Raw genomic sequence first — 120,924 nt, 5'->3', positions numbered from 1 at the left:
TATTTCCAGGACCCAACTGGTAATCGCTGCAGCACCCACCACTTTATAAGCCATAGATACCAGGAACGCGTGTGATATGAATATTGATCAGACTCTCACTGGTGTCAGGCTGCAATCATGACTGGGAAGACTACCCTGCAGTAGAGCGGTCTGAAAGTAAGGCTTGAACCCCGGATGCCTCTATATTTAGATGTGCCTGTTTTAATCATCAATCATGTGAGTTACTAAATGTTGTACCTTCATTAAATGTAACCATATTGCTACACTTAGAGGCAGCCTCCCTCTTCTCTTTTATACTCCCTTATGACATGACGCTACTTGTATATCAAGACATCGCTTGTATATCAAGTCAAAATTTATTGAAAAATTTTGCTTGTCTTGCAAAACGCTCTCAAACCAAGGTTTTACTGTATTTTTTACCTTACAATAAATTTTGTCTCGTCCCTCCACAATAATCCCAGTTTCTCATGTAGCCCCTTGGGAAAATCAACTGCCACCCCTGCTCTAGAGGAACCCTAATTGAGAAAAGCTGGTCTATAGACATACTGTACAATCGTTTCCTGAATCAACCATAGCCTGACAGATCAGTCTAAATCAGCCTTTCTCAACCTTTTCAACACAGAGGAACCCTTGAAATAGTTCTCCGGTCTCGGGGAACCCCTGTTAAAAGTTAGAAATCTACAACTCGTGATACATTAGTGTGATGGCGAGTGGGATGAATGGTCCTTACACTTGTGGTCATTGGGAAGAATTACAGATAGCTAAAAATATCAATGGAGTCAGTGGGAACTTATGAGAGGCAGAAATTGCCCAATGCTGAAGGAACCCCTAGCAACCTCTGGAGGAACCCTGGTTGATAATCGCTGGTCTACATGGTTATATCTGTGGATACCTAGAGATCAGTGAAAGACACAGGTAAAAGCAAAACAAGCAACGCAAAAAAGGTGTAAAAGTATTTACAGTATTTTATTTCATGCAGATCATTGTACATGACAAAGAGAAATCTCAGCAAAGGAAAGGTATCAAACACACTACTAAAATAACTTAACAGTTAAAAGAAAAATCAATAAATTATCCCAGCATCCTTCACTCCGGCGTGAATATTAAGGCAAAGAAAAAAAGTCACAGGTCATCTTCTAATAAATGATGGTATGTACGTCACAGAGTAAGACTGATATCACAATATCTTGTCCCCTGTGTCTCCAGTGATGACCTGAGTGAAGCTTTGTGCACATCCTTTCATTGGGCCACAATGGTGAACAAACTTCGATATGCAATATACAGGTTTTAAATCTACCTTAACAAAATACACAACCTACGAAAAGGGCCCATTGTCCTATTTAACAGCAGAACAGAAAATAATTACAACTCAAATAAAAAAGTGCTTTTCCTGTAACTGATACCCCTACTTCATTAATGAGCACCGAGCAGGAAAATGTTAATTCATCAGCAATTTTTTTTTTTTATTCTGTATCAGGAGATTCTTGGAGACATTGGGGCTTATTTACTAAAGGAAAATGGACTGTGTATATTGCAAGTACCATTGCACTCTGCAAATGCAATAGCTCCAGAGCTTAGTAAACGAGGGGAAGCTCTGCCGACTTCCATCATCCAATCATGTGCAAACAAAAATGCAGTTTTTATTTTCCTTGCATGGGATTGTATATTCGTTTCAAAGTGAAGCTTTACCTCATTTACTAAGCTCTGAAACAACTGCACTTGCAAAAGTGCACATTCTATTTGCCTTTAGTAAATAAACCCCATTATGTACGCAGTCACAGCTCCGACCTGTGTGGATCATCAGTATGGCTGATGTTCAGTGACCTCAGAGGGATGGTGCATCAAACTGAAGGTTCTTGAAAGAGCATCTAAACCCAAAAAGAAAAACATAATCTATGGCAATTTACCATTCCTTAGATGAGGTGGCTGCATTTGTTTTCTGTTATCCAGGCGGTTTTCCTTTTTTTTTCACTTAACAATCCTGCAAATAACACATTTCCTGCTCTAGGGTAATAACTGGCCATAGATGGTTTGAATCTTGAATTCGGTTCAGCAGGGACTGGCCGAGAGTCAATCTAGCTATGAGCAGGCTGGTTGTATCCATGTCAAAATGTTTACATGCGATTACTGCCAGTGACAGAACACATCTACCGGCCAGGAATGGCTCCCTGCTGGCAGAACACAATAGCGCTGCTATTGTGTTGATGGGGGAATTGGGTGATTTTCTTTCTATCCACCGTGGTGGAAGGAAAGAAAATCTCAATCTGTGGACTAACCACCCTAGGCTGCTCTTCTGATTTGGACTACAAATGGGACTTGGGGGGGTGTTTGTAGTTTACTGAGGATAGCTTGATAAGATTGATAAGACAAGTTAATTACACAACAACACTGCATTTCTGTAGAAATCAGCAAGTATTTTCTGTACTTGTTGAAAACGCTCTTAGCCTGAAAAAGTAATGCAGCCATCACATCTAAGGACCGGTAAGCCTCAAGAGATCACAGTTTTGTTTTTAGGTTTAGATATACTTTAAGGGCCTGTGTACACTTGACTTCATATTAGAACTGCTCATCTCTCCATATAAATCAATGGAAATGCAAAAGCATTGAGAAAATAGTTGATGCAGCTTGGAAGGTCAAAAGCAGGTCAAATGCACCTGTGAATAATTCTGAATGATTCCAGAAGAATGCAGCACAATGCATCACAGAGCTTCATAGTTCATTGCAGCGCTGGTCCATTGGCACCTAGAGTAGTGGTGCATTGGGGTACCAATCTAAACTAAAAGCTTAGCAATGCATTGCCAAAGTGCCACATGTAACGGTAATGGGCAGTAAACCAAGTTTTTTTTTATAGTAGATTACCCCAAGGCATAGATCTGAAGCCAGTCTTACAGTATGCAATTAGAAAATTTTAGTTCTGGGTAGGTGCTGGTAGGTAGAAACACTCACTGGCCTCTAATGCTTCATGGGGACTGATCAGGGCACTTTGGTTCCTCAACTCCACCTACTCATTGAGGCCATTACAATAAGATCTTCACCCTATTTTCCATCTAGAAATTGTAGCAGTGAGAAAAGTGAGATAGAACGCTCCATACAGCAGATCTCGCAGATATGGAGGAGGAATATTCTTGATTCAGACCACCCGCATGACTAGAGTTACCCACGTGTTGAAGCAGCCATTCCCAACCAGGGCTCTGTGAAACGATAGGGTTCCTTCAAAGTTCACTAGAGGTTACTGGGGCTGTGGCCGCTTGAACTCCCGTCTGATGGTGGCTGCATAGTTCCACTTGGAAGAATGAAAGGGATTGAACATGGAGTTGGGAAAATAATGGGATGCAGTTACAGTCCTGCAGAAATTTGACTCATAAGTGCAAAATCAGACGATAAATAAAGTTTTTGAAAGCAATACACAGAACAGAATAAAACAGAAGATTTACATAACTTTTTCATTAACAGTTACAATACTTGACAACCAATAGGAAAGGGTCATGATACATATATGTACAGCATTTATATACAAAGTTCTATAAAGACAAAAAAAAAAAAAACTCAAGCAACGTAATGATAATTTTTTCAGTTTTGGAGCTTAATCTGCGCATTTCTCACCCTGTATAATGTTAAAAATACTATCTATATATTCCTATAATATCTTTTCTTTTAGATTTACCTGAACTCTTCTCATAGTGTTCCCATAAGATACAAAAAGTCACATGTATGCTTAAAGTGTTTCTTAACCCAAAAAAAAAAAAAAAAAAAGAAGATTCCGTTACTTTAAAGCATTTTATACAGCACATTGCTTGTGCTTTATAATTTGAACCCCTGTAACACCTAAAAAACCTGGTTGATCCTGCCAGTTTCTCCCCTCCCCTAGGCAAACAAACCACGATATTCATGGCTGTTGAGCCCCGAAATTGTGGTCTATTTGTATGCCTCTGTCAGCCGCAGCTCTGCTATCCTGTGTCTGTCTTCTCTGTGCTCCCCCCTCCTCTCAGCGTGTCACCTAGTGACAGTGCTGCCCCATCCCCCCCCCCCCCCCCCCCCCGCAGGAATAACAATACATTTTTACACTATCCATTCTGTATGCTAATAGAGGGCCCCGTCGTCTCTGCTTTTAATTAAAAAATACCCCCTTCACCGTATACATAACAGCAGCTCCCGGCGATCACGTGACCGGCTGTTTCTCCTCCTAGCGTCCCGCTGACGTCAGCGGCGACACCTCGGCCTTGCCCCTGGCTTCTGCAAGACGGGCAGAGATAAGGAACAGCTGGTTACATGAATGCTGGTGTTCTGCCGAGAACTGTCCCCCCATCGAATAGTGCCCACCCCGTACTGCGCAGGACAGAGGTCAAGGAGACGCAAAAAGTCTCAGAAGATGAACAGCGCCTGCAAACTTAATAGTACCTTGTGCCCTGAGTCCAGGTTCAAGCCCCACCATGCAAGTGTACATATGGTAAATGATGTTAAACAGCACTTAGTAAGAGGGCCCTTAGTGGGCTCGCTTCGCTCACCATGCTTCTGGCACGGCCTCGCTTCACTCGGCAATTTTTTATTCTAACTCTGTGTCCACTTGGATGGTGGGGCTTTAACCTGGACTCAGTGCGCAGGCGCTGTTCATCTTCGGAGACCTTCTGCGTCTCCTTGTCCTCTGTACTGCACAAGTGCAGTAAAGGGCGGACACTATCCAACGTGGAACAGTATTTGACAAGACACTGGGAGCCGCTGTGAAATACGGTGAAGGAGCTATTCTTTTTTAATGAAACAGAGACAGGGGGCACTCTATTAGCATACAGAACGGATTGTGTCAATGGCCAAAAGTGGGTTAACCACCACTTTAAAGGTTAACTGGTGTCCACAATATCCAACGTAAGTGGGTTCTGCTGGGGTGAAGGGTTCCAGGCAAACAAGAATTTTTACTATAAGGACTCATCCAAACTAGACGTTTTTAATGTGTCTGTTAGGGGTATTCAGCATTTTTTTATTTTCTACCTCTAAATGTCCCTGTATGTTAGCCTATGTGTCCATGCACATACACAGTAGGCATTTACAGGCAGAAAATAAGAACCGCAGCGCCCAAGAGCAGTGGCATTTTAGCAGAAAAAATGATTGACCCATGTAAATGCGCCAAAACTTGACATGTTTAGCACTTGAGCGTTAATTCATTTCAATGGCCATATGGCACTTGACACGCCTAAATGTGTTACACATGTTTACAAATGCTGCTGCCAGGAGGTAAGGCACCTAGAAGAGATAGCAAAAGTCCTGTGTGCATGAGGCTGGGTCTGCTTCATCCAGCCATCTGATTGGCCAAGCTGTGATGACGCATCCGAGTGGGAGTCACGGACAGCAGTGGGTATGCCGCCCCTTCAGAGAGCATGCGCCGGTTACATCACTAGGTTTAGGAGACATTCACTGTACCTACTGGTAAGCCCTTATTATAGGCTTACCACTAAGTACAAGTGCCAAAAAGGGCTTTACTTTCCACTTTAAGTTCAAAGATTTTTTTCTAAGTAAACAGATTAGAACCAACTAGACATAATCTCCAGACTGGTTGATACAATATCATCACAGCATTAGAAAACGAATCAGTCCAGTGAAAGTATCTTAAAGTGGAATTTTGCTTTTGAAAAAACAAAATTCCAGCAGGAAGGCTTTTTAAAAAAAAATAAAACGTAAATTTTTAATAACCCATAATATAATAAGTGCCCTTTGTATAATATGATGCATTAGATGAAAAGTAAAAAGACCATCCAGTGCTCAGACCAAGGAACTTCACCCAGGGACTGTAGCATTTAATGATTTTAGCGATGCAGCCCCCCTCAGACTGGGCGATCTTCAGAAAACATGTACAAGAGAGTGCCTAGTGCCTTACCTCAAAAACTGTTTATTGTAAAATTAGAAAATGGTAATAATGCTCTGAGGAAGGGGGTCTATCCCTCAAAACGCGTATGCTTTTCCATTGTGTAGCGTCGGTGGGGATGCCCATCTCACTTGATGATTGCTGCCATCATCTAGCTTGATTTTATTCTGCTTTTGTGAGTATATCACCATTTTATGATTTTACAATATTTTTTTGGAGGTAATGCACTAAGTGTTTTTGCCCTCTTGTACATGTTTTAACAATAAATATGATGCATACACATAGGCACAATATATTACAAGGAAAAAAATACGTTTGGTACTACTATACTTTCAGAATAAGGCAGTTCTTCCCCATATATAGGTTCCCAAGAAATGAGCATGCTCTACCAATCCTGGCACCAAGGCAAGCTGAGCTTGTACAATGAGCTGCATATGTGCACCTCAAGAGTGCAATCTTGGCATGATTTGGTCCTGAGATTAATTAAAGCAGAACGAAACCCTTCTATCCTTTTCAGCCAAGGAAGCTGCCATCTTAGCCTCTGTCTGACCTGTAACTGCCATGGTGCTGCACATGTGATTGGTTATGACACCAGCCATTTATTGTTTGCGGTGAGAGCACAAACAAATGTGACAGTTAGCAATCCCAGCATTCCGGAATGTAACAGTTTTTTAAACCGTTAAATCAATGGGTTTAGTCCGCTTTAAGGCCCCCTTGCACACTGGGACGGGAGCGGCGGTAAAACGGCGCTATTTTTAGCGCCTCTTTACAGTAGTTTTAGCGGCGGTATTCGGCCGCTAGCAGGGGGTGGTTTTACCTACCTGCTAGCTGCCGAAAAAGGGTTAAAGCCACTGCAAAGCGCTGCTGCAGCAGCGCTTTGCAGGTGATATAGCCGCGCTGCCCCATTGATTTCAATGGCTAGGTTTGGTGAAGGAGCAGTGTATACGCCGCTCCTTCACCACTCCAAAGATGCTGCTAGCAGGACTTTTTTTACCGTCCTGCCAGCGCACCGCTCCAGTGTGAAAGCCCTCAGGGGTTTCACACTGGAGACACAACGGCGGCTCTTTCAGGGGGCTTTGCAGGCGCTGTTAGAGCTGTGGCGCCTGCAAAGCGCCCCAGTGTGAAAGGGGTCTAACTGCAGGAGTGCCCAGCATTTCCTTCATTCTGGGTCATCCAGTCAAGATGACACAAAATGCAGAACCCAGAAGACAACCAGACGAATATGCTGGTGAGGAAGCTCACTCTAGTTCTGCTTTATAGGATAGAAAAAAGGTCTTATACTCACCTGTCCATGGTCTTGGCAGGTTCCATAGGAAGTAACACAGCCGCTTCTCCAAACTCTCCCACCAATCCTATTTTTTCCTTTTGGAGCAGCTGCCTATCAATGGGTCAAGCTTCCAGAGTGTCAAATGTCTACATGTCTTGACACCTGCCATTGTTCTCTCCAACCCCTGCATTACCTCTGTATTCTATAGACATGGGGGTTTGAGGAAGCCACTATGGTGATTGGCTGGGGAAGAGGGCACTCTCAGAAGTGTTAAATGAAGAACTGGCTGCAGGCAGCAGTGCTATAACACGGAGGTGGTCAGACACACCAATCCCCGATAGAAAGGGGTGCAGGCAATTTTCAGATTACTACAGGAAAGCAACAGAGTCTTTACACCAATATTCCTGCATGCGTGGAGGGCAAGACCCAGATGCTAATATACACCAACACTACATTGGAGGCAGCAGTGCTGGAGTACTACATAGCAACAGGGCATTTTGGTGAGCGTTTTTGCTTCCCGGTTTGAAGAGGTTTGTAAAACCTTTTGCAATACACATGTTTCCTGTATTTTGAAGATCTGAAAATTTGAGTACATCAATGTACAATCTACTTCTTCAGATGAATTGTGATGAACTTTAACTTCTACTTAATTTGTTAAATAAACCATATTATAGAAAATATCCTTTGGTGTAATATGATGCATACACATAGTAGGCACAATGTATTACAAAGAAGAAATGCTTTGTTTTTAAATATGACACCAGCAACTGTTGTCATCTGCAATGCAAAATAAGATGCTTTGCGTCATAGCAAAGCATGTTTGTCAGAGACACAAGTAGACTGCTAAGAATAATATAGAATAAATTGCTGTCCAGCTTGTCGCAATTTAAAGCCCTAATCAACAAACCACATTCCAGGTGCATAAAAAATAAATAAAAAAAGTGTTCAAAGTCTTAATTTATTTTTATTTTTTTATTTTTTTAGAAAGCAGCCACAGCCCAAGTGGAAAAGTCTGTTCTTTACCAGCAGCTGTAGAGAATGACCCTTTCTCTGTGTGGAAGCAGTGGTCTCTCTCTCTCTCTTAATTGAACAAGCTGACATTAGAAGCTGATTGGCTACCATTAGAGATGGCCTCAGGAATGTTTGAAATCCCACGTGCCTGATCCAGCCAGGAATTAAACACTGCACGCAGCCAATCACAGGAAGTGAGACATTTCCTGGTCTCTGCAGCTGTGGGCCGGGAAATGTCTCACTGCCTGTGATTAGCAGTGTGCAGCATCAGCTGCTTCCTGGCGGGATCGGCACGTGGGATTTCGAACACGCCCAAACCCATCTCTAGCTACCATGCAGAGCTGCACCAAACGCTCCAGTTTTAGTAGATTAACCCGTGTCTCCATTCAGTTGGTTTGCATAGAGCGCTGCAGGTCAGAAAAAAATTACAGCATTAAAGCGGAGTTCCACCCTGAAATTTTTTTTTCTATACTCAGACTCCTTTAAACCTATAAAAGAAACATTTGGAGAATTTTTTTTTTTTATACTTACCAAAAACGCCCTGTTGCTATGTAGTACCCCTAATCTGAAAACCCTTCAATTCAGAGAAGCTTACCCTACACACACCTAACAACTGTATTTTCATTTTCTCCATCAGCTCATCCCCCACAGTTATTACCTTTTGTTTCCACTTGACCCTCCCTTCTAGATTGTAAGTCTAACGAGCAGGGCCCTCTGATCCCTCCTGTATTGATCTGTATTGTAAGTGTACTGTATGCCCTCATGTTGTAAAGCGCTGTGCAAACTGTTGGTGCTATATAAATCCTGTATAATAATAATCAAAATAATAATAATTATTATTATGATTATCATAATAATAATAATAATAATAATAATAATAATAATAATAATAATAATAATAATAATCTGCCACTTCTTGGTCCATGGTGCTCCTAGTCACTTCCTCCCTCGCCTGTGCTCCTGAGAAATGATGTGCCATTTCCCATGAGTCTGTGGGCATTACTGTGATCAAAAATCGCGTTATTTCCTGAAGGAAATGACGCAATTTAGGTCGGATCACAGTGCCCGAGATGTGTTTACCTATGTTGCCATAACAATGGGGCGGGACCTTCCTCCATTGCCGTCTGTTCTGGCAATTTTAGAAGTATGGCCACCAGTAAATCACGCATGTGCAATATCGAGAGGTACATGCTGTTTACCCAGCATGCACCTCTCCAAAGCTTTTCCAGGAAGAGGAATTGATTGGGCTTCGCATGCCCACAATCATGATGGCAACGGCCACAACAGGAGGGAGAAAATAGGGAGTATGAAATTTTTTTTTCCCCAACATCCAAAATACTCGCTTTTTTATTTATTTATAATGCTCAGATCAATTAAAAAAAAAAAAAAAAAAAAATTGCCCGGAACTCCGCTTTAAGGATCATTTTAAAAACACTCTATAGCACATTGCTCTGTGGAGAACAGGCCCTGCTGGCTGGAATTATTATTGGACCACCTCGAATGCCTGCATTTCAACAATGCAGCAAACTGCATGAAATCACCTGTTGCTTGCATGCAGGCAACAGTGACCATGTAAAAAAAAGAAAAAAAAAAAAAAGCCATTGTAGAAGTTTGGTTTAAGGCTGGGTTGACCCCATTGCCATATGCCCACATCCAATTCGCAATAGCGGGATATTTTGACCATCTCCCTATGGCGCCAGTTCATATATCATTGCAGCGGGTCCGGTGTGATTTGAACAAAAAGGCTGTGTGCCTTTTGGTCCATTTCAGAGTCTGAAGTCAGATTCAGTCAACAATTCGGGCTGAATTCGGACCTGAAACAGTGAACCAGGACGCATTGGTCCCCCTGCTGTGAGCCGCATGAACCCAACCTAAACCCCTGAATTAGATTGCTAGGAAGCATCTGCAGAGACCAGGTTTTAACAGGTACCCACTCCCACTTCCGGGTAAGATCACCGCAGCGATCTACAATTATGTCTAGCCCCTCCTCCTTCCCCCTGCTGCCATCTGTGGCACACACAGGTTCCAGAAGCCGACGGGACCATTCAGAAAGCGTAGCGCCACTCATGAATGCGCAATAGAAAACCTTCAGGCTTCACTGCCGGTTTCCCTTCGTGAAGATGCCAACGTCTTCACCCAAAGTAAATTGATGAAATGGCTCGGGCTCCTGGACAGGTGTATGTCCTTATATTAAAAGTCAACTGCTACAGAGCCCAGACTGGAGCTCCTCTTTAAGTGTATGATAAAGAGGCTTGTATGTAGCTGCCCTTTAAAGAAGAACTCCAGACTAAAATAAAAATCCCTACAACCTCCAGAGCTGTTCAGAACTATAAATGCAATCAATTACAAATTTCAATCAGTATCTAAAGCTGCTCACATTTATATTTGATATGCAAATGAAAAAATCTCCAATACATATCCTTCAAAGTTGATCCACTTATCTGAGTTTGTTTTAAGCAGCTTTGATGCCCCCTCACTAGATGAATATGAATCCCTGGCGGGTTCAATATTGCCATTTACTAGAAGCAGGCTATTGGCTATTAAGTGGGTTTCTACACTATTCCCCACTATTGAGGGATGGGTACAAGAGCTCAGCCAAATGTTCGGTGTTTGAGAAACATACTTATTTACGTAAGGACACTTGTAAATTCAATCATATTTGGCCATCATGGCTAACCACCGCAATTCTCGCCATCAATTCAAGCATAAAATTTATAAAAATAATACATTTTTTTATGGTCTGGTTACATTGATGACATGAACCTAGAATACTAGCGGTAAAACTCTAAAACGATTCATTTTTTGTTGTATAACCTGGAGCTGTAATGGATAGACATGGGGGTTGATTTACTAAAACGCTTGGACAAGAAAAATAAAAGATAAAAAAAATAAAAAGGTTAATGTGATGGCTCCCACATCACACTATTGTCTTTCTAATTGACATATCATTCACTAAATTCTATTAAAAATGTTTTTGTTTTTTGTTTTTTAAATTGGAGTGCAAAATCTGGTGCAGCTCTGCAGGGAAACCAATCAGCTTCCAGATTTTTTTTTTTTCTGTCAAGCTGAAGTTAGAATCTGATTGGTTACCATGCCGAGCTACTTCAAAATTTGCACTCCAGTTTTAGTAAATCAACCCCATTGTCTTTTTCTTTTTTCCCTGTGTGTCTTGTTGGACATGTTGTGTACTTCTATCTATATTCAAAAAAGTACAAAAAGCGGATAAAAAATAAAAAAAAATACCAAGCAACCACAATAATTAGGGGCCGTTCCCACCCAGCTTCATTGACAGCTAAAGGGAGTCATAACTCACAAGAAGAAAGAGCCTCCGGTTATTTCACAGGATCAGAGCTTTTCTATCATCCTGGTTCAGACAAGTCATCATGTGCTGAGAAGCAGTGGCCACACACACAAAGCTCTAACTTTTTTTAAATTGTTCCACACGTGTACGATTGTTCCGACCTCCAAGAAAGGGTTGCTGTTTTTGTGAAATTATGCCAACTTCAGTTTTCTCTTCCATTTTACAGGTAAAAAATGCTTCATATAGGAATATATAGGAAAACACATGACAGTATTTACCACCTCCCCACGCTTTCCAGAGTTTTGTCTGGAGTTCCACTTCAGTATGAAGGACGACAGAGGAAATCAAATAATAAAGCAGCAGTACCCATTTTGTGCATCAGCAGCTAAAATGATCATAAATCATTCAGATTTTGTACAATGACGGAGCAGTTCATCTGCTTATGCTGTGCAGGCGAGCTAAACTATGTATTTCAGCTGAACTCCAGTTTTTTTTCGTAAACACCACAAGTTATACAAGTGACCTCTAATTAGGACTATTCTAAATCCAGATGGGGGTTGGTTACTGAAAAAATCATAGCAGCTCTGATGCCTCCTCCTAGTGCTACACTTGACAGTGAAGACCTCCCATTGTTTGCCCACACTTTCCTCTCCCCTCATCTATTCACAAAAAGCTTTGTGTTCTTTTCATGGTCTACAAGGCATTCTGTGAATAGGAAGGGAAAGATCTCATCATCCATTCACCTACACCTCTGCCTTTGTCCACACACAGAACACCATGCATTCCGTGAGAAGAACACAAGGCACAAGACTTTAAAAAATTTTTTGTTGAATGAACAAGGGGCGAGGAAAGGGCGGGAGAACGGGAGCTCTTCGCTGTCACAGCAGCAGCTCTTCATCACATATAGCGCTGTGTGTAGGAAAAGGAAAGGCTGCACACCAACGGAAACAATCCAATGCGATTTATTCAATCCAATATACGTTACACATGACAGCCACCAAAACAAAGACACGGAACCCAGGAGGTGATGTGTTTCCAGGTTTGAAGAAGCACTAGTGGCAGTGTGAAACACATCACCTCCTGGGTTCTGTGCCGTTTTGGTGGCTGTCATGTGTAACTTATATCGGATTGAATAAATCCCGTTGGATAGTTTCCGTTGGTGTGCAGCCTTCCCTTCTTTTCCTAAGGTCTTCAGTGGCGAGCCAAGGCTAGCCCCCAGCACATCCGGATTGCACCCACTTAATCACCTGGAGCGGTGTTCTTTCCTCTTGAACTTTGCTGTGTTTAGGATCCAGCATCAGAGCTACTATAATTCTTGCAGTAACCAACAAACATCCATCAGATTCATTAGAAGTGACTTATTGAAATTGTGTTTGAAAAAAACAAACTGTTTTTTTTTTCTTGGGAGTTCAGGTCAGTAAGTATGCATGCCCCTTTATATACAATGTTACAGTTCTTAGTCATTAATAAATACATATGAGTACAATAAAAGTCGCAAATGCCTCTCCAGTGTTTAATACCATGACCCGCGTCTGGATGAATGTCAGATGAAGAAGTCTGCAGGGCTACAAGCATTTGCTGGAGTGCTCTTTCATTCCAGCTCAAGATTATACGTCATCAAATATTCTGCTGTTTGATTTAGACATTGATAAATAGCGTCCGGCTGGCTGATATCTACAAAACACAAAATGAAGACATCAAAGTAAAATAGTTGAGTCAAACACTGAAGAGGAACTTTTCCTGCACCACGTTCTGGTGTGAACTCACCCTTAATGCAAGTGATGTCAGAGGCCTTGTGTTATAGATAGTGTGGGTTAGTCAGCGTTCAGAAGCTGGACTCAATTGTTGGATGGTGGCTGCAATAAACCACATGTACACTCAGAGAATTGCTGGTACTTTCATTGTGAAAAGGATGATAAAAAAACAGTGTTTTTGCATAGTTACCACACTGGCTGAGGAGCTGACTGGGGCACTGATGTCAGACCTGGACAATCCAATGGTGGAATGCCGACCGAGAACGCTACACTGTTGGCCGCATGAGCGTGTAGGGCGCTGGGCCCGCCGGCAACAAAGAATGGTGTCATTGACGCTGGCAAAGTGGAGACTTTGACAAAGCGCATGCGTGTGAAACTGGTAGTCACGGCAACAGGGACGATTGCATTCCACGCTGGCCATGTCGGCTTCCTTGGACACGTCACGTCCGGTCCAGATCTCTGACTTTTTCCTCCTGCTGCTCATCATGGCATTTCCTCGCTGTATCAGCCAGCTGTGGCAGCCTCCACTTTTCCAGTGTCAGTGACACCATTCTTGGTTGCCGTCGGGCCCGAAACCCTACGCACTCATGTGGCCAACAGTGTGGTATGCTAGGTCGGCATTCCACCATTGGATTGTCCAGGTCTGACATTTAACCCATCAGTGCTCCAGTCAGCTCAGCAGCTGGTGTGGTAACGTTCCTACAACTATGCATTAATTGTACTGTTTTTATCATCCTTTTCATAATTAAAGTACCAGCAATTCTCTAAGAGTACATGTGGTTTATTGTAGCCACCCTCCAACAATTGAGTCCAGATTATGAGCGCTGACTAACCCAAACTATCTATAGCATTCCAGTATTCAATCCCATGCCCCTAGACAGCAGCACAGCCTAGCTGCGCTTACTATCCATTTGGGTTTATCGCCTGTGATGAGCGTCAGGAACCCTTTTTTCTGTCTTTTTATAATCACCTTGTGTGCCACCTTGACTTCTAGTATCATGACAACACAAGGCTGCAGATTACCAATTCCAAAATACAAACTGCCATATATCACCCAGCCTGAGCAAACAGAAGTTTCACCTGTTTTTCCACAGAACTTCCAATAGCTTACCTGCTTCCAGACTCAGAGTCCAGTGGGTCATCTGTAAAATTGTCTGCATTAAAATCCAGCGGCTCTGCATCCTGCAGGAGTTCAATTCGATCCCTTTCTGTTCGGTTGTTCTGTCTCGTGTACTTTGATGCTGGGAAAAGTAAAAAAAAATAAAAATAAATAAAAAAAATCGACATTAATGGATAAAAATTCTTGAAAGGGGCGGAGTAAAAGCAATAGAAGAGATAATAAAAAGAATACAGAAACCATATGATGGATTTCTTTATCAGAACAGCTAGCAGGGAAATTCCTAATGGTGATCTGATATAACAGACGGATATATAGACTCTGCTCCAATTGGAACACACTTCAAAAGATTCCCATGTAAAGAAATAGGGCATTTCAAAGAACAAAAAAGGAACTAGAGACCAGAAGGTCCAGAGTGTTCAACCTGATAGGGCACCAAGTTGTAACAGAGGCTTCAGCTACCTATCAAGGAGATGCAACCCCCAATGAGAGGTAACCTTTTACCTAGGGCCTTATGTACCAACACATCCTTATTATTTCATCATTGAAACTTTCAGGGATGATCTGATGGTGAGAACAAAGTTAAGTCCCTAGTAATAACTGAACTGAGGGTAGTGATATTACTACGGAGGACTTTGGTGTCCCTCAACAGATAATAAAAGTTGGTATCTGACAGCATGGTAATAATGCATAATTACTATAAGCAATATCTCATTAAAGTGTACATAAACCAGGGTTTTTCAACCAGGGTTCCATGGAACCGTAAAGTTCCTCCAGGGGTTACCAGGGGTTCTTTGAGCAATGAGCAATTTATGCCGCTCACATGTTTCCACTGACACCTTTCATCTTTTTAGCCATCTGTAAGGGGGAAAGTCTTCCCAATGACCAAAAGTGTAAGGAGCATTCTTCCCACTGACCATCACAGTAATGTATCATAAGTTGTAGATATAGTCATTTTTAGAAGAGGTTCCCTGAGACTGGAAAGTTATGTTAAAAGTTCCTCCGCTTTGAAAAGGTTTGGAAACTTACCACAAGCATATTTGCTTCCTTTTGGTCTGTTAGATATATGATTAAACAGGTTTTGCAATATCTGTTCAATAAATGCAGAAATAGATCCTGCCAGAAATCTTGAGCTGGTAACTTTAATGTGCAGTTCGACCCAATTTTTTAACTTCAGTCCCTGTTGTTGCTGATCGCTATGCTATTACGTTAGGAATGTTTTGTTTTTTTCTTAAGGTTTAGTACCTGTAGGGTTAATTAAGACCGCCACTTCCGTCCTACCTCAGGTCATATCTTCCCACTCATTGGCTCCTGGGATATAAGTGTCATTAATCCCAGCAGTCAATTGGCAGACTGGCTGACAGGTTGCCATAACAGGGTGGGAACGTGGGGACGTGGGGACACAACCCCCCCCCCCCCCCCGACACCACCATTGCTATGGCAGCCTGCAATACACAGAGTGTGCCACACTTTGTTTACACTGCCCAGGTGTGTGATCGGGTGGTGCATGCTGGGTAGCCAGCTCCACCGTATCCCTGAAGAAACTGAGCGGGCTTCCGATGCCTGCACTTACATGATACAGAGGGTGCAGCGAGTACAATAGATTTCCAAAAAAACTAAAAACTATGACATATACAGCATATGCCAATTTGAATTACATAAGCTGTGGCCATCATGGGGGTGCTTTTGAGGAAAAAATAAAATGGATGGAGTTCAGCTTTAACACCGTCTGTGCTGACTTTGCATTCTTCCCAGTTTTGTGGACTACAAAACTGCTCCCCCTATATTATGTAGATAAGGAGAGAGTTGTTCTGTAGCCCTGTCCTAGAGTGACAATGAACCTCCTCCACAGATACAGTAAAGTGAGTGAGCGTTGCCACTCTAGGACAGGAAGTAATTTACTGGCAGCACCAGGTGAAAATAAAGGGTAAAACCTAAACAAAAAGAATACAACAACCAAAAAGACAGGTAAGCTGCAATATATTGCATGTTTATTCTTGGATTTAAACTCTTTAAATAAGCATATACTCTTACAATGTAATACTAGTGGCATAGAAAGGCTGGTAATTCCCCAGTTACACAATTTTCATTGACAGTTCTACTCACATCGGCTGGTGGTCATCTCAGTGTAGGTGGGATCCTTCTGCTCAGTGCTGACATTTCTGTTACGGCTGGAATCCTCCCTATTGGTGGCATAGCGCTCCTTCCATTCCTGCAATACAAAACCAGAGGGAAGAATGATTAGTCTCTATATGGACAGTATATGAACTCAGGAGAAGAAGCAACAATGGATGTTTTGGCCACAGCAGCCAATCACAATGCAACTACATTTTAGTCTATTTAACCACTTGCCTACTGGGACAATTAAAAAAAAAAAAACAAATAAATAATTCACATACAAGAAAGAATTCAGAATTTTTGCTAGAAATTTACGTAAAACATCCAAACATGATATATTTCTGAGAGCAGCGGCCTTGGGGAATAAAATTATTGCAATTTTTTGACACACCACATAAGAACAGCCCTTTATCAAAGTAAAATTTTCAGGAAAAGTCCACTTTTCCTGACCCTATTTTTTAACACTTTTGGGGTAAAATATACAATATGACGTTGCTTCGAGTAAAAAGATACTAAACATGACAAGATTTAAAGCTGTGCACACCTGTGAAATGGCAACAAACTTTGGTACCTAAAATTTTCCATAGGCGACGCTTTAAAACCCTTTACAGGTTATTATTTTAGAGTAAAACATGAGCTATGGCACTAGAATCATCGCTCACTCCGACTTTTTTGGCGATATCTCAGGTATGTGTGGTCTAATCACCGTTTTACATCTGCGTGTGGGGACCTATGTGCACAGGGACAGGGGTGCTTTTACAAATTTTTTTTATTTTATATAACCACTTTCGGACCGCCCATATACTGTGGCAGGGTGGCCTGGCTGCAAGAATCAAGGAACCTGTATGTCGGGCCATGCATTAGATGCAGCGGGCGTGCGCCTGCCACGCGCCAAGGGAGCTCTGCCTATGTAAACAAGGCGGATCCCCATTCTGACAGGGGAGGAGAGAGAGATCGGATATTCCTAGTGATCAGTAACAGCAATCTCTATCTACTCCCAGTGAGCCCATCCCTCTAACAGTTATAAACACCTCCCTAGGGAACACTTAACCGTTTGATCAGCACTAGTGTTAACCCCTTCCCTACCAGTGCCATTTATACAGAGATTAGTGCTTTTTTTTTTAGCATTGATCACTGTATTGGTGTCAATGGTCACCAAAAAGAGTCACTTAGGGTCAAATATGTCTGCCGCAATGTCGCAGTCCCACTAAAAATAGCTGATCCCTGCCATTACTAGTAAAAATAAAATTCCATAAATCTTTCCCCCATTTTGTATACGCTATAACTTTTGCGCAAACCAATAAATATATACGCTTATTACAATTTTCTTTACCAAAAAAAAGGAGCAGAATACAGATTGGCCTAAACTGATGAATAAATTATTTTTTTTATGTTTTTTGTTTTGTTTTTTTCAAAATTGTCTTTTTTGTTTATAGCGCAAAAAATAAAAACCACAGAGGTGATCAAATACCACCAAAAGAAAGCTCTATTTGTGGGAAAAAAAGGACATCAATTTTGTTTGGGTTCAGCTTTGCACGACAGCGCAATTGTCAGTTAAATTGATGCAGTGCCATATCACAAAAAATGGCACGTCATTAAACACTTCATTACAGGGCACTTAGAAACCTTCCTACCCAGACCATTTTCGGCTTTCAGCACTCTCATATTTTGAATGATAATTGCGCGGTCATGCAACGCTGTACCCAAAACACAATTTTTTTTTTATCATTTTTTTTCTCCCACAAATAGAGCTTCATTTTGGTGGTATTTGATCACCTCTGGGGTTTTTATTTTTTGCACTACAAATAAAAAATAATATAAAATACTAATAATAATATAAAATAATAAAAGTTTTATCCTTCACTGATGGGCACTGATGAGACGGTACTAATTGGCACTGATGGGCGGCACAGATGGGCAGCACTGATAAGAGGAGCTGGCAGGCATTACTGATGGGCAAGGAGTGACATCCCTAATTGGCAATGATTGCCATCCTTGATGGCCATGGGTGGGCATCCTCGGGGCGTTGCACTGATAATCAGTGCAGCCGATTGGCTCTCCTCTACTTGCGTCTGTCAGCATGAGTAGAGGCTGCAGCCATGATCCTGGTATAACCATTTGTTGCCCAAGACTTTTATATTCATGTGCTGGGCAGCAAGCAGTTAAAAAGGGATGTTTTTATTATAAACATTTTATTATTACCAATCCTGAATCTACCTAGATGTGTTAAAGTGATATTAAAGTCTCATTTTTTTTTCCACATGTTATACTTACCTGCTCTGTGCAGTGGTATTGCACAGAGCAGCCCAGATCCTCCTCTTGTCGGGTCCCTCTTATGTGCTCCTGGCCTCTCCCTCCAGCTGAGTGCCCCCACAGTAAGCAGCTTATTATGAGGGCACCCTAGCCGAGCTGCTGCGTGTCCATTCAGACATGGAGTCCCAGTTCAGCCCTGCCCCCTTTCTCTCCACATTGGCTCACTGACTTTGACAGCAGCAAATGGCATCACGCTGTCTCAGCCAACCAAGAGGGAAAGCCCAAGCAGCCGAGTCTCTCCTGCAACTTTGCTGGATCGAGACGGGGCTCAGAAGAGTATTAGGGGGCTCAGGTGAGCTGCTGCACACTGAACGCTTTTTATCTTAATGCATAGAATGTTAAGATAAAAAAAACCTTCCGACTTTACAACCACTTTAACATGTAATCAAGTACCTACAGTAGGATATCGCAAAAGCTATTACAGATGTTGTACAATATTTGTATTTCAAAAATGAAAAACTATTATAGTTTAATGAACTAACTGAGCAGATGTGTTCTATTCAGTATACCATTGATAGAACTGGTCATTTTCTGTTTGGTTTTCTTGGTTAGGCTCTCATGCCATCCCCATAACCACATACAAAGAAAACCATAAAAACTTTTAAAAAACAAAACAATATGACGCACCCGCCTGCGAGTTTCACCATCTTCGTGCCTCTGACGTTTCCTCTTTTCTAAAGTAGAAAGACAAAAAAGTATAAAACTGGTCATATCCTTTGAATGATAATAAAAGACTTCTAATTTAAACATAGACTAAATATTCCTAAAATGTATGTAAACCCCAACAATGAACTTCTCTCATTTGTTCCCTTTTGGTCAGTTTAATAAACCTTTGAAAGAGTTTTGTTTTGGGGAAAAAAAAAAAAAAAAAAAGAAGAACACACCTGTCAAAAACTCAGAGCTGCCCCATGTCCACCGCACACTTCTTGTGTCATCTCACAGAGCCCCTCTCCCACATCTCATATTAGACTATAGAAGAATTTGCCTTTATGGTGTAGATCTGACAGTGGGAGTGGATAATTTGTTTAGCAAAGACAACTGGGCAGAGCTTACACCACTCAGTCCAAAATAATGCTGTGCGCTGGCAGCCCACAACAGGAAATGAAGAGCTTTGTGCATCTCTGGCAGATCAACAGGTATTGTTCTGCACTCATATGGACTGGGAAATATATTGCAGAAATGTAATGCATATTTTTTGTTTTATTTTGCCTTGACATACAGTGGGAAAAATTATTTGATCCCCTGCATATTTTGTAAGTTAGCTCACTTACAAAGAAATGAAGGGACTAGATTTTTTATCATAGGTGTGTTTTAAATGATAGAGACAGAATATTAACCAAAAATAAAGAAAATAAGTATTTAATCCCCAAGCAAAACATGATTTAGCACTTGGTGGAGAAACCCATGTTGGCAAGCATTTCTTGTAGTTGGTTACCAGGTTTGCACACAACTCGGGAGGGATTTTGGTCCACTCTACAGATCTTCTGTAAATCCTTAAGTTTTCTTGGCTGCTACTTGGCAATTCGAAATTTCAGCTCTCCCCATACATTTTCTAAAGGATTAATGTCTGCAGACTGGCTAGGCCACTCCATGACCTTAAAGTGTTTTCTCTTGAGCCACTCCTTTATTGCCTTGGTGGTATGTTTTGGGTCATTGTCATGCTGGAAGACCCATCCATGACCCATCTTCAGTGTTCTGGCTGAGGGAAGAAGGTTCTCATCCAAGATTTTACAATACAGGACCCCATCTATTGGCCCCACAATGCAGCAAATTTGGCCCGTACCTTTAGCGAGAAACAGCTCCAACGCATAATGTTTCCACCCCTGTGCTTGACTGTTGGGATGGTGCATTTTTCTTCCTCCAAATACAGCGAGTCGAGTTCTAGCCAAAGAGCTCAATTTTGTTCTCATCTGGCCACAGCACTTTCTCACAATCTTTTTCTGAATCATTCATTGGCAAACTTCAAATGGGCCCGTACATGTGCCTTCATGAGGAGGGGGACCTTGCGGGTGCTGCGGGATTTCAATTCACGGCGACATATTGTGTTACCAATAGTTTGTTTGGTGACTGTGGTCTCAACTGCCTTCAGATCACAAGCTCCCTCCATGTTGTTCTGGGCTGATCCCTCACTTTTCTCATGATCATCCTTACCCCATGAGGAGAAATCTTGCATGGAGATCCACGCCGAGAGCAATTGATAGTTATTTTGCATTTCTTTCATTTTTGAATAATTGCTCCAAAAGTTGTCTCCTTCGCACCAGGCTTCTTCCCGATGATCTTGTAGCCCATTCCAGCCTTGTGCAGGGCTACAATCTTGTCCCTGGCATCCTTTGACAGCTCTTTGGTCTTGCCCATGATGGTGAGGTTTTAATGGAAGAAAGATTGTGTGGACAGGGGTATTTTATACACATAACAAGTTGTCGTTAGGAGCACCTTCTTAAATGGACAGGACTAATCTGTGTACCACATGAGCACAAACTGTAGCCAGAGTGTGGGAGCCAAAATTGTTGGTTGGTAGGGGATCCAATATTTATTTTACTCACTGAACTGCAACTCAATTTATAACATTTATATCATGTTTTTTTTTTCTGGATTTTTGGTTGATATTCTGTCTTTTCTCATTTAAAATACATCTATGATAACAATTAAAGACCCTGCATTTCTTTGTAAGTGGGCAAACTTACAAAAACGTACAATGGGCTCAAACTCGTGCACGCAGCAGTTTTGGAACCGCACTGCACGATCTGGTGCCGGCAAACACACAGCATTTGCGACCTGCATTTGGAGTGTTGTTAAGAATGCACCGACACCAGTGGCATTGGGAGGGGGGAGCGGAAGGGGGCTGGAGCCCCGGGTGTGCCCCCAAAAAGCTTCGGGTCTCGATAGTCCTAAATGTGTTATTAGCCCCTAGCTATTTCCACAGGCAACGAGGAACGATCTGCTTATCCAGCGCAGCCGAGTGATGTACAAAAAGTCCTGCCTCCGGGACAAGGCTCCTATGACGTCCCACTTGTCCAATGCTGAGACCACAGGACATGTGACATCCATCATAGGCGCTGTCGGGTCCAGGAGGAGGTGGGAATGATATTTCGGCTGTGCTGGGCACAGGGAGATCCCTGCACGTTCTGTGTAAATGGGCGGGCAGTGGAGCGGCTCTCCTATCCTGGCTCCCTCTCCCTGGTGCGTGCAGCCTGCTGTGGAGTGGTCAGAATGAGATGGGCTACACTACATAGGTAAGGCTGACCTACAGGAGTGTCAAGATGTCACCTGGAGTCAGTGTAGGTGTCGGGGAGGGGGGTGTCAGTGTATGTGTGAGGGGAGGGGGGTCAATTTAGGTGCCAGGGGGGTCAGTTTAGTGGTCAGCATGGATGGGCATTGGTGAGCCAGGCAGCAACCAGAAAGTGGGCCCCCCCCCCCCGCCAAGCAGTCAATTCCCCACCACCAGGCTTGGAGTTCGGGCTGAAGCACCTGGTCTTTTTCACACCTAGCAACGTCCCTGACTGACACCCTCTGTGGATCGCAAGGGCAGTGAGATTTGAATGCGGTAAAGGAAATATGCACGGATCGTGGGTTTTTCCCTGCACATTAATGTGAACCTAGGCTTAGGAAGCACTTTTATAAAACACATTCAACATCAATTGGTCAGGCATTTGGATTTTACAGCTTTCTTAAAATAACTTCTAACTATGAAGAGAACCTACCTCTTCTGATCAACTCTTTGCCTTCATCGGTCAGGTCGGAGGTCATGTCGTTATCCCCCATAAACTGCTGGAAACCCAGTAAATTCAAGCAGCGAGTACCCAAACTAACAGGAGAACACAGAGAAGTGATTACACTATACAGCATAATATGTAAAACACACAGTATGTAAAATATTGACTTTTTTTTTTTACAACATTCATTTAAAAAAGGAAAGGTAAAATGTTTGTGCGCATAAATTCATAATATATATATATACACACATACACACACACAGTATCTCACAAAAGTGAGTACACCCCTCACATTTTTGTAAATATTTTATTCTATCTTTTCATGTGACAGCACTGAAGAAATGACACTTTGCTACAATGTAGTAGTGGGTGTACAGCTTCTATAAAAGTGTCAATTTGCTGTCCCCTCAAAATAACAACACCACAACCATTAATGTCTAAACCGCTGGCAACAAAAGTGAGTACACCCTTAAGTGAAAATGTCCAAATTGGGCCCAATTAGCCATTTTTCCTCCCCAGTGTCATGTGACTCGTTAGTGTTACACGGTCTCAGGTATACATACAGTATGTGTTTTAGAGATGGCCAAGTCCTGGGCTGTTCTGACAGGCAAAGCTCAGACACTTCCACATAATGGCAGAGTTTGCTGCTACCTCCCACACCCTACACATTCCTATTGGCCCAACACAATGATGGGCTGCCCTCTCTAGCCAATTACAGTAAGGTGCAGGAAGTAGGGCGGATGGGAAAACACTATTTGGAAGAGCTTAGCTTAGCCTGTGTGATCGCCCCAGGATTCAGCCGCAATGGCAGGGTTTAGGAGGTTGCTGCAATTAAGTACAGGCACCTACACAGCCTTTTTATTGTAACCATTATCTGAACATCCGTTATTTGAACACAGTATCATTAAAAGAAGATCATGGATCTCAGAACGATGCAACAAATCACAGTGGTAATCATGATTCAACTAGATATTAATGTGCATCTCTTACTTGAAATATGTGGCAATGCAGAGAATGACGACCAGCATGGGATAATAGATATAAAAGACATCAGCAATAAGTGGCAGAACCTTTAAAGATCCCATAATCTATAAAAGAGGAGAGAAAAGCCAAATTAGGGACAAAGCAGTGTTATCCTGGATCTATTTTAATGCTAGGATGATGTACTTACGGAAGTGTAGGCAGTCTGCACTAAATTCTGGTGAGAAATGGATCCATCCATATGTGTCAGACCCAGGAAATTCAGACACAGCGGAGGAGTCAAACGGCAGAATAACCTGTGGAATAGAAACCATTAATAAAAAAAAAATTATAAAAAGGCAGCAAAGGGAGAATATTATGACTATTATAACCACGGGCAAACCAACTTATTATTAGCACCACATTCCTCGATTGAATAGGTATAGGGGAATTTTATGGGATTTGTAAGGTGCAAAGTAAGGTGCAGTGATCTCAAGATATAGTATAAAAAGTTTTATTTAAAAGGACAGAATAAAAATTGTTAAAAAAACGAGTATGGCAAGTACGGTTCAATACAAGTTGATGGATACAGCACTTTAGAATGTTTCATCCATATTCCGGGCTTCTTCAGGGGATGCTGTCCATTAGAGGTACAAGCCTTCTATTGAAAAAGAATATACATATAGTAATCGCATCAAGTCAATTTAAAATCATACCATATACATACATTTGTTTATTCAGAAGCGTGTAATAGCTTGAACAAGCGCCCTTAAATACCCCCCATCCGGCCAATCAGGCTGGATGCGGACAAAAAGACCGTGCTACACATGCGCAAACCACATTATATCCGCCCCTCAACCCGTCACTGCTGGCTCCCAACGGCCGACCCAAGAGAGGACAAAGAGGCTCCCTATAGTGGCCTCTTAGTCCTCTCTTAGGTCGGGCGTTGGGACCCAACGGCGATGGGTTGAGCGGCGGATATGATGTGGTTCGTACATGTGCGGTCTTTTCGTTCGCATCCAGCCTGGATGTCCAGATGGAGGGTATTTAAGGCCGCTTGTTCCAGTTCATGTCCATAGATAAAGAGTTCTCTGCAAAACCTAGTTTTGTAAGTTGACCTCTTTTTTATATATACTATCTTTATCTTTTGGAGATTCATTCCCATTTTTTGATGTTGAAATTAATTAATTATCCTTTTGTTATTATAGCTGGTCACCTATAGCTCTTGGTTTCCTTGACGCCGGCAGACACTTTGACCCATATAGTGGTTTGATCATAGTACATAATATCTCAAGAGACTTGGGTAAGCAATAATATCAACACTGAAGAAATGGCTGCACTCCAAGATCCATCAAAATTGCAGAGGTGAGCCGAGGCGGGCACCGTGATATCATTAAGCTTCCTGTCTCACCTGGAGCAGCGAGTTCTTTTGTTTGCATATTAAGCAATAATGTCGTTGAATTGAATGTGCACATGTATGTAAAAACTATTTTGTATTGAAAAATAACCTCTAAAAAGGAGTGAATAAACAAACGTATGTATATCTTAATTAATTTTAATTCACTTTTGATCCGATTACTATATGTACATTCTCTTTCAATAAAAGGCTTGTACCTCTAATGGACAGCATTGCCTGAAGAAGCCCATAATATGGGAAAAACATGTTGGGAACTCCATTCTAAAGTCATATATGCAAAAAAATTGTATTGAAACATACTTGCCAGAATTTTTTTTTTACAATTGTTATTCTGTCTTTAAATTAAAGAAAACTTTTCATACTCTATCTTGAGATCACTGTACCTTACTTTGCACCTTAAAAATCCCATAAAATTCCCCTATACCTATTATAAATTAGAGGCTTCTAAATACACTTGGGCTGATTTAATAGAACGGGAGGAAAAGAAATAATATAAAATTGGTGAGATTTTCTAAACTACTCTTAAAAATCTGATTGGTTAGCAGTTATAATACAATAGAAGCTGGATATCATTGAAGTAGACAACTATACCAGTGATCTCCACTTATTTCCAGGTCCTGTACTGAGCGGCCGGGCCTGATGCATTGTGAACACAGGAGGTCGGCAGCTAGGCATGGGCACCAATCAGAGAATGCTTTACATTCTCTGAATGAATGCACAATGTTCCCTGTTTGGATGATATGGAGAGGTGGGGCAGAAAAGGTTTCCAACTTGTGCAATCAGAGAGCATTGTGCATTCATTTTGAAAATGCAAAGCATTTACTAAATGGTGCCCATGCTGATCAGCCGACCTCCTGTGTTCACAATTCAGAAGAGCAGCTGCTTGGCACAGAACCCGGAAGCAAGTGCAAATCATTGTATTGGTGGTGCCTACGTCAGTGATTTCCAGCTGACAGGGGGGGATCAGCCAGGTATATTGATCAAACCTAGACCGATGTAACAATGTAAAAATTCACCACACATTGAATTCCTTTTTAAGCTGCAAGCACACCTTAGGAGGTTGAGATTTTAATTTTTTTAAACAAGCTTTTAACCTATTTAGTGACAGTTCAAGCTGCAGGATCCCTGGTCATCTTTGAAGCTACACAATAGTCTGAAATCCAGGGTTGGTAAGCTGTGGATTCTGCATGCTTTTCAAGGTCCAATTTATTTGAAGGAGACCACGCCACTGCAAGTAACCGACTTGACGATGGTTATCTGATGCTCTGGGAGCCCACCATATAGCTTTCAAGTGTGTTCAGAGAATGCCTGATCCTGTCGAGTATACTCTATTTTTGAAATCTAAAGATTTGGAGGACCAATTATGTGGGTAATATCAGTTAGCACCCTCTTCTGGGTATGTCCTTTACTTACATCCTTTCTATGCACTACAGGCTCCCCTTTGTGTACCCGTTCCCTTTCATTGCCTGAAAGGATACCTGGTGATGCCAACCACTCCCCTGCCAGAGTGATTGCCATAATCCTGCTCAGAAGCTTATCTAGGGAGCTCAGGAATAGCCAACATTGATCTTGGTACATTAACTTTCTGAACCAGCCATGCCACAGCATAACGAAGGGGGTGCAGTTTAATGAGAAGGGGTAGAAGTAGTCACTTCAAGGTGTGCAAGCAGGTGGGAGGGTTGATAGAAGGGAGAGAAAGTAATGAACCCACCTGGAAGGGTTAAATACCTGCAGGGAAGAATCAATGCCGAGGTGTTTCAGCACATGGGTCACTGGAAAGTGAAGTATATTGCCTCCTATTTTACAGGGTGTGCATTGTGGTGTGAGTGACCCTGAGGTGAAAGGGTAATTTTAACTCTTGTGTAAGATGCAGCCCTATGTATAGAAAGTCTGGGTTGGAAGACTAAGTACTTTCATACAAAAACCTGAAAGTGATCCTCCTACTTTGATCACGTATTTCATCCCATGCAACATTTGTAAAGTTAAGCTCACCCGTAGGTGAGGCCATAAGAAAAATGGGCAGAGGTATGCCACGTATGCCATTTATACTTGCAGCTGCTGGGAATACCTCCACCACCTAGGATTGTCTGTCCGCTTTGACAGCTTCCAGGCAGGACTCCGAACACACCTGAGCTCATCCCTGCTATGGAACTGGGCCATGTGAACCTGGGGTCTGGGTTTCATTAAATTCATTTCGTAGATAAAGTAGTAAAAGCAGTTTGATCCTCTTACATGCCGCTGAACAGGAGGCTGTACGCATCTGTCTGATGATGCGATGCAAAGTAGTAATAATTGAACACTCTGATCCTGAAGACTGTGGAGTAAACGCAGATACTCAAGAAGAATATGGTGAGAAAACAAGCCACCTGGAAGTGAGAGAAAGCCAATAATGGATATTACATGAAACTGTTCATTATTATTATTAACAGTGTTCACTAGAAAAACTGCACAGCTTAGGAGCATGAACTGCTATCAATTGTTAACCTAGTAAGAGCAAATTGTTATAGAGTATAACCTCGCTCCTTCAGGATCAAGTCCCCTTTCACACTGCCGCAACTTGAAAGTAGCGCAATTTTGCAGCGATTTTCTATGGAACTCAACATTGCATCAAAGTCTGATCAAAGTAGTACAGGGACTACTTTGAAGTGGCACAAACATGAATGGTACTCATTGGAAATCATGGGGTACGACTTGTCATGTGGCTTTGCAGTCCCAAGTCACAGGACAAGTCGCACAAGGGTGAAAGGGGCCCAAGGATGAGCTCAGGCATGTTTTCAGCTCTACATGTTCAAGCCCGCCACGAAGCTGACACTCCACAGCGCTAATCACAGGCAGTGAGATATTTCCGGTCTGTGCAGCCATGGATCGGGAAACATCTCACTAACTGATTAGCGCTACGGACAGTCCTGGCGGGCCCCCTGGACTTGAGAACACGCCTGAGTTCATCCTTATTCAGGATCCCCGGCCTGGGACCAATACCCGATAGTTCTGGGTATGGGGTATTCTCCCATCACAGAAAGGATTAAAAATCATAGAAATCTAAATCCATATGGTATACCCACTTACTTTAAATTCCAGGTGTAACCTATGTAGCCAGGGTAAACCAAGACAACAAAAAGGTAGGTCAAGGCACAGACATTAAGACCAACACAGCAGCCAATCTAATAGGGCTCACATGGCTTGTGCCACACATTAAATAAAACAAATATATAATGGAATCAAATTTCCGTTATGAATTTACAAAAGGTCAAAAAGTACAAAAATACCTCCATATAAAAACATACCCTTCACCAATACCCAAAATTAAATCTCCCCTCCCATATAACAGTGCTCAGCTCTAGCAGCCAATTGCGATTTTAGTATTGGTTGCAATGTTTGAGGAAAGATTGGCAGGGGAGCACAGGTAAGGTGAGCATCAGTGGAGGGCGGGTATCAGTGGATGGTGGCCACAAACATACACACACACACACACACTTATATATATATATATATATACATATACACACACACACACACACACACACACTGACAACACTGTAGAAATTACACTTTGCTACAATGTAAGGTGGTGAGTGTACAGCTTGTATAACAGTGTAAATTTGCTGTCCCCTCAAAACAACTCAACACACAGCCATTAATGTCTAAAAAATTACACTTTGCTACAATGCCATTGCCAATGCCATACAATGCAAAGGCTGTGAATACTGTACATGGGATTTAATTTTTTTTTATAAATTTGCAAACATTTCAAACAAGCTTCTTTCACATTGTCACTATGGGGTATTGTTTGTAGAACTTTATGATAACAAAACTGAACTGTAAGGTGACAAAATGTGTAAAAAGTGAAGCACTGAATACTTTCCGGATGCAGTGTGTGTGTGTGTGTGTATGTGTGTGTGTGTGTATACACACACACACACACTATATATATATACATATACATATACATATACACACACACACACACACACACACATACACATATATACACTGTTTCTGTATTGATATTATCAAATCTCTAGCCCTTGCCCAGCAGCACTCAGATAAGAATGAGGAGGCCCAGCACTAGGAGTCAATCGGGCTCTATTTTATATGTAGGTGTTGCAAAGGAACATGCTGACATGAGGAGAGGGAAGAGTGATCAGAGGGAGGAGCTCATGACTTTGTTAAAGCAAAATCATCAAGTAAAAAAAAAAAATAATAATAATAAAAAAAAAAAAAAAAAATGTGGCCACCACATATAAACAACCGGTGAGGTGAAACATATTACAATTTGGTTTTTGGGTTTTTATACACTAACAAGCAAGAGCAGAAAATGAGAAGCAGGAAGAAGATTCATCAATCAGCAGGTGGACCGTGTCACCGGAATGAACTTACCTCTATGTAAATATAGTTATAAGTTCTCTCTGCCTGTTGAATAAACACAGCAAAAAGAGAGAGGACGGGGTGGGTGCTGAAGAATGTGCATTCTGACCACACAACCACAGCGGAGAACAGAGCCAGGACGATGGCCAGGATCCGAGAACACCAGGGCCGCAGCAGACACTCCCAGTACCACTCTGTGCAAAACAAGAGAGAGGCAAGATCACATTTTATTTGGACTTTTTCCTGGCACTAGAGAACCCTTCAAATCAGCGAAGAAACTTACAATCTAATGATCAAACAGTCTTTGTGTAAAAGCCTAAACACATACCACTTCTATCTTTACCAGTTTGGTAGGTCTAGGATGTAAGAGTACCGCGTTTACAACAATTGGCTGAACAACCTTTATTGCTCCAATGCTCTTCAGGAATACCTGAACATTAGAACCTTCCATCCCAAAGTGGAACTTCACTCTCTCAACTGACAATTTTGAAAAAAAAAATTTTTTTTTTACTTTTTGCTATAATATCACAATTTTTTTTTTTTAAATTGCAATAAGCATTTATTGATTGGTTTGCGCAAAATGGATTTTTTTTTTAACATATACATACATACATTATATATATATATATATATATATATATATATATATTTTAAAAAAATTGCATTTTGCGCAAACCAATCAATAAATACTTATTGCAATAAAAAAATAAAAATAAAAATAATAAAAAAAAAATGTGTGATATTATAGCAAAAAGCAAAAAATAGTTTTTTTTTGTTTTTTTGTTTTTTTCAAAATTGTCTGTCTTTTTGCTTAAATTGCAAAAAATAAAAACCGCAGAGGTGATCAAATACCATCAAAAGAAAGCTCTATTTATGGGGAAAAAAGGACATCAATTTTCTTTGGGTACAACGTCGCACGACTGCGCAATTGTCAGTCAAAACAACACCGTGCCGCCATCTCAAAAAAGTGGTCTGGTCGTTTAGGGGGTAAATCTTCCGGGGCTGAAGTGGTTAAACTTTTTTTTTTTTTTTTTTACATTTCTTCAGTTACCTGTTGGTTTCTTGCCTAGGCAAATGATGTTATACATCCCAAGAGCCTTCAGGAGGGGAGGAGAGGAGCAAAGGTTTTCTCATCTAAACACACTCTCCTGCGTGCATGCTTGAGCTAAGGGCAGATGAATTCCAGGAAGTAAATGCTACATGAATCATTTGCCCATACTCAAGATGGCCACAGCCAAAATGCTAATCAAAGTGATTTCTCAACAAAATAGTATGGAGACATGGATGGATGGGGGAGTTTGCATTAAATATTAAAAATGAATTAAATAGTGTTTTTGGTTTGTGGTGCTCAGATGCAGTTAATACTGTGATGGCTTTCATACTAGCCAACTACCAAGGTTGTTTTACACTTAGCCCTGGTTCACACTGGTGCGATTTAGCAAGTAAAAAAAAAGTTTTACTATCCACAGTTAAAACAAAAGCAAGGGCAGAAGATTTAATAGATGAAAAGATTTTAAAAAATTTGTGAAGTTCCGCTTTAAGAAAAGGCTTCATTAAAAGTTCTTAAGTTATTGTTAAAGTAGAACTATAGGCAAACCTTTGTTTGCCCCATCATGGCAAAAGCAAGGGAGTGTTATAACCCTTCCCCTTTTTTTATTTGCCATCTGTGTCCCATTGCAGAGTTCCCTTCACTTCCTGTTTCACAGCCAAACAGGAAGTAAGGGGAAATCTCTGAAAATTAACCACTTCAGCCCCAGAAGAATTGGCTGCTCAATGGCCAGGCCATTTTTTGCGAGACAGCACTGCGTCGCTTTAACTGACAATTGTGTGGTCGTGCGACGTTGTACCCAAACAAAATGGACGTCCTTTTTTTCCCACAAATAGACCTTTCTTTTGGCATTATTTCATCATCTCTGCGGTATTTATTTTTTGCGCTATAAAACAAACAAAAAAGAGCAACAATTTTGAACAAAAACACAATATTTTGTACTTTTTGCTGTAATACCCCCAATTTTTTTTCCTCAGTTTAGGCCGATATGTATTCTTCTACATATTTTTGGTAAAAAAAAAAAAGACTGCAACATTATGGTGGACACATCGGACACTTTTGATACATTTTTGGGTCAATTGACAATTATACAGCGATCAGTGCAATAAAAATGCACTGATTACTGTATTGAAGTCACTGGCAGGGAAGGGGTTAACACTAGGGGGCTATCAAGGGGTTAACTGTGTTCCTTATGTGTGTGTTCTAACTGTGGGGGATGGGACTGACTATAGGAGATGACAGATTGTGGTTCCCAGCTCGTAGGAACTCACGATCTGTCTCGCCTATCCTTACAGAACTGGGATGTGTACACACACACACACACACACACACACACCTGTTCTGCCTCTCATGCCCGCAATCGCTCGTGGCCAGCTGTCATCGCGACCCCCAGTCACGAGCATCGGCACCCCACTTCTGTGCAGCGGGTGTGCGCCTGCTATCCCGTTTAACCACTTGCAGACCGGACCATTTTGCTGGTCAAAGACCAGACCACTTTTTGCGATTGGGCACTGCGTCGCTTTAACTGACAATTGCGCGGTCGTGCGACGTTGCTGCCAAACAAAATTGACGTCCTTTTTTTCCCACAAATAGAGCTTTCTTTTGGTGGTATTTGATCCCCCCTGCGGTTTTTATTTTTTGCACTATAAACAAAAATAGAGCGACAATTTTGAAAAAAAACGCATTATTTTTTACTTTTTGTTATAATAAATATCCCCCAAAAATATATAAAAAAACATTTTTTTCCATCAGTTTAGGCCGATATGTATTCTTCTACATATTTTTGGTTAAAAAAAAATAGCAATAAGCGATTATTGATTGGTTTGCGCAAAAGTTATAGCGTTTACAAAATAGGGATAGTTTTATAGCATTTTTATTAATAATTTTTTATTATTTTTTTTTTTACTAGTAATGGCGGCGATCAGCGATTTTTATTGTGACTGCGACATTGTGGGGGACCCATCGGACATTTTTGACACATTTTTGGGACCATTGTCATTTATACAGTAATCACTGCTATATAAATGCAGCGATTCCTGTGTAAATGACACTGGCAGTGAAGGGGTTAACCAGTGGGTGGCAGTGTAGGGGTTAAGTGTTCCTAGGGGTGTGTTACTAACTGTGGGGGGGGTTGGGCTTTCATTTAGTGAACACTGATCTCTGCTCCAATCACATGGAGCAGAGATCAGCGTCACTAGTTGCTAGGCAGAATGGAAAAATGCTGTTTACACAGCATTTCCTCCATTCGGCCGCTCCGTGAGACGATCGCGGGGATGCCCGACGCGATCGAGTCCGCGGGTCCCGCGACCGGACTCACGGGGGTCCCGACCAGCGCGGGAGCGCGCCGCCGGCAGCGCGCTCCCGATGGCAGGGCGGCATTGAATATTGGACGTACCTGTACACCAATATGCCTGCCCGTGCCATTCTGTCGACGTACATCGTCGTGCGCTGGTCGGGAAGTGGTTAAAGAGACCAAAATATATCTACGACAGCTCATGGGATCATGCCGTCCTGCCGCAGTATAATGACGCTGGTTAGTGGTTAAGGGAGTTCCTCTGGGATCCCCAGGTCACCAGAACTAGTGTCCCCAGTGGAAGATTTCCCCTCTATTACTTTTCTCGGGACAACCCAAAATTTGGGATTTATTTTTATTTTTTTTAACTTTCAGTATTAATGGAAAACAGGAAAAATAGAGGGTGAATCTCGCTCTCTATCGCACAGACATCCATAATAACTGAGAGGTGTTCTAATCCCTCTCCACTCCATCCAAAACTAAAAACACACCTTTTGCCTTTAGTTATACTTTAATACATTTTAAACACTACTGTCAAATAAAGCCATTAATCGTTTGTCTACCAGTGTGGCGCATCATACAGTGCAGTGTATGACATGTATACTGCTCATACCAACAGAAGGAGTGTAGAATCTTCGCGTGATCCAACTTTCCGGTTCCTGTTGGGGGAAGGTGTGTACAAACTGTCTGGCAGCACTTGTCTCATTTTTAGCAACGTCCTCCAAGTGAAAAGCTTGTTCCAGAATAATGCGCCACTGAACCTGAGTCCGGTTATGTCTCTGGACTGCGTAGATCGCCTTCAAGAAATCAAGACAAGAGATGTAAGCGGAGAGAACACCATCATCATCAAGGTAAGCCAATTTATAAAATAGAAAATTACTATACTGCGTCATCTCCTGATATTAATTCCAACAATGATTTTAAAGTGCCAACATTGCGATATTGAAACTGAAAAATAAAAGTGTGATAGACTAAAGAAATAATATATTATAAAAAAATATATATATATATATATATATATATATATATATATATATATATATATATATATATATATATATATATATATATATATATATATATATATATATATATATATATATATATATGATATAGATAGATAGATAGATAGATAGAGTCTTTTGATTGCTGTGGTGATAAAAACTGTTTTGAAGTGAAGTGGAGGGCCACCCTAAAAAACAAAATGACATTAAAATGTTCCCAAAAAAATAAAATAAATAAATAAATAAATGCCTGTTGCTAGGCAGATCATTCTAATCTGCCTCTTCCTACTCTGCGGTGATCTTCAGTCTTCTCCTCCTCGCGTTGTCTTCTGGGGAATGGGGCGCGGTGTGTTCTAGGAACTGTGTCCCAGAACACAGCGCGCCCCATTCACAAAGAGCTGAGTGACTCGAGCATGCGCAGTAGGAAACGGGCAGTGAAGCAGAAAGGCTCCACTGCCTGTTTCCCTTAGATAGAATGGCGCTGGGACCCGAGAGAGGGGTCGGCCTAGGGCGCCCGACATCGCGGGCGCCCTGGACAGGTAAGTGCGCTTATTAAATAAGTCAGCAGCTACAGTGTTTGTAGCTGCTGACTTAAAAAAAATTAAAAAAAATTCTGCTGGCCCTCCCCTTTAAGAGTTACAGTTCACAAACATAATGAAAATAATAAACAAACTTTTTAAAATATTATATATATGGTGCCACAAGCCTGAATCATAAATGCTATAGTGCATGTAACAGTGATGTCCTAATCAGTCCAGCATAATTGGTATATAGTCCTTATCAAAGGTATAATGGGGACTTCATAAAAACGTGAAAGCAATGTGTGGGAGTCCACACTCAGGTGCTCCCCCACCCTCAGACAATGGCTGCTCCCCTTAGAGCATGTGACCCCGCAATTAAGTTCAGTCAACCACAGATATGAATCAACTCAGGGATTCCAAGTTAGCTGTATGGTTCCAAACTACTCACTGGTGCTGTGTCCTCATATGCAAACAGTGAAAGAGAAACTCCATAGCGTGATAGTTTTAACATAATTTTATTGTACAAACAAAAAGCCCCAGTCCAGGGTACTCACATGGGTAAGGTGCATTTAGTGCACCACTCTGTAGTGTGCCTTAAAATGCTGGGTTTTGATTGAGGTCGTATGTCCGTTCCCTGTGAAGCAGACCACGCTGTTTTTTTATGAAGTCATCATTATAACTTTGATAAGGACTATATAACACCAATTATGCTGGACCGATCTTCATCATTTGATTAGGATGTCACTGTTAAATATATATATATATATATTTTTTTAAGTTGGTTTATTATTTATTTTGTTTTTGGAATGTGACACAGTTTTTATCACCACAACAATCAAACGACTTTATATACATTTTTTGTAATATTATTTCTTTGTTAGTTTATCAAGTTTTATTTTTCAGTTTCAATATTGCAATGTTGGCACTTTAAAATCTTATTGGAATCAATATCAGGAGATAGTGCAGCATAGTAGTTTTTTTATTTTATTGTCTTCACATGGCTTTATGAGACATGATGATTAGCGCTAGCAGCTGTCGATCATCACCACGCACCATTTATATCTTTATTTTTATATTTTTCAAGATCCTCATTATTTGTTTTGAAGGTAAAGCTAGGTTGTTATTTCTCCACTGAATTCAAACGTGTACACCCGAAATGTATGTATAAGTAAACTTTCTTTTTTTAACATTTTGGATAGAGTAGAGAAGGGTAAAATCTCCCTGCCTGTCTTGTTCGGGCAATTTGCCATCACTACTAGGGATGAGCTCAGGTGTGTTCGCATGGAACACGTGCAGAGCCCACCAGGAAGTCGCGCAGCGCTGCGCTAATCACAGGCAGTGAGACATTGCCCCGACCTGCAGCTGCAGAGATCAGGCAATGTCTCACTGCCTGTGATTAGCGCAGAGCTGCGCCGACTTCCTGGTGGGCTCTGCATGTGTACCATGCGAACACGCCTGAGCTCATCCCTAATCACTACCTATCCCACAGATGCTACAGGAAGTGAGAGGTAATCTGTGTAATAGGAAATGCCCATCTCAGACACTGGGACATGAGTCTCCTTAAAGGGGTTGCATCCTATGCATTAAGGTGAAAAAACACCTGGCAGTGACCGCCCCCCCTTCGTTTTACTTACCTGAGCCCAGGAATTTCCAAAGGCGAGGACGCACTGTCCCTCTGCCTGGGGTTCTCGGCACTTGATTGAATAGATTGATAGCAGCGCAGTCATTGGCTCCCGAGGTGGTCAATCAAATCCAATGACGCGGGCTCCAGGGGGCGAGTCATACATTTAGCGGCTATGGACGCCATATGCTGGACTCAAGAGTGCGCCTGCAAGGTAACCCCCTGGGAGAGCGCTTCTCCTAGGGGGTTATCTGATGCGGGGAGGAGCCACAAGGGACCCCAGAAGTCAGTGTTCGGGGCCACTCTGTGCAAAACGAGCTGCACAGTGGAGGTAAGTATGATATGTTTGTTATTTTGAAAAAAATATATATTTGAAGCTTTACAATCACTTTAAGGCTGCTTTCACACTGGGGCAGACTTCTGGTAAAAATTGGTGAGCCAATCACAGAAGCAGGAAATGATGTTTCTAGGGAGTGGTCAGTACACACTCTGTACAGAACACCTCCAGGTAGCCATATTGTAGAGCATTTTCAGAAAATTAGAGTGGCTGCAGATTGAAAAAGGGCCATTTACTTTCAAATACAATATGACTTGTGTTGCAATTGTATACACTATTTTTTATAAGATCCCCCCCCCCCCCCCCCCCACAAAAGTGAAGTGGAGTTTGCCTTTAAAAATGCCTACTAAAAACACATCTACGCTACATTTACAGGCATTCCCGTTGAAGTTTAAGGGACCAAAAATACCGGAATACGTAAAAAAAAAAAAAAAAAAAAAAAAGCTTGTGTACTTGAGTGTAGGGTGACTGAGCGCAAAAGTGCGAACAGGGATATTATGGAAGAATAGGATTGTGCATGTTGAATGTATTCCGGCATGGGGAAACTAGAAGAAAAACACTCAATGTGAATGGGGGCTTTGGATTTCCCCTCAGTTTCTGTCTCACTGGCAAACAGGATAAAAAAAGTGAATCTTGCCAGTGGGGAAGAATAAAAAAAAAATAAAAAAATAAAAAAAGGAGAAGAAACTTTTGGCTATAGAAACACTTTAACCACTTTCCGTCCGCCCTATAACAAAAGCACGGCGGCATAGTGGTTTCAAAATCCTGACCGGACGTCATATGACGTGATCAGGATTTTGAGCCGCTGTGCACCCCCGGGGGCGCGCATCGCGGCGATCGTTGTTGCGGGGTGAGACTCTTTACCATGTGATCAGCCGTGTCCAATCATGGCTGATCACAGTGTAAATAGGAAGAGCCGGTGATTGGCTTTTCCTCACTCGCGTCTGTCAGACGCGAGTAGAGGAGAGCCGATCGGCTGCTCCTCTGACAGGGGGGGTCTGTGCTGATCGATTATCAGCGCAGCCCCCAGAGGATGCCCACACTGGACCACCAGGGACGCCACCAGACCACCAGGTATGCCCAGCACAAGGTATGCCACCCTAGACCCCCAGGGATTCCAGTCAGAGCCCACAATGGATGCCAATCAGTGTCCACAATGGGCATCACTGATTGGCATGCATTATTGTTTGGCACTGATTGGCATCCATTAGTACAGTATAAAAATACAATGCCGCCTATCAGTTCCCATCCATGTCGCCCATCAGCGCCGCCTATCAGTGCCCATCAGTGTAGCCCCATCAGGGCCCATCAGTGAAGGAGAAAACTTACTTATTTACAAAGTTTTGAAACTGAAACAAAAAAAAAATAATAATAATAATAATAATAATAATAATAATAATAATAATTCGGTATTTTTTTTATTTGTTTAGCAAAAAGATAAAAACCGTAGAGGTGATCAAATACCACCAAAAGAAAGCTCTATTTGTGGGGAAAAAATGATAAAAATTTCATTTGGGTACAGTGTAGCATGACCGTGCAATTGTCATTAAATTGCAACAGCGCTGAAAGCTGAAAATTGGTCTGGGCAGGAAGGTGTTTAAGTGCCCGGTATTGAAGTGGTTGATAAAATCCTATATTCCCCCTTTCCCCCTGAGGCCCATTAGTCAGAAGTTACCTGTTTGTGAAGTTTTACTAGGGTTTTCTCACTGGGATAGTTAATATTCTTTTCCTCGAAGTCCTCATAATCATCCATATTCCTTCCCATTTTCTCCTGGTACTCGGTGGGACACTAAGAAAGAAATCATACATATAATTCCTGCCATCCTAGGATTAGTCCCCACAATGACAGTAAGCTATAAGCTACCATTGAGTGTTTCTAAAGAAGCAATCAGGACTGTGCTGTTCTGTATCGTCTATGATGGGATTTGACTCGTTTACCAAATACTGATAAACGATTCTTCATTTACCTTCCTTAGGATGGTGTCAACACACTTGCGCAGGGGATGATTGTATTTGATGCATTCATTCACTTTACGGACTTCCTGTAGAAAAACCACAACATATTTTATTTATTTTGTATTTCAGGTACTTCTATAGCGCCATCAATTTACACAGAACTTTACATATAGATTGCCCTCAAGGAGATTACAATCGAAGGTCCCTAACTCACATACAGTGCCTTAAGAAAGTATTCACACCCCTTGACAATTTTCACATTTTGTCATATTTCAACCAAAAATATAAATGTATTTCATTGGGAATTTATGCGATAGACCAAAACAAAGTGGCACAAAATTGTTAAGTGGAAGGAAAATGATAAATGGTTTTCGATATTTTTTTTTTTACAAATAAACATGTGAAAAGTGTGGTGTGCATTTGTATTCAGCCCCCTATACTCGGATACCGCTAACTAAAAACGAGTGGAACCAATTGCCTTCAGAAGTCACCTAATTAGTAAATAGTCCACCTGTGTGTAATTTAATATAGGTATAAATACAGCTGTACATGTGCATTATGAAGACCAAGGAACACACCAAACAGATCAGGGATAAATTTGGAGAAGTTTAAACACTTCCCATCCAGGCCAATGCTGGCACTTCCATCCTACATGTAAAAAATCATAATTTTTTTTCTAGAAAAGTTACTCAGAACTCCCAAACATTATATATATGGTTTTTTTTTTAGCAGTGACCGTAGGGAATAAAATGGCGGCCATGGCAACTTTTTACGTTACATGGTATTTACGCAGCAATTTTTCAAACGTAATTTTTTTGGAAAAAAATAAATAAATAAAAACTTTCATGATAAATAAAAAAACAAAACAAACAAAAAACGTAAAAGTTAGGCCAATTTTTTGTATAATGCTTAAGATGAGGTTACGCCGAGTAAATAGATACCCAAAACGTCATACTTTAAAATTGCGCACACTTGTGGAATGGCCCCAAACTTTAGTACTTAAAAATCTCCATAGGCGACATTTTAAAATGCTTTACAGGTTACCTGTTTAGAGTTACAGTGGAGTTCTTAGACTAGAATTGTTATTCTCGCTCTAATGTTCGCAGTGACACCTCACATGTGTGGTTTAAATGCCGTTTACATATGTGGGCATGACGTACGTATGCGTTTGCTTCTGTGTGTGAGAATGCAAGGTTTTAATCACTTTTATTCCTATTACAAGGAATGTAAACATCACTTGTAATAGGAATATGGCATGATCGGTCCTCTTTATGGAGAGATGTGGGGTCTATAAGACTCCACATCTCTCCTCCAGGCAGGAAAAACCGGGATCAAAAGAAAACAAATGATCTCGGCCTTTCCAGCCGAGTCCCCAGCAAGGTTTACTTCCGCCGGGCTGGACGCCCAGCACCGGTGGATTCCTTCTTCGGTTTGCCCCCATAAGAAGCCTCGTTTGCAATAAACCATGTGGGAGGACACAGCAAACATGTGGAAGAAGGTGCTCTGCTCAGAGACCAAAATTGAACTTTTTGGCCTAAAAGCAAAATGCTATGTATGGTGGAAAACTAACACTGCACATCCCCCTGAACACACCATCCCCACTGAGAAACATGGTGGTGGAAGGATCATGTTATGGGGATACTTTTCTTCAGCAGGGACAGGGAAGCTGGTCAGAGTTGTTGGGAAGATGGATTGAGCCAAATACAGGGCAATCTTAGAAGAGAAGAAAAACAGTTCTGCCCCGCACACACGATCGGAATTCCAGCCAGAAAAAGACCGATGAAAGCTTTTCATCAGGAAATGCGACCGTGTGTATGCTCCATCGGAATTTAGCTGTCCGAATTTCCGCCAGCCAAAAATTTATGTTCTCAATTTTCCCAACGGAAAAACTATCGGAAATTCCGACTGTGTGTATGCAATTCCGACACGCCAAAAATCACACATGCCCAGGTTCATCTACAAGACGGAAGCTATTGGCTACTGGGTATTGAACGTCCTTTTTCTAGTCCTGTCGTACATGTTGTACGTCACCGCGTTCTAAACAATCAGAATTTGGTGTGATCGTGTGTAGGCAAGACAGCTTGAGTGGAATTCCATCGGGAAAACCATCAGAGCTTTTTTCCGATTGAGAATTCCGATCGTGTGTACACGGCATTAGAGTCTGCAAAAGACTTGAGACTGGAGCGGAGGTTCACCTCCCAACAGGACAGCGACCCTAAACATACAGCCAGAGCTACCATGGAATGATTTAGATCAAAGCATGTTCATGTGTTAGAATAGAACAGCCAAAGTTCAGACCTAAATCCAATTGAGAATCTGTGGCAAGACTTGAAAAATTGCTGTTCACAGACGCTCTTTATCCAATCTGACAGAGCTTGAGCTATTTTGCAAAGAAGAATGGGCAAAAAAGGTCACTCCCTAGATGTGCAAAGCTGGTGGAGACATCCCCAAAATGACTTGCAGCTGTAATTGCAGTGAAAGGTGGTTCTAAAGTATTGACTCGGGGGGGGGGGGCGGTGGGGTGGGGGCCGAATACAAATGCACACCACACTTTTCACATATTTATTTGTAAAAAAAAAATTAAAATAATTTATCATTTTCCTTCCACTTCACAATTATGTGCCACTTTGTGTTTGTCTATCACATAAAATCCCAATAAAATACATTTAAGTTTTTTGTTGTAACATGACAAAATGTGGAAAAATTCAAGGGGTATGAATACTTTTTCAAGGAACTGTCCATATACTAGGGCCAATTTAGTCAGGAGCCAATTATCCTTACTAGCAAGCATTTGGATTGTGGGAGGAAACCGGAGTACCTGGAAGAAAATCCACACAAGCATAGGGAGAACATACAAACTCCAGGCAGGTGGTGTCATTCCATCACTGGGTATACTTTGTGCCTTGGCGACCAGAAGGCTTACAGTGTTACTAAACCCACAACAGTACAAATCAGTCTATGCAATAAAGCACGATTGTTAAACTCACTGTGGAACCTAAGGGGTTAATCCTCCGCATTGGGTAAAAAGGCTGTTTGATCCTGTCTTCTCTGATCCTCCCCTTCCCAATCCATCTCTTGATAGTGCAAAGCCTTGGAGGCGCCTTTTTTGGCACAGCCTCCAGTTTGAAATACATCTGTCCTAATGCCTTAAAGCGGGAGTCCGCCGGGACTCCGCGTTTTTTTTTTTTTTTTTAAAAGCCAGCAGCTACAAATACTGCAGCTGCTGACTTTTAAAATAGTGACACTTACCTGTCCAGCGCGCCCGCGATGTCGGCACCCGAAGCCGATCTGTAGATCGTTTCTCGGGTGCTGCCGCCGCCATCTTGGGTATGGGAATCAGGAAATGGAGCCTTTCGGCTTCATTTCCCAGTTCCCTACTGCGCATGCGCGAATCGCGCTGCGCAATAAGGATGGTCCCCGCTGCCTCTGGGATCTGTGTGTTTCCCAGCAGGCAGCGGGGCACTTGCGGAAAGGGGCAGGCACTTGTGGAAAGGGGCAGGCACTTGCGGAAAGGGGCGTAATCTACGCCCCTTTCCGCAGAGAGCTATCCCGGAAGTGGGTGCAGAATACCTGTACTGTACAGGTATCTGCACCCCCCTCCCCCCTGAAAAATGCCAATTGTGGCGCCGGAGGGGGGGGAGGGTTCCGATGAGCGGAGGTCAACTTTAGGGTGGACCTCCGCTTTAAAGTGTGCTTTCCTACTTACCCTCTGTTTCAGTATTGCTGTCTCTGTAAGGCTCCTTGGTATTTAACACTTCAAAAAGTGTTGGCTTTGTCCCCTGCTGTGGTTCCCTCCAACCCCTACATGACAACAGGACTACAGCCCCGTACACACAGGTCGAATGTCGGGAGACATCGCCAGGTAAAAAAAAAAAAAAAAAAAAAAGCACAAACAAAACAAACACACACACACACACGGCCCATGGCCGGTCCAGCTAGCCGGTCTGACAGAAGCCGGCCGTTCGGGAGTGGAAAACCAGCAGTCATTGGCTGAGAGTGCTGATTGGAGAGTTCTGGCAGGGGGGGGGTCGTCCCCCTTTCAGAACACCAAAGCTCAGTGGGGGAGATTGCTGTACCAACATTGGATCCTTAGTACAGCAGCACTGACCAGAGCTGACAATTTTCTTTCGTTCAACCCGAGAAAAAAATAAAAATAAATGTGTACCAGGCTTCAGAGTTGACACATGGGGGTTGGATAGGGGAACAATGGTAAGTGGTGAGGAACACAAGCCTCCAACGTTCCTGAAGTGCGGAAGGATGTTTGCGAAACATTTGCAGACATAAGTCACCAGAGAGGACAGTAATGAAAGCTCTTCTATAGCAGGGACCTTTCATTGGAATTTTATTTTAACCACACGGGGTTGATTTAAATGTGGGCACCTAAAACGGTAAGCTGGGCTCACTATATACACACTCAAGGTTTATTAACCCCTTTGAAGTGTAACATCAAAAAAGGTGCACCTTACAAGGCTGCCATCCCAAACCATCTAGATATTTACAGACCTGTAACAAGACTGCAGTACGGAGCTTCAATTTTTCATATTCCATTGGCGGCATGCTTGTTCTGGGTTAGTGACTCATAATAAAAATGATAAGAAACCTTTAATAAAAGTCAGCAATGGCAACTTCCATATCTCTTTCCTCAAGGTTTTATTAAAGTTAAGTTCTTCTTTATGGATCCCCACTTTCTCCATAGTGGGCCAATAATTACCTGAGTACATCCTGAGTATGAGCCCATCCATAGGAATAAACCAGAACCTTGTTGTTACATCACAGACACATAGTGACCATCTCAGGATTGGCACTGCACCATAGGGAAAGGGGAACATAAAAAGGACAGCCTAAAGCCAGCAATACATGGATCAAATTTCAGACGGTTCAGCAGAGAATGGCCGAGAATCAATCCATGTATGGGCAGGTTAATTGCACCCAAGTCGATCAATCCTGATGGCTTTTTACATGAGATTACTGCCAGCAGCTATAGCTGCCAGCAGTAATCAATGTGTTCTGCCAGATGGGAAGTCTCCCTGCACCTCCCCCCCCCACCTACACCGGCAGAACACAATAGTGCTGTGGGAGGCATTCCCCCATCACGGACTGTTGAAAATAAACTCATCTATAAGCTGCTTAATGAAAAGTGAAGTTTCCTAACTCCAAGCATCAATCTTCTGCTAGTAGACCTTCAGGGTTAAGAGTAAGGATCTGTTAACTAGCATTTTCTGCCGAGCAGCACTAAGGTCATCGGTTCAAATCCCAACCATGGCACTACCTGCTTAGAGTTTGCATGTTCTCCCTGTGCCTGCGTGGGTTCCCTCCGTCTTCTCCGGTTCCCTCCCACACTCCAAAGACATGCTGGTAAGTTAACTGGCTCCTGTCTAAATTGGCCTTACTATGTGTATGTATAAATGTGAGTTAGAGACCTTAGATTGTAAGCTCCCTGAGGGCAGGGACGGATGTACATATACAGAATATATATTAGAATTTTCCTGGAAAATGCAAATTTTTATTTTATTACAGGTACTTCTATAGAGCTGAGAAAATTTTATAATATTTATAAGAATTCTAAATATAGAAGAACATATTGATCTGACCTCCATGACATCCTCCAGGTTCTCCTCAGCGTCGGCTTTCTCTGTCATAAGTTTGGCTGCTTTGAAATAAGTCTTCATTAGCAGATAGCCTTTCTTGGCCCCATTCCAGTGTGATCGGGGGAGTTCCACCAGGCCATACCCCATCAGCAAAACTAAGAGGAACAGACCCCATGTGTTGGCTGCCGCTATCCCAATGGTCTGCAGCTGGTACCTTAAAAAAAAAAATAAAGAACATCGGATTTAAGGTGGGATTTGTTACAAAAAAACAATGGATGGTGTGATAAAAGTACAACTTCAAGATACCAAGGAAAAATAGGAATATTTTTTTTTTTTTTTAATGATAGTACAACTATGGTCATCCTTTATAGTAGAACTAAACACAACAATTTATGTTTTCCAAAACAGTTACATTCAAGGCCTGAATAATAACTGCCACAGTTAACGTGCTTATGTTAGTTCTCAGCTGAACTGTCAAGCCATCAAATGGCTGGTGTCATAGCTGATCACATGGGCAGCACCATGCCAACTGCAAATCAAAGACTAAGATGGCAGCTTCCTTGGCTATAAAAAGGTTGGGAGGGTTTAGTTAATATATATTTTTACTTTAATGCCATCTAACCAATTTCATGAACATACACAGATTGAGCCCTGGTTCACATTGATGTGGTACAATTTGGAGTACCAGTGTGATTTTTCCGTGTGATTTGCGCTGTCCAGACCCAATTCTCACATGCTATAGAGTTTAACTGCTCTGCTCTAAACTTGCACAGGACCTTTTTTTTTTTTTTTTAACCACACCAGAATCGCACCACGTCTATGTGAACAGCCTTCATTAGGAAGAAATGCTTTTTCACTTGACATGCAAATCTATGCATTCTGGAATGCATGAGTAACCAGGACTTAAAAAGTGAAACAGGGAAAATAATGGGGAATAAAGGAATCTTATAATGTTGTCCTTCAGACCAAAACCTTTGACATTTTCATTACTTTTTACAGTTCATCCATTTACTGCAATAGCCACTAGATGTCACTAGTGCTCTCACAAATATCCATTGTAATCCATTCACCTTTTGATAAAATGTGTTAAAGCAGAACTCTAGGTAAATTGGTAAAAACAAAACAAAAAAACAGCAAGCTCTGAAGCAGTCATCGTCATCCTTGACACCCTACTAAGTGATTCACTTTTCTGGAATAAGCACGACTTTTTACATTTCATATTACAGCCATTTTAAAGTGGTTGTAAACCACTTTTTCCTACAGGTAAGCCTATAATAAGGCTTACCTGTAGCTACCAGGATATCTCCTAGACTTGCCCTGTATCTGCATGTGCCAATGTCATCAGTAAGTGTGCCATTATCTGCGCCTCCTGCGCGCATGCACGGGAGTGACGTAATCGCGGGTCCGGTCAAATCACAGCGCCGGAGCCGCAATACCCACAAGTAACTCCTGGGAGCGATGTCGCTGGCTGGTGCTGTGTACAGGCACTGCAGCGAGGGCTTCCATGTAGCTCATTATGCCTTTGTCTTGCAGGTGTTAGGGGGAAGAAAGAAAAAAAAAAGAAAAAATAAACTTTTTTTCAAAGTGGGTTTACAACCACTTTAAGGAGTGCCTCATTAGGCAATATGAAATGCATTAGCAAGTTATTTGCTGTACTCCAATATGTAATAGAGCTGCACGATTCTGGATAAAATTAGAACCACAATTTTTTTTTTTTTTTACTTAGAATAAAGATCACGATTCTCGGCGTAACATTTTTCACATTTTACAAAAAAAAAATTGTGCTAACTTTATGGTTTAGTTTCTTTAAAATTCATTGAAATGTATTTTTACCCAAAAAAATTGCGTTTGAAAGACCGTTGCGCAAATACAGTGTGACATAAAATATTGCAAAGACTATTCTATAGGGTCTCTGCTAAAAAAATATATGCAATGTTTGGGCTTTCCAAATAATTTTCTAGCAGAAAATACAGATTTTAACTTGAAAGCAACAAAATGTCAGCAAAAGGCTTTTTGACAAACCCCGGTCCGCTCTTTAGCAACCAGCTCAATGCGGTAAATTAAAGCAAAAAATAATGAGGTAATTACTGCTAAATCAAACAAATATCGCATTCAGTATTTAATGGTAAATTGAACTTTCTAAACTGATTTACGGCATGCAGTATTTTACTGAATTTTATTTGCTGTTATTTAATGCTTAGTGAATCGACCTCTATGTCTTCTAAGTGGTTAAAAGGACTCATTTGCAGACTGAAGTTCTTTGATTTCTAAAAGAACCAAATGATACATCGTTTCTTTTCATCTCTCAGTGCTGAGCAGTGTTGTGATAAAAAAAAAAAAAAAAAAAAAAAAAAAAAGCAGCCTGCAAAGTTTGACAGCTGTGAGCAGAGAACGGCTCTGCACTTGTTAACCGAATCGTGAAATTGCAGGATTAAGATCGTGGGGGGGGGGGGGGGATTTTGCGATTAATTGTGCTGCTCTATTAGATCCCCTTTTACATTGGGGCGTTTTTCAAGTGCTTTTGCGTTAAAAAAGGCGCATGTAAAGCACCTGGAAGAAGCCTCATCTGCAATCTCAATGTAAAAGCCCGAGTGCTGGCAGGGCGTCAAAAAAGCAGCTTCTTTGCAGCGCTTTGGAGCAGTGAATACAACGCTCCTAAAGCGCCCCTTCCCATTGAAATCAATGGGAAGCACCTGCAAAACGCCTGAAAAGCGCCTGCAAAGCGATTTTGGCAGCGGCGCTTTGTGGGTGCTTTTAACCCTTTATTTGGCCACTAGCAGGGGTTAAAAGCGTCCCACTAGCGCTCGAAAAACGCTGGTAAAGCGTCGCTAGTTTAAGCGGCACTTTACGAATGTTTTTCGGGCACTGGCAGTGTGAAAGGGTTCTTAAAGCACTTGGGCTTTCACATTGGGATTGCAGATGAGGCTTTTTCCAAGCTCTTTACAGGCGCTTTTTTTTTTTAACGCTAAAGCGCCTGAAAAATGCCTGAAAAACGCCCCAGTGTGAAAGGGGTCTTATGTAGCCAGTAAAGATTCACTTTTATGGATGACACCAAAAAATTACATAGAACCCCAAAACATTATATATGTTTTTTTAGCAAACACCCTGTAGAATACAATGGTGGTCGTTGCAACTTTTTATCTCGCACGGTATTTGCGCAGCAATTTTTCGAATGCTTTTTTTTGGAAAAAAAACAGTTTTGTGCTTAAAAAAAAAAAAAAAAAAAAAAAAAAAAACAGTAAAGTTAGCCCAATTTTTGCATAATGTGAAAGATGAAGTTACGCTGAGTAAATAGATACCCAACATGTCACTCTTCAAAATTGCACATGCTCGTGGAATGGCGCCAAACGTCGCTACTTAAAAATCCCCATAGGCGATTATTTAAATTTTTTTTTACTGGTTATATGTTTTGAGTTACAGAGGAGGTCTAGGGCTAGAATTATTGCTCTCGCTCTAACGTTTGCAGCGATACCTCACATGTGTGGTTTGAACACCGTTTTCATATGTGGGCGGGACTTACGTATGCGTTCGCTTCTGCATGCGAGCACATGGGGACAGGGGTGCTTTAAAAAAAATTATTTTTTTATTGTTCATTTTACTTTATTTATTTTAGTTTGACATTTTTTTCCCCAAAAATAAATTTTTTGATCACTTTTATTCCTATTACAAGGAATGTAAACATCCCTTGTAATAGGAATATGGCATGACAGGTCCTCTTTACAGTGAGATATGGGGTCAATAAGACCCCACATCTCACCTCTAAGCTGGGAAGCCTGAAAAAAAAAAAAAAAAAAAAGATTCTGGCCTTGATCGTATTGGCGAGTCGGTAGAAGCCCCGGAGGGAGGCGGGAGGGGGGGGGGGGATGTCTATGGCTGGGTATGACTGGGTATCTCAGTATGACTGGGTATCTCAGTATGACTGGGTATCTTAGAGTATTGCATTGCAGAGCATTGCAGGGTATTGGCGGGTGTTGCAGAGCATTGCAGAGTGTTGCAGGGTATTGGCGGGTGTTGCAGAGCATTGCAGAGTGTTGCAGGGTATTGACGGGTGTTGCAGAGCATTGCAGGGTGTTGCAGGGCATTGGCGGGTGTTGCAGGGCATTGGCGGGTGTTGCAGGGCATTGGCGGGTGTTGCAGGGCATTGGCGGGTGTTGCAGGGCATTGCAGAGTGTTGCTGCAGGGTATAGCAGAGTATTGCAGCAGAGTAATGCAGCAGAGTAATGGCAGGGTATGATGGGTTTAATTTTCGGTGAGCAGCGATGTGGGCACTGCAGATGCAGCCCACAGCGCTGCTGACACCAATCTCTTCCCCCTCCGCTGTACCGATCGGTACAGAGAGGGGGAGGGAGGAACCGGCGTCATAACATGAGGCCGGTTTGTTTACAAGTGATCACTCCGTCATTTGACGGAGCGATCACGTGGTAAACGGCTGTGATGAGCGGCCTTTACCGTGATCCGTGATCCGCTGGGTCCTGTTCACCCGGCGGTCACGGATGCTCTCGAGTGCGAGCCCCAGGGGGCGCGCGAGAGCGGAATTCTGGGAGGACGTCATATGACAGCATCCCAGAGTTAAACAACCGCCCTGTAGCCGTCATTCGGCTATGGGCCAGTTGTTAAGTGGTTAAAAAGATAAAAATGAAAAAAAAAAAAAAAAAATCACATATACATAAGTATTCACAGCCTTTGCCATGACACTCAAAATTGAGCTCAGGTGCATCCTGTTTCCACTGATCAGCCTTGAGATGTTTCTACAACTTGGAGTCCACCTGTGGTAAATTCAGTTGATTGCACATGATTTGGAAAGGCACACACCTGTCTATATAAGGTCCCACAGTTAACAGTGCATGTCAGAGCACAAACCAAGCCATGAAATCCAAGGAATTGTCTGTAGACCTCTGAGACAGGATTGTATGGAGGCACAGATCTGGGGAAGGGTACAGAAAATTTCTGCAGCATTGAAAGTCCCAATGAGCAAATTGGCTCCATCATCCATAAACGGAAGAAGTTTGAAACCACCTGGACTCTTCCTAAAGTGGGCCACTCGGCCAAACTGACCAATCAGGGGAGAAGGAACTTAGGAAGGTGACCAAGAACCCGATGGTCACTCTGATAGAGCTCCAGCACTTCTCTATGGAGAGAGGAGAACAACAATCTCTGCAGCACTCCGCCAATCAGGCCTGTATGGTAGAGTGGCCAAACGGAAGCCACTCCTCAGTAAAAGGCACATGACAGCACGCTTGGAGTTTGCCAAAAGGCACCTGAAGGACTCCCAGACTGAACTCTTTGGCTTGAATGTCAAGTGTCATGTCTGAATAAACCAGGCACTGCTCATCACCTGGCTAATACCATCCCTACAGTGAAGCATGGTGGTGGCAGCATCATGCTGTGAGGATGTTTTTCAGTGGCAGGAACTAGGAGACTAGTCAGGATCAAGAGAAAGATGAATGCAGCAATGTACAAAGACACACTTGATAAAAACCAGAGCAATCTGGACTTCAGACTGGGGTGAAGGTTCATCTTCCAACAGGAAAATGACCCTCAGCACACAGCCAAGATAACAAAAGAGTGGCTAGGGGACAACTCTGAATGTCTTGAGTGGCCCAGCCAGAGCCCAGACTTGAACCCGATTGAACATCTCTGGAGAGATCTGAAAATGGCTGTGCACCGACACTCTCCATCCAACCTGATGACGCTAGAGAGGTCCTGCAAAGAAGAATGGAAGAAATTGCCCAAAAATAGGTGTGCCAAGCTTGTAGCATCATACTCAAAAAAAACTTGAGGCTGTAATTGGTGCCAAAGGTGCTTCAACAAAAGTATTGAGCAAAGACTGAATACTTATGTACCTTTTTTCGGTTTTTATTTTTAATAAATTTGTAAAGATTTCAAACAAACTTCTCTTTCACATTGTCATTATGGGGTATTGTTTGTAGAATTTTGAGGAAAATAATGAAGTTTATCGATTTTGGAATAAGGCTTTAACATAACAAAATGTGGAAAAAGTGAAGCTCTGTGAATACTTTCCAAATGCACTGTAGCTGCTGCCTTTTAGTTTTGGATAGGGAGGTGAAGTTGCACAGTTCTGCCATATTACCCAACCAGGTACATGACAGTCCTGTATCCTAGTTCTGCTGCGCAGCTACCAGATTCACCTTAAGCCTCATACACATGATCGGACTTTGTACAAACTTTCCCGTGGATTTTTGTACAAAGGGTGTCGGCTGAGAACTTGTATTGCATACACACGGTAGGACTTTTTCAGCCAACTTTCGCCAAATCCCATGGTTGTTCTGCTCTTTACCACCACCTTTGGTCAACTTCTGTATTGTTGTCTGATCTTTTGCATTGGTTCTAAGCATGCGTGTTTGTACTTTGTACAAACGTCCTATGGTTTCCTGTACACACGATCAGACTTTGCTCCATCGGACTTTTGTTGCCAGATGAAAACCGAAAAAGTTTGTCCGATGGAGCGTACACACGGTCGGATGTTGCTCCAAAACAGCTAATTTGCATGTTTGTTGTCAAAAAGTCAGATCGTGTGTACGGGCCTTTAGTGTCTCCACCCTCTGGACCATGGACCAGCATTATCACCTCTGTCCAGTGATCAGGCCACATATCACAAATCTGGAGGAAGAAACAAGGTCAATACTAGAATACATGGGGGGGAAAAAAAAAAAAACGTATATTACATACACTTACCATTCAAGTTGCAGTTTAGGGCTCACGGCGACATATATTAACAGGGCACCAAAGATTAACAGGTATGTACCATAGTAAATAGCATTTTCTATCAAAGCGGTTTTAATCTTCCCTGTAATAGAAAATCCACCAGAGCGAGCGTAGGACTGCATGAAAGGCAGCAGAATCCTATTAAAAAATAAAAATAAAAAATTCAAACATCGATCATTACATTAAGAAAATAGATTTCTTGTTAGTGCAGATTAAAAGCAAAGTTCTATTATGTGTATGCGGTATTTTGTCTTTATTGCTTTTAGGGCTTGTTCACACCCCAAAAACGCACTCCAGATCTGTTCCGGATGCATTTTTGCATGCGTTTCTAGTGCATTTTTGTTGCGTTACTGGTTGCGTTCCAGATTCTTTTTTCTTTTCTATTTTTTTTTTCACTGTACAGGGGTCCGGTGCCTTTTTGATGCATTTTTGATGCGTTCCAGTGCATTTTTGATGTGTTCCAATGCATTTTTGATGCAATTTTCCTGCACTGGACTAGAACGTAGTAAAATGCATCAAAAATGCACCAGAAGGCACTGGAACGCATCAAAAATTTTCTACTTTTTTCTGGAACTGGAAAGCCCTGAAACTAATTGGACTGGTGTGAACTATACCATTGGAAAGCATATAACCGACTTTCCATGCATTTTTTTTAATGCAGAACATGGCCCTACATGCTGCCACGTTCCAGTATTGATCCATTACTACAATGGGCAGCCTCACTGATCAAGAGGAGGGACTAGTTGAATGGAAGCAGTTACTTTCGTAAACAAATCTTTCCAGGCTTTGGGACTGCCAGGACATGCTACACAGTATGTAAGCATATCTGAATGAAAATGTAGATTAAAGCAGCGTTCATACTCTTTAAGAGTTTAATTTTTTTTTTTTTAAATGCAGACCTTTTCGTCCTGGGGGGCAAAAATGGGTCAAATGTTTATGCATATGGAAAAAGAGTGATTTAGGAAAATACTGCATTATGGCCACTAGATGGAAGTGATGATGTCAAGAAATGAATACTTATTTACTAAGATTGTCAGTTATATCTAGTGGCCATAATGCAGCGTTTTGCTGAACCACTCAATTTTGAATGAATCTAGAACATTCAAAATTTAGAGAAAATAAGCAAAACGTAGAATAAATTGATTCTGCCCCTATTAGTACAGAACAGATGTGCATGATGTTTCACAGGATGAACGGCTCTGCAATTTTTTTTATTTTTATTTTTTAACAAATACATCCTTATTTGTTTCAAAAGTGTGAGTGGCTTGGTTTCAAAAGTGTGACAAACTTGGTTAGAGCTCAACCCATCCCACAATCTACAAAAATTATATAAATCTTTATACATTATATGAGTAGAACGTGGGTTGGTTTGTTGAGCTCTAACCAGTTTTTGTTTTTTTTTGCAGTTGGGTGTCTTATTGTTTTTTTCCCGGGAGAGCCTTCCCCCTCTAAAACAAGTTGGTTGTGGGGCCTAGAGACAAGTGTGTGATGGTGTATTCTTTGTAATCACAAATGCAGAAAGATGATTGGGAGTGTTTCATGCTTGCTGAAGCGGGCCATGTTAGAGTACCTGCGGTAAGGAATAAAAGGTGGGACCCCCTGCATGCAAGTGAAAAGTCCCCAACATCATACTAAAAATGAAAAGCATTGTCAACAATGACCAGCAGGGGGCACCCTACACATTTTTGGTGACACTTACCAAGTGAGAAACTGTGATGTCCAGTAGACCACACGCCAGAAGATCGGCATGATTCCTTTGGGGATATAACTCCATGGCTTGTAGCACACTTGAGGTGGGCTGTCAAAAACACAAGAGAAACCATCAAGTAGGTATATACTAGTTGTAGGTGACCACAGACTGCTGGTAAAGCCCCGTACACACTATCAGATTGTCTGCTGAGTTTTTCCGTCAGATTTACCAAAACCATGTAGTGCAAGGGCCTGCCTGATTGCATACACATTGAAACTCCTAAGGTTTGTCCTCATATTATATGGTTTTGGTAAATCTGAAGGAAAAAACTCAGCAGACAATCTGATAGTGTGAATGGGGCTTAAGAGTTTCACCCTTCCACCATGGAGGAAGGGGGCTCAGCCTTTTCCATAAATCTGTTGACATTTAGAAGACGTAAAAATGTTCATTCCCCTATGTAGAAAGGAACAACAACAACAGGCATCGATTTTGCACAGAAATCTCCCAAATTTATTGGCATATATCTGCTCAGCCAAAGAAGGTTCCGGAGCACCGAGTCTCCAGGTTCTCACCATCTATTGAACCCCAGACATCCAATGGAACGCCTCAATTTACAATCAACTCTTTCTTGTCATTCGCAACAACCCATATGAATAAGCAATTACCAGTGTTGGTAAGTAAGAATATTCCAAATATTCAATAGGTTATTCACACCGCATGTGACCATCACCAGAGAGAGTCAAAACGCCCGCGCTTCCGGAACCTTGTGTGTCGCGATGACGTCAGCACGTCATCCGCCCAACTAGTTTCTTCATAAATTGACGTCATCCTGGGGCACACGTCCATGTGCCCCAGGACGAAGTCAACCTGTGACTAAACGAGTCGGGGTCAACGACGTGCTGACGTTATCGCGACACACAAGGTCCCGGAAGCACGGGCGTTTCAATTCTAATACCGGCTGGTATATTACTCTTTTAAATGGAGATGTTCTCCTCTTTTTTTTTTTTTTTGTAAAACAAATGTATTACTCTGAATAAAAAAGCGTTGTATCTTATGCTATGTGAATCATCTTCCTTTTTTCTGAGTGGAGATGATGGAGATGATAGAGATGATAGAGATGATATTGTTATAATTAGTACGTCATGTTAAACGTTATGCGTGACTCTGCTCTTGGTTATACAGATTTTTTTTGGTGATATCGCACATAAGACGTGCTGCTTTTTCTGAATCATCATTTACAGTGTTCATAATAAGCGCGGTTTCTCTCGCCCTATATATCTGTACAGCCCTGAACAGCTGTATCGAGTTTGGGTGGTTGACCAGGGGGACAGTAAAACTGTGGCTGGCACAGCTGCTTGTTTTAGCTACCCCCCTCCTAATTTGTCCATCTGACAGAGCACTGAAATAAATAAATCAAACAGCAAAAGTAACCTGCAGTAGTAGGACAGAATCCGGCTTTTCACTTTTAAAGCCCAACCTTGGGACAAATCATAGCCTTGCACTTAATAGGAGGACACCGAGGGACGGCCCGCTTCCCAAGAACTAAATAAGCCATTAACTCTTGCAGTGCAGCCCCAAGACATGGTAGAGTTATCAAGCTAATTGGAATTGGGCTTTAAACGTTAAGTTTATGGACTGAGTAGACAAATGCTAATACATGACCAACCATTTGGAATTTAATTTTGATCTCCATTGAAAAACAAAATGTCTTGGACAAGTTTCACAAGGATGTTTCATTACACAGCCCAAAAAAAAAAGTCACAAAACTTGTGAAACCTGTCAGATGGCTGTACCGTCTTCTGAACCTTCATTACTCTGGGAACATGGAAGGGACATTAGATGATCTGGCCCTGTGATAAATGATGAGATGGGAAACTTTTAAAGAGTCGCATTACAATAAGAGAGAGATCCTCTCCTTCTCCATTAACAGAGAGGAGGGATTCAGCAATCTTCAGAGATGGCTGGGAACAAGGTAACTGATAACAGTGAAGCCCAGAGAGGACAGAATATGTTTAATCTTAAACGACTGAAAGAATCGGTTATATCTGTTCAATATTTAACAGAACAAAGTGGACCAAAAAAGAGGATGTTTGGCATTAGGGCTTACACAAACTTTAACTTCAGTAGAAAGTTAGTTTGCAACTGTTGACATGCCATAAGTAGAAATGAATGGAGACGTACGCATGGGGTGTGTCGGGAAGGTTTAGGCCTTGTTCACACGTGCGCACAATGTACACCCAATGCAAGGACCACGTTAGCCCCCATAGGTGTTCTGTGTATCCCAATGCAGGCAGTTCCATCCATGTCCACTGAGAGTCCTCTTAAATTTGACAGCCTTGCAGCCGCTGCGTCCCAGGTGACATGAATAGGACTGCCCACATGGGGACAAACGAACCACTGTGAATCCTGTGTGGGCAGACATGGGTGTACGCAGAGCTATGTCCATAAATGAGGCCTAAGAGGAAAAGGCTGTGTGATGTCAGAAGGCTGCGCAATGAGAGATCAGAGCTGATCTTAAGGCTACTTTCACACTGAGGTGTATTCCGGCGCTTTAGCGCTAAATAAAGCACCTGTAAAGCGCATGAAAACTGCCTCACCCGCAGCCCCAGTGTGAAAACCCGTGTGCCTTCACACTGGGGCGGTGCGCTTACGGTACAGGGGAAAAAAAAAAAGTCCTGCAAGCAGCATCTTTGGGACGGTGTGGAAGCGGTGTATTTAGCGCTCCTAAACCGCCCCCCGTCATTGAAATAAATGGCCAGCACTGCCGAATCGCCTGCAAATCACTTTGGCAGTAGCGCTTTGCGGGAGCTTTTAACCCTTTTTTGGCTGCCAGTGGGGGTTAAAAGAGCCCTGCAAGGGGCCAAAAAGCCATTAAAACTAGCGGCGCTTTACTGCTGACACCCTCACCGCCCAAGTGTGAAAGTGCCCTTGTAGACAAGTAAATTATATTCATCAATTTCAAGTTCTCTCAAGAATGAAAGTAGCTCTGGACACTGACAGCCAAACAATAAACAATGGAATCTGGCTGTCGTCTGCACAATGACAGACAGTTCTTATCTTAGACACATTGATAAATGAAGCCCATTGTGTGCATGACAAAATAAACAAAATCTACCTAATCATGCCCAACGAAGAACACATTCAGAATGTGAGCACACCCTTCCGTGTGTAATGAGGAGTGTATTATGCAGACCGCTATTTAAAAAATAAAAATAAAAACACCCCTGTGATGTGTGCCCACACTTAAGCCAGCCATAGACAACAGAAGCCAGACAAAATTTAAATCGGTCTATGGTCAGGCTGGTTGTATTGAAGTCGATCCATTGATCAAATTTAGTACAACCAGCCTGTCCCTTTTTTTTGGCCCATCACTGTCGGTGGCTATAGCAGTCAGCGGTGATCTTTGTATTCTGCTGGTGGAGAAGGCTTCCTGCGCTCCCCGCCGGTAGAGCACAATACGGTGGGATTCACAGTCAGTGTTGATGGGGGAATCAATTTTCTTTGCTTCAATCGTGCATAAAGCACGGCTTGCCTTAAGGGAGGGGTCTCAGTCTGGCGGCCCTCCAGCTTTTGTGAAACTACAAGCCCCAAGAGGCATTGCAAGGCTTAAAGTTACAAGCATGACTCCTTCAGGCAGAGGCACAATGGGACTTGTAGTTCTGCAACTGCTGGAGGGCCATGAGTTTAAGACCCCTGCCTTAAGGCTACCACCTGTGGGCCTAATGAGACAAAATCAATCGATTTCCCCATCCAGGCTTAGGGCAGCCATGCATGGATCAAAACCGTCATATTCAGAAGGGACTGGCTGAATTTCTATCCATGTATGGGCAGGCTGATTGTGCAGAAATCGATCTACTGACTCACTTCTTCACAACCAACCTGTCGGAGATTTCCCAAACGATTAGTGCGTTCCGACAGCTGGAAAGACTCACTGCTGTCAGATTACAATAGCACAGTAGGAGCAATCCCCCCCATCCACCTTGAATGTGTGGATGGGGAAATTGGGTCATTTATTTTTATTTTTTTCTTTCAATCAACTGGCTGGTTAAAAAAAAAAAAAGAAAAACCAAAATAAAAAAAAGATTTATTGTATTGCCAGACTTAAGTGTGGTACAAAACTATAAGAAAATAGAGCGAATGATCAGCTGGTCTGCCTCGTTTCACAGCAAGTCAGAACCAAGGAAGGAAATAATGTATGAAAATTCTCGTGCGGCAAAGGCTTTTTCTTTGTTGTTTATTATTTCTGATCATCTGCAGTCTTTAGTTTTTTTTTTTGTATTTGTTAGGAAGGTTGGAATCAGCTGTCAGAAGCTGTCTACACACTATTAGAAAATCGTCTATCGTTCCTCGGTGCGCCCGATTTTCTTATAACGTGTACAAATCTTTACAGCGTGCGTGGAAGAATCCACACTGCCAGCTGTTATATTTAGCATCTGCAGCACCCACGGTGCCTGAATACCTGAACAGTGACTGCATTGGATAGGATGTGTTCCCTGCTCAGCCATATATTTTCAACCTGGCTCAGTCCTTTTAAAAACCAAAGTTGTCAAGTTGGGTGGTGCAGAACCACTCACAGCACAAACTGCAGCTTATTCAGCAGGAATCAACCGAAATACAAGCTGTGTATAGGGGCCTTTACTGTCCCCCGCTCTCATCCACATCACCAGTTGCCACCAGTTTTAAAGATAATCTTTCCCTAAAAGTACCATTTGATTTTGGAATGAATGAACCTTAGAAATCTGATAAAAATGCATCTGTAAATGCAGTTGAAAACCAACCTCGATTTGACCCCATAAGGCCCCTTTCCCACGGGCGGCTGTTCTGCCGCTGTTAAAAGCATGTTTTGTTATTTTGAAATGCAGAAAATCCTGGCACAGCATTCACTTGCAGTTGTACATTGCGATTAGCTGCATTCACATGCGGCTGCTTTGGAACATTTTTGCCATTTCTGATGTTTTTCTTTCCTTGTTGCCGCTGCCATCTGCAGGTGAAATCGTACACTGCGATTACCTGCAATAAATTGTATCTGGACGCAGTCAACTTGATTTTTTCTATCTGCACAAAACCGCATGTAATGAAACTGTCGCTAAACGCAGTGTGTGAAAGGGGCCATAGGAAAGCATTGTGCGAGTTTAGCTGCAGTAAATAACTTCATCTGTCCGCAGCTAAAAGCTGAATTCCATACACCTGTGTGAAAGGGGGCCTTAAAAAAAAAATCAAAGAGATGTTCTTAAAACAAATTCTCTAATTTAATTCTTCTAATGTATGGTCAGCTTTACTGGACAATGTATGAAGAATTCCAAATTTAATTTCCCTCTGTGTCTGATACTCTCCTTTGTTTGTAAACAATAGGGAACAAACTCCCTCCCTTATCTTTTCCTGCTGTACATATTCCCTTCTTATGATAATTTGATCTAACAAAACAGAGAAACTGACCATAGTGATTTCAATGATGCCGGTTTTTGATAAGGTGGAATTGTTCTTTACCTACCCTGGTGCACGTCTCTTGGCCCAGCTTTAAATTAGATGGAGAAAGACTTAAGCCGACCATACATGAATCGAAATTTAGCTGGGTCAGCAGGGACCAGACAAACTTTGATCCATTCATTGGCTAGCTCATTGTACACAAAAAAGTAAAATCGATCAACTTGTGTACCACCAGCCTAATCGGGTTTCTCCCAAGGATCAATGCCCCTGGCTATAGCCGGCAACACTGGTCATTGTATTCTGATGGTGGGGAAGGCCCCCCTGCTGTCAGAATACAATGCCACAGTGGAAAGGATTCCCCCATCCACCACAAATGTGTGTATGGGGAAAATAGGATCTTTTATTTATTTTATTTTTTTCATTCAACTCGTTGAACAAAACAAAAAAAATAAAAATAAATAAATGGTCTTATTTTCCTTGCATGTGATTGGGTATTGTTTGCAAAGTGAAGCTTCACCTCATTTACTAAGCTCTGGAGCAACTACACTTGCAGAATGCACAGTATACTTGCCTTTAGTAAATCAACCCCATAGTGCCTGTAAACGCACTGTCATTGGAGCAATTGCCAGTCTATCGGCACAAAAAAAAAAAAATGAAACATGCTGGTTCCAAGGTGGTTAAACGCAGACATCATCAGTAACATATGCGAATTATGAGACTGTATGATGGTGGCGATTACACAAAGATGATCCGTACCTCGTTGGATTGGCAATAACCAGCTCTGAGCTTGTAGTGTTGGTCACGGCTGCTTTTGTAGTGGTGGTAAGTAGACTCACATTGATGGGGGCAGGAGTGACGGCATTTTTGGCGATGCATCGATTATATATTGTCTGAAAAAAAAAAATTACATTATTTATTAAAAGTTAAATGCAAAGAAAATGTATTTTCACCAGTGAACATTTTTAATTATTACTATATCACACACTTGTCAAATTATATCTAGTTGTAATTTGACATTTGTATAAGCTTGTTGCTCTATATTTCCATACATGTATTATATATACACAGTATCTCACAAAACCCTGTCACATTTTTATAAATATTTTATTCTATCTTTTCATGTGACAACACTGAAGAAATGACACTTTGCTACAAAGTAGTGAGTGTACAGCTTGTATAACAGTGTAAATTTGCTGTCCCCTCAAAATAACTCCACACACAGCCATTAAAGAGGAAGTAAGCCCTGATGGGTTTACTTCCTCTTTTTTTCCCTGCAAAGGTAAAGCATAATGGACTACTATGCATTGCATAGTAGCTCATTATGTGTCACTTACCTGACACAGGAGCCAGCGAAGTCGCCGCTGTCCCCTGTAGTCCGCCGCATCCATGTTGCTGGTGGCGTCTCGCAGCTCCGACGAATCACAGCGGCGCAGCCGCGATGACGTCACTCCCGCGCATGCGCACGGGAGTCGCGCCTCGCAGCTCCGCCGCTGCCATACGGCGAAGCCGCGATGACGTCACTCCCGCACATGCGCACGGGAGTCGACAAATTAGGCAAATCCATTCTTGGATTTGCCGCATTTAGTGCGCCTGCGCGCCGTTGTCTACGGCGCATGCGCCGTAGACAGCGGTGCCCATTTTCGGGCAAATATCTCCTAAACCATATAGGTTTAGGAGATATTGCTTGGACCTACAGGTAAGCCTTAATCTAGGCTTACCTATAGGTCCAAGTTGTTTGGAAGGGTTTACTTCCTCTTTAATGTCTAAACAGCTGGCAATAAAAGTGAGTACACCCCTAAGTGAAAATGCCCAAATTGGGCCCAATTAGTCAATTTCTCTCCCCGATGTCATGTGACTCGTTAGTGTTACAAGGCCTCAGGTGTGAATGGGGAGCAGGTGTGTTAAATTCGGTGTTATCGCTCGCACTCTCTCATACTGGTCACTTGAAGTTCAACATGGCACCTCATGGCAAAGAAATCTCTGAGGATCTGAAAAAAAATAATTGTTGCTCTACATAAAGATGGTCTAGGCTATAAGAAGCTTGCCAAGACCCTGAAATTGAGCTGCAGCACAGTGACCATGACCATACAGCGGTTTAACAGGACAGGTTACACTCAGAACAGGCCTCGTCATGGTCGACCAAAGCAGTTGAGGGCACGTGCTCAGCATCATATCCAGAGGTTGTCTTTGAGAAATAGACATATGAGTGCTGCCAGCATTGCTGCAGAGGTTGAAGGGGTGGGGGGTCAGCCTGTCAGTGCTCAGACCATACACCGCACACTGCATCAAATTGGTCTGCATGGCTGTCATCCCAGAAGGAAGCCTCTTCTAAAATATGATGCATAAGAAAGCCCACAAACAGTTTGCTGAAGACAAGCAGACTAACAGCATGGATTACTGGAACCATGTCCTGGAGTCTGATGAGACAGAGATAAACTTCTTTGGTTCAGAAGGTGTCAATTGTGTGTGGCGGCAACCAGGTGAGGAGTACAAAGACAAGTGTGTCTTGTCTACAGTCAAGCATGGTAGTGGGAGTGTCATGGTCTGGGGTTGTATGAGTGCTACCGGCATTGGAGAGCTACAGTTTATTGAGGAAACCATGAATGCCAACATGTACTGTGACATACTGAAGCAGAGCATGATCCCCTTCCTTCAGAGACTGGGCCGCAGGGCAGTATTCCAACATAACAACCCCAAACACACCTCCAAGATGACCACTGCCTTGCTAAAGAAGCTGAGGGTAAAGGTGATGGACTGGCCAAGCATGTCTCCAGACCTAAACTCTATTGAGCATCTGTGGGGCATCCTCAATTGGAAGGTGGAGGAGGGCAAGGTCTCTAACATCCACCAGCTCTGTGATGTCATCATGGAGGAGTGGAAGAGGACTCCAGTGGCAACCTGTGAAGCTCTGGTGAACTCCATGCCCAAGAGGGTTAAGGCAGTGCTGGAAAATAATGGTGGCCACAGAAAATATTGACACTTTGGGCCCAATTTGGACATTTTCACTTAGGGGTGTTCTCACTTTTGCTGGCAGCGGCTTTGACATTAATGGCTGTGTGTTAAATTGTTTTGAGGGGACAGCAAATTTACACTGTTATACAAGCTGTACACTCACTACTTTACATTGTAGTAAAGTGTTATTTCTTCAGTGTTGTCACATGAAAAAGATATAATAAAATATTTACAAAAATGTGAGGGGTGTACTCACTTTTGAGAGATACTGTACATTTGCAAAATTTCCCTTCTGGGGGTTGTTTACAGAGTAGTACAGTCGACAGCAACGTTGAAAGAATGTGTTACTTCAACGTTTCATATACCATTTACTTGTATGAAAAAAAAAATCTTGTGTTTTCTTGGTTCCTTTGTGTGAAATCCCTGATGTTCCTGCCAGTCCCTCTGCTTTTATATTAAAAATTTACCACACTAGGCATGAGAGAACAGCATGGTCAGTGTTCTGGCTGTGCTGAGAACTCAGACAGTTCTCTGATGATCAGACTTCTGCCGACAAGCCCCTCCTCTCTCACAGTTATTCACTAGGAAAATCAGTGTACTACTGTGTTTCCTCCCTGAGATCCATATGCAGCTAACAGAGGGTATGTGATCACGTATAAAAAAAAAAAAAAAAAAGGAAAAAAACTCTTTGGAACAACTGACTGCGGTAGGTGATTTCATACAAAGATATTCAACCGCAGCTAAAATCGTGACCTTTGGATATCCTGGATCCTGAAATTCCTACAGATATGTAGGCATACAGTACAGGCAAATGACCCTCTGCCCTGCCCATTAAAACCTTCCTTATTAAAGCTTATTGAAAATAGTGTTGCACTATTACCGGTACTGAAACCAAACATTCAGGATGCACTTGACTGAAAACCAAAATGGACAGGTTTAAAAAAATAATAATAATATATATATTTTTCTTATATATCATTTTGTTATATTACATTTTTTAATTAACTACTTGCTGACTAGGCACTTTTTTCCCCTTCCTGCCCAGGCCAATTTTCCGCTTTCAGCGCTGTTGCACTTTGAATGACAATTGTGCAGTCCTGCAATACTGTACCCAAACATAGATTTTATATATTCTTTGAAGACAGATAGAGCTTTCTTTTGGTGGTATTTAATCACCACCGGGTTTTTGATTTTTTTTTTGCAAAAATTTGGTAAAAAAAGTAATTTTTTTTCTCCTTCACTGATAGGCGCTCATGAGGCAGCAGTGACGGGCAGCACTGATGAGCACTGTTGGGCCTGCACTGATAATCAAGGCACTAAATCAGTGCCTTATCTCTGCATTTCTCGCCTATGAGGAAATGAAGCTGACGGGCTCTCCTTTCCTCACACGCTGTCAGTGTGAGGAAAGGAATGCCGATAACCAGCATTTCCTTGTTTACATGTGATCAGCTGTGATTGAACACAACTGATCACATGGGTAAAGAGCCTCGTCATTGGCTCATTACGGAGATCAGTGATGCAAAGTTTCCCAGAGCGTGCCCCGCAGCAAGGGTGGAACATCATCATATGATGTCGTCCCAGAACAATAGAGCCGCTGCCCGCCCATCATTTGTCAATACGGTGGGTGGGCAGGAGGTGGTTAATATCATGAATTTAAAAGAACATGAAATTATTTTCAGCCATCCCCATCTATTTTCAGCCAATAATTTTTGGCGGACGATGTATCGGTGCATTCTTATTTAAAAAGAGTAATGTTAAAAGCACAAGAGATGGACAAAACAGAAGATCACATCCAGTTTATAGTCCTAATAAAGGAACAAACCTTCTCAAACATTGCAGTCTTTGCCAAAACATGTAGGTTTGAAAACTCAAATAATATAAAACTCCTGTTTAGAAGACAGTTTACGGATGATGGTTCCCATGTAAAATGCTTCTTCCTACAAGAAGGTATTGGTGGGATCCTGGACCCACGCACATCCAGACCTTCATACCTACAAATTCCACATGCGTCTTGCCCTTTTTTTTATTGCACTTACCGTACTGACATCCAGCGGTATGATAAAGACGATTATAAAGCACAACCACCAGGCGAGCAGCGTAGCCACCAAGACGAGTCTGTGCTGCTTCTTGAAGTCTCCAAATCGGTGGAGGAGGAAGAGGGCGAGAAAAAACACAAATACAATCTCTATTCCGAGGGCAGCTACGCTCATTGTTACCAATCTTCTTTATCCTCTGGGGATACCCAAATACAAAGCTGGATCAATGCTGCAAGACATCAAGGTTACAGGACTGTTTATGTCAACTAAAAATGTAAAATGGTAATTTCATAACAAACAAACAAAATACAACAGAAGAACAGTCCTGTGGCGTAACAATTGCGCAACCACTGGCCACACTTGGGTTTAATAGAGGGCATCTCTGGAAGGAGCATAAAAGGTCTTCCAACTATGAAAAGATCTTCTAACATGTTTTTTCTATAGAAAAAAAAAAGGGAATAAATGTCCTCCACATCTCATATGACTATAAGTCCGAACACTAAAATCCCTGCATCTACAGACATCCTACCATCTATCACTAACCTATCTAGCCCTGTAAAGAAGAAAAATCGCTATACATACCTTTTTCTGAAGCGGTTTCAGACTCCAGCGGCAGAAGCTCTGCAGAAGACATGGCTGACAGCGGTTGTGAAATGAATGGGATGTTACGTCACCCATAGAGTTACTATGGGACTTCCGTTGTCGGATGTGTCCTCTGCACCCATCTCCACAGCAAAGCCGCAGCTGACAGCACGGGATCGGGTCGGTTTCAGAAAAAAGGTATGGATACTGATTTCTTCTTTACAGGAACTTCTACTCAATCCTGTTTCACATGGCCTTCAGCTTGTATAGGAGCAGTGTGAACAACAAGCTTTTATGAAGGTTTCAGCAAGCTTTTGAAAATCTTTCGGCAAGCTTCTCACAGCCTTTTAGCATTCTTCAGCTAATGTTTGTTATACACAGATCCTCATAGGAGTGCTAATAATCACTTTAAAACAAGCTGCTAGCAGGCTTCAGCAAGCTTTCGACAAGCTGCAAGTAGTGCTGAAGCCTGCTAGCAGCTTGTTTAAAGTGGCAACGGCTACACTCCCATTAGGATCTGTGCTCAACATTTACAAACTGGAACTGAAGGTCGCTTTAAAAGCTTCAACAAAAGCTTGCGGAAAGCTCTGCAAATGCTTTGTTAAAGGCTTCTAACTTCAACTTCTGCAGTTAAGCTTTGTCAAAAAAGAAATAAATGAACTGGCAGCTGAACTGCACCAGATTTTGCACTTTCCAGTTTTAGTAAAACGAACCCCACTTTGCCAAACAAGACATGCAAGGGATGTCTCCGAAATGCAAATGTCCACAGCATGTATGTCACCGACTTAGTCATGGCCGAAATTGTTGGCACCCCAGAAATGTTTCCAGAAAATCAACTATTTCTCACAGAAAAGTATTGCAGTAACATGTTTTGCTATACACATGTTTATTCCCTTTGTGTGTATTGGAACAAAACAAAAAAAAGGGGAGGAAAAAAAAAAGCTAATTGGACATAATGTCACACAAAATTCCAAAAATTGGCTGGTCAAAATTCTTGGCACCCTTTCAAAATTGTGGATAAATAAGACTTTTTCAAGCATGTGATGATCCTTTAAACTCACCTGGGGCAAGTAACAGGTGTGGGCAATATAAAAATCACACCTGAAAGCAGATAAAAAGTAGAGAAGTTCACTTAGGCCGCGTACACACGGGCGGACTGTCTGACGGACTTGGTCCACTGAAACGTGTTTCAGCGGACAATCCGCTCGTGTGTGGGCTTCAGCGGACTTTTTCAGCGGACAGTCTGGCGGACTAAGTCTTTCGGAATTTCCGTAATATTGTCCGTCCAACTTTGGTTTCAGCGGACAGTCCGCTCGTGTGTAGGCAAGTTGGACGGACTAAGTATGGCGCATGCTCAGAAAGGATTTACACGGCCGAAGGTTGCATTGCAGTGTATTGGACGTCGTATTTCTAGTCCCGTCGTACGTGCTGTACACGTCATCGCGCAAGCTTTCAGCGGACTGTCTGTTCATCGTGTGTGGTCAAGTCCGTTCATTCAAAAGTAGGACGGACTGTCTGTCGGATTGTCTGACGGGCTTAGTTGGACGGACAGTCCGCCCGTGTGTACGCGGCCTTAGTCTTTGCATTGTGTGTCTGTGTGTGCCACACTAAGCATGGACAACAGAACTGTGAGGACTTGAGAACCAAAATTGTGGAAAAATGTCAACAATCTCAAGGTTACAAGTCCATCTCCAGAGATCTAGATTTGCCTTTGTCCACAGTGTGCAACATTATCAAGAAGTTTTCAACCCATGGCACTGTAGCTAATCTCTCTGGGCGTGGACGGAAGAGAAAAATTGATGAAAGGTTGCAATGCAGGATAGACCGGGTTGGTGGATAAGCAGCCCCAAACAAGTTCCAAAGAAATTCAAGCTGTCCTGCAGGCTCAGGGAGCATCAGTGTCAGTGCCAACTATCCATCTTGAAAGTGTGCAAGGCATCATGAAATCTCTGGATTACCAAAGGATTTTGGGTCGCAGTGTAGAGCCCAGTGTCAGAAAGCTGGGTCCAGCAGGACAATGACCCCAAACATACGTTAAAAAGCACCCAGAAATGGATGGCAACAAAGCGCTGGAGAGTTCTAAAGTGGCCAGAAATGAGTCCAGATCTAAATCCCATTCAACACCTGTGGAGAGATCTTAAAATTGCTGTTGGGAAAAGGCGCCCTTCCAATAAGAGACCTGGAGCAGTTTACAAAGAAAGAGTGGTCCAAAATTCCCAGTCAGAGGCGTAAGAAGCTTATTGATGGTTATAGGAAGCAACTGATTTCAGTTATTTTTTCCAAAGGGTGTGCAACCAAATATTAACTGAAGGGTGCCAAGAATTTTGACCAGCCCACTTTTGGTGGTTTGTGTGACATTATGTCCAATTTGCTTTTTTTCCTCCCCTTTTTTTGTTTTGTTCCAATACACACAAAGGGAATAAACAGGTGTATAGCAAAACGTGTTACTGCAATACGTTTCTGTGAGAAATACTTGATTTTCTGGAAAAATTTCTGCGGCGCCAACAATTTCGGCCATGACTGTATAAGACAAGGCTTCTGACTACTACCCCAACTGATTAATCAGCAAACTAGGGCACACCGAGCTCTACTTCCTTCATCAATTCTCATCACATGATGGGACACAGTCACATGGAACCCCAAGTCCCCCAAGTCCGCTTACACCTGTCCTATTTCTTACACGACAAAAGGAATCCTATTATGGTCTACAGCAGTTATCGCTAAATTGTGGACAGCGGGCCAAGTCCGGATCGCGTCAATGCTCCGTCCACCCCGCCGCGGTCGTGCCATTTAAGATCTGCTTTTTTTGTCTTCAGCCATCGCTGCCTGCTGGCTCGGTTATCTTCACAGAGCTGACATCAGAAGAGCAGCACAGCGATGCACGGAGGGCAGGGACTGGCCCAGTTAACAGATTGGTTGTTAGAATGCAATGCAGTTCTAGCAACCAATCAGTTAACTAGGGCAGGTCCCGCCCTCCGACCATCCCTTTTTGCTGCACTTCCGATGTCAGCTGTGCCTCCTACTCCTACTGTGCTGTGCCTCTGATGGCAGCTGCTGTGCCCTGTGTAAGGTAGGACAGGGAAGAGGGCACTGTTATGATGGACGGAGGGGGAAAGATCAGAAACTGTAAAGGAATGAGGAAAGGTTATATAAAAGGGGGGGGGGGGCTGGGGATTGCTATAAAAGGGAATGAGGACAGACATGTGAAGGGGGGCTTGGGGATCCCTCCTGGTTCCCACTGTACTTACCTTCAGCCATCCTGGATCCTGAGCTGTCAGGGCTCCCGCAGCTGACCCATCGGTCCAGGGATATAAAATCCCACTCCCCACCCTGCTTTTAATGGAGCTGCCTACTCCCAACTGATCGTGAGACCCCCCTGCTGGGGCTCTCACATCAAATCGTAGGTCAGATGCATTCACAGGTGTGAATGCTACCAAGATGTAGGCGAACTAAGTGAGGCTATAGATGATGCGATTTTCTTTCCTGCAACCCCCCCACTTGTTGATGGGGAGCCATTGTGTTCCCCCGGTGGGTGAGGGAGGGGTTGGCTTGCGTAGAGCCTCCCCTGCCAAGAGAACCTAGTGATTATTGATGGCTGCTGGCAATACTTGCATGCAAACGTCCGACATGCTGATTGTACCCAAGTTGTTCGATGGATTGCCTAACACTGTTGCAGAGGTACGGCTATGTAGATCACTTTACCATTTTTCAGTATTGTTAGTACATAGGCTCAGCACTGCCGCATATTTTAGCTTTTCTGAAAATTGAAGAAGGTTGTCCAAAGCTTTTTTGGCTGTACTTCTCCTATGGATCACAGGAGTGCAGTTCGTTCTGCACGCCTGTGTCCCATTTTCAGTTGACAGCGGGCTAAAGTCCAGTCAGCTTACATCACAGAGCCGATTCAGGCTCTCTGCTCTCCCCTCCAGCGCTCACTGGAGCACTGGGCTGTGGAGGGGGTAGCAGGGTCTGGCTCAGGCTCTTAGCAGATCACCAAGAGGCTGCGCAAGGTGCCGGTCCAGGCATCTGGGTGGATCCCGATCATATGAGCGGGATCTTTCCTGAGCCTGGATTGGAGTGACATCAGCCAACAGTGGAATTCAGCCCGTTGTCTGCTGAAAACGAGTCACGTGAGTGTAGAACGAACTGCACTCTTGTGATCCATAGAAGAAGTACAGCCAAAAAAAAGCCAAACTTCTTTCATTTTCAGAAAAACGTGTAGCAGTGCCGAGTCTATGTACTAACAGTACTGAAAAATGATAAAGTGATCTACATAGCCGTACCTCTGCAACAGTGTTCAGCACTCAATAGCGTTCTGTACATACAAAGATTACAATTCAAAAATATAAGATCAAAAAATAAAAAAACACAGATCTGACTGTTATATTGAACAGGGAAGCAAAAGAAGAAAATGAGAGAAACTAGTCATAACGTCTCGGTTTCAATTGTGAAATATTAAACAAAATAGCTGACGAAGCTAACCATTTCTACAAGGGGAAGGGGAGAAGAGACAATCTTACGGTAACCACTTTCATGTGGAAAAAAATAAAAAAATAGCAAATAAATAAATAAAAAGAAAAAAGAAAAAACAATATACAATTGCTACACAATCCACATTGTAACTCAATGGTATTAAAAAAACCTTTCCTTTTCAACCTGCAGCCACTGTAACTTTCTGTAAAAATTCTATGCAATATGGCAACCTGGAGGCATTCTGTACACAGTTGACATACAGAACTTCCCCAGAAATGTCATTTCCTGCTTGTGTGATTGGCTTACTGATTTTCCCAAAAATCTGTAATAAGAAGTCAGATTTTAGGCAACACCTGCAACAAAAACGTCATTTTTGTGAGATACTCCCAACGGGTTAATCAGGATGCAGACCCTGTCACTTTCCCCAGAACACTGCAAGTGTATCAGCTAATTAAGGCTAGGTTCTCAGTTAATAAGTGCGGGAAAAGCCGTGATCTGTGTACATTTTCCACAGAGCATGCGAATCTCACTGCTGTTGAAATCTGCTTAGGGTGTCAATACAAAGTTAATAACGCTCCAAATGCAGGTCACAAATGCAGAGCGTTTGCCTCCACCAGATTGCATGATACAAAATGAGCATGCGATCCGGTTTGCGGTGCAGAAAAGTGCATGCACTTCTTTGGTGTGATGCGGTGCGATTGGAGCCCATTCAAAATGAATGCGCTCCAATCGCAACGCAATGAATTGCACGTGAATTGAATAGGAATGCGGTGCAATTCCTGCGAGTCACATGTGGTTCACAGCGCGAATCGAGCCTAAAAATGAAAAAGTCACTGCCACTCGGATTCACATTGCACATTGGCATAATCAAACCTTGTTTTCAGAGCAGAAACGGGTAGAAATCTGCAACAAAGTTTGTTAGTTTGTCCATTTTTGTTGAGAAAAATAAAAAACAAAACATTCCCCTCTGGGTGATCTATGTACATTACAAGAATTTTAACAAACGTTGTTGCAGATTCCTACCTTTTGTTATTCTGAACAAATCCCTGTGTGTTCCTCTGTGCCCATGTGCAGAGTGAGTCTAATAGGAGTGGTTTCATAAGTATCAATCAGATGCTGCAGCTGCAGGGATCTAGTGAGGAAAGCTGCTGGTTCTGCATTCCTTTAGGCGTGATTTCCTATTGGGAGTAACTCACCCAAAAACAACAAAAAAACAAAAAAAAAAACAACATTTTTGCTGTTATGCCAAAAATCTGACTTGTATCTTAGTGCAGACATCTGGGAAAATCAGTGAGCCAATCACACAAGCAGGAAATTATGTTTCTGGGGGGCATTCTTTATACATTCTGTGTACAGAAGACCTCCAGGTAGCCATATTGCATTGCACTTCACAGAAAATGACAGCGGCTGCAGATTGAAAAGGAAAGGTAATTTTTATTAACTTTTAATTACAATATGACTTGTGTTGCAATTGTATACAATACACACACATATATATATATATATATACATATATACACATATATACACACATATACATATATATATATACACATATATACACACATATATACACACATATACATATATATATACATATATATATATATATACATATATATATATATATATATATATATATATATATATATATATATATACATACACACACACACATATAAGAAAAAAAAAATCGTAAATAAAATAAATGTTTAATATATATATACACACACATTATGCATGTATGTGTATATATATATATATATATATATATATATATATATATATATATATATATATATATATATATATATATATATATATATATATATATATATATATATATATATATATATATATATATATATATATATATTAAACATTTATTTTATTTACGATTTTTTTTTTCTTCCCCTCATGACAGTGGAATTGCCCTTTAAATTCCCTTCAATGTACATAGACCACCTCCCCTCCATTTATTGTTTGTGCTTAGCCCTATGCAAGTGTGAAGAATAATATAAAAGTTTGTGGAATGGTAAAATGCAAACACTAAATAGATAAAAAAAAATTTTTTACATGTATTATAGAGTTCTGGGAAATAATCATTTTACAATGGTGCTCTTTTCAATAAATGATGAATCAAAAGTGTAAACTCATTACATTCCATATAAAAGTAGGGAGATAAGCCAGAATAATTGGATTAAATGAATTGCTGTGTGTAACATCACTGCATGGATGAATACACGTCTTCCAATTATAGTTTCTTAATAACATACCAGTGGATGTCACAAGACAGAATGGTTGGCAATAATTACGCAAGATAAATACAAGCTAAAAAGGGTCATAAAGATACACGGCGTTCCTATCAGAGGCTCAGAAGGTGGAACCTCCCCATTAATGGAAAGAAACTTTCTTCAATGAGCTCACAGGCAACAAAAATAAAATCTTAGTAAAAGACATCATGGAGTAGTACAAGTATAATATACTATGTACTGCTTACTAAAATCAAATGTAAATCTGTACTGTATAGATGGCGGAATGCCGGTTTAGGACCGGCCAGCCTGCTGTGTTCTAAGCCTAATGCCCCATACATATGCTCGGACATTCCGACAACAAAATCCAGATTTTTTTCCGATGCATTTTGGCCCAAACTTGTCTTGCATACACGCAGTCGCACAAAGTTGTCTGAAAATCCGATCGTTCAGAAGGAGGTGACGTACACCACGTACGACGGGAGTATAAAGAAGCCAGTAGCCAATAGCTTTCATTTCGTAATTGCATCTGAATCATCGACACAGAATCGGAATTTAAATGATCGGATTTTGTTGTCGGAAAATTTTTGATCCAGCTCTCAAACTTTGTGTGTCAGAAACTTCCGATGGAAACAGTCAGATGGAGCCCACACATGGTCGGAATTTCTGACAACACAATCCGATTGCACATTTTCCGTCGGAAAGTCTGACTGTGTGTACAGGGCATTAAAATGCGTCTGTTCCTGTGCCCCACCCCCCCCACTAGATCCCCCTGCCATGCAGCAAAGCTTTCCCTGGCAGGGCAGGAGACCTGATTTTATTCTGCTGCATGTTAAGTAATGGTCTTGTCCCTCCCCCAGCCTGTGATTGGACGGTGAAAGGAGAAGCAGCACACTGATGAGCTCATTTCTCTGCCCTGAAAAAAAATGAATGTGATGACGATTAGGCTGTCAGGTGTCATTGGTTGTTAGGATGCAGGTAGCCAAGGCACACATTATCGTTCATTTCTAGAGTGTCAGTGGACCGCCACCAACATGTCCACAACCAAGGAAACCATGCAGCCAGGTGTCACCGATTGCTAGGATACAGACTGGTATCCTAGCAACCAATAACACTGTGCAGCCCGCAACCAACGACGCTGCGCATCCCAGCACAGTAACCCATGATGCTGCGCATTCTGCATCCTAGCAACCAATGACAGTGTGCTGCCTGCATCCTAGTTACCAATGATATTGTACAGCCTGGGTGCCTACAACCAATGAAACATTGCATCCTAGCAGCCAATGATGCCTGCTAGCCTGCATCCCAGCAACCTACGACGCTGCGCATTCTGCATCCTAGCAACCAATGACCCTGCGCAATCCGCATCCTAGCAATCAATGATATTGTACAGCCTGGGTGCCTACAGCCAATGATGCCTGCTAGCCTGCATCCCAGCAATCTACAATGCTGCGCATTCTGCATCCTTGCAACCAATGCTGCTGCGCATTCTGCATCCTTGCAACCAATGCTGCTGCGCATTCTGCATCCTTGCAACCAATGCCGCTGCGCATTCTGCATCCTTGCAACCAATGCCGCTGCGCATTCTGCATCCTTGCAACCAATGCCGCTGCTCATTCTGCATCCTTGCAACCAATGCCGCTGCTCATTCTGCATCCTTGCAACCAATGCCGCTGCTCATTCTGCATCCTTGCAACCAATGCCGCTGCTCATTCTGCATCCTTGCAACCAATGCCGCTGCTCATTCTGCATCCTTGCAACCAATGCCGCTGCTCATTCTGCATCCTTGCAACCAATGCCGCTGCTCATTCTGCATCCTTGCAACCAATGCCGCTGCTCATTCTGCATCCTTGCAACCAATGCCGCTGCTCATTCTGCATCCTTGCAACCAATGCCGCTGCTCATTCTGCATCCTTGCAACCAATGCCGCTGCTCATTCTGCATCCTTGCAACCAATGCTGCTGCTCATTCTGCATCCTTGCAACCAATGCTGCTGCTCATTCTGCATCCTTGCAACCAATGCTGCTGCTCATTCTGCATCCTTGCAACCAATGCTGCTGCTCATTCTGCATCCTAGCAACCAATGCTGCTGCTCATTCTGCATCCTAGCAACCAATGCTGCTGCTCATTCTGCATCCTAGCAACCAATGCTGCTGCTCATTCTGCATCCTAGCAACCAATGCTGCTGCGCATTCTGCATCCTAGCAACCAATGCCGCTGCTCATTCTGCATCCTAGCAACCAATGCCGCTGCTCATTCTGCATCCTAGCAACCAATGCCGCTGCTGATTCTGCATCCTAGCAACCAATGCCGCTGCACATTCTGCATCCTAGCAACCAATGCCGCTGCTCATTCTGCATCCTAGCAACCAATGCCGCTGCACATTCTGCATCCTAGCAACCAATGCCGCTGCACATTCTGCATCCTAGCAACCAATGATACATTTTGGGAACCCTTGCTGTACAGGGATAGCCCCAACCATAAGCACACAGAGGGCCAACACGTATCAGGAGCCGACTCCTTCGGCTGTTAAAAAGGGGGGGTAACAGGGGTAGGTGTAACACAGTTCACTCACCTTCCCCCAATCCGGAGATCAGCAGAGGAGATCTTTCATGAGTTTTGGGTGTAGAGACCTGTAATGAGAATGGTAGAAGGAAGATGAGGAGTGCTGTGTACCCTGTGGAGGGTCCCCTCCCCCAACACGTCCAGATCAATGGATGGAGGATAGTAGAAGGATCTGACATACGTCCTGTCAGGCTGAAGTATGGAGACTGACAGCCCTGTGTACAATGAGTCGTCATCACCATGAAGAAGCCGCCCTCACCTGGCAGGGCCGCCTGTCCTCACTCTGCTCCCCGGACTGTCATCCCCCGCTCCCTCCTCACTCTCCGGCCCGCAGACCTCAGCTGACAAGACAAGAAATAAAATCCAAATCTCTTACATCACTTCCGAACTACTTCCGCCCAACATCATCCCCAGCCAGGGGATTCGCCTTGTGACTGAGGTGTACACTGAGCCGCTGCTGTATTGACTCCAACACGGGAGCCATTTTGTCGGAGCCTGTCACATAGAATGCAAGGTGCTGTGGACTCCGGAACAATGGCCGCTTACTGAAAGTTTTCATCGATATCAGTAGGGCTGGGGGATGATGATGATGATGATGAATATTACTAATAAGTAATAATAATAAAGCTTATTGGAAAGTCAGACATTAAAATGTATCTCTAAGCAAATGTTTTTTTGTTTTGTTTTTACATTGTGTGTGGAAAGATTAGACCATCTGCCCAGTTTTTATTGCTGTCTGTATCCCAGATGCATAGCTCCCAACTGTCCCTGATTTGGAGCAATGTCCCTCTGTCCCTCTTTCCTCCTCATTTGTCCCTCATTTTGGTCTGATCTATATAGCTGTATATAAAATGCACTACTTATCTAGCAAAAGTGTTTCCCAGTGCTAAATCTTTCATCCAGTTTCTAAATTATTGCATTTTGTAAATGTTAAAAGCAAATATAAGGAAATAATAATGTTAAACAGAAGTATCTGTGGGCATAACTAATCATTTTCCTTTCTATAATTCTCCTTTAAGGGGGCGTAGTCAGGGGGTGTGCCCTATGCCAACAAACTTTTGCTAATAGGTGTCCCTCATTCCCATCTCAAAAAGTTGGGAGGTATGTGGATGTGAGGGGAGATCCCACATTTTCAAGTTGCCCCCAAAAACAAAAGGTTAGAGAAATGAAGGAATATACCATCAATAGTAAACAGATGGTGTTTCATCAGATTAGGCGACCTGTCAGATTTTGCAACGGAAGTGACGTTCTGTCATGGCCATCTTGGTACACCCACACTTGGCCGCAGTAAGGAATACAGTAAGAAGTTGGCAGGCGGACATCTTGTTACACCCAATGGAGTCTTGCATTTTACAATTATTTTTACCAGTAAACTGAGCTTATATAGAGCAATACAGTATTTAGCAATCCATCTGACTGTTTTGATTCTGCTTTTACAATTCAACATCAATACAGTCAGATGGATTTCTAAATATTTATTTTCTCTATATAAGCTGAGTTTACTGGTAAAAATAATGGCGAAATTCAAGACGCCGGTGAGTGTACAAATATGTCCGCTTGCCACTGTTCTGAGAAAATGTCAAATCCGTCAGAATATCGAACCATGTCACTTCCTGTGACATGGAATCAGCTGTTGCAGACAACCACGTGCACCACGTCATCTGTGCATCATCACTGACGCCAGTACACTGCATGTCAAATTTCTCGACTGACGGCCATCTTGCTACACCCCGCATTCGGCCGTACTGAGCCTGTAGTCAAAAGGCGGCAGCAGACATCTTTTTACACCTACCCAAGTCTTGCATTCCACATTTGTTTTTAACAGTAAACACAGCTTATATAGTACAAAACAGTATTTAGAAGTCAGTGACACTATTTTGATGTTGATGTAGTGGATGACATTTTGGATAAAATTTCATACCAAAGGAAAATAAAACCTCGCTGAAACCCCCAAAAAAAGGAAAAATTTATTTTTCTTACTTTAGCAAGCAAGAGGAAAAATGTCAAGCAAGAAAAAAAAAAATATTTTTCTCAGATAAATATCCAAGAAATTAATCTTAGAAATAAATACAAATAGTCCAAAAATAATTTACAAATGAATGTTTCACAGGATATAAGGCTGCTGCTCCACAGTGGGATACACACACATAAACATAGATAGAAAATAAACAAAAAGAGCTGCGCCAAATAATATAAATCAAAAAAAAAAAAACAATTATAAAGAAAAGTCCATGGAAACTTTATGTTATCCAAAAAAGGAAGACGATCGCACCACAGTGATTCCACACTTCCTTATCACTATAGTGTCCCACCACCGACAAAACAGTGCGCTTACCAGACGGTAAAAGCACAAGGAGCGTTTAGAGTACCAAGCCACCGACAGCTCCTCGCCTCCACCGGACACTTTATCCTTTATCACTCAGGAACGAGCGATCCATACACTGTAGCCGCTCCACATTCTCATAAGTAACCCAGTTTCACGTTCGTAATATAAAAAGAAAAGAAGCCTCCCATAGTGTAAAAAACGTCAATGCTTTTTTAATTAGTAGAAATACACTTACATAAAAACGAACGTTTTCCGCATGTAAAAACAAGCCGGCCGGCAAAAAACGAGAGCCCGTCCTCCTCTCGTAACACGTGGTGACGTCACAGCGTGTTACGAGAGGAGGACGGGGCTCTCGTTTTTTGCCGGCCGGCCGACTTGTTTTTACATGCGGAAAACGTTCGTTTTTATGTAAGTGTATTTCTACTAATTAAAAAAGCATTGACGTTTTTTACACTATGGGAGGCTTCTTTTCTTTTTATATTACGAACATGAAACTGAGTTACTTATGAGAATGTGGAGCAGCTACAGTGTATGGATCGTTCGTTCCTGAGTGATAAAGGATAAAGTGTCCGGTGGAGGCGAGGAGCTGTCGGTGGCTTGGTACTCTAAACGCTCCTTGTGCTTTTACCGTCTGGTAAGCGCACTGTTTTGTCGGTGGTGGGACACTATAGTGATAAGGAAGTGTGGAATCACTGTGGTGCGATCGTCTTCCTTTTTTGGATAACATAAAGTTTCCATGGACTTTTCTTTATAATTGTTTGGTTTTTTTGATTTATAATATTTGGCGCAGCTCTTTTTGTTTATTTTCTATAAAATTTCATATGCATGTTAATTTAGTTTTTGCCTCAGAACAGTAGGGGTTCTGAGGGTTAATTGTGTAGGTAGGCCTTGACACCAGTCTGGTCAGGCTGTGTTTGGAAGTTCTGCCTGGTCATGTGAACGGTAAGGTGCACATGACAGGCCAGAACCAGGTCTGGTTGGATGTTTAGGTATCAGCCTTCTCGGAACCAATCAGTGGGAGTGCCGGGGCCCGCTGAGGAGTCGAGGAAGGGGTACTTAAGAGGTGTGGGTCACGTGTTCGGATTTCCGGGACCGGGGTAGCCCAGTCACAGGGTGTTCAAAAGCCCGCAAAATGTTCCTGTGGAAGGCCCCTGATAGACCCATCTGGTCTGGGGTAGGGATCCGTCTGTTCCCGAGTCTCGGACCCAGCTGGTCCAAGGCGCAGTAACTGAGGGAGGATTCAAGGTGTCCGGGTGTGCTCTCGACTTGGAGAGGCACCACAGCTCGTGGAAGTGACTGGGGGAGGACTCTTCAGAGGAGGGCCGGCGAGTGGCCTCCTAGGATGTGCCTGGTTACTGAGTTGGGAAGGTCATTGACAAATTCATGCTTTTTCAGTACCATTGAGGAGACGGGAAATGTTCTAGGTACTGAGGAAAAGGTTCCTATTCACCTTTGGTTACTACTTGTCCATGTTCACAGGACTGTTTCAAGTTTTGAGTCAACGTGCTAACTTGACTCAACGTCAACGTGCAACGTGTAACTGGTAAGCCCAATAAGTTAAGGCCGCATAGCAAAGGTTGTCGCCGCTACATTGAATTTTAAAAGCAGCAGAAATCCTGCTGATCTCACAGGTTTGCTAATCTGGCAGAACACCGCTGCTTTTAAAATTCAACATGAAGAGAGTGTGATGGATTTGAATATACAGTATTTCACTATATAAGCTCAGTTTAGTGCTAAAAATAAGTGTGAAATGCATGACTTGGATGGGTGTAAAAAGATGTCTGCTGCCACCTTCTGACTGCAGGCTTAGTACGGCCAAGTGTGGGGTGTAGCAACATGGCCATCGGCCACTAATTTGACACGCAGTGTCCCGACATCAGTGATGATGCTCTGTGCATGCGCAGATGCCATTTGCGCATGCGCAGTGCGTGTTGTTTTTCTGCAACAGTTGATTCCATATAACAGGAAGTGATGTGGTTCGATATTCTGCCGGGTTCGACATTTGACAGAACACCGCCTTCTCGCTGTATCCTTACTGCGGCCAAGTGTGGGGTGTACCAAGATGGCTGTGATGTAACGTCACTTCTGTTACAAAATCTGGCAGGTCGCCTAATCTGACAAAAAACACCAGCAACAATAAACTGGTATGGGTTTTGAAGTGGTATTAAACCCGAAAACAAAAATGTACCGGCAGTGTGTTACTGGCTGGATCGCTGGGTGAAAATAAAGGAAAGAAAGCTTATAAAAGAAAACGAATGCAGCCACCAGATCTAAGAACTGGTGTGCTGCAATTTTATACATTTTTGTTTTTGAATTTATTACAGTTTAACCATTTGCTACCCTATCCAAAACGAAAAAAAAAAATTTGTCCTTTTTTAATAAAAACCTGACATGGGCTCTGACCCTCTCCTGCTTTTTTTTTTAAATGGAAATAAACATTTTGACTGAAGTTACATGTTCAAGGTAGGCAAACCGGACGGGGCGTGACCGGATGTCAGGGTGAGAGGTCGCGGCGGGCTCAGACCTACCGCTCGCTCCAGAGACTAATGCTGCCAAGGTAGTGTGGAGGAGGAGGAGGGAAGGAGAAGCCGAGCGTTGAGGAGCCGAAACGAGGGGACGCTGTGAAGCCGCGACACCACGAAAGCGAGATTAACGGTACACTCGGTTGTTCGAACGGCGCGACAGTGGAGATATGTGGAGGTCGCCATAGGAAGCTCTCCCATAGAGGAACATCGATCCCCACGTAAGAAATCCTGTGAGAGAGGGACTCAAAGCGAAGGGAGGGATTGAGCGATACCCCCCCCCCCCCCCGGTGGAAGAGACGTAAGACCCGAAGGTATGACTAGGAAAAGGGGGGTGGAGGAGGCGACCCCACATAATGGATTACAAACATTACGTAGTTCCAAAGATAAGACTGGCCACTCGACCGGGCTGACAGGCGTTGCTGCTGCTGCCGCCGCTTCTAAACTGGAGCGATATGCCCATACGCCTAATCAGACCCCAAACCAAACACCTAAAAAAAACGTGCAAGTCGGAGAGGGGCGGCCGCAGAGTACTGCAGCTGTGCAAACGGTCGGAAGGAAAAGCCAGGGCTTGACGACCGGAATAGAGCCGACAAGTTTAAACAAAGTAATATGTATGGCAGTCCGGTCGGACACTACGGGTGTAATGGGTGGAATATCGGAAGCACAAGCGTCTGTGAGTAATCTCTCCTTGGAGAGGGGGATTGGACGGGACACTGAGATAAGTACAGAAGGAGAAATTTGGGCAAAAGGTAAAGAACCATCATTAAAAGAAATTCTTTCTGCGGTGAATACATGTAAATTATCATTGGATGATGTATCAGACCAATTAAAGCAGATAAGAGAAGATGGGATAAATCTTAAAAATGAAGTACAGAAAACTGCGGCCCGTATATCAGATATGGAGGAGAGAGTCAGCAAGGTGGAGGATGAAGTACTCCCGTTGAAACAGGAGATGCAAATGATGAAGGGCCAGTTAAATTTGTGTATGGCTAAAATGGACAATATGGAAAATATTATACGCAGGAAAAATATCAGAGTTTTAGGTGTCCCGGAGAAAAGTGAAGGCAATAATCTTGCTGAATTCATGGAAATATGGATAAAGGATAAAGTAGGGAGTGAGAAGCTATCAAGATTTTTTGCAATTGAAAGGGCGTATAGAATTCTGTTTAGGATGGTGGAAGGAAGAAGTCACCCTAGACCCATAATCATTCAATTGCTGTCCTATAGAGATAAAGTTGTTATCCTTCAAAGAGCAAGAGAACTGCGTAACCTTGAATATAATGGGATAAAGATTTCATTGTATCCGGATTTTTCCCCAGAGCTGCAAGGACAGAGAGCTAAGTTCATAGAGTGCAAAAAGAAATTGCAGAGTCTTAAAGTGAACTATGCATTGCTTTATCCGGCAAAGTTGAGGGTATCAGCATTTGGGGAAAACACATTTTTTAATAGTCCAGAAGAAGTTAAGTCGTGGTTGGAGGAAAATAAATGTCTGCTGCAACAGAGGGGTAATATGCTGTAATATGAAAACAGAAAGAAAATGGACAATTTTTTTTTTTTCTTTTTTTCTGGACTAAGAGGGAACGCCCCCATATTGCTCTGTTTGTCTCCCTCTCTTCTTCCCCCCTTCCCCCCTTTTTTTTTTTTTTTTGGCAGTAATTTGGACTATTTTTTGTTATAGAAATAAGAGTTATGGGAGTGGGTGGGTAGGGTGAGTAGGTGGGGAGGATATATCACCCTGGGAGGTAAAAACGGTCATGTTGGAAGCCCCTTAGAAGGGCCCCAATGGGGCATGGGAGGGTTGGGGAGGGGAAAGAAAAAAGGGATGGGGAGTATGAATGGATGAATGATAGCGAGAGAAAGGAGGTTGAAAGGATACGAAAGGATATAGGTAGGCATGGTAAAGGATTATTAATTGCACAAAAAAAAAAATATATATATATTTAAGTATAAAGTTGATGGGAGAAATTGTATTGAATATGGTGGTCAGGAAAAAGGGCACAAGAAAATGAAATTAAGAGAGGCACAAGGAAATAATATTGCTCAATTTATATAAAATGTGTGTAAAATGTGCATAAGAAATATGGTAAATATGAGATACAAAATATGTGTGGGATTAAAATCTTGGAGCACTGGGAAAAAAGAAATAAGCGAGGGGGAGAGCACGTGTGAAAACACAGAGAAAGCACGTAGAATGGAGAATAAAAGTATGATATTGTGATTTAGGTCTTAAATATGGGAGTAAGTAGTAAGGTAGGGAACTTCACTAAAAAGGTTAAAATTTGTTCTTGGAATATACGGGGGGTGAAGGAACAGCTGAAGAGACGTGCGTTATTTTCCATGGGGAATATGGGTAATTATGGGATGCTCTGTTTGCAGGAGACCCACCTGGACCGTGATACAACCAGTGTGCTAAGACACAGAAAATATAGGATACAATATCACTCTACATACACTTCCTACTCAAGGGGAGTGAGTGTCTTAATAGACCCTGGGTCGGGCCTAACCTGCAGGCAGAGCATCGTAGATGTTAAAGGGAGATATGTGTTCCTTTTTTGTGGTATAGAAGATAGAGTATGTGTGATCGCAACTGTGTATATCCCACCACCATTTAATGCAGAAATATTACATGAACTGCTGAAGTTTATAAAGGATAAGCCCGGAATCCCAGTCATAATAGCAGGGGACTTCAATATGATAATGGATCAAAAAATAGATAGGTTCCCACAGAAGGGCGGTAGTAGGGAGGGACCTAATGGGTTGTTATTTCAATTCTGTGAAGAAACGGGTTTTGTGGATATATGGAGAAGGTGGAACCCCTTAAAAAAACAGTATTCTTGTCACTCTAAGACGCACTCCACCTTGTCCAGGATCGATATGGTGCTGTGTAATGAAGAGGCGCTGGGGATGGTGGAGAAAGTGGAGTACGAGCCAAGGGGAATTTCGGACCATTCACCGGTAATGTTTTTAATGACAATAGGGAGAGGATGTAGTAGAAGGGAATGGAAGATAAACCCATTTTGGTTAGAACTAATGGATAACATGGAAGAGGTAAAAGAAAACTTAAAAGAATTTTTGAGCATAAATGTGGGATCTACGTCCCTGGGAATAATGTGGGATACCTTGAAAGCCTTCTTAAGGGGGGAACTAATAAAAAAGATATCGCAGATTAAGAAGAATGGGGCAGCAAAGGAAATAGAAGCAAAAGAAAGGATAAGGAGGTCAGTAGAGAGGTATATAAGGGCCCCCTCAGAAGAAAGTTCCAAGGAATGGGAGAAAAATCAGGTAGAATATAAAAGACTTATATGGGAGAAAGAAGAGAGGAAAAGGCAGTTCCAGAGGCAGTCCTTCTTTGGCGAAGGGGAACAAGTGGGGAGGGTATTGTCAATGATTGCTAAATCAAATAGCTCGTCCCCAATAATACCGGCGATATTGGACAGGGAGGGAGGTATGAGGAAGTCAACACCTGAAATAGTGGAAGAGTTTAGAAAATATTATGAGGAACTATATAAAGTTTCAAACTCTGAAGTAGAGGGGGAGATGCAGGAATTTTTTGGGAAAATAACATTACCCAGGCTGTCAGGGGAAGATAGGGAGGGCTTGGAAGCGCCATTGACCCTGGAGGAGCTGCAAAAAGTAACAGCAGAAATGACAAATCAGAAAGCACCAGGTCCGGATGGACTGCCGATAGAGATTTATAAAAAATTTGGGGAGATACTTTTACCGGCTCTCCTACAGGTGTTCAATGGCGCTTTTGAAGCGGGACAGCTGCCGCAATCAATGATGGAGGCCACAGTGGTGGTCCTAGCAAAAGAAGGGAAAAATCAATTGGAGACTGCATCATATAGACCTATATCGTTATTGTGTTCAGATGTTAAAATTTTGGCAAAAGTACTTGCAACAAGGGTAAAAAACATAATACCAAAACTAATACATCAGGACCAAACTGGGTTTATCCCAGGGCGGTCCACAAATATGAATGTGAGACGCACCTATTTAAACATTCAGATTCCTTCAGAAAACAAAGGGAATAGAGCAGTTATGTCCTTAGATGCAAAAAAAGCCTTCGATAGTGTGGAGTGGCATTATTTGAGGAGGGTGTTGGCGGAATTTCAATTTGGCCCGAGATTTATGCAATGGATAAGAGTACTGTATACAGGCCCTAGGGCGAAAGTGAGAATAAATGGGGAATGTTCAGAGGGGTTCCATTTGGAGAGGGGGACAAGACAGGGGTGCCCTTTGTCGCCCCTGCTTTTCGCCCTCTCGATGGAGCCTCTGGCTATAGCCTTGAGAGAGGCGAAGGATATTCGGGGGTTTAAAAGAGGGAACGAGGAGGAAAAGGTTGCCTTGTATGCAGACGATGTATTGCTGTTATTAGGGGACACGGGGCCCTCATTGGTGGCGGCAATGACCCTGATAAAAGAATTTGGGTATTTCTCTGGACTTGAAATTAACTGGGAAAAATCTGCCCTCCTACCAGTGGATTCCCTCGATACCCCACTGCCAGTACAGGTATCCCAAATAGAAACAGTTAAACAAATGAAGTACTTGGGAGTGAATATGACGGCAGACCCAAGGCAGTATATAGCAGGGAATTTAGTCCCACTTATGTCAAAATTAAAACGTAAAATTAGAATATGGAAGAACCTCCCCTTGTCAGTAGCCGGTAGGTGTAACCTAATTAAGATGGTGTGGATGCCTCAAATATTATATGTTATACAAAACTCACCGGTTTGGATTCCAAAATATTGGTTTAAAAAAATGGAAAGTTTGTTTAGAGAGGTGATATGGAAGAACAGTGTGGCAAGAATTAGCTTACAAGTACTACAGAGACCAAGGGAAATGGGTGGGATGGCACTACCTAATATGAGATACTACTTTCTGGCTGCCCAATTACAGTATATGAGGGGAGGTAACCTGGTAGCAGTGACAGGAAGGGGGGGTGGACCCCTGGGGAGGGATACTCCACATAATACGGTCGCGGAAGCCGTGGAAGCCGACTCATTTAGGACCAGCTGCCCCACAGTCCAACTGATGGTAAAGTGTTGGGAGGAGGTAAAAGTAATATTGGGGTATAGAGGATATACAGAATTCTCACCAATATGGGAAAATAAAAATCTAGAGGAAATTAAGAAAATGGGGAGATTAGTAGAATGGGATCGGAGCGGCATACACTTCTTAGTACAACTATATAAGGACGGGAGACTGAAAACATTTCAGGAACTAAGGGATGAATATGGGTTACCGGCTTATTACCTCCTTAATTATATACAAATTAAACATGCGCTAGAGGCACAATTTAGAAACAGGAAGTTGGAATGGAGTAAGATGCCTGCACTCAGGAGAATCATAAGCTATAATATATCGAAAGGAGGTATTTCTGAGATCTATAGGTATCTAAAGGGAACAGAACAAGAAGGGGTAATAGAGGAGGAAAAAAAAGCAAAATGGGAAAGAGAGGTGGGCCCAATATCGGTAGAACAGTGGGAAAAGGCTCTGGCATTGGGGGCGAAAGTTTCCTTATCTCCATCAAATAGTATATCTCAAATGTATTTAATCCATAGGGTATATTACACTCCTCTTAAATTGTATAGATTTGGGTGTAGACAGGATGCAGAATGCCAAAGGTGTGGGGACCGAAGAGGAGATTTAATACATATGATTTGGCGATGCCCAAGATTATATAGATATTGGGTAGGAATAATAGGGGAAATTAATAAAGTGTTTGGGTTATCACTGGAAGTAGAAGCTAAAATCTGTATAATGGGATTGATAGAAGAAGAGGAGGTACGAAGGGATATCCACACAGCAGTCATTAGATGCCTTTTTCAGGGGAGGAAATTAATTGCGTGTAAATGGCAGAGGAAGGAAGCGCCTACAGTAAAGGAATGGATGGAAAGGGTGAAAGATAACATAAAAAAGGAGGAATACATATATAGGAAAAGAGGTAATTATGGGAAGTTTGTTAAAATATGGGGAAAGTGGGGTGAGTAATGAGAAAGGGTGAGTAAGTTACAAGAGTGATGGATGAAGGAGGGTATGAATGAGAGGTGGGGAGGGGGATGGGAGAAGGGAATGAGTAATTTGTTTAAGTTCGATGTTATTTAAAATTTTCTTTTGTATAAATTGTGAATGGAATATTATTGGCGGAGGGATTGGGAGGGGGAGAGGGTTGATAGGGGGAGGGAGGATGGGATGGGGGGATAAGGGTAATTTGTTTGTAAGGGGAATTATTGTATGTGATTACTTTGTGGCAATATTTGTAAATTTGAATATAAAGTAAATAAAATAAAAAAGTTTAAACTTTAAAAAAAAAAATATATTATAAAAAAAAAAAAAAAGGGTAGGCAAACCTGTGCAATCCTGATGTTTCTGAAAGAAAAAACAGTTATCTAAGATAGAAATTCCGGAAAGTCTGCCGCGTACACACGGTCAGACTTTCCGGCAGAAAAAGTCAGACAGAATAATTTCATCAGATATTCCGATCATGTGTGGGCTTCTTCAATTTTTTATTTTTTTTTAACTCTTAGAAATAGAACATGTTTTAAATCTTTCCGACGGAATCAATTCCTATTGGGAAGACCGTTTGTCTGTGTGCTGTTCCGACGGACCAAAAACGATGAAATGGCAGCTATTAGCTACTGGCTATTGTATATATAACTTCCTTTTTCTAGTCCCGTTGTACATGTTGTATGTCACTACGTTCTAGACAATTGGACTTTGGTGTGATCATGTGTTGGCAAGACTGTTTCAGCGGAACTCTGTCAGAAAAAACGTCAGAGCTTATTCTGACAGAAAAAAACGGTCGTGTGTACACGGTATAAGGCCCCCTTCACACCATAACATATCGATCGGATCAGCCTGTCCATTTTTCAGGCTTACCAGATCGGACCATCCATTGTTCTCTATGGCATACCTCCCAACTTTTTCAGATGGGAACGAGGGACACCTATTAGCAAAAGTATACAGGCATAGGATACACCCCCTGCGGCGCACCCTTAAAGGAGAATTGTACAAAAAAAAAAATATTAGTTAAACCCACAAGTGCTTTTGTTTACCACTACTATTCCTTTATAATGGCTCCTGGAATTAACAAATGCAGCAATTTATAATTTGGATGAAAGGTTTAGCACTGGGAAACACTCTTTGAAAGATAAAAAGGGCATTTTATATACAACTACATAGATCAGATCAAAATGAGGGACAAATGAGGAGGAATGAGGGACAGAGGGACTTTGCTCCAAATCAGGGACAGTCCCTCGAAATCTGGGCAGTTGGGAGCTATGCTATGAGGTGGCGGATGTCAGCACCGCTTCTGCCGGCATTTGATCTAGTCTGCTAAAAACAGACGGGTGGGGATACCTTCCATCTGGCGGATCGGAACGGATGACAATTGGATGGAAACAGACATGCAGTCCATTTCCATCTAACCATCCCATAGAGAACATCAGGCTGTGTCCGTGTCTGCTCGACATAGTGGAGCGGACACGAACCTGTCATCCACCTTCCTCAGCGGGGATCAGCGGAGAAATCCCCTGCTTGGACGGATTCCACTCCCCATGTGAAAGGCGCCTAAGAAGCCACGATTAAAGCATAGCTCCCAACTGTCCCTGATTTCAAGGGACTGTCCCTGATTTGGAGCAATGTCCCTCTGACCCTCATTCCTCCTCATTTGTCCCTCATTTTGGTCTAATCTCTATAGTTTATAGTATATAAAATGCACTTTTTATCTTTCAAAAAGTGTTTCCCAGTGCTAAACCTTTCATCCAGATTCTAAATTGCTGCATTTGTAAATTTTAAAAGCCAATATAAAGGAATAGCAGTGGTAAAAAAAAAAGCCCTTGTGGATTTAATTAACCTTTTTTTGTTGTTGTTAATTCTCCTTTAAGGGGATGTGGCAGGGGGCGTGTCCTATTCCTACATACATTTTCTAGTAGGTGTCCCTCATTCCCATCGCAAAATGTTGGGAGGTATGTTAAAGTGTCATTAAATCTTTACACTTTTTAGGAGTCATTGGCTCTTACATTAAAGCGGAGGTCCACCCTAAAGTGGACCTTCCGCTCATTGGAATCCTCCCCCCCTCCGGCGCCACAATTGGCACCTTTCAGGGGGGAGGGGGGTGCGGGTACCTGTACAGTACAGGTATCTGCACCCACTTCCGGCACAGCTATCTGCGGAAAGGGGCGTAGATTACGCCTCTTTCCGAAAGTCCCCCGCTGCCTGCTGGGAAACACATGGATCACAGAGGCAGCGGGACCATCCTTATTGCGCAGCGCGACTCGCGCATGCGCAGTAGGGAACCGGGAAATGAAGCCGAAAGGCTCCACTTCCTGATTCCCATACCCAAGATGGCGGCGGCAGCACCCGAGAGACGATCGAGAGATCGGCTTTGGGTGCCGACATCGCGGGCGCGATGGGCGGGTAAGTGTCCTTATTTTAAAAGTCAGCAGCTGCAGTATTTGTAGCTGCTGGCTTTTAAAAAAAAAAAAACGGCGGAACTCCCGGCGGACTCCCGCTTTAATACCTCCTGGTGTGTGTTCTGCTTAACATTTTTGTGCATTAATCTCAGTTGGTGAATACCTGTTTGCTCCTGGTGTGTTCCATGTCCTTCCCTTTTCAGAGTGGCAACATTATTTCATCTGATCTTCCATCTTCCGTGTTGCCACTCCCAGTGCCATATACCCTTTGTTTTACTAGGCACTTCAGTATCACTTTTTTTGTGTAGCGCAATTTTAAAAATAGCATCAGTACTTTTGTTGCGATTTACATGCATAAGACAATTTACTGAAATTAATGGGATTACTCAGAGAAGGGCTTGTTCGGATGCACCACCTAGTGTGAACAAAAGGAGGACACAGCAGCACAAGGGATGCATTGAGATGAAATGCAAGAAACGCAAGAAATGCAATGTTCCTTGTGCTGATTTTTAAAATTTTGTTGTTTTAGGTAAACATAGGTTTTAATTGAAGCAGTATTAAACCCAGTGGTGGCTGGTGGTATAGGTCGGTCAGGTCACAGGTACCTCCCTCCCAGCCGGTCGGTCGGTCACCAGCCCCACACTTACCCCATCCAGGTGGCAGGCAGCGCTTCCTCGGGGCGGTGGCTTCACCCTGCGTCTCTTCCTCGGCTTTGGCGGCTTCCCCTTCATCTCCTCCCTCCTCGTGGCCAATAGAATCACTTCTCCTCTCGACCAATCGGGTGACGGGTCTCAGGACCCGCTTCCTGATTGGCCAGGAGGAGAATCAGGAAGACAACAGCAAATGTTAATTCGCTATTGTCACACAACTGAACTGGGTGGGCTTGGGACACCCTTTTTTTAAGCCAATTAGAGCCTTGGGCTCTAATCATGTGCTTTAAAAATAAAATAAAATTGGAATCCATGCATCCAGCACCCTGCATGTAGATTCGGGGCCGGGTGCATGGATCAGGGGGGCAGAGCCCCTGCGCCCCATATGGACGGGCCACCACTGATTAAACCCAAAAGCAAACATTTATTATATCACAGTTTACCAATCCTTATAGGTAATTCTGCATTCGTTTCCTTTTTTAGGCTTTCTTTCTTTTATTTTCATCTGGTGAGCAAGTCAGTAAGTCTGTTGTTTTTCAAAAGAACAAGCTCTCCTCCAGATGTATCAGTTTACAGGGATGAAACAAACCCTTTACCACAGACAGGGGTGCTTACAATGATCAGCTGTTATTTATTCATGTAAAACCTTTATCCCAAAAGGAAGAAAAACTGTTTAGTGTGGATGGAGTTTGGTTTTAATTTGTTAGTTTATTTAAATCTGCTTGTCCATCTAACACTACCTTCCCCTTAAGCCCCATACACACTATCAGATTTTCTGCTGGTTTTTGTCTTCAGATTTACCAAAACCATGTAGTAGAAGGACCTGCCTGATTGCATACACATTGAAACTCCTAAGGTTTGACCTCATATTATATGGTTTTGGTAAATCTAAAGACAAAAATCTGCAGAAAATCTGATAGTGTGTATGGGGCTTTAGACTGACATTGCTGTTGTCTGCTGTGCCCCCTGTGCTCCTTCATTCAGAGTGGAGGCACTCTAAGGCCGCGTACACACGCGGGGACTGTTCGCTCAACTTTGTCCGCTGAACAGTGTTTCGGCGGACAGTCCGCTCGTGTGTGGGCTTTCAGCGGACAGTTTCAGCGGACAGTCTGCTGAACAAAGTTTTTCGGAATTTCCGAAAAACTGTCCGCTGAAACTTTGTTTCAGCGAACAATCCCCTCGTGTGTAGGCTTGTTCGTCAAACTAAGTCGCATGCTCAGAAAGAATTTATACGCCAAAGGTTGCATTGCAGTGTATAGGACGTCGTTTTCTAGTCCCGTCGTACGTGCCGTTCACGTCATCGCGCACGGTTTCAGCGGACTGTTCGTTCGTCGTGTGTGGGCAAGTCCGTCCATGCTAATTTTGAGCGGACTGTTCGCTGAAACTGTTTGACGAACAAAGTTGAGCGAACAGTCCCCGCGTGTGTACGCGGCCTCAGACCCCTTTCACACTGAGGAGCTTTTCAGGCGCTTTCAAGTTATAAAAAAATCCTTTGAAAACCTATTTTCGTTAAAATCAATGAATGCTTTCACACTGGGGCAGTGCGCTGGCAAGGCGGTGAAAAAACACCCCTCTCCATTGAAATTAATGGAAAGCTCTTCAAAAGCGCTCAGTGTTTTACTGGCAGTTTAGAAGTGCCTGGGGGTGAAAGGGGCCTGATGCCCCATACACACAATCAGATTTTCTGCTGATTTTCTTCCCTCAAGTTTACCAAAACCATGTAGTAGAAGGGCCTGCCTGATGGCATACACATTGAAACTCCTAAGGTTTGACCTCATATTATATAGTTTTGGTAAATCTGAAGGAAAAACTCAGAAGAAAAACTGATAGTGTGTATGGGGTTTAAGACTTCATTCACATGGCTATATAAAAAAATAATAATAATTATGGATCTGAACACAGCTGCATTGTTTTCAACGGAGACTGACACAGGAGCGTAAACATGCACTGCATTCAGATCCAAATCCAAAAAACAGAATCCAAAAATCTGCATCTTAGAACATGTGCTTTATACACTTACACATATAGACCCATGTATATGCATTTGTAAGCATGTAATTTAAAGTGGAACTTTACCCATAACAACTTGATAAAAAGTAAGGTCCTTTAGCAAGGACCATACATTTCACATTAATAATTTGCTACCAAAATTAGTGCATGCTGTAAATTTCCTCCAGCATGGCTCCTGTTTCTTCTTGCTGGTGGCTGCCATTTTGCTGAAGCCCAGAGCCCCTGAACAGCAGTAAATCATAAAGCGGAACGAAACTTATCGCTTTAACAGTTTCAAAAAATAGTTACATTCCTGCATTGCATACTGTCACATTTGCTTGATTCCTCAACCAAACTGTCAAACCATCAAATGGCTGAGTGTCATAACTGATCACAAGTGCAGCACCATGGCAGTTGCAGATCAAACAGAAGCAGTATCCCTGGCTGTAAAGGATAGGAGGGTTTAATTCCACTTTAAGGCTGCCAGTAGATCGGCCTCTACAAATTCGGTAGTGTCTAAAAATAGAGAGCAACTGAGCATGTGCAGAGCAGGGTGAGACTGGGTATTGCTGGATTTTACATAGTATAGGCACTTATTTTACATAGCTATAGCTGCAAAAAGGGGCCAGCCTGAAGAGATCTATTAGGACTTCATTTTCTGTCTAAGCTGGCAGGATCGCCAGGTGACAACAGAGGGGAAAATGCTAAACCCCCAAAAAAACGAATGCAGCTACCACACCTAATTAGAGATGCACTAATATTTCTGCAGCCAAAACATATTGGGCCAAAATGGTGTTTTCTGCATTTTGCCGATAGAGAAAAAGGTGCCTATAATGTGTTTTTGTCACAGTTATGGGATTTTTTTTATAGGTCACGTGACTCAAAAACGTAACACAGGTGCGTTATTGGTGCGTTTCTGCTTTGTTTTCAATACATTTAAATGGGGAGGTGCTTTTTTGTGTGCTTTTTTTTAACTGACTGAAAATGCAGCACAACGGGAGTGCAGCGAACCAGTGTGAAGACATACAGAGAATTTAGAGGGATGCATTTTTCTTGAGCTTTTCTTGTGATAAAAGTGCTGACAATAAAGTCATATTTATTAAAATTTGTGATATTATTGAAAAAATTGAATATAATACAATTATATATAAAAATATATCTACAGTAAAACCTTGGATGGCGAGTAACTTGGTCTGTGAGTGTTTTACAAGATGAGCAACATTTTTTTTATACATTTGAACTTGGTAGATGAGCGGTGTCTTGCAATAGGAGTAGCGTCACGTCACAACTGAGTCTTCTCTTTGAGGGCCAGTTCACACCACATGCAGTCCAGTGCGTTTTTTTTCTGCATCAAAAACACATGGATAGTAGATTATATGGCATGTGATTATATTACATGGAATAGCTCACACCAGTACTTGCAGTTCCAGTGTGGTCCAGTTCCAGAAAAAAAAAGTAGAACATGCTGCATTTGTTCTGCACTGGACCATACTGGAACGCACCAAAAACGCACTGGAACACACATGTCCTTATTTGAGGTTAAGGGCCAGTTCACACCAGACACAGTTACGTTCAGTTTCATGCACTTTTTTTCTGCACTAAAAATGCATGCACAGTGTTTTCCTTGTATTCCAATGGCTCTAGTTCACACCATGCAGTCAGATTCTGGTCAGTTTCCGGTCAGCTTCTGACTGGAACTGACTGTATTGGTGCAGAAAAAAACGGAACTGCATGGGACTGCATCTGGTGTGAACTGGCCCTAAGAAAAAAAAGCACTGCTTCAAAAGTGCACTGGAATGCACCAAAAACGCATCAAAAACATGCATGCAGAAAAGCATCCGGACTACATTTCTATGGTGTGAACTGACCCGAACATGCTGCATTTTTCCTGAACTAGACTGTACTGAAATGATGTAAAACGCATCAAAAACACACTGGAACACACATAAACACACCACCAAAAATGCACTGGAATACAAATGTCCTTATTTAGGGCCAGTTCACACCATAAAAATGCAGTCCAGATGCGCTCCAGATGCTTTTTTCATGCGCGTTTTTAATGCGTTCCAGTGCATTTTTGGTGCGTTTTGATGCAGTCCAGTGCATTCCCCCCCCCCCCTTTTTTCCCCCTTAACCTTAAATAAGAACATGGGTGTTCCAGTGCGTTTTTAGTGTGTTACAGTGCGTTCCTGTGAGTTTTTGATGCTTTTTGCAGCGTTCCAGTACAGTGACATGCAACATGTTCTACTTTTTTTTCTACAACTGGAACGCACTGGAACTGCTGTGAACTATGCCATTGAAAAATATATAACCTACTTTCTATGTATTTTTAATGCAGAAAAAAAACCGCACTGGACTGCATGTGGTGTGAACTGGCCCTGAAGGTTAAGAAAAAAGAGGGTGGAAAAAAAGAACTGGACTGCATCAAAAACACGCATGCAGAAAAGCATCCGGAACGCATGCGGACTGCGTTTCTGCGGTGTGAATTGGCCCTTATACTCTGTACTCCTGAAGTGCAGGTTCATTTGTTTTATTTTTACAGCACACTTTATACTGTAATCATTTCTTTATGGATAAATGGTTGTGGAACGAATCATCTGAGTTTCCATTATTTCCTATGGGGAAATTTGCTTTGATATACAAGTGCTTCGGATTACAAGCATGTTTCCGGAACATATTATGCTCACAATCCAAGGTTTTACTGTCATTTTCGGTTTCTGGCCAAGTGCTTTCTGAATTTTCTGTTTTGCCACCAACATTTCTATTCGGTTCACCTCTATACCCACCTATTGATACCCACCTATTGATTGGTAAGCTGTAATATAATACATTTTTTGTTATGGGTTTAATACTGCCCGTAAGTGGCTTCAAACATGTTCGGGATAACCATAGGTCTATAGTCAGACAACAAAGTTAAAGAAGAGGTCTGCCCACCCTTGTAAAAATGAAAAGCACGCAGCTACCCATACTGTGCACATACTGCAGCTGCTGGCTTTTAATAATCGGACACTTACCTGTCCTGCAGTCCAGCGATGTTGGCACCGCAACTGATGTTTCCATTGGCTGGCAAGGTGCTGCTGCCGCCATTCCCGGCAGTGTAGCATTACGGCTTCACACCGGGTCCCTGCTGTGCATGCGTGAGGCACCACTGTGTTCGCCTACTGGCCCGGCCGCGGGGGAAGGAGAAGGGAGGAAGAGGGAGCCGAGCTTAGGGTTGCCACCTTTTCTTCAAGCCAAACCAGAACACTTTAGCGGCCTGGGGCACCTTTGGGTGCCCCGGGGAAAGGAGTATTGTGGTGCGCATAGCGTGCCATAGCAAACAGTGGGTGTGGCTAAATTGCTCTCACTGACAACGTAGCCCTGCCCCCCAGTGATGCTGAACCTGCCCCACAGCTCCCGGACGGCAGCAGATATGTGTGTGACTATTTTGGTTACTTGAGGAGCCCAGTCTGAATAATGTGTCCGGGTTTAAGTCTGCCTGAAACCCGGACACATGATTCAAAGCCCGGACTGTCCGGGTGAATTCTAGCCAAGCTGTTGACGTAATTCACCACGGCCTGGTCTCCCAGAAGTGCGGACAGGATACCTTTGTCAAAGACAGCTCCTCCTAAAGGTGCAAAATGTGACACTGGGGGGAAAGAGACAAATGAGTGGAAGTTCCAATTTTGGGTGCAACTCCGCTTTAATGAAAAAAAAAAAAACCACTGAAAACAAAGACAAAAAACAAAAACACAAAAATACACAAAAAAAACACAGAAAAACAAACACAAGAAAACAAAAAAACACAGAAAAACAAACAAAAAAAACAAAAACCCCACTAAAAAACAAACACAAAAAAAACACTAAAAAACAAACACACAAAAAGAAAAAAAAAAAGAAAACACAAAGAAAAAAAATGGGCAGACTTGATGGCCTACTTGGACTTTTTCTGCCGTCACTTTTCTAGGTTTCTGTTATACATGTTTTTTTATTTTATTTCGTTTTTATTAGTGAGAATTGACATAATACGGCTACAATCACATTAAGTTTTTATTAGTAAAAGCGAGAAAAGTTTTGAAACCATCCAGCCTTGTAGTGACTGGGGTAGTCCCCCCAGGACATTGGGACGTCAGTGTTCCTGCAGCGGCCTCTACCGGGCAGACGTGGTAAGCGCTCATTACACAGCCACGCCGTACACTAGTTTACAGAAGGGAGGACGCATGCGCCGGGAGCTGTGCGTGATGTCGGCGGCGCGCCCGTACGTGAATGCGAAGGGACGCGGGAAGTTTGTAAAAGGAAGGAGATCGGGCGGGCGTACGATGAGCAGGTAATATCACCGGACACTACCGGGGAAAGCCGGTCTAGACACGTACACCCGGGTGTGGTAGTCCTCCAGTGAGGAGAGCGGGCCCCGGATGGAGTGGAGCCCTGTGTGTATAGTTGGGGGAGGGAGATCTCAGTCAGGTCTCGGTTACTCCCCTCCCCCCCTACAATATGTTTCCCACCTATTAGGTGTGATCCCGGCTCCTCCATGTCTCTATAGGGCCTCATTCACACCACCATTCCCCGGAGTTGTACAACACGGGGCGTGTTTCCTCACCCCGGGGGAGGGGGCGCTGTGTACACCAATGTCTGTAGGAGAGTGATCTCCGCTACCTGGGGGAGGTCTCCTCCACACCCGAAAACGCGTGTCTTTGGCGGCCCATTCAAGTGAAAAACACGTAAAAAAAAACAAAATGCAGATGGGAACGCGCGTTCCTTCATCGCCTGGTGTGAGCCAAAAAAACATGTGTGTGCCCCCGGACATAAACCCACCATTCTCTCTATAACCGCACTTTTACCCCCCTTCCTGCCCAGACCAATTTTCATCTTTCAGCGCTCTCACACTTTGACAATTGCGTGATCGTGACACGCTGTACACATGTGACATCTTTATCATTTTTCCCCTCGCAAGTAGAGATTTTGTTTTGGTGATATTTAAAGTGATTGTAAACCCACTTTGGGGGAAAAACAAACGCCTGCAAGACAAAGGCATCATGCGCTAGTGTGCATAGCATATTATATAATGTTCCCCTGAGATCGAAGCCCCCGCTGTGGTGCCCGTACACAGCACCAGCCGGCGACATCACTCCCCGGGGTTACTTTAGAGTATCACGGTTCTAGCGATGTGATTGGCCAGAGCCACGATGACGTCACTCCCACCGGTAACGACACACTCACTGAAGCAACGGCACGTAAATGCCATTGCTTCAGTGCACACGTGCCAATGATGTCGGCACATGCTGATACACGGGATACGTCTAAACCATGCAGATTTAGGAGATATCCGGGGCAGCTACACAGGTAAGCCTTATTATAGGCTTGCCCATCGCACAGAGTGGTCTGTAAGGATTTACAACCACTTGCCGACCACACTACAGCGTGGCCGGCCAGTTCTGGGAGGGCATCATAACACGTCCTCCCGCGATGGCACCCACCACAGCACGCTCTGTTGAGGTAAAGAGCCAATCTGCGGCTTTTTACCACGTGATCAGCTGTGACCAATCACAGCTGATCACAATGTAAACAGAAGACTGTTCTCAAAAATAAAATGTGGGAATTCTGCGCTGTGTGTGTGTTTAAAATAATACCTAAAATCTAGGCAGCTAACACATAAGCAGTATACACAACTCGCAGCATAAATAATAGTGAAGTTTAGCGCCTTTTAAAAAAAAAAACACTTCTGGACCGCCCACCGTGGATTTACATCACTACTTTGTGACGTTAAATACGGTTGTTACGGCAGCAGATAGCTGCAATAACCCCGGTATTTTCTTCAACGGCGGGCGGTCCGCTTTCAGATAAACTTGGTCTCTGCGAGATCACTTTTATCGGCGGCGAGAGAGAGGTGCCCACCCGCCTTCTGCCACGTCACGGTTGTCTCTGCCGCTTACAGGATCCAATCCTTTCCCCTGGTAGGCAGGAATTCAAGTGAGGGAATGATGGCCCCCACTCGATTCTATGCCATTGGATGACGGAAGCGACGTTGAGCATCATTTCCGCCCAATGACTTTAAAGGGACTTTTTTTATTTTTATTGCTTTTAAGTGTAAATGTGAGATGTGAGGTCTTTTTGACCCCGGATCTCATATTTTAGAGGTCCTGTCATTCTTTTTTTTTCCTATTCCAAGGGATGCTTACATTCCTTGTAATAGGAATAACAGTGATCCAAAAAATTGGAGATTTTTAAGTGTCCAAATTTGTCGCCATGCCACGAGCGGGTGCAAATTTGAAGCGAGAGATGTTGGGTGTGTGTTTGGGGGTTCTAAGTAATTTCCTAGCAAAAAAAAAAAAGATTTTTAACTTGTAAACACCGAGTCTGAAAAATAGGCCCAGTCTTTAAGTAGTTAAAGCGGAGTTCCACCCAAAAGTGGAACCTCCGCTTATCTGCTTCCTCCCCCCCCCACCCCGGTGCCACATTTGACTCCTTTCAGAGGGGAACAGGGACCTGTTTTTGACAGGTACCCTTCCCCCGATTCGGGAGACGGCCCCGTCCCTCAAGTTTGGCCCTCCTTTCCTCTGCCGCCGGGCCAGTTAGTGCTGCGTGCTTCGCACATGTGCAGTAGAGAAGCGGCTGTGAAGCAAAAAGGCTGCAGCATCCGACAGCCGATCCGAAAATCAGCTGGGGTGCCGGCATCACAGGCTCCATGGACAGGCAAGTGTCCTTATATTAAAAGTCAGCAGCTACAGTATTTGCTGCTCCCGTTTACATTTCTTTTTGTAGAGTTTTTGGTAATGTTTTCCTGGCAGAAAAAAATGTTAACGCTCCTAACAGCTTTTTCTCTGGTCAAGTGATCTGGCTCCTCTTTGACAGCAAGCAGCGGGTGTAGGGGAGAGGAAGGAGCACCAACAAGACCAAAAGATCATATGGGTGACATCCCTACTCCCAGGCATTGCAAGCCGCTGTCGAGCACTCTCTCTCCTCTCCCCTGCAGCTGACACATGGAATCACAAGAGTGGACTGAAAATATTTATGTATATACATCTTTTTACACAGGTTAGTTAGCATAAGTGTTAGGAGGGGGGAGGGACAGTTTTTAAGTGTGTGTAAAGGCAGAATTCTATGCAGCAAAGTAAAAAATAACCTTCTGCATGCAGCTCCCCCTTAAATACATGCCTGCTCTTGATTCAGCGATGTGAACAAGAAAAGATGCACTCCTCTTTGGCTCCTGCTTCTCTCAATCATAGCCAGTGACAAGGAAGCAGGGGGGGGTGGAGCTCATGGACAAACACAGCCTGGCTCAGGAGTCATATCAAGTGGGGGTTGGAGCCAGGAGCACCACCAAGGAACCTGAGAGGATCGGGACTGCTCTGCAAAAGCGTTACGGAGTAGGTAAGTATAACATGTTTGTTATTGAAAAAAATTGTATCCTCTACAATCACTTTAAAGCAGACCCTTAGTTATTTTTTCAACTTTCCATCTATTGAATCTTCTGCCCTTGTTTTAACTTTGTTTAGTAAAACATTTTTTTCTGCCAGTAAATACCTTATATAGCCCACTTCCTATTTGTCTGGTAGACTTATGAAATCATGCATCGCTCTCTCTCTCTCTCCAAGAGAGAGAGATTGCCAGAAAGGGATGGGTATGAGTTATAAGAGGGCCAGTGAGAGCTTCAGAGCTGAGGTGTACCTCTGTGTAAGTGAACAGGCAGCAGCTTCAGCTGCCCACGGTAAAAATGGTTAGAGTCAGATTTAGTGGGGGGAGATTTACGCAGGACTTTTGGCAAGTACAGAATCACAGTATATATAAAATGTGCAAAGTGGTTGGAGGGAAGCTTCGGAATGGCAAAGATGTTTTCATTACAAATTATGTAAGAAGACTGCAGTTCCTCTTTAAGAGGTTAAGCTGGAATTCTACTTTAAAATGAATGTTGATTCCTTGCACACAGCCATACATTAGGGGTTCCATACTTTTGTATATTTTGATGCTATTTGTAATTGTATACACTGTGGAGTGGTTTATGCATTTTTTGTACTGTTGGGGCACTATTAGTATTATTCATTCAACCTTTTTTAGATTAAAAAAAAATATATATATATATATATATATATATATATATATATATATATATATATATATATAGTTTGTATTCAGACATTTTGATGAGTGCAACATTCTGTTGTGTTCAGCTTTTTTTTCTTTTTTTTTTTTTTTATTGTTAAAGCTAGCACAGGACCGATTGTTTATTGATATGGTGATATTAATAGACCTGGTTGCATCTGTCAGGTTTTGTGAAAAATAGGAACTACAATTTATACGGAAATCATAGGTGTGTGTTCTTATTTTATGCAGAACCTTGATCCTTCTCTTGCACTGTGTGAGCAGTATGGGGGAAAAAATAGATAAATAATATTTTATCTGGTCTTCATGCAGGACACATCTAAAAGAAATTCCTGCTTCTGCCAGGAACTCCGCAAACTGGACATGGGACTCCAAGAAGAGCTCCGACCTGTTTTGTGGAATGGGAGTAACACCCATGGAGAAAGATGCACTGGACACAGAAAATACTCCTCTGGACCAAATCATAAAGATTACTCCACCACAGAAGCGTCAGAAGCCAAAGGAGAAAGATGACACCTTTGTTATTGCTAGACGTCCAAGAGCAGCCAAAAGCTCTGCATCAGGTAGGAACTGTAGAGTGCTGTGCTCATGTGAAGGTGTGCAATATGTATGAGCCACCAAAACTCAGGGTAATGTCTATGTAAAAATAGAGATGGCAATTAAGGGCTAGTGTTGCAGCCACCTGACAACTTTTTCTAGGTTCAAGTGGTGCGATACTTGTTGCTAGAGAGCCTGTGTGTTATGAGAAACAAACACGAGACCTTTAAATCAGAGGTCACTAATCTTCAGGCCGCGTCCTGTTAGAAACTGGGCCCCTGGGAGGGTGACGCTGACCTCACTGGAAGATGTCTGCACTTTGGCGAGGCTCTCTCCAGGCATCAGGGCTTCTTGGAGCTTCCTGTCGGGTGTGAGCTACAACAAAATGGTGCTGGCAGTTGCTCTCTCAATGCAGCCAGTGCCAAACACACTAAGCCAGCAGCTTTATTACGTGCCAAAATCGCTCCACATGGCTCCACAGGTCCCATCCACCATCCTTCCATAAGAAACCCTGCAAAATCCATTGCAAGGCTGTCGCAGCCCAGTGGATTTTCCTCTACCCCTCACCGGAGGTGAATGTAGCCTGTGCTTTCCCTGATGACAACAGCATCCACACTGATCCCATCTCTGCTTTCCCAACCACAAACCAGCCCATGTTAGATCCCATGAAAGACAGGGTATTGTCTTTGAAATCATCCCTGCAATCGGACATGGCTTGCATGACCTAATTTAAAGTAGAACGATGGTCAACGCTTTTTTGGCTGTACTACTATGGATCACAGGAGTGCAGTTCGTTCTGCACTTCTGTGTCCCGTTTTCAGCTGTCTGAAGTCTGTCAATGTCACTGGTCCAGGCTCTGAAAAGATCCCCACCATATAGTCGAGATCCAACCAGAAGCCTGGATTGGCACCTGGTTCAGCCTCTTGGCAATCCGCCGAGAGCCTGAGCCAGCTGCTCCTGCCCCTCCACAGCCCAGCACTCCAGTGAGCGCTGGAGGGGCAGAGCAGAGATCCAGAGACTGACAGGCCCAGCTCTCTGCTCAGAGCAGAGGGGAGAACGTGGGGATCAGTGGAGATTGATCACTGCAGAGCCAGTGGGATACAGATGCAGCATCAGATTGCCATCCTCTCTTCTGGGAATTGCAAGAGGCTAATACTAAGGCAGATTTATGTACATTCACTAGGTGTATTTAAAATACGATTAATTCATATTTTTTATTGAACACACAACTGCATTCATTGACAACTTTTTTCCACTGTGTTCATTAGGAGTGCCATGTAAATGTGTTTGTATGTTTTTAAACCAGGCTGTAAATACTTACAACCCTTTTTTGTGTGTTTATGCCAAGCCATTGCATTATCATTTTTTTTTTCCTACCACTTTTCTTTCTAAAGGCATATCATGGGATTCTCTACCAGATGAGTTAGTTCTGGGCATCTTATCCTATCTGCCTCTAACTGAACTATTGAAAGCATCATGTGTTTGTAAACGTTGGAGGAGACTATCGTAAGTGTTCAAAACAATGTGGTAATACCTTTTTACAGAGTGGCTATAAGATGCAATATTATAAGACAAATATTATTCACCGATGACACTAGACCTTGGTATAAGATGCAATATAATGTGCCACCAGCGCTTGGTAACAGAAATGTATTACATTTTTGAGACAGCCCTTCACATTTTTTTTCTTGAAGTAGCACAGCCTACTCCCACATCATGTCACACTTAAACTCCAGTGTGCTCTTCTTCAGCGATGTGACTTCCATGTTGCCCCTTCTTGCTCTGTCTTTGGGCAGCCACTGATGATATAATGATGAGACTACATTATCTTAGCACTTGGCCTTTTTTCCAGCATCTTACAGCAATGGGGAAAGAGCAGAGTGTACACTGCACTTTGTGCCTGATTCTTTACATTTGCAAACTAGGCCCATTCACACCTATACACACTTTTGCATGTGCCTCCAAATGCGTGGTACAATAGTTCACTGTGTATATGCAATGCAATTAAATTTTAATGGCAACTAACACATATAGATTTGGCTCCTTTGCACATTAGGCCGTATAGGAGCAGTGTGTCCCTCCAGGCATTTTAGTGTGCCCAGCCCCACTGCTGGCAGCCTGTCTATGGCAGGCTGCAGCTGGACAAGACTGAATGCTGTGTCCATTGAGTAGTACCCAAACGCCTGGAATGCGGAAGACCTGTGTTCTGTGCATGAATGCATGGGGCCCTAAGTGCAGGTACCAATCAGTACTGCTCCTAGACCGCTCTGTTCTAAGGGCCTTAACATACCTGCGATTTTGTAAAAAAAAAAAAAAAAAAGTGGACTAGCTTAATTGAAAAGAAAAAGTACAGTTGATATAAAGGAAAAATGTGTATAATGTGTGAAAGGGCCCTATGGCCCAACTAAAGTCCCAGAATGTTTATTCAGGTAAACATTGTACTAAGAATCTTTTTTTTTTTTTTTTTTTTTTTTTTTTTTTCCCCTACTGTACTGACCAGTAGGAATTGGAGTTATACCACTTACCCTGTTTCCCCTAAAATAAGACCTAGCATGAGTGTCGGTGATGGCTGCAATATAAGCCCTACCCCCCAAATAAACCCCATCCTCTTTCCCCAAAAATAAGCCCTACCCTGAGAATAAGACATAGAAGGACTTTAACTAGGGCTTATTATGGGGGTAGGGCTTATATTGCAGCCATCGTCGACAATCACGCTGTCTTATTTTAGGGGAAACAGGGTAGTAGCCAACACTCTGTAACAGTGAGAATACCTTTTGACATTCTTTTGTAATATAAGTATGTGCTAAGGGGTGTAGCTGTTACAAAATGCTGATATACGGAGTTAATAAGATAAATGTGAGACTTCAGTTGGGCATTTTTATGCATTTTGGTGCTGAACAAATACATTGTATGAGCACTGACTAATGGTATAGGTATCATTTAATCATTTCATTTCTGTAAGAAGTGGAGTCTGCTATATATAAGCACCAAATTGGGCTATGTCAGAATTTGGACAAAAAAAAAACCTACCCCAGCAGTTTTGGTTTTTCGGAGTGCTGATCAGCCTAGTGCTGTGCAGTCATAAACATTCCCTCAGATAATTGATTTAGGCTGTTCTGAAACTTCTGTGCAATATTTGTTTTTTTCTTAGAATATCTTGTGCCTGCTCAGACTACATATATACAACGTGTTCCTTTCTCCTAGGTGTGATGAATCGCTGTGGCACAGTTTAGACCTCACTGGAAAACATTTGGTGGACGGAGTTATCGGATATTTGTTGTCTCTGGGAGTGGTTGTGTTGCGCTGTCCTAGATCTTGTATTGGAGAACCAATGTTTAAACAGATCAGGTGAGCATTCATCCGGACACGAGGTGAAAGAAAAGATCTGAATAGACTTTGATCTGCACATAAACAGGTTTTCTGGTATCGGCCAAGCAATCTGCATTTCTATTTGTGTATTGTGTAGACAGCCCTGGTATTGACTGATCAGTAATGATCAGCAGAATTTTGCAGCTTTGAGTGTCTGCAAAGTTTGTTTCATCCATCGCACACTCGTTTCCTGTACTGACTATAACTCCCCCAGGCTCAGCGCCATTGGGCTGCATAAACAACTTTCAGGCAAACAGCTGAATACAAAGTTAACCACTTAAGGTCTGCCCTATAGTAATTTTACTGCTACAGAGCAGCACCTCTGTGCTGGATCACGTATATATACATAATTTGACATTTTTGGGTAGAGGTCGGGCATGTGTGCCACCGCCGGCTTGCTCCTGCTGTGATTGCATACATCAGTAGCCTATTGGCAGGTGCCACAGACTCGATGTCCACCAACACCCACTGATAATCCTGCAGAGAGACAGAATGGAGATCTGCCTATGTAAACAAGGCAGATCACCGTTCTGACAGGAAGGAAGGCAAGGATCCCGTGTCTCTGCAAAGCGGGGACTAGGATCCATGTCTTCCCCCCCTAAAAGCACCTCCTACGGTGTAGTACAACACAGGTTAGGCACACTGTTAACCCTTTGATTGCCCCTGTTAACCCCTTCCCATCCAGTGTCAATAGTACAGTGACAGTGCATTTTTTTTGTTAGCACTGATCAGTGTATTTGTGTAACTGGTCCCCAAAAAGTGTCAGTATCCAAATGTCTGCTGCAATATCATAGTCCCCGCTATTGCTGCCATTACTAGTAAAAAATAAAATATATAATCTTTAATAACTTTTATGCAAACGATCAATCGATATACGCTGATTGGGATTTTGTATTTTATTTTGTTTACCAAAAACATATAGCAGAATACATATTGGCCTAAATTTATGAAGAAATTCGATTTTTTTTTTTTTTTTTTCGTTTTATTGGATATGATTTCTAACAGAAATAAAAAATCTAGATTTTTTTTTTAACTTGTCACCAAAAGAAAGCTCTGTGGGGGGAGAAAAAATGGCACAAATATTATTTGTGTACAGCGTTGCATGACTGCACAATTGTCAGTTAAAGCATTTGTTAACCCAAACCCCCTTCCCCGGATGTAACATACTGTTCCTTTTAAAGCTGGGATATGCAATTAGTGGACCTCCAGTTGTTGCAGAACAAGACTGACAGCCACAAGCATGACACCCAGAGGCACGATGGGACTTGTAGTTTTGCAACAGTTGGAGGTCCGCTAATTGCAGATCCCTGCTTTAAAGCATGTTATACAGCACAGTGCTTGTGCTGTGTCATTTGGCTCCCATATCGCCTAAAAAACCTGGCTGATCCTGCCTAGCTATACCCTCCCCCCTGCAAACCGACCACGATAATCATTGCTGCTAAACCCTGACATTGTGGTCTGTTTGCATGATTCCCTCAGCCGCAGCTCTCCTGTCTGCAGCTCTCCCTGTGTCCTCCCCCCCTCTTCCCCTCCTTGCTGTTTTACCTGATAAATGATTTGTAGTTTGTACAGCCAGCCTTGTGACTTGCACAACTTTTCCACAAAAAAAAGGAGACACACAGTTGTCCTGATTAAACAATTTCTCTTCCTGATTTAGCTGTTCAAAATGAATCGCCTCAGGGCGATCAATGTACAGTGCAGGGATTTTAACAAACTTTATAGCGGGGTACTACCTGTGTCTGTTTTAATGGAGAGGTTGACCTTTTTGCACATGTTACACCTGTATTTAGAGTTTAACAAAGAAACCCCCCTTTCCCTGCACCCACTGTTGCATCTTAAAATCATTGCGGCTTTGTAAGGCCCCGCCCACACAACCACGGAAGTCATTCCCAGCGACCTGTGAATGAAGTAACTACAAGTCACCACTGCAGATGCCTAAAATCTGACTTGTATCTTAGTGGAGACTTCTGGGAAAATCAGTGAGCCAATCACACAAGCAGGTAATTACATTTCTGGGGAAGTTCTGTACACCAACTGTGTGATGAAGGCCTCCTGGTAGCCATATTGCATGGAAAATTTTAGCACTGAAGATTGTAACCTTAAATTAAAATACGTTGTTCCAATTGTATATGATATATATATATATATATATATATATATATATATATATATATATATATATATATATATATATATATATATATATATATATATCATTTTTTTTTTTTTTTTCACGAAAGTGGAGTTGCCCTAGGACCATTGTAATTCCAAACTACAATGTCTCAATGCCTAGCCTAGAATCTACCATATCCGTTTTTAAGGAATGTTACATATTTGGTAGAACCTAAGGTGGTGTTGCAGGACCCTTGGTACTCTTTACTTCCTGCACAATTAGATCAGCGGGATAATTTGACAGTAGATTGTCATTAGGAATTTCCAGAGAGAAATTACCGGTAAATTCCCAATCTGAGCTCCTTTTTAGGTGCTGTGGCTTACAACATACTCTATTTGCAGTGTTTGAGTAAACCAGTATAATGTAGTTTTATTTCCTACCATATATTTTACAGACCTTTGCGACTACAACACGCAGACTTTTCTCATTGCACAATCAGCATAGATGCTTTGCGGAGTGTGATTTCCCGATGCCATAGGCTGCAGAATTTGAGTGTGGAAGGGCTGGAGCTGACTGATGACATAATAAGGTAAGAGACAGCAATGCCATAGAGGCATTCTATTGGTATACTATTGTCTGATATACAATGTATCACTTATTTACACTGTATGAAAGTTTAGTGGAGTAGCCTAAGGGTCCTTTCACACGGGGCGGATCAGTTCTGATCCGCCCCGTGGATGTCCGTTTGCTCAGCGGGGATCACTCCGCCGATCCCCGCTGAGCAGGGAGATGACAGGTCCGTCTCTGCACACTGTGCAGGGACGGACCTGTCACAGCGCCGCTCTCCCCTATGGGAGATCGGATGACGACGGACCGCAGTGCCCGTCGTCATCCGATCCGATCCACAGACGGATGGAAAAATAGCTTTTTCCTCCGTCACACTTTTTCGGATCGGAGCGGGTCGGATGTCAGCGGACATGTCACCGCTGACATCCGACGCTCCATAGAGCTCTATGGAGCACCCGTTCAGGTCCGCCTGAAAAACTGACAGGCGGGCCTGAACGGATCGTCAGTGTGAAAGGGGCCTAAATTATCTTCTACAGTCAGCCTAGAATTTATCAGTGCATTTATATAATATGTACTATGTAATTAGTGAAAGCTAATTTTAGATTTACTGTAAAAATCATACAGGCAGTCCACAGGAAGGAGTGCATTTCACTACATTACAAAGACCCCTTTCACACTGAGGCAGTTTTCAGACACATTAGCGTTAGAAATGGCCTCTAAAAAGCGCCTGAAAGCTGCCTCCCATTCAGTGCAATCAATGCTTTCACACTGGGACAGTGTGCTTGCGGGTTTTGTTAGAAAAAGTCCTGCAAGCAGCATCTTTGGGGCGGCTTGGGAGCGATCTAAATAGCGCTCCCAAAACACACCTGCCCATTGAAATGAATGGACAGCGTCTTAAAAGCGTTTTGAAAGGACTTTTTTTTTTCCTTTTTTTTTAAGGTCACGTTATTACATGACCATTAACCACTTACAGACCGGACCATTTTGCTGGTCAAAGACCAGACCACTTTTTGCGATTCGGCACTGCGTTGCTTTAACTGACAATTGCGCGGTCATGCGACGTGGCTCCCAAACAAAATTGACGTCCTTTTTTTCCCACAAATAGAGCTTTCTTTTGGTGGTATTTGATCACCCCTGCGGTTTTTATTTTTTGCGCTATAAACAAAAATAGAGCGACAATTTTGAAAAAAACGCATTATTTTTTACTTTTTGTTATAATTAATATCCCCCAAAAATATATAAAAAAACATTTTTTTCCTCAGTTTAGGCCGATGCGTATTCTTCTACATATTTTTGGTAAAAAAAATCGCAATAAGCGATTATTGATTGGTTTGCGCAAAAGTTATAGCGTTTACAAAATAGGGACAGTTTTATAGCATTTTTATTAATTTTTTTTTTTTTTTTTTTTTTTTTTTTTTTTACTAGTAATGGCGGCGATCAGCGATTTTTATTGTGACTGCAACATTGTGGGGGACCCTTCGGACATTTTTGACACATTTTTGGGACCATTGTCATTTATACAGTAATCACTGCTATATAAATGCAGTGATTCCTGTGTAAATGACACTGGCAGTGAAGGGGTTAACCAGTGGGTGGCAGTGTAGGGGTTAAGTGTTCCTAGGGGTGTGTTACTAACTGTGGGGGGGGTTGGGCTTTCATTTAGTGAACACTGATCTCTGCTCCAATCACATGGAGCAGAGATCAGCGTCACTAGTTGCTAGGCAGAATGGAGAAATGCTGTTAACACAGCATTTCCTCCATTCAGCCGTCCCGTGAGACGATCGCAGCGATCGAGTCCGTGGGTCCCGCGACCGGACTCACGGGGGTCCCGACCAGCGCAGCGGCGGCGCGCTCCCGATGGCAGGGCGGCATTGAATATTGGATGTACCTGTACGCCAATATGCCTGCCCGTGCTATTCTGTCGACGTACATCGTCGTGCGCTGGTCGGGAACCGGTTAAAAAAGTGACCTTAAAAAAAAAATCTGAAAAATGCCGCTAAAACACAGCTAAAGCACCGCAAAAACAATGGGTGCCTTGGGGATGCAGTATGAAAAGGTGTGTATGTGTGTGTATATGTATGTATGTATATATGTATATATATATATATATATATATATATGTGTGTGTGTGTGTGTATGTATATATAATATATAAAATTTGGGGGGGGGGGCGTAAACGGCACCCTGTTATAATGTACCATAGTGATGTTTCAACTTATGGCATTGCTATTGTGGCAGCATGATGTATCAAGTGTCTTCTGTTGTATCTAAAGCGGTTAACTAGTGGTAGGTCTTATTTGTATTTTACAATAACCCTGAACTGAAGTTATCTTTTAGGGCCACATAGTACGGAGAGGGATAAAGCAGTCATTGAAGGCTTAGCATTACATGGTTCCGGTTCTCTAATGATTATACCAGTAATTGAAGACTATTTGAAGGGAAGAATGACCAAAGCTTTTTTTGGCCATACATCTCTTTTGCTGTCAGCTGTTTCTGGGTCACAGGAGTGCAAAAGCAAATGCACTCCTGTGACCCAGAAACAGCTGACAGCATTTTAAAGCCCACTGTCGGCTGATGTCACGGAGCCGCTCGAGGATCTGGAAGGATCCTGATCGTATTGCCAAGATCTACTCAGCTGCGCCCTCCTTTCTCTAGCCCACTGCTCCAGTGAGCGTTGGAATGGCACAGCAGAGAGCAGTGACCAATAGTCACTGCTCTCCACTCCGAGTTGACTGAGAACTGAGCGATCTTAAAGTTGACCTGGTACAGCTGCTGCATCAGATGTGTGTGTTTTTTATAACCCCAAAATTCTTTAAAATGGAGATGTGCCACAGTATTGTGAAGGTTGCAGGTGGAATAAAGGTTACAATAGATATGGGAAGGCAGGTTTGTACTATGCATACGTTAAATTGTGTATAATTTTTTATAATTGTCCTGAAGGCAATACAGAGTTTAACTGGGATGGCTCTATGTAGATACACAAATGGTTTATCCTTCTGTATATCTATGGTGTGAGCAGAATCAGGAAGTCATGATAAAAGTGCAGTGATAAAATACTGTGGTAACTGTATGATTAGATTACACTACCACGATTAATCGAGGAGTAGCGGAGAGGAGGTAATCAAAGCCACCAACTGCTTAAAACATTGATTTAACCTATGAAGCAGCATTCCCACTGTATGCACACGCACTTGACTGTTAAGCCAAGAACAGTCAGCGCATCTCCATAAGAACATGTCCTAATTGTAAGCTTTGCACTAAATGGGCCAAGTGCAGTCCGGTGCAGCTGTGGCATGGATGACCTTTTTTAAATTTCCATTTCCATGCAACTTTAGAGACACAAGCAGTTGTCCTCTGATTCACGATGCAGCACACGGGAGGGGAATAATGCAATGTTCAAACAGGTAAAGCTAAAGGCCAAATCGTTTATGCTTATTAGTTGAATGTAGGGTTTTATTTTATAAAACATTTGTTTTTCTGTATAACTTTTGGGATCCTGTTCTCTTCAGTGCCATCGCCCAGAATTCAGATCTGGTAAGACTGAACCTTGGTGGTTGTTTCGGCTTCTCGTCAGAATCGCTATCGCACATGCTGAACAGCTGCTCTAGGTAAGGCGTTCTTCTTCTCTCAAGCAGTGTGTAAAATTAGGATCTTGTCGGGACACTGCAGAAACCAGAAGGAATTTTTGGACAACCAAGGGAAAGTCCTTCTACCAAAAACAATACAAAAACGTCAAGATATTTCTGCAGATAAGAATTGAAATGGGGTTACTTATTTCTATTTGTTTTTTTAAATGCATTTAAAATAGATTTTTTTTTAAAATTTATGTCAGACTTGAAGCGTATGATGACTAAATTCATAAGCATAGGCTATTTTCAATAAAACTGTCTTAGATTTAGATGGAGGGTTCCAAATGTATATTATTGACTTTCTGTAAATGTCAGCCTAGACCTTGCTGTTCCGACTCCCAATTGTCTCTATTGGTGATAGCCTTGTGACCAGTAGGCTGGTAGCAGTGGTTGGGGTTAAAGCGATATTAAAGTCTTTTTATTTAATAAAAAAAAACTTGTGCCTTCAATCTTGTGCTAAAAATGCATCCTTATTAGTGCATAAATTATCAAACGAAGGCCATAAAATGTTGATTTCACCGCTGTGCTCTTCAATCCCCAATAAGGTTAATGACACCAAATTGTGCTTACCGCCACCGGATAAAAAAAACCTACTCACCTCAAAGATTAGTTCAATGGGCACTGTGTATAATCACTCCTGTGCTATACCAAAAGCTGGCCATACACCATACAATTTTCTTATTCCATTTCCTTTAGATTTACCTTCAACTGTGTAGTACAAGGGCCTGCCTGATTGCACACAAACTGAAAGTGTTCAGATTTGACCTCATATTATATGGTTTGGGTAACTCTAAAGGAAATCTATAGAAGAAAATTGTATAATGTATGGCCAGCCTAACTGTGATCTCTCTCCTCCGCTCCTGGGAATCACCTCTGTCTCTCAATTCTGCATTCCACATGCAATCAAAAAAGCAGACTCCATAGTGCTCTCCATTTAAACAAATTTATTAAAAGGCCCCCTTATTAAAAACACTTACAAGATAACAATCAAAACACACTAATAAGGATGCATTTTTAGCACCGGAATTTTGTGGCAGTGCACTATATGGGACATTTTATGTGTTTTTGGTGTGGTGATATCACTAACGGTGTACAGCAGCTGCTGTGAATCTACACTATATATTTGCACAGTATTTTATATTTGTATTTGCATGTTATTGATTGTTACATGAGATTTTGTTCCATTTGGCTGTATTTAGTATATTTATAGGTAGTAGGGATCGACCGATTATCGGCAGTCAATATTCACTTTTTCTGAAGTATCGGTCAAAAAACTGACCAATATTGCTTTCAAGGGGTTTGCTTGGCTGTTATTACAAGCAGTGGGAGCGGACATGTTTGTTATTTAAAAAAAAAAAACCTTTACAATCCTTTTTAAGCTGTCCATATCTTCTCGGGGTCCTACTGAATGTTTTAACTCACGGAAACCTCTGTATTTGCATAGCTTAAACAAAAATGTCAGTGAAATTTGCCTAGGTCCACTGTACAATCATGTTTCGATAACAATGTAGTGCAAAGACCAAACTAAACACACACCAACTGAATCTATTATTTCTGTAGGGTCTGGGACTTTATAATTGTGGGTAAAACTAAAGGATATTCTACGGTGACCTAACATGGGGCTAGAGTACACTGGTTTTTGAGTTTTCTATTCTCTTCTGGGTCTTTTCCATTCACAATGACTTAAGGCTGTAAGCAGTTTATACTCTTTGTAAATATTTCAGAATGTACATTAGATCAGTTCTTCAGCCTATGTACAAAAAAAATGAGCAAGCGGCTACAAATACTGTAACTGCTGACTTTGTGACTTGACCCACAGCTTCCTGTGGGGGGCGCAAACTTTGATGGACCAAAGGTGATAGACCGGTAATTGTCAAATCTAAGTACCGCCTCCCCCAGACACAAAATGAAGTGCCAAAATTAGGGGGGGGGGGTCATAAAATGAAACTTCCCCTTTTTTTTAGGGTAAAGTTCTGCTTTAAGTAAAATTTAACAGAAACATACATTATTGGGGGCACTATAGTACATAACTTTTCCTATTTGAATAATTCCCCTATAACTGTTTATTGCAGGCTGGATGAATTGAACCTCTCCTGGTGTGACTTTACAACGAGCCATGTGAAGAGCGCAGTGGTTAATTTTCCGAGAGGTTTAACCCAGCTGAATTTAAGTGGATATCGCCAGAACCTGGATTTATCTGGTATATTAATTGAAACTAATTTCAGCTGTATAATTTTATTTTGTTGTCTGTTGCTGATGCGTGTGAATCAAGACTAATTTCAGCTAAATCCTATTGTTCTTGTAGATGTAGAGGCTTTAGTGCAAAGATGTCCTGAACTTACCAATTTAGATTTAAGGTAAGTAAAGCTTATCATTGTACCCCTTAACAAATATAACACACAGGAAACCGTTTTTGTGGGCTCAGTCAATGTTTTTAGCAGGTGGGAACACTGTGACTATTAAACTCCACACCTACTGAGAATACAATAATTCTGGATAGAGAAGATACAATATTAAAGCCTATTTCCTATTTTGCAGTCAAATGTGCAATAACTCAACTACATTTCTGTTTCCATTCAGTGTGCCTATTTTTTTTTTTATTTTTTTTTTTTTTTTTTAGATGTTTCTCAGGAGAATGTGTTTTTATTTTTTATTTTTATATAACAATGTTAGCGTGAGCCTGTTCCAAATCTATCAGCCTCATATAATGCAAGAAGTCCAGCCTTTAAGCTGGGTTCACATTGATGTGTCCACGGGTCCCAGCAGGGGTCCAGGTAATCCCTGTACACTGATTTGCATGCGAATCGGGTCCGAATTTTTCCCTGAATTCGCACCTGAAATGGAGCCAAAGATGCATAGGACCATTTTCCAATGCGAACCGCGGCCTCCTTGGAGCTGTGTGAACCGGCTCTTGAGAGCCGGTCACAGTCTATCATGTGAATTGGATGTGGAGAAACACGCATCCAATTTGCATAAGTGTGAACCCAGCCTTAAACCTTTATCCCCTTTGATAGGATAGATTTATTAAACCTGGTGCAGCTGTGCATGTTAGCCAATCGGCTTCTGATCTTAGCTTGTTCAATTAAGCTTTGGCAACAAATCCTGGAAGCCGATGGGTTCTTATTCAGAGTTGCATTCTCCAGCTTTAGTAAATAACCCCCCCGTGTTCAAATCTAGTTACAACTAATGATCTGTCGGCACAGTACAGACGGGGTTAATTATGGAAAACGCAGCTGCTCACCCCTTCATAAGCAAAGAGTACATAGTATTTTTCCTTGCCGGAGGGTCCAGAATAGAGCATCCAAAAAAAGTAAGCGTCAATCTTTACTTTTTTTTTGTTAAGCTATGCTATGTGAATGGGAACATGTAACAAATATAAAGTGGGTGTTTTATCATTTTTTGGCTGCAAAAGTGTAATATGATCTGCTTACACTCTGCCTGAATGCAGGCTAAAGCTGGACTCCTATCTGGAGATGGTTACCTGTCCCCTTCCCCATTGCAAGAGTTTACTGCTAATTTTGTCTAGGGTAGGATGAATTACTTACTTCATTCCTCACTCTCCCGGTGCTCTGCTGTCCGAAAGGTGTAGGCAGTCCCTCCGTGTCCTTGCATACACCGAATAAAATAATCCGATCCCCCCTAGACAACGCAAGCAGTTAACACATGCATTGTGGAGGGGGCTACAAGGGTTGCTTCTCACCATAGGATTGAAATGGCTTGGAGTGTGTGTGTGTATATAGACACTTTTTTATCTTCCGATATCTCCTTAGGCTGGCCATAGACCAAATCTCAGCAGGGACCGCCAGAGAATCAAACCATGAATGTACCCAAGTTGATCAATAAACTTGGGTACAACTAGCCTGTCGGATTTTACATGCTAGTATTATTAGCAGCTATTCTAGCCACTGTGTTCTCATGGCGGGGACGGCTGCATGGGAGGGATTCCTCCATCAACATTGACTGTGATAGAAAATGACTGCATCTTTGGCCGGCTGTTAAAAAAACAAAATGTGGATATACACGACTGAGTGCTTGCAATTGGTTTCCTTTAGAGACACTTGTTCCGATCAATTAATTTGCCCACCCTTACAATACATTTACAATGGGTGTTGAAATGAGGATTGTGAACATATTGTGCTGATAGCATGCGCCATTGTCAAAAAAGACCTGCTTTGCCAGTCTATAAGTCAGTAAATGAACAGTTAAAAGCAAAAAAACTGGAAACTGAAACAGAAGCCTTACTGCTCTTTGAACCATCGGGACACCGGATACTGAAAAGACACAAAAAAAAGAGCACACCTACTCCTAGTTCAGTAATCTTTATTAAAAAAAAAAAAAAAAAACACGAGTAAAGTTGCACTCACAATTGTAGACATGTGTCAGGCATGTCATCAAATGCAGGTTGTTGGTCTTCCAGTCTGTGGAGTGCTGGGTACAGCGTCGGCCGCTGGTTGGCTAGGTGCATTCTCCTACCCTTCAGGAGAGCCTGTGATGTGACAACCTTATTGCATGCAGGTCCAGGGTGCAGTCGGCTGAGCCATCCCTTGGCTGATAAGAGGAAGGAGAGATGTCCACAGCATGATGTCTTTGCATTTGATGACATGCCTGACCTATACCTACAATTGTGAGTGCAACTTTCCTTTTTTTTTTTTTTTACTCTTTTAATAAAGGTTAATGCACTAGGAGCAGATGGGCCTTTTTTTCTTTTGTGTCTGTTGAAATAAGGATAGCTGTTATTTAAAAAATGTACACCAGTTGGCTTATATGTTTTATTTACCGTATGTGTTTTTTTTTTAACAAAATAATTTCATATAGTATATTGAAATAAAAAAGTTGTATATCTAAGTCTTTAATTTTATATACATTATGATGGACAGTAGTTTCCCACACTGGTACAGTTTAAAGTCCTTTTATGCTATGACAGTCTTTTGATAATGTTTCGAAATTTGATGGTACCCTTTACCAAAATGCCCATGCAGGTAAGAGGCACCTGTAGATAACAAATAGTGCAGTTTTGACTGCAGTTATAATGCCCTTGCCGTATGCCACGTACGTACTTCCCGAACTCTGGCTGAAAGACTCCCAGAGATGACACTACTAAATCGCTATATTCAAAAGAAAGGCTCACCTGTGGGGTAGCTTCTGTTGGTAGGATTGTGTTCCATGCTTCTCTAGTTAAATTAGATGCTGGTAGTAACAGTAGAAGAAATAGTTCCATGTGTCATGGGCGCTGTATAATGATATCTTTTTTTCTGTGCAGTGACAGTGTATTGTTGACTCCAGAATGCTTCCCAATACTCCACCAACTGCTGCACCTCCAGCATCTTGGCCTCAGCCGCTGCTATCAGATCTGTCCTGCATCCTTGCTGTAAGTATTTACCTTACCAGCACAGTAATTGGACGGAGAGTTCTTTGTCTAAACAAAAGATGTATTTTCTGAAAAGTAAGTCATATAAACCCATTAAAGTACTGGTCATTACATTCAGCTTTAGCTGCAGTATGAATCTCATTCACAATACAGTGCGACCTCGGATTGCAAGTAACGCAGTTTATGAGCATTTCGCAATAGAAGCTCTTTAAAAAAAAAAAAAAAATCCTGACTTGCATTGTCTTGCAAGATGAGCAGGATTCAAGCTGCTGGGTTGTGCAGTACTGCATTCGGCCGGTGGTGTCGGTGACACTCGGAGACACTTGGGTTCCTCCATGTCTCTGAGTGGTTTCCGAGAGTCACCAGCGCCCGAACCCTCGCTCCTACACACGTGCAGTTTTTTCTTCACTGTGGTATACCTAATGCGGTGCTGACCGTACATCACGGGTTTCCTTGACGGCGGCCCTACAAATAAGCGTCCTCCCATCACCGCGTTGCCATGAGCGCCGTGCGAATGCGTGGCACGCTATGATTGGCGGCCGGGGCTCCTGGATAGAAACATGACTGCTGTGCCCTAGTGGCTGCTTGTTTTTGATCGGGTGCATCTGGTTGATGTGCCCGATCTAGTGCAAATACACTGACTCCAGACATGCGGGCTGTATTCCACAATATTGGAACTTTATTGCCCCTGCCTGCTTTAGTTTACTTTGATGCCTGTTCATTTTTAATGTTTTCTGGCGGGATTCATATTGACGTCAAATTGCGGGGGTGTTACCATTTTTTACATGTTCTGATTGGTGGTTAATGTATTTATATTCTGTTTTGACACTGTTGCACTTTATCACATGCCTGATGAAGGGGCCCTGCGCGGCTCTGAAACATTGCATTTATCCCTGTGATGTGATCTCTTTCATTAAAAACCTTTGGATGGAAGTTGTCAATCCACGGTGTGCTGGTGATTATGAACATTAAGCAGCCTGAATTTTATGAATGGGCCATAAAAATCTGTATGCATGCAACATTTTAATGTCAGGAAGATAGTGATATCCTCTCTACCTTATTACATTGTATTATACTAACAATGTGGCCTGAGAACCTTCAGAGTAATGACATGGGGGGAGATTTACTAAAACTGGTGCACATAGAATCTGATGCAGTTGTGCATGGTAGCCAATCAGCCTCCAGGTTTTATTGTCAGTTTAATTGAACGTGCTAAAGTTAGAAGCTGATCATTATTTATTTTTCTATTATTCCCAACAGGGTATCTCAACTCCAGTTCTAAGGAACTCTCAACAGATCTAGTTTTTAGCCCTCAATCACACTGAAAGCGGGTTTGAAATCGTGCGACTTCAGCTGAACTCTCACGATTTCAAACCCAGATTTCAGTCAGACTTCGGAGGTAATTTGAAAGACATCTGTGCGGGTTCATGCACAGATGTCTATTGAAATTGCCCCCGAAGTTGCCAAAAGTAGTGCAGGAACTACTTTTGGAAATCGGTGCTTCGCTGCAAAGTTGGCGTTGCACCGATTGGGACAGTGCCATTGCCGGCAATAGGCTGTGATTTGGCATGCGATTCGACATGTCAAATCGCACCGATGTGAACAGGGGCTTAAGGCAGTTTAATCTGTTGCATGTACTATCATTTTTGTGGCTGTTTCATCTAAGGAATCACTGTATACATCTTGTTGTAATCAGTTTCAGAATTAAAAAGCCAATCAGTCCATTCTAGGAGGAGCTGTGGAACACATACTGTACTTCTATTACAGTGATTGATTGGTTTTAGTTGGTTTATTTCCCCCCCCCCTTATTTTCTGTTTGTTAAATTGTTATTTACATCAGTTTTCAAAGAGCGTTTTCATTGTCCTCTCTGCTGAGGGTATCTGGCTTGCTAACAAGATAGCCCAGCAACATACTTTCTGTCCTAGAGTGACAATGCTCACTGTACTGTATACAGTATATGCCGGAGCAGCGTTGTCACCCTAGGTTTCTCATTCCTGATTTGGTCTACAAGCTCGCACCGTGCATATTGTCCATAACATACTGCCATGTTTATAAGAAGGATTTGTATTACTGACACATATATTTTTTTTTTACCCTCCCACAGTGATCTGGGGAAGCACATGCCCCTGAAGACGCTCAGTGTATATGGCATAGTGACGGATGCTTCCTTGCAGTTACTGAAAGATTCGCTGTCTCACATTAAGATAAACTTTTCTTTCTTCAGTACTATTGCCAGGCCCACCACAGGCCACAAGAGGAACCGGGACATATGGGGCATAAAATGCAAGTTGTCATTAAACCGCACAGACTGTTGACAGGAAAGGATCCTCTGTCCCAGATATCCAGGAAACTTGAATTGACAGAATTGAACAAAACTTTCAACTTTTTACCCTATGAAGTACTGTGCGTAGCATTTCTAAACCAATCCTAACCTGGCGATATTTATGGATGAGGATCTACTGAACATTCCCGGGATGGTGCTGATGTGTCACGTTACACGCACTGCCAGATGAATTTTTACAAAATCGGTCTAGTTAGTCTGTTGCCCAGAGCAACTAACCAAATATCTACTGCCATTCTCTCATTGCAGCCTGGTTGCTGTGGGCAGCACTCTATACGTAGAGACTGGCTATTTCTGAATTTGCTGCTCACACAACACAGCACATATCCTATTTTTTAGTATTTTTAACCTTAATGGATTTATAGATAGCAGTGAAGAAGGACATCATGGATGGTTTTAAACAACGCAATACAAAAAAAGGTCTCTGGTGTTTTGTAGGGCTGAAAACATACTTGGAAACACCATTATTAAATTGCCTCTGATACACGATTCCTGCCCTAATCTATCAGAGGCCAGTGCTGAAAAATGTATTGCAATGACAAGCTGAATTTCAGGAAAACCACTAAATACACAGATAAATGCACATAAGGGAGCTATTTTAACGTCAAAGGATTTGTTTCTGTCCATTCAGGTCTGAGATTTACACAGCTCAGCCACACAGCACAGCTCCATCTGGTGGCGCCAGAGACTTAGTGGCTGCACAGACACAGCTGCTGCTCCTAATTTGACAGCCACCTGGGTGCACGACTCCTGAATAGGGATTGGCTCAGGCGTGTTCAGATCCTAGTCCCAATCCACCTGAGCAATCCCACCTGGAAACCATCGCTGCACACAGCCAATCATGAGCAAACTAGTCAGAGCGTGTATATGTGCAGCTGTGGGCCGGGAAATGCTTCAATGCCTATGATCGGCAGTGTACAGTGACGGCTTCCTGGTGGGATTGCTCAGGCGGGTTGGGACTAGGATCCAAACATGCCCAAGCCCATTCCTACTCCTGAATGCAGAGTGTGTGCATTCTCAGACAGGCACAACTGTCAAATTGGGACCAGCCGCTGCGCCCCAATTGAAATGAATGGGACTGCCTGGGTGTATGCTGTAGTACACTCGTGAACAGGGCCTTACAGACCTGCATTAATATGTATCTTTGATATCTGCCTGAAGTTCAGCATTCAAATACTGTGCATTTTTTATTTTGCATCTGTGAAACCAAAATCCATCTCTTACTGGTTTTCTCCCCCATCACACAAGCATTATAGGGGCTTCAGTTCAATCTGCTGTGCTTTTGGGGAGAGCCATTCACATACAAAGTTGTGCCAGGTTGATGTCCTCTTCATGTGCTCAGTGCAGAAATACACGAGGAAGTTTTTAGTGAGATTTCTCTTACCTGGATTATTTTTAACATTTGTTTTAACCCAATCTACATAGACGTGTCACATCTGAGTCGGCCTACTTTTTAGTAGTTTACGTAAAAATTAGGCTTTGATTTGTTTATAATATGTAAGGAAATCTTTCTTGTGAGAAGCATGGAGCCTGCCATTGCTGTTTTCCCATTTTACAAAGGATAGCTCTTTGGCTGTTTATCCTCCAGATGCAGGTGAGGAGTTCTGGCTTTGCTGATGATCAGCATACTCGTTTCAGGTCAGTGACTTAAAGTGTATGTAAACAGCAATCTTCTCTTGGTCTGTTAAATATACTAATGAAAGAATATTTATTTAATAAGTGCAAAATAATAGGGACGCACCGATACCGAGCATTTTCGCATGTATGCATACTTGTGAAAAATGCTCCCGATACTCACACTGATACTTTGCAGTGCGATTTGCGTCAATACAAAATGAATGGGTGCAAATCGCACTGCAAAGAAATGCATACGATTTGAACAGGAATACGGTGGGAATGCGGTGCAATTCCTGTCAGAATCGCAGCTATTTTCCCCTCAGCTCCTGTGTGTGTTTATAGAAAGGGAAAAGCGCCATCTAGTGGGCAGTTTATTAAAAATGTTAGGACTCAGTACATATCTGATCAAATGCAATCTTTGCATAGGTGTCCTGGTCCCGCCGATAATAGAAAATCACAGCCGCTGGAGGAGATGTATGGGTGGTCCGCCCCAAAGCTGACATCACTTCCTCCCTATACCCATGGGGTCTCAGTTCCTCCCTATACCAGGGGTCTCCAGCCCTGTGAGCACCCCCAGTGGCCGTGGTTTTCTATAATAGGCGGGACTGGGACACTATGCAGATTTTGCATTTCACCAGATATGTACTCAATGTGAGTTCTATCATTTTTTATAAACTGCCCACTAGATGGCACTTTTCCCTATCTATACAAACACACACGCAGCGGGGGCGGTTCAGATAGGAATTGCACTGCATACCTGTTCAAATTGTCTAAGATTCTTTGCAGTGTCATTTGCGCCCATTTATTTTGTATTGATGCAAATCCACCATGACATAGTATCGGTACTTATACTTGCTGATAAAAAAAAAAAAACGGTATTGGTGCAACCCTACAAAATAACCTCTTTATCCTGCCAGAAATCCTAAGAAAAGAAAACCTTTGCAGTCACCACATTTAAAGACCGGCAAGCTGCAATACATTACATTTTTTGGATTTGGCTAAGTGTGTGCAGACACTAGCGGTACGCCATAAGTAGGGAGTTGGCAATGACAACCCCCTTGTTTCTCTTTAATACTAAGAGATGAGACTTGGGTTCTCTTGACTGACACTAGGAGGAAGTAAATATTTCCCAACATCAGTTTGCACCAGCCAGATGTAAATATAATCACCACTTCTATAGGGGTACCTCTAGTTGGAAAAGCAGCATCTTGTGCTGTTTATCATGAAGTTTTATTGAAGCAAAGAAGCAGTGAGGGAAGTTTTTATAAACATCACTTGTAGTGTTTTATTTAAGTGGCAAAACACATTTCTAATTGTGCACTCCTCTAGGGAGGAACTTGGGTGGGGTTGTGGGGGGTTTTAATATTGTGATCTTAATTGCATATAACTACTCCGGAGGGATCGAACATTACTGTGACTTCCCTGCTTCTGGAGAATGTGACATTCCTGTGTCCCAGAGCAAGAATATGCTGTTTCCCAAACTTTATGTAAGGTGTGCCGTTTTAGATCCACGTTTTATATTGATGAGCACACTTCTTTTTTTTATGTGTGTTACCATCTGAAATTCACTAACAAAGCTGCACTTTTTTTTTTTTTTCCTGTCACTTGGATCGGATCGTATATTGTAGTCCTCATTTAGAGCATTTGATACCATGGGGGTTGATTTACTAAAAGTAGAGTGCGCAAAATCTGGTGCAGCTGTGCAAGGTAGCCAATCGGCTTCTGACTTCAGCTTGTTCAATTAAGCTTTGACAATAAAACCTGGAAGATGATTGGCTACCAAGCAGAGCTGCAGCAGATTATGCAATCTCCAGTTTTAGTAAATCAACCCCTTATGTGTCCGACACGGTAATTCACCCTTTCCAGCCCTCTTTACTGGATCTCAGGTACTTTTACTGCTGTTTGGCTGAGCACTGCCTTCACACTCAATATGTACAGAGGGCTTACAACCGCTGCCGCTATACGACTGACGTTCTTCAATTCTTGGCTCTAAAATATGTCTGATGTTATCGTTTTAACCAAACTAGCTAATGAGAACTCAATGACTCTCTCATAGTGATTCCATGCAAAGAAATACCTTTTATAGATGGAAGGATATGACCTGTTTTACTTGTCAGTGCTGGTGATTGGACCAGTGATGTCACATGGGGTTGGGACGGTATCCTCAGCCAGCCTGAGCTTCCTTATGAGCTTACACAGAGTGTTCTCTTTGCTTTTCTTGCCGCTAATGAGGGGAACTTACCAAGACTGAATCCAAGAGAAACATGGCCACCAATTGGCTTCTAACTTTCTTTTTCAAAGCCTTAACTGAAGAAGCCGAAGTTTAGACGTGAAATGGTTACAATGCACAGCTGCTCTAGTTTTAGTAAATTCCCTTTAATGCAAAAGTGGGGGAAACAAAGGGAAGGTATGTGCTGCTGAGGAAATTAAGTGAACCTGCTTATGTAATTAGCACATTTGTTTTCACTGTGTATGGGTGATGATGGGACTTCATAGGTTGTCTTTTTGGTGTATGTTTAGAAAGGGGGGGGCAGGGGGGTCTCTGGAAAAATTGATCAATTTAAAGCTGAGTTTGTTTTTCTGTTTACTAAAAGACAGCCGCTACAAAAACTATAGTTGCTGACTTTTTAAATAAACACACTCACCTGTCCCACAATCCATCGGTGCAGCCACCCAAAGCCTTGGTTCTCTCCCCCGCCTCGCATCGGCATCACTTGTGTGGGCACCGGCTGTGACAGCTTGTGGCTTCATAGCTGGGTGTACATGTGCAAGTCACGCTGCATGTCCTGAATGGCCGAGCAATCTTCTGGGACTGGTGACATGTCCCAGAAGATTGCAGGTAGGGGGAGAGGAGGCGGTGGGAGCTGGGTTCCTGTCAAAACTAGTTACCCACTCTCTCAACCCCGCCCTCCCCCCCCCCCCCCCAAAAAAAAATAACATGCTAAAAGTGGCATGTCTGGGGGATGGGAGTCCTTAAGCAGAAATTCCACTTTTGGGTGTAACCCACTTTAAAGCTAGCAATAATTCTGTTTTAGTACGTTTTGTTTTTCTTGTGTTTTATTTTCTTATCAGTATTTTTCATTTTACACAACGTGACCAAAATGTGTTGGGTGATGAGCTTCGTATTCAATAGAATTCATATGAAAGTAACATATGCTTAAAGGTTAACCTTCTTTCATGTTCCGCCATTATTAAGGATGTATGATGGTGCAAACAGGACCCTCCTAAAATTGTTTCCCTGTGACAGCATGAGCGTCATTCAGAGAGCTGTGAATGAAGATCATGTCCGGTCACCACAGAAGACAGACTTGTGGTTCTGAATGGGACACTTTTTTTCTTTACTTTTTTTTTTTTTCAAAGCAGCCCATAGATTACGCAATTTTATTTCCTTCTACCACAGGTGAAAGGAAAGAAAATTGTTCAATTTCCTCTTCTATGCAGTCAATGTTCAAGGGGGAATCTTTCCCGCAGTGTCAACAGAACACAATGATCATCGCTGGCAACTAAAGCTGCTTGCAGTGATTGCATGAAAGCAAATCCAACAGGCTGGTAGTCCTGAAGTCGATTGATTGACTTCAGTACTACCCATAGATGGATTAAATATCTGCCTGTTCAGCAGGGACAGATTTGATCCAACTATGGCGAATTTTAGTATTTAATTTTTATGTATCCTTTCAAAATGAAAACAGGGAAAAATGTACTAAAACTGGAGAATATGTGCAAAGTAATCGGCTTCTAACCTCAGCTTGCTAAGCTTTGAAAAGGAAAGCTAGAAGTTGATTGGTTGCCATGCACAGCTGCTCTGGTCTTAGTAAATTCCCCCATAGTACATAGGAAGGGTTATAAACCACAACTTTATAGTTGCTGGAAGTAAAAAAAGCGGCATGTTTGACCTGCTGTTTCTCACAGTAAAACTAATAATGTCACCTAGGAAAAGATTCTGATATCTCACTTTATTCACAGAATGATGAAATCAGGCTTGCAGGTAGGAGTGCCTATAAGTCTATGGGAGGGGGAGGTATGTCCATAGAGGAGTGGAGGAATATTACCAGTATGGGGAAAGCCATTTAAAATGAGCAGACAGTACATTGGGTAGTGATATCTCACTCCCGTACTTTGCAGCCATAAACACACTATATAACCAACCGACCACCACACCTATATGAGCTTGTTGGGTATCTCATTCCAAAACCAAGGGCACTAATATAGACACCCACCCCTGCTATAACAGCTACCACAAGATTGTGAGGCGTGCCTGTGGCAATTTGTACCTATTCACCCAATTGGAGCTTTTGTGAGGCCCATGTCCTGGTGTTGGATGAGGACCTGGCTTGCAGCTTTCATTCTTATTCATCTCAAAGGTGTTCCGTAGGGTTGAGGTCAGGGCTCTGTGTAGACCACTTGTGTTCCCTCATTCCACACTCCTCAAACCCTATCCTTATGGACCTGGCGCTGTATACCTGAATGCTATCTTTTCGGAGGGGTGTCCACACACTTTTAGCTATATAATGTATGTCACAGCCAGGATGGTGGACTAAAATAACTACTGTATGTGCATTGCTTTCAAAATATGGCATATTAAGTCTTTTACATCTGTTTCAGCTATGTATAAAAGCTGTCTACGCAGACGAGCTTATTTAAAATGTTTTTTTGTTTTTTTTTTTAAAGTCAGTGTGTAGCAAGCTCTACTTTGTCTGCAGGTTATTTTGGTCTTTTTTTTTTTTTTTTTTTTATAAATTCTCAACTGTTGTCTCTGCAAGCCTGGAACAAATGTAAAACAGTTGACATTGTAAGCTCATATTTGAAACTTATAAAATATTTTTTCAACACCTTTTTGTTTTGGTTCATGATGAAACATTCAGTAGGATTCATTTGTTGAGAAAAAGAACTGTATACACAGCAAGGATTGTAGCCAATTTTAATAAAAATATGAAAAAGAATGTGTTGTACTGTCATTTTAACCAGCCATAAAAATATTAATAAAAGTGCAAAGGGGGGGGGGGGGAAGATAAAAAAAAATAAAAAAAAATTTATATATATTTATATAATAAAAACAGGTGGTGAATTAGCATGTCAGCAGTCTCCCAGTGCAATGCAATCAGACCATCCCAAATGGTCATACAGTATCTCACAAAACCTCT

The 120,924-nt window shown here is 42.4% G+C and overlaps 2 protein-coding genes across 3 annotated transcripts; one reads left to right on the top strand and one right to left on the bottom strand.

The window, feature by feature from the left end:
- Nucleotides 1-12,932: 12,932 nt before the first annotated feature.
- Nucleotides 12,933-72,662, bottom strand: LMBRD2 (LMBR1 domain containing 2). 2 transcript variants are annotated; one of them, XM_077462858.1, is made up of 19 exons: nucleotides 72,518-72,662; nucleotides 72,269-72,326; nucleotides 62,390-62,618; nucleotides 58,158-58,291; nucleotides 51,984-52,082; nucleotides 50,255-50,422; nucleotides 43,562-43,772; nucleotides 37,982-38,056; nucleotides 37,690-37,803; nucleotides 33,145-33,328; nucleotides 29,203-29,384; nucleotides 27,058-27,191; nucleotides 23,620-23,725; nucleotides 23,439-23,536; nucleotides 22,437-22,540; nucleotides 19,363-19,409; nucleotides 16,411-16,516; nucleotides 14,299-14,428; nucleotides 12,933-13,107 (listed from the first exon to the last, which is right to left on the bottom strand). In XM_077462858.1, exons 3-19 carry the CDS (start codon nucleotides 62,561-62,563, stop codon nucleotides 13,041-13,043), a joined length of 2,133 nt encoding a protein of 710 aa, XP_077318984.1. In that variant the 5' UTR covers nucleotides 62,564-62,618; nucleotides 72,269-72,326; nucleotides 72,518-72,662; the 3' UTR covers nucleotides 12,933-13,040. The 2 variants fall into 2 exon arrangements, with proteins under 2 accessions (XP_077318984.1, XP_077318985.1); XM_077462859.1 differs by having other exon boundaries at nucleotides 72,440-72,652.
- Nucleotides 72,663-92,375: 19,713 nt separating this feature from the next.
- SKP2 (S-phase kinase associated protein 2) lies at nucleotides 92,376-120,723 on the top strand. Its single transcript, XM_077462857.1, has 10 exons — nucleotides 92,376-92,468; nucleotides 96,554-96,804; nucleotides 98,173-98,284; nucleotides 99,983-100,126; nucleotides 102,715-102,849; nucleotides 106,337-106,435; nucleotides 108,529-108,656; nucleotides 108,762-108,813; nucleotides 111,717-111,824; nucleotides 113,930-120,723. The coding sequence occupies exons 1-10, from the start codon at nucleotides 92,383-92,385 to the stop codon at nucleotides 114,138-114,140; spliced, it is 1,326 nt and encodes a 441-aa protein (XP_077318983.1). The 5' UTR covers nucleotides 92,376-92,382; the 3' UTR covers nucleotides 114,141-120,723.
- The last annotated feature ends 201 nt before the right edge of the window (nucleotides 120,724-120,924 follow it).

This window comes from Lithobates pipiens, unplaced genomic scaffold (genome assembly GCF_037356315.1).
Source record: "Lithobates pipiens isolate NorthernLeopardFrog02 unplaced genomic scaffold, aLitPip1_a1.2 Scaffold_3, whole genome shotgun sequence".
NCBI classification, from domain to species: Eukaryota; Metazoa; Chordata; class Amphibia; order Anura; family Ranidae; genus Lithobates; species Lithobates pipiens.
This window is presented reverse-complemented; position numbering and strand designations above follow the sequence as displayed.

Bases quoted from the DNA above. Each gene is read 5' to 3' on its own strand.
- LMBRD2 (XM_077462858.1), bottom strand. From the start codon at position 62,563: ATGAGCGTAGCTGCCCTCGGAATAGAGATTGTATTTGTGTTTTTTCTC. The intron at 19,410-22,436 runs GTAGGTTCTCTT...TTTCTACTTTAG, and splicing joins CAAAGAGTTGATCAGAAGAG to AAAAGAGGAAACGTCAGAGG. The intron at 14,429-16,410 runs GTGAGTAGAACT...TACTTTTCCCAG, and splicing joins TGAGATGACCACCAGCCGAT to CATCAAAGTACACGAGACAG.
- SKP2 (XM_077462857.1), top strand. From the start codon at position 92,383: ATGTCGGCGGCGCGCCCGTACGTGAATGCGAAGGGACGCGGGAAGTTT. The intron at 100,127-102,714 runs GTGAGCATTCAT...TATATTTTACAG, and splicing joins CCAATGTTTAAACAGATCAG to ACCTTTGCGACTACAACACG. The intron at 108,657-108,761 runs GTATATTAATTG...TTGTTCTTGTAG, and splicing joins CCAGAACCTGGATTTATCTG to ATGTAGAGGCTTTAGTGCAA.